General features: G+C 47.1%; 3 protein-coding genes and 1 pseudogene across 8 annotated transcripts in view; 2 read left to right on the top strand and 2 right to left on the bottom strand.

The window, feature by feature from the left end:
* Positions 1-3,311, top strand: part of HAUS3 (HAUS augmin like complex subunit 3) — a 14,938-nt gene extending 11,627 nt beyond the window's left edge. For all 6 annotated transcript variants that reach the window (XM_035005454.1, XM_035005455.1, XM_035005458.1 and 3 more), the window contains one exon: positions 2,989-3,311. In XM_035005454.1, the coding sequence (XP_034861345.1) occupies positions 2,989-3,222 (234 nt within the window). In that variant the 3' untranslated portion in view covers positions 3,223-3,311. The remainder of the gene's footprint in view (positions 1-2,988) is intronic.
* Positions 3,312-15,490: 12,179 nt separating this feature from the next.
* POLN (DNA polymerase nu) lies at positions 15,491-79,639 on the top strand (the record flags this gene model as incomplete). The annotated part of the gene is given in 17 exon segments (XM_035004368.1): positions 15,491-15,553; positions 17,462-17,698; positions 17,701-17,961; positions 20,402-20,595; positions 25,953-26,065; positions 31,377-31,534; positions 34,424-34,492; positions 36,184-36,244; positions 36,943-37,007; positions 49,383-49,466; positions 49,766-49,861; positions 56,946-57,002; positions 57,901-57,954; positions 58,785-58,850; positions 76,534-76,634; positions 77,553-77,610; positions 78,579-79,639. Coding segments are annotated over 17 exon segments (1,926 nt in total), but the record flags the coding sequence as incomplete, so codon positions are not given.
* LOC118010786 lies at positions 31,956-32,309 on the bottom strand (annotated as a pseudogene).
* Positions 79,640-138,034: 58,395 nt separating the features above from the next.
* Positions 138,035-143,774, bottom strand: part of NAT8L (N-acetyltransferase 8 like) — an 8,128-nt gene continuing 2,388 nt past the window's right edge. The window contains 2 exon segments of the mRNA XM_035004369.1: positions 138,035-140,276; positions 142,907-143,071. Coding sequence (XP_034860260.1) covers positions 139,909-140,276; positions 142,907-143,071 — 533 coding nt within the window. The 3' untranslated portion in view covers positions 138,035-139,908.

The raw sequence follows: 143,774 nt of genomic DNA on the forward strand, positions 1-143,774 counted from the left end.
TGTCACTCATCATCAGGGAGATGCACATCAAAACCACAATGAGATATCTCCTTACACCTGTTAGAGTGGCTAATAGCAAAAAAGCAAAATCAGGGGCACCTGGGTAGTTCAGTCTGTTAAGTGTCTGACTCTTGGTTTCGGTTCAGGTCATGATCTCATGGGTCCTGGGATCAAACCCTGGGTCTGCATCAGGCTCTGCACTTAGCAGAGAATCTGCTTGAGGATTCTCTCCTGCCCTCCCCCAACTCACATGCTTATGCATGTGCATGCACTTTGTCTCTCTCAAATAAATCTTAAAAAGCAAAAAAAGTGTTGGTGAGAATGTGGAGAGATTGGAACCCTTGTACCCTGCTGGTGGAAGTCCAAAATGGTGCAGCCGCTGTGGAAAACAGTATGGAGTTTTCTCAAAAAAATTAATGATCCATATGATCCAGTAATTCCACTTCTGGGTATTTAAACAAAAGAATTTAAATCAGGATCTTGAAGAATTATTAACACTCCTACATCCATTGGAACTATTCCTAATAGCCAAATTATGGAAACAATGTCTGCCAGTGGAAGAATGGATAAAGAAGATGTGATGTATACACACAAAGTATTATTTAGCCTTAATAAAAAGAAATCCTGTAATATGCGACAACATGGATGAACCTTGAGGAAATTATGCTGAGTGCAATAAACCAGTCACAAGGACAAATAATGTATGATTCCACTTACAGAGATTATCTAAAATAGTCAAACTCAGAGACAGAGGATAGAATGGTGGTTAGCAGGGATTGGAGAGGGGGGGAATTGGGTTAATCAACAGGTACAAAGTTTGTCATGTAAGGCACATACATTTTAGAGATAGGCTGTACAACGTTGTACCTGTAGTTAACAGTACTCTGCTGTACTCTTAAAAATCTGTTGGTGGGGGGCGCCTGGGTGGCTCAGTCGTTAAGCATCTGCCTTCGGCTCAGGTCGTGATCCCAGAGTCCTGGGATCGAGCCCCGCATCGGGTTCCCTGCTCAGCAGGAAACCTGCTTCTCCCTCTCCCACTCCCCCTGCTTGTGTTCCCTCTCTCACTGTGTCTCTGTCAAATAAATAAAATCTTTAAAAAAAAAAATCTGTTAAGGGGGAGATCTCATGTTAAGTGTTCTTATCACAGTAAAAAAATTTTTTTAATGTTGGTGATAAAGCATTTCTTATGAGTGGCTAATAATAATTACATGATGCTCTCAATTATAAAATGGTATGGGTTTCAGATACTTTAAAATGTGAAGGATTGCATCCTAGAATCACTAAAGTATGGTGATTTCACTATAATCTTACTGGGTGTAATTATTTAATGTTTTTTCCTAACCCAGTGAAATATAAAAGTGCCATATGTATAAACTTTAGTTTTCATTTTTGTTGCTAGTAACAGAAGGATATTTTTCAGTATCTGTGGGAATATTATTTTAGCAACTATTAAGATCTTTAGTACTGAAATTGAAGGTGAGATTATAGTTTCTCATTCAAGTTTACCAAGTTTTCCTCAAGAGAAAACCACTTAATGTATTACTTGATTTTGTCAAAGTGTAATTGAAGAAGTACTGCTCTCTGGAACTGGCATTTATGACAGGTGTAAAGCAGTCATTCTTGAACTTATTAGAATCACCAGCGAGCCTGTTGGAGTTTGAGTAATTTAGTGTGCAGTAGGGTACAGGAGTATGTGTTCATAACAAGTACCCCAGGTGATTATCATGCTCATGGACCATGCTGAGAAGGTGCAGAAGGTTGAGATAAAGCTATAGATTTTCTCTTTGGTGATAGTGGCTGGAAATTTACAGAAGTAGAATACTTGATTAAAAACCCATGGAAACTTGTTAATAAACAGCTTTTAATGTTAGGAAGTGAGGCATTTCATTTTGTTACATGTGAAGGGCTGGCATATCTAGGTTCTTTTTCTTTTTTTAAAGATTTTATTCATTTGAGACAGAGCATGAACATGGGGGAGAGGGAGAAGCAGATTCCCTGCTGAGCAGGGAGCCTGACGAGGGGCTAGATCCCAGGACCCAGAGATCATGACCTGAGCTGAAGGTAGACGCCTAACCATCTGAGCCACCCAGGCATTCCCCCCCCCCCTTTTTTTTTGATTTTATTTATTTGAGAGAAAGAGGGAGAGCAAGCACAAGCGGGGGCAGATGGAGAGGGAGAAGCAGTGGCGTGTCTAGGTTCTTGAGCAGGAGGATTACATGGTAAGTTGGGATTGTTGAATGTCATATGTAATTCTATTTTCTGTAACACTGTGAAAAAAGAAAAATGGAGATTTCTGTTGAGGTGATTCTTTTTTATTGGTAATTGCTTCATTTCAAGGCTTTCTCAGTACCACTCAGACCGAGATTAGGCTAAAACAAGGTTTGATCAATTAAGTGGAATATAAGCTCCATAAAGGAGATGGTGTTCTTGTATCTGTAGTCTCTAAAACAGTGCTTGGCATATGGTAGACATTTAGTAATATTTGTTGAATGTATGAATATACATTATAGTTTATATATCAGGTACTCTTTAGGAAGTAACAGTTTGCTTTGAATCCCTTAAAATTATCTATTGAAAGCTGTTGCAATTGACTTTACATAGAATTTATATTAAACCTACTGTGGATTTTTAATTGAGGTTCATTTATCATTAAAATCGTGGGAATAATTACATCATTTGAATTTTTTTTTTAAGATTTTATTTATTTGAGAGAGGGAGGGAGCACAAGCAGGGAGGAGGGGCAGAGGGAGAGGGAGAAGCAGACTCCCTGCTGAGCAGGGAACCTGACTCAGGGCTTCATCCCAGGACCCCCCCGCCTCTCCCCCCCACCTTCGGCTCATGACCTGAGCCGAAGGCAGATGCTTAACCGACTGAGCCACCCAGGCACCCCTATCGTTTGGATTCTTTGCGTGTAAATTACATCTTAAATTTATAATTACTATTACAAATAGAGCTTTTATAGTAAAAGCATTTTTCTTTTTCTTTTAGGAGTTAACAGAGCAGTTTCATCAAGTTGAATCCCAACTGAATAAGCTAAATCATCTTCTTACTGATATTCTTGCTGATGTGAAGACAAAAAGAAAAATTTTGGCATCTAATAAACTGCATCAAATGGAAAGAGAATTATATGTATATTTTTTAAAAGATGAAGATTATCTGAAAGATATTGTGGAGAATTTAGAAAACCAATCAAAGATTAAGGCTGTTGGTCTTGAAGATTGAAAATTACTAAAAACTGAGTACTACATATGCTGTTTTAATATTTTATATATTAGGAAAATATAGCTAATAAACCCTACTAAAATTTTAAATTTGAGGCCTATGGAACATTTCATTTAATTAATTCAAGTATTACATTGGTTTGTTTTTTCTTTATATAGTATGTTCAAAGTACTACCAGTGCTTTTTATGAATTAACCATTTGCTTGGTGGCACTTAGTTCAGGTAATCTTTTACTTACAGGGAAAAAGCATTATATAATGCAAATATTTCTTAATAGAATTAGTTCTAGCTCTCCTTTACTGTTTTTTTTTAGAAATAGAAATTTTCTGCTGTTAAATATTTTAAACTTTTGTAGAACTTTGAATCAGCATTGTTAAACCTGTGGACCCTAGTATACGGAATAGCCAAGTCCCCTCATGTTTGGGTATAAAGTAAAACTCAGCCACTCAAACTGTGTAATTCCCTTAATTCCCTGCTATAGACTTTGAGACTCTCCTCCTGTTTGCGTCCCAAAAAATGTCAGGTGTCCTTTGACCATTGTTCATTTTAGCAGCTGGGTCCTGGGGGCTCAAAATTTCTGCAGGACAGATCTTAGCGGTATTTGGACTTCACTGTGACTTACACATTTTGGAAGGCAGCTGTGCTCACCACTCTACCACCAACGCCGGCTACTTACACATTTTTTTTTTTTTAAGATTTTATTTATTTGACAGAGACACAGCAAGAGAGGGAACACAAGCAGGGGGAGTAGAAGAGGGAGAAGCAGGCTTCCCGCAGAGCAGGGAGCCCAATGCGGGGCTCGATCCCAGGACTCTGGGATCATGACCCAAGCCGAAGGCAGACGCTCAACGACTGAGCCACCCAGGTGCCCCTACGTACACATTTTGAAAATACCGTACAAGTGGTTTCTCAGAGGATGTATAATGCTATTTTAATCAGTTTCTCTGGAGTGAAAATACTTAGGTGTTAGATTGTATTAGTTGGGATACAGATGTATTCTTTGGACAATTAGAAATTATTTTGAACGGTATGAAATCATTTGAAGTAGCTTATTTATCAGTTGTGACATCAAATGCTTCTTGAGTGCTTGATTTATGTGTGGCCTGTGGTATATATTATGTAACCTTTATAGAGGAAGAAGATAGAGCGATTACCTTCAAGAATATTCCTAAAAAAAAAAAAAGAATATTCCTGTTCCAGAATATCTTGCCTTTTTAATATGGAATGCCAGTCTAAAAGCCATGCATTTTAGGTGGTCCTTGTGGAATTCTTTAGCTATAATCATCAGAACGTGGGTATGCTTAGGTGATAGATAAGTCTTGATAATTTTTTTTTTAAAAGATTTTATTTATTTATTTGAGAGAGAGAGACTGAGAGAGAGAGAGCATGGGGGGGGGGGTCAGAGGGAGAAGCAGACCCCCCGCCGAGCAGGGAGCCCGATGCAGGACTCGATCCCGGGACTCCAGGATCACGACCTGAGCTGAAGGCAGTCGCTTCACCGACTGAGCCACCCAGGCGCCCCTGGTCTTGATAATTTTTATAATCTGTTGAACGAAAATATCTTACCAATTATAGTATTTGTACCTTATTTAAAAATTTATATTTATTAAGTAGATCTAAATGTGCACGAAAAATTTGTAAGAAATTTTGTCCTAAGATTTTGGTATTAGCTCCTCATGGGTGACTTTTGTTCCTTTTTAAATTTTTTTTTCCCATTATCCAGTGGAATAGAAAATTTATTTCAGATTTTTCTTTTATCCAGTAGTGTGGAAAAATATGTCACCGGTTTCCTGGCTCATGGAAAGCAAATTCTATTTAGATTTGTACCAAATATGATAGATGTATGACCAGCTACTTGATGATTTGTACTGTCACTTCCAGACCTTTACCCACTCAGCCCAGGGGCCAGGAGAGCTGAGCAGTATGCATGAAAGGATGTCAGGTTTTGTGTCTATCATAATTACCCAAGTCCATTAAAAATAATTTTCTGTAATTAGGTTTGTATATTTGAAGATTTTAACAGCCATTGGTTTCAGACCTCAGAAAGTATTTGAATAGATTGCTCACTTCAAAATTGGTTAGCTAGAAACGTGTTCTTTGTTCCCTGTTTACCAGGATATTCCAGTTGAGCCTCTAAGCATCCTGCTCGCTTCTCACTATTGAATCGGTAATTAGGGAGGCAACTGCTACCTATTTTCTGTGGTCATTAATAGAGTAGTTTGTATGAATGCCTCTGGCTGTAACATTTTCAAATCACGTGTTTCTTATTTTGAAGTCTGAAGATTAATATGTGGATGTTATGTTTATCTTATGTTTAGGATTTGTGGAAATGGCAAATTACGAGGCATTTGTGGGCTTTGATCTCTGTAATTATAGGAGATTATGTCAGCTGTGCAGTCACGTGATCCAGTGAAGTCTGAGAATTGGAGAGGGAGTGAAAAGAGTGAGTAATTTTCATAAACATCTATCTTTTGTTACCTTGAACGTTAATTATTTCTTAAGGTTTGACAATGAAACGGAATTATTCTCAGGAACCTTCTGTTGCGTAGGGAGGTTCGTGCTGCAGACAAATGGAGTCCGGCTCCCCTTGCTTTATTCTCGTTCAGTGGTGACTGAGCTTCTGCTCACTAGATTGCACATTCCCTCGGCCCTTACTGCTTTAAAATGTAACACTTCCTCGTTCCAGGCATTCTGTCAGAGAGTCCCTGAGAATCTGCCTCAACTGTTTAAGTAACCTCAGAGAGCTGGGCTCTCTCACCGTGCCCCTCGCTTCGGCCTGAGCCCTTGGGTCTTTGGACACACAGGGACGTAGTACCTGTTTGCTGTGTGTGGGGGATGGGAGAAGGGTGTTTGACACTGTGTGTCTTAGCTGCCGAGAGCTATGAGCTCTCAGGTGTGTGTGTGTGTGACGTGATGTCACGCAGCAGCGGTGGCGTGGGCACACAAGTGTGACTGAGACATTCGGAACACCGGTTCTTTGTTTCACTAGCACAGCAGTTGTTGTTGTTTGTGTCTTAATATTTAAGTCTGGGCTAACTGTCGTTCTTTTCTATAGAGTAAGTTATACGTGAGAGGTCATTGTGACGAAGTAATTGAGAGCATTGACAAATAGTGCAAAAGCTATGTAAGTGCAGTTCTTGATGAAGATACGGTAGCACCACACGTTTCGATCTGCTCATATTTAGGCATCTGTTGCTCATGAGCCTCATTACAGAAAGTTGCTGATAAATGAACTGCTAGGAAGTTTTGTGTATGGACCACAGACCTAGAAGTTGATAATGTTTTGGGGAATGAGGGGTGGATAGTAAAGAAAATAAATATTTAAACGTCAAAGAGCTTTCTCCTTCATTCTGGATACTTTCTGAAATAGCAGTGTGCACTTGACAGAAGTGGAAATGTACTTCCCTTTAAAAACTTGATAGGAATAAAAAAAATACTGATAGGAATAGTGAAATGCCTCTGGTAGCTTCAATGTGAGTCTTGAGAAAGATTTATGGCCATCAGCCCATCGTGTGAACTCTTTTGTCATGCTCTTCAAATACTCTGTAAAATTCTAGTTTTGTTTTTTTTTTTTTTAAGATTTTATTTATTTATCTGACAGAGACACAGCGAGAAAGGGAACACAAGCAGGGGGAGTGGGAGAGGGAGAAGCAGGCTTCCCGCGGAGCAGGGAGCCGGATGTGGGGCTCGATCCCAGGACCCTGGGATCATGACCTGAGCCGAAGGCAGACGCTTAACGACTGAGCCACCCAGGCGCCCCCAAAATCTAGTTTTCATAAATTTATTGAGAGGTAATGGGAAAAGATAATATTTTTCTGTCAAGTGTTACTGGATTTGGAAAAATAGTGGAATTTTCACAAAGATTCTGTATTGTCTGTTGCTGCAGAGCACTGTTACTGCAAACTTAGTGACTTAAAAAAGGCACATTTGTTATGTCCCAGTTTCTATGGGTCAGGAGTCTGGGCACAACTTGGCTTCATCTTTTGCTGGGCTACAATGCGGACGTGTGAGCCAGGGCTCGGGTCTCATCTGAAGCCCGAATGGGGAGGTATTTGCTTCCAGTTCACAGGGTTGTTGGCAGATTCATTCCTTGTAGGCTCTTGGGCCCAGAGCCTCCCAGGCTCTTGGCTGTAACACACCCTCTGTTCCTTTCCATGTGGTTCTCCTGAGGCGCAGCTTTACATGATGGCAGCTTTTCCTCTGGCAAGACTGACATCATAGTCTTCTGCAACGTGATTGCGAACATCCTGTCACTGTTGCTGAACTCTGGGTGAGGAGTGAGCCAGTAAATTCCACCTGCACTCAAGGGTGTGAGTACTAGGAGGCAGGAGTCCTGGGATCACCCTGGAGTCTGTCTGCTGCAGAGTCCCACCAGTTTTAGTTCTTATTTCATACAGATTTGATTAAGTTGGGTGTCTGGTGGATTATTGATGCACGATGCTGGACCTAAGATCTGGTTGCTTCCTGGACTCTAGTTATATGCTGAGCTGTTACTGTGTCAGACCCTATCTCTTATAAGGGAAATACTGTAAATCCACATTTCATTTCTAAAGCCCATTTTGTACTAAATACAAAAATTGAATTCCTAAATCAATGGAATAACTACAAATATTTGATATTACAAACAAGTAAAACCAAACAACATTAGTGTTACATGTCACTTCGGGGTCTAGGTGTCTTATGTGCTGGGCTGAGGGATGTCAAGATGCACACCCAGTAAGGGATGGACTTTGTATGTCGTCTTGCTGCAAGATTAATCGTTTAAAAACCCTCTGCTGCGAAAACACAAAATTATGCAAAAACTTAAACTACAGTTTAACGAATGAAGATAAAGAGGACATCCGTGTCATTGCATTCAGAACCTCGAAGTTTCCTTCTCAGTTAAAACTCTCTCCCTGCTCAAGGTGGGCATCGTCCTGACTTGTGGTAGTCTCCTCTCCTTCCTGACCACAGGCATTTTGTGTTGCTCCAGAGGCCTCTTGGAGCAGAGATTATAAACTTACGCTGCACCAAAGTGTATCCTTCCCTTCGGACTACATGGCGCACTCTCCTTCAGTTGGGTGTGACCCGGGTTCCTGTCAGTGGGATGTGCACTCAAGTGGCGTGTGCCATTTCCAGGGCAGGCCTCTTTCCTTCCCTCCAGTAGGAACCCTCCTTTCGAACTCTGCAAATGAAAACAGTGTCCTAGAGGATTGTACGACGTGTTGGAAGCACCCCAGTCCTGGAGAGGCTGCATGAAGCATGTCCCGCCACTTGAGAACATGAAAGAGAAATAAACTTTGTTCTTCAAGCTGTTGTCTTGTTGGGTCTTTTGTGACTGTAGCTTAGCTTTGTACCTTAACCCATACACCTTTAAACTAGATTGAAAAGTGGGTTCATCTGACTTAAATTTTCGTTGTCATTTGATGGTTCAGTAATGCTGTTGAAAGCCTTGGGTAGGGGCGCCTGGGTGGCTCAGATGGTTAAGCGTCTGCCTTCGGCTCAGGTCATGATCCTGGAGTCCCAGGATCGAGTCCCGCATCGGGCTCCCTGCTCGGCGGGGAGTCTGCTTCTCCTCCCTCTGACCCTCCTCCCTCTCCTGCTCTCTGTCTCTCGTTCTCTCTCTCTCAAATAAATAAATAAAATCTTAAAAAAAAAAAAAAAAAAAAAGAAAGCCTTGGGTAAATACTGATGGAGAAGGAGTTTGCAGGGTGCAGACTTATGGCTGTGTATAGGGTTATGCATAGGAGTCAGCACGTGTTATTAGAAGATACCTGTTTTGTCTGAGTAGCTATAGGAATCAAATAACTTTCTAGTACACATTTGTCCAGATTATTTTTCATTTTAACAATTTAGATGTGAATGTGGTTTTCCAGTTAAGAGAAATATATATATACATATATATTTACAGACATTATAAAGTAATACAGTTTGAGACCCCAAAGGTAAATATTTGTGAAAATCCAGTTCATTAATGTGAAGTGTGTCTTTATCCCACCATCCAGTAGAAATCTTTGTGATTTCAAGGACAGATAACAAAACTAAAAGACCAAACAGATCTATCTTGATTCTGTTCATTCTAGTCAAGAGTATAATGGATAAACATGTTGTATTATTTTTATTTCTATTAAATAAACATAAAATCCTTATATCCAGTCACTTGGCAAGCCCTGCCAGCTGTTGGATTTCAACCCCCACTGTCCTCATATAAGCCTGCATTTCTCCTCACGTGGATTTTTGCAGTGGCTTCCTGATTGTTGTTCACCTTCATTATTGCCCCTTTGTCTTGCCCTCATTCCTTTGGTAGAACTACCTCAGCTCTTGTCCTTGCCCTCTGCAGAATTCACCTGTGGAAACATCCCATGCACTCTGAGGGACCCCTGCCTGCCCTGTTCAATCTTCTGCCCCACCGCCGTTCCTCTCTTACTTTACACCCCATTCAGATTTGACTGCAACTTCCAAACACATGACATTTTCCAGTATCATCCTCTACTTACCCTTTTCTTTCTCTTTCACTCAGCTGAGTGGTGAAAGCATTTTACAAGGTCCTGCTCAAAATACTTTTTTTTAGGGGCGCCTAGGTGAGCCGAAGGCAGACGCCCAACCATCTGAGCCACCCAGGCGCCCTGTGGGACTTTTTTTTTTTAAAGATTTTATTTATTTGACAGAGAACACAAGCAGGGGGAGCAGCAGAGAGGGAGAGGGAGAAGCAGGCTCCCCTCTGGATCCCAGGACTCAAGATCATGACGTGAGCCAGACACTTAGCAACTGAGCCACCTAGGCGCCCTGTGAAGGACTTTTCTATTATATATGTTGTAAATATTTTCCTCAATATTTTTGGGAGGTCTTTTTTTGGTAATACTTAGAAAATTCTTTTAAACAAAGCCAAAAACATAGAGTTCATAATCCCACATTTATTTTATTTTATTTTTTTAAAGATTTTATTTATTTGACAGAGACACAGCGAGAGAGAGAACACAAGCAGGGGGAGTGGGAGAGGGAGAAGCAGGCTTCCCGCCGAGCAGGGAGCCCGATGTGGGACTCGATCCCAGGACCCCGGGATCATGACCTGAGCCAAAGGCAGACGCTCAACGACTGAGCCACCCAGGGGCCCAAAGATTTTATTTATTTATTTGACAGAGACACAGCGAGAGAGGGAACACAAGCCGGGGGAGCGGGAGAGGGAGAAGCAGGCTTCCCGCCGAGCAGGGAGCCCGATGGCGGGGCTCGATCCCAGGACCCCAGTATCATGACCCGAGCCGAAGGCAGCCGCTTAACTGACTGAGCCACCCAGGCGCCCCCATAATCCCACATTTAAAAAATCTTTTCTTACATGCTTATACCCACAGGCACGTGGTGAAAGGGTTCATCTGCACATTGTTTTCTTGGTTCAGCCTTTTGCTTTGTTGAACCCTCTCCCCTTGTTGCTAACCAAGCTAGTAACAAGCTTAGTATGTCCCTTTTATGTTTTTGTCCATTTCTTTCTGTGATTGTAATTCTAGCTCGCATGTGTGCCTGTGCTGTGCCATCCAGACCCCTCCCTGCTTCCAGTGGGATTGGCTGAGGCCTTCCTTGGGACGGTACCACAATGGAGCCTCCCCTTCACTCAGTCCTTGGGTCCCCCCATAAGTTTCCTGTGGGCGAAGCTCAGTCTGGTTCCCAGGAACCAGATCTGCAGTTGGTGCCAGGAGCGGTTTGAGAGGGCACACGTGGCATTTTGGAGTTTGGTCATCCTTAGATGCACTGATGGCGATCACAGGTGGTAGGCAGAATAGGACTGGTAGCAGTGAGTTCCAGTTTGGACTGGGGGTGGGTGGTGTGGCATACCAGTGGAAGTCGCTGCCCTGGCTGCTGGGATTTACTGGGTATTTGAAAAGTACAGGGCAGTGGCAAACAATGGAATTGGCAGCTGTGGCTAGGAATAATAAATCCTTTGGAAAAAGACATGGGGTGAGGGTGATTAATTAGCATTTAAAGGCTAAATGTGGTAACCAGAGGGCTTCCCTGGTAGCCAAAAAGAGGCCACTTGCAGCCACAGACCAGTGCTTAGTCCTGAGACTGGTAGAGCGCTAGAGAAGGTTGGCTTCTCAGCCCAGGCAGGTGTGCTACCTCAAGATCAGGGCCTTGATCAGAAGGGGACCAGACCCTGAGATCTGGCATGGGATTACCTGATTGGCACATTCAAGTCCTGAATCCCAGATGCCTCTGGGACCTGCAGAAGCGGCTACTTCTCTGTTAAAGGCTAGTGTCCCGTCCTCCCGTCATTGTTGAAGACCATGCAGGATGCTTCTCCAGAAGGAGGAACTTCTGCCTCCTTCCGTCCTGGCCATTAAGTCAACAGCCTCGCCAAGAAGTAGTGGGCCTGTTGAGGAAGCCTGTAAGACATGTGCCAGTCAGGTCATGAACAAAACCACAGGAAATTTGAACAGGGAAAGGTACTGCATGTTAGCTAGTAAGGGGATTAGCTACCAAGGAGTAAAGAATAAACACAGTAAAGGCAGACACAGAGCAGCTCCCTGAGGTAGAGTGTTGAAGGAATAAACAGAATGACTTGGCCAGCTGACATTCACTAGCCTGTCACCTGCTGTCCCAGGACAAGCACCTGGGGCTCTTTAGTGGAGTGGCCATGGGCTGGGGTGAAGACCACACGTGGACCCAACCATATGCACACCCCACTCACCAGGGCTGATCTAGTTACTGCCTCTGCTGAGTGTCCAGGCTTCCAACAGCAGACCAAACACCGAGACCCTAGTAATACCATCCCTTGAGGAAACAGTAACTTGGTCGCAAGTTGACGACACTGAACCCCTCGTTCCTCTAAAGGTGCAGTGACCTATCTTGATTGGAATTGACACATTCCAGGCCTGGCTTTCCCTTTCCTGTTTGCAGGGCCTCCGTACCACAGGCATTGCACTGGATGTGGGGACACACTATACAGGAAGGGAGCTACAGCGGGCATGTGATTATGGGACCCAAGGGTTCCCTCAGCCACAGATCCAGCAACACCACCCCGACGGAGGAATGGCCTGGAGCAGGTGCAGCTTGCTCCAGCGTGGAGGAGCCACCTCCAGGCTGCAGTGTCCCCAGTATGTACAATTAAGGGGTCTACAAACCAAAAGGGGGATGTGGGAGTGGTCCTGCTTATCCTCACTCCCAGCGCTCCAGTTGGTAAATCTGTCTCTCCCCCAACACTTCTGGGTTCTGCAGAATGAGTCTTGAGTGACAAAGGGGAAGCCAACCGGGGGGACGGGAAGGATGCCATTTAATTTGAAGCTGCAGCTGCTGCCCTGTCCTTTCAATAGCCTTATGCCAAGGGACTGGCAGGCACGGCATGTAATCTGCATCCTGCTTGGGATGCGTCCTGGTCATCAGAAGTCAGGGCTGTTACATGATGGTGCAGGGAAGCATACACTTGGTATCTGGGTGATAGGACTAGTCACCGCTGTCCTCTGTCCAAATCTCATGGCCAGTGCACTGACTATGGTGGCCAGGGGCTCACACCTCTCAGGGATGAGGGGTTTGGGTAACTCCCATCAATCAGGTAAGCCACCTAGACGAGCAGGGGTGCTAAGGCAGGGTGAGGGGATTCTAGAATGTGCATTAGAGGAGGGACACGAATCTCGTTTGTAGCTTTGAGACCAGCTGCAGTGACCAGGGGATGCAGTTCATCCCAATAACTTCCTTTTTAAAAGCTGCTTCCAGAAGAGGCCCTCCAGAATCCTGCAGGGGCTACTTTCCAAAACGTATCTGCAGCAAGTGGCTGGGTGCAGTGCAGTGTAGTGCCCAGCAGCAGGGGACTGCAGTGAGCCCTGTGGATGCCCAGGCTCCTGTACTAGTACTAAGCCATTTGTCACCCCACCTGCAGGGAGTGTCTGTCTGTCTGCTCACCACACAGCCGCTCCTGGTGGCTGCCTCAGCTGCACACTCCTTTCCCAGGGGCGGCCAAGCCAATGACTGCTTGGTGCTGGCATCCAAAGTCCCGCTCCCTTGGCCCGATGGGAGCTAACTCCACAGGCCTTCCAGGCCCAAGCAGGCCTCGGTGGTCTGGTCCTCCTGTCGTGCTTCTGTACACGTTGATCCTGAGAGCACTCCCCGGTAACATCTCCAGATGCAAACCGCCTCGGAGTCAGCCTCCGGGGGACCAGGCCTGTGCCAGTGGGTGTGTGTTACGTACCCGTACACAAAAATGGGGAGATTTGGTCATGGGTTGCAAGAACGAGGTATTTTCACGGATTGCTGCATCTCCGAGGCAGCTAATAAAGCTCTAAGTCATTCATTTCAGTGGCTGTATGCTTCGCGGTGTAGACGTTACACAATTTATTCATCATCTTCTCTGGATTGGTATCTGCTTTGTTTTCAGTCCTTTGCCATCAAGTAATACTGCCACCGATGTTTCGGTTTAGACCTGTTTACTGTTGCATGTCTATGAAACTGCCAGTAGTGAGGTTGTTTGGTTAGATGATTATGCATTTTATACACACAACACCCATTCTATACACAAAACACATATATTCTGAGTTTATAACTCAACATTTCACAAACTGAACACCCTGTAACCTTCATGCAGATCGAGAAACAGAACATCAGTGGCACCCTGGAAGCCTATCTTTGCTCCCTTTGGGGCAGTCCTCTTCCCAACTCAACTCTCAAGGGTGATGCTTGTATTTTTAATTTCAATAGGTTTAATTTCAACAGTTTGCTTTCTAAGAAGATTCTAGCTATTCACATTTTTTTTAAGATTTTTTATTTATTTATTTATTTATTTGAGAGAGAGAGAGAATGAGAGAGAGAGCACATGAGAGGGGGGAGGGTCAGAGGCAGAAGCAGGCTCCCTGCCGAGCAGGGAGCCCGATGCGGGACTCGATCCTGGGACTCCAGGATCATGACCTGAGCCGAAGGCAGTCGCTTAACCAACTGAGCCACCCAGGTGCCCCTAGCTATTCACATTTTTACCAGCAGTGCCTGAAACAACCTCTTCCTTCCACCTCTGGTTGTGTTTAGTTTGCATTTCCCTGACCACTAGTGAGTTTGAGTATTATATCATGTTCATTTGCTTTTTGGATTTGCTAATTTGTGTACCACTTTTTCCTATCTTTTGCTCATTTTTTAAATTGAATTGTCTTCTTTTGCCAGTGTTTAAGGACTTGTTGTATAATACAGGTATTAGCCCTTTATCATTTTTGTTCCAAACGGTTTTCCCAGTGTTCTGTTCTCTCAGAAGCAGTGCTGCTATCCCTGTTTATTAATCTGTTGTTTTCTACTGAGTTGAGATGCCATCTTTGTTCTGTAGTAGAGTCTCATAAAGCCTTGGGTCAGTTTCTGGATTGTCTGTTCTGTTCTAGGAATCTTTTGACTCTTCCTATTCGAATACAACATGGATTTGATTGTGGTGGTTGAATGGTATGTTCTGATAATCCAGCAAGGCAAGGCTTTTATTGGTTTTTAACTTACCTTCTGTGTCTCTTTTCAGATATTTAGTATTTCATACGTACTTTGACATTTTTTCAATTAAAAGAACTCTGTAGGGTCTCTAATTGGAATTGCATTAAATTTATTTTTGGAAGAATTGAACATTTTATGCATATCTGGATGCTATGTCCTTCCATTTGTATAGATCAAGTTTTATGCATTTTACGAGATTTTAAGTTTTCATCATCGAGTGCGTCGTGCCTTTTTGTTAAATTTATCCTAAGTTCTTTCTACTGTAAAGATTTCCCCTGTTTGCATTCCTTGGTTGTTATTGTTGCTGTGGAGGGAACATAAATCACAGTGGTTATGAGCACAAACACCTGAGTCATGTTGCCTGGGGTTGAATGTGGGTTCCATCGCTTACTATTCAGCCCAGGCTTATTAAAATTAAAATTTAAAAGAGAGGTTTGTATTAATGGTGTTTTACTGAACCTCTAATTGTTCCATTGCAATATTATGCATTATAGGAATTTCCTCAAACCTTTAATACTTTCAAGGTTTCCGTAAAATATTGAACTTGGGTTTTCGGACTCCAGTATTCAATGGAAATACCAAGTAATACTTTCTAATAAACATGTCATGATTGCATGGATCTGTCTCCAGTTAATTTGAAGATGTGTTACATAAATGTTTATTGCAATGGTAGTATACATTTTGGGTATGAATGTTTTTACAGTTTTATGTAAGTAAATAATGAGTAAGTAGCATGTTTGTAGAGGCCACTTTCAATGTTTAGCTAATTATACGACTTAGATTCAATGTTTCTTTAATGCCTCATGTTTTCTTTTTGTGTTTTTAAAAGCTGCAGAAGTGGTAAACAATTCCCGTTATTAAGTATTCAGTACTTCTGGAAAATGGGAAGAATCAATCACTGGAAAAAAGGGTAAATCATTGCAAATATGATTAATTCAAAATAGATAACTTTCACTCGTTCAACACATACTTACTAAGTGTCTACTCTATGCTAGGCACTGTGGCTACCACGCTTCAGAAAATCAAGAACGGAGTTCTACTCCAGGAGCCTACAGCTGAACTTGCTTGATGGGGGAGGGGAAGAAAGAGAAGTGCCATGACCCTACAGCACGGTGCATTGGGTGCCATACATGGTAGGGGTCAGTCCCAGTAACAGTAGGCAAGACCACTCACCCAGTTTTTGTGCTGTCTCGTTTCGTTTTTTTCTGGGTGGTGGGGAGCGTAGTCTGGGAGTCTTACTGAAGTGTGAAAATTATGCCTGAGTCGACATCTATGGGGTGATTAGGAGCCCCACCTTTAAAGAGTGGGGGAGGACTTGGCAGACGTGTTTAGGGAGAAAGCTGGGGCTCTGGGACAGCTGAAACACAGAGCAGTTCCAGAAGGAAGGGGACACAACTCTCAGTGGGTGAGCTGTGTGGTGTGGGCCTGAGGGGAGGGGAAAGAAGATGTCATCTCACCAAAGACCTGGTAGGGGAGACACAGTGGCCAAGAGATTAGACTCGGGGGCAAAAACTACTTGTGTTCAAAGTCCAGCCTAACTCAGTGTAACTGAAACTCCCTGTAGTAAAGTGGGGATGGCAGGACCTGCCCCGGGTCCTGGGTTGCCCTGAAGTTGGGGGAGAGGTGAGTCCCACAGCCATGTCAGGAACACAGGGTGTTCACTCACTTTGTGAGTGAGGGGAGATTTTCTCTCAGTGCCACTCTGGCTGTGCCCCTCCCATCACTGAGGTAGAGAGCCGGCTCACCAACGTTTTGCTTCCTTTCTCGCAAAAGAGTTTTGAAAAGCCATATACCTCATGACATATTTTTAAGTAGACATTTAAAATATTCATAACAAGTTTAAAATGTTTCACAGGACACAATTTCTGGTGTATTGACATTTTAAAAATGATTACATCATCATTAAAATACAACCACTAAAATCTAAATACTGTACTCTGGTAACTTAATACCCACAAGCATCCCTTTAAAAACAACATGAGCAAGATATTCTACAGCAATCTAAATTTTTGTATTTCCCTTTTGCTCCTCGAACTCCTTTTCTTGTATCTTCTTCTGCAGAATTATTAACATAATATAATTTTATGCTTGGAAGTCTTTTCTTGAAACCATATAACATGTCTCTGTAATAAAAATGTGAGTATAAACTTAAATTTTCTGTGACCATATGCCAAATACTGAAAAATTTTCCTCCAAAATTATTTTTAAAGTACTATTAATATACATTTGTTCAAAACAACATTAAATATATCACAAATCTGAAAAATAAACATTAAAAATACATTTTATTCTAAATGAATCCAGTAATGAGATGGGTAGAGATTCTTTTTTTACCCTCAGTTTGTGAATTTATGAATGAATATTGCACAGTACTAGATCAAGATGGGAAGAGGATTGCTGTTGAGCCATATTTTTAAAAAATTTTAGTAAATAGATGAACATATTATCAAATAGTTGTGGTGATTTCATTTTCTCTGTAAATGGCCTTTACCTGGAAGTTAAATTATTCATCTTGAGCATAAGGCGCATTTGTAACATACTCCCACCCATGGCATCTGTCATTACACGCATTGGGTATGGTTGGAGACTTTTGGACTCCTACCTATTCCAGCCCATGATTCAGACATGCGCTCCTACCTGGGTTGAGAAAAATTACTGCTCTAGAAGCTACTATATAGTTTCATTAGAAAGTTTGATCATAGATAATATGAAGCTTTATCCCCGCACTTGACCTTCGACGAGGTTCACCAGAGATTAGTTTGGTTAGATCTGTCTTAGGAATCCATATTCTCGTGAAACATTTCACGTTTTTCTACAGAATCTGAATTCTTCTACAAGCCAGACATCAGGCTCATCCATCAAGCTCTGTCCTCCGTCCTCCAGTATCAGACTCACAGATCAGCCCTGTGCCGACCAAAACCAGAAGAATGTCAGCTCATTGGCTCCTCCCAGTTGTTTCATTCCACAGTGTAACCAAGAGGCTTCAGTCCTACAGAAAACGGAGCGTAAAAGAATGCATTTCCTAAAGGAAAATAAAAATAATGAAAAAAAGAAATGCCCGTGAATCTTAAAAGAAAACACAGTACACGTCATTTTTCAGGGAAAACAAGTAAACATGTAGCATTGGAAGAAAATGCTGATGAGGTTGAAGCTCACCTAAACCGTGGGAACGCAAGAGCATGCGAAAACCATTTTTGTGACGTTAGGTATTTGGATGATTTGGAGAAAAGCCAACTGCTTGAAATGCTCAAACAGGCAGTGGCCCTGGTGGTAACACTGAGGTATGAGGACAGTTCGACCCAGCTGAGAGCTGAGCAGGTTAGTGAGCAGTGTCGGGTTTTGTTTGTTTCTTCGGCACCATAAAAGAACCCCATTTTCTTTGTGTCGGATTTGGATAGGAGAGCTAGGAGTAAGATTCGAAGCCCACCTTCCCCTCCCCACAGTGCTGAGTGACTGATAATGCACAGTTCTCTTCAGATTTTTAAGAAACTGCCAAAATGTTTTCCAGAGTGGGTATGCCTTCTTGCATTCCAGCAGCAACACGCAAGAGTTCCAGGCCCTCCACCTCCTTGCCAATCCTTGTTGTCTGTCTGGTTTTAGCCGTTCTAGTGGGTGTGAAGTAGTATTTCACTGCGGCTCTAAATCGCATTTCCCTAGTAACTAATTACATTGAGCATCTTCTCGTGCTTCGTCCCATTTGTGTATCTTCTGCGGTGAAAGGTCTGTTCAGATCTTTTGCCCATTTTTAAATCGGGTTATTTGTGTCTTATTTTGGATCTGTAAGCCTTCTTTCTATATTCTGATACTGTAGTTCTCCAAATCTGTGGCTTATTTTTTTCAATTTCTTACTGGTGTCTTTTGAAGCACAAAATTTGTTAAATCTGATGAATTCTATCAATTTTTTTTTTTGCTTGCACCTTTGTTGTTATATTTAAGAATGCTTTGCCTATCCCAGGTCTTGAAGGTTTACTTCTGTTTTCTTCCAAGAATTTATGTTTTTGCTCTTACATTAAAATCTGTGGCTGACTTTGAGTTAATTTTCGTGTGTGGTGTGAGATAAGGGGCACAAACCTGCCTCTTGTGTGTTGATACCCAGCTCTCCAAACACTGTTCATAAGACTCTTCTTTCCCCATTGAATTTTCTTGGCACTTTTCTCGAAACTCAACTGACTGTAAATATAAGGGTTTATTTCTGGACACTCAGGTCTTTCCTTTGATCTCTATGTCTGTCCTGATGCCGGTACCAAAGGGTCTTGGAGTGTGAGTCTTCTAACCTTGTGTTTTTGAAGACTGGTTTGGGCATTCTGGTTACTTTGCATTTCCATATAAGTGTTAGCATCAGCTTTTCAATTCCTTCAGGCATGCAGCTGAGATTCTGATGCAGATTGGGTTGAGTCTATAGATGAACTTTAGTTTTGCCATCTTGACAGTACTGAGTTTTCGGGCCCATGAACAGGGCTGTCCCTTCATTTACCTAAACCTTTAGTATCTTTTAGCAGTGTTTTGTAGTTTTCTGTGTAGTATACAAATCTTGCTATACCTGTCATTTTTGAAAGATATTTTTGTTTGCTAAAGAGTTAAAAGTCAATAGTTTTTTTTTTTCTTTCAACAGTTGGAAGATGTTGCTCCACTGTCTTCTAGCTTGCTTTGTTTCCCACCAGAGATCTGCTGTCTCGCTTCTCTTGATCTCTGTCTGGGTAACGCCCCCATCCCACCTGCCTAGCCCCTGCCCTCGCCCCTTCTTTTAAGGTTTTCTCTTTATCATTGGTTTTAAGCAATTTGATTATAATGTGACTTGGTGTGGCGTTCTTCATGTTTCTTATACTTGGGGTTTATTGATCTAGGTTCTACAGATTAACTTGGGAGAACTGACATTCCTATTAGGAGTTTTGTGGTCCTCAAGCATGGTGTGTCTCTGTTAGTTAGGTCTTCTTTGGCTTCTTTCACCAGTATTTGTCGTGTAGTGTAGCATATGGATCCTGTACGTGTTTTGTTGATTTCTATTTAAGTATTTCATTTTTTGGAATGGTTATTATAAATGGTAATGCATCTTTTTATTTTTATTTTTATTTTCATTTTCATTTATTTTTTATTTTATTTTATTTTTTTAGAACAGAATGAGGAAAAAGAGAGAGAGTGGTGGGGACAGGGGCAGAGGGAGAGGTGGAGAAAGAATCCTAAGCAGGTTCCACACCCAGCATGGAGCCTCATACGGGGTTCAGTCTCACAACCCTGAGACAGTTACCTGAGCCAAAATCAAGAGTCGGATGCTTAACCGCCTGAGCTACCCAGGCACCCCTGGTAAACACACTGTTTTTAAAAAAAGATCATTTTTACATGTTCATTGAGAGTACATAGAAATACAATTAATTTTGTGTTTTAATCTTGTATCTTGCAACCTTACTAAACTCACATACTGGTTCCAGGAGGTTTTTTTGTAAATTCCCTTTGGTTTTCTATGCAGACATTTGTTTCATCTGTAAATAGAGACAGTATAGTTCTTCGTTTCTGATCTATATGCCTTTTATTTCTTTTTCCCATTGTGTTACGCTGGCTAAGACTTCTATTATGTTGAATAGGGAGGAGTCCAGATTTGGAGAGTAAGATCATGGGTTTGGCTTTTGGCCTTGACTGTCATTAAAAGAGCTATTTATTTACAAATTTAATTCTAGGCCTTTTCTCTCTAATTATAAAACACACCTTTCTTGAATAAATACATTGTTTGTGTTTAATTTTGAAACTGTATTTGTATTCACAGGCTCTGTTTCCCTCTGTTAAAGGAATTGCAATGTTACTGCAGAGCTGTGTAGAGGGCAGTGGTCCTCTGGATGTCTCAGCCTCTGACAGTGTCCTGGGGGAAGGCTCCACACTCCGTGATCAGTGTATCTACCTCCAAACAGAGCACTCCTCTACTGGGGGCCAGGAGCAAGAGGCATATAATCAGTTTGCCAGGTCAGAAATCTCCTCCCACTGCCTTACTTCCTACTTACATGTCTGCTTCGTTGAGTCCAGTTAGAGTCTCCCAAGCTCCAACTTTAATTATTTAAACTTTTAGAAGTTTTGTACAGGCACATGAAAATAAAATGGATCTAAATGACAGCTCTGCACACAGTAGCCTGCTTTCCCCCAAAGAGCTTCTGGAATGAAGGCTCCATCCTTCCATGGGAGCCCCTCCAGGATTTGAATCAACATCTCAGTGAGAAGTTGGTGAGAAAAGCTTCGTCCCAAGGCCTGAAGATCCACTGTCGTGACCACAGTCCCAGATGATTTTCCTCATCTCACTCACAGCATTAGAAAATTAAAGTAAATTAAATTCAAAAAGTAAATTGTCCTCAGTACCACCTAATTTCATCCTAATTTCAAAGCTTCATTCTGTGGAAATAGTTAAGACACACCTCACTTGGACCTGCCCTTTAGAATCGGACAGTTTTAGATCGAGCAGGGATGCTTGAGCTGCCCCGTAGCGATCCTAAAAAGTCCTGCTGGGGGTTCCAGCCCCTGCCCTCGTTACAGCTCTTCTGCCGTGTTGTCAGCCTGACTCCGGTTTTTGCCTTGGGTGGGGACATCCACCTCCTGCCCACCCAGCCCTCGGAGTCCCAGCCCCTTAGCTGCCTGGCAGGAGCTCCCCGAAGCTGCTGTCCTGAAGAGGCGTTCACGGGGGCTCAGGGGTGAGCAGGTGGTGCCCAGGCCCGGCCCCGTCAGCCTCCCACAGTCTCACTGGGCTGTGGGGGGTTGTAGGCTGTGGCTGCATCTGTGTTGTCCCAGTGAGGAATGGCAGGGGCCAGTGCTATGGCTGGACCAACCGTTAGAGTTCCTAGGATCACAGGACACAATTCAGCAGAAACCATCAGGGAACTTTGAGGAACAAGATTCATTACTCACAGGTCCTGGAGGTACACACCACACCGGGGGCCACACAGCAAAGTCATAGCTAGAGAAAGAGAGGGCACAGGCCTGAGGCTCAGCCTTTATTATGGTCTGAGGATGGGGGGCTGGCCGTTTCAAGGTTTCACTCTTTATTGGCTAATAGAAATCATATGAGTGGGAGTTAGGAAGGGAAAAGTAGGATCACTCACAGGTCAGGTGTCCGGATGCCCCCGGCCTGTCTGGAAGGGAAGCTGCACAGGTGGGGGTGGCCCTGCTCCTTGTCTGGGTGTTTTGCTGGTGGCTTGTCATACAGCAGGCAGTATGGATGTCTTTTGAAATGGATGCCTCAACAATCATAAGCTTAACATCAGGCACTTACACTGCAGTAAATTTTGGTGAGAATGGGACAACATTTGACTAATAGAGCAGCCTGCTCGCAAGAAACCCATATTTACCTAATTTTCTTCTGAAAGAACAAGTAGGCAGGTCTATTCTATGGAAGATCTCTGTGAGAACAGAGCCCTAATATTTGGACGGCCTTTTCTGAATTCTGGATGTATATATCTTACTCAGTGCTCTTTACTTGGACATCTGATAGTCACTAGGGCCTCAACATGTGCAAAACTGAACTCCTGTCTTCCCGAAACCTGCCTCCGACAGGCTTTGCTGTCAAGGTTAATGTCAGCATTTGCTCTCCGTGAGCTCAGGCCAACGGTCCTGGCATTATCTTTAACTTCCCTCTTCCTTTCATCCAAGCTCTTAGTATATCCCATTGGCTCTGCCTTCAAAATACAGCTAGAAGCTGACCTCTCTTCCCTTCTGCTGCTGCCATTTGGTTCAGGCCTTCACCTCCTGACCGAACCAAGCAGGGGCTTCCTGAGGGCCGCCTGCCTCCACCTGCCCCCAGCCTGTTTTCCGCACGGCTCCCAGAGAGGGTCTGAGCACTAAGGTCACAACGCTCCCTGCTCGGAGCCCTGCAACAGCTCCCAGTGATGCCCGCAGGTCTGCGCGTGGCCCTCACCAGGCCTGGGAGTTCCTCTTCCCCTGCTCTCACTGCACGCCAGCCTCCTTGATCTACCCGGGGGTCTTCCTTGTACCACTCTTCCTCCCCTGCAATGTGCTCCCAGGTGTCTGCCCGATGTGCTACCCATTCGTCTAAACCATACCCCCCCAACACACACACACAAAGCAAATTATGAAAACATGAAAGTAGAGAGTGTAATGTAATGAGCCCTATATACACACCCACTCAAACCAAAGGTCTTTCCATGCTTCCTTCATCTGCCCCTTTTTGAGGAGAGGGGGAGGGAGCTGGGATTAGGGGAAAATCCCAGACATGTCGTTTTAGCTCACAGGGCTCAGGATGCAGCTCTAAAACACCTGGGCTTTTCTTCACCTGGCTACAATGCCATTCTCAAACTTAGCAAATTTAATACTCAGTACACATCTAAAGTTACCTGATTGTTTTTATTTTTTATTTTTTTAAAGATTTTTAAAATTTATTTGATAGAGACACACACAGCAAGAGAGGGAACACAAGCAGGGGGAGTGGGAGAGGGAGAAGCAGGCTTCCCGCCGAGCAGGGAGCCCGATGTGGGGCTCGATCCCAGGATCCCAGGACCCCAGGACCCCGGGATCATGACCTGAGCCGAAGGCAGACGCTTAACGACTGAGCCACCCAGGCGCCCCTTACCTGATTGTTTTTAAAATGTCCTTCTACACTTGATCTATTGGGATCAGGACCAGCAAGGTCACGCATGCCATTTCTTGTCTCTCCTACCACTTCTACTAAGAGCATCCTCCGACCTCTGACCCCATCTTGCAGGAGGTCCCATGTCCTGGGCTTATCTGTTTTGTGATTGTGGGTTCCTTTACCTTGTTCCCCTTTCCTGCATACTTTCTGTAAGCTGGAGCTTCGTTCTATAAGCTCCATTATCCAGCTCCAGCTTTTTTCACGAGGGCACTTCCCTGGGTGGTGCTGTCTGCTTCACACCCCATCACACACACAGTTGGATGGTCAGATTTAACAAATAAAAATGCAGGATGCTAAGTTTGGATCCCAGATAAACAATTTTTTAGTATAACTACGTCCCAAGTGTTGGAAGAGACATTCTTACACTACAGGCATACATCTCTAAGAAACATATTTTTTTTCACATAAAAATTATTCACTGTTTTTCTGAACATCGTGTTTAGCTGGGTGCCCTGCACTCGATCAGGCTACCTTCTGCGATGCAGTTGTGTTGTCCTCACATGCGTGACACTCAATGAAGCTGTGGGCTAGGCGGTGTCGGCATGCTCCCTCCATTGTGAATGTCCCCACCAAACGTCCCCTCAGTGGTCATCGAAATCACTTTTTCAGTATGTCTGGAAGATGGTGATTTTTCTGTGTCTATCATTTCTTCCACACATATTGGGTAAAATTTTCTATAGAGAACTTTCCTCCTTCAACGAGGCCTTTTGTTCACCTTACCCTTCAAGTCTTCCCTGAGGTGTTACAGCATGGTCAGAAGGCCTTCCCTGCCCACTGTGTATAGCGGTGCCCCCCCCCCCACCCCCATCGCCCTGTGTGTCTGTCCCTGAGTGCCCCGAGCCAGGGGTTTTTATGTCTTGCTCATTCCTGAGTCTCCACAAGCCAAGAACAATGTGACAGAGTATGTGCTTCACAAATATTTATTGTTATTTTTTAATAAATGCGTATTAAGGTTTAATTTTTGTAAGTTCCAAGACAATTATATGAAGACATGGCCTCACATACCATAAAATTGGAAGGAATAATCCCAATTCTATGTTAGTATGTTTGAGATTTAAAATTAAATAAATCACATTTAAATGAAAACACACATAAATGACTTTTTTGCACAAAGCATACCGAATACCATTTATTGCACACCTGTGTAAGGTCTTCTTACACACACGTGCTCTCTTCATCTTCACATTAACTGTATGTGTTGGGTCTTATTAGTTCCACTTTATAGATGGCGAAACTGAGACTCAGAGGAATAGCCCTAAGTCAGTCTTGAGACTCAAGCCTCCTCTTTTAGACCCAAGTCTACCTTTTTTATATTCTGGCTGCCTTTTTGTTTGCAAATGTGACACAACTGACTTCTATAACTGACTTACAAAACACACTGTGTTTCAGTCACTTTGTCTTACAAGATGCTCTTTTTGTTGTTTGTCTTACCTTAAGTTAGAAACCCACTAGCCTGCATCTCTTACTAGTGGGAGATCCTGCAGTTCTTAGGTGACCTTAGTAGGGACTTGGCGTCTGCAGCAAGTGAGGGCGTCAGCGTGGAAGTGCAGCTCTTCTCCCCTGTAAGCTCCCAGCCCCTCTCCCCTTCTCTCTTCCCTGCGCCATCCCGAGTCCACAGAGCCAAAACCTGACACGGTGCTGCTGGCCCTCTGTCCTCTCTACCAGCCGGGCCCCCTCTTCCAGGGAAACCCATGTGGAAGCCACGCAAGAAAATGCAAATGTCTGTGCAGCAAGCTGAGCAGAATCTAACTTTCTGTTGACCCTGTGTGCAGAGCTGAGTGGGCTCCTGCTTTCTTTCTCCCTCAGCCTCATGCAAGACCCTCATTAATGTATGAATAGAGAGTTCCTATAAAGGAAGACTTACAGTGCGGGCCCTGGCAGCAGCAAGATAGGGTCTTGCTGGGAAAATTGTTTAGCCACTCTGAGCCTCAGCTTCCTTATCTGTAAAGTGGATCTGGTGCCTGCCTAACAGGGTTGTGCTGAGATTTCAGTGTAACAGTCCTTTGAAGTGTTTAGCATGGTGTCATGGTAAGTGTTCAGTAAATGCCGACTCTTACGAATCCCATATCCAAGGAGCTCACAGAGCAATGGGGCGAGCCTACTTTCAAGGCAAATTACGGTACAAATATGGTCCCGGCTGCAGGTGGTACATGGACAGGAGTAGAGAAGGAACAGAGGAGGGGGGACTCCCCGCCTGGAGAAAGGGGCAGTTTGCAGAAATCGTGGGAGGAGAATTGCAGGCGAGAGTGCAGCATGGGGCATGGCCCAGACTGTGGGAGGATGTGGCACCGTGTGCTGGAGGAGGAAAGACAATTCAGTGTGAGCGGAGGGCAGAGTGTTGGGAGCGCGTGCTGGGAGAGCAGGCTGGAGAGCCGTGCCGGGGAGCCTGTAAGGAGTCCAGAGTGTGCACTCCGCTCGGGTACCGCTGGGCTTAGCCTGCGGTGATGCGACTTCGCCCAGGGGTGGGCTCTGAACAGCCGTGGGGCCTGTCTCAGCTTCCTCAGCTGTAAGTGCAGAGAGTAACACCTTCCCACAGGATTCAGGTTAACCCACGGAAGGCTCCTAGAAAAAGAGCGCCTACAAGGTAGTTTAGCAAGTGACACCTTCGGTAGAGCAATAGAGGTACTTTTTCCAAGGTCAGCAGTCCTGAATTCACGTCTAAGCCAGTGAATTTCTTTTTATCTTCCAGGGAAGTGGTGTTTCAACTGCTGAAATGTGAATGTCCTGTTGTTTGTTTTAACGCCAAGGACTTTGTGCGAACAGTGCTGCAGTTTTTTGGTAAAGATGGCAGCTGGAAGCATGGTAAGTTTGAGTTTTTATAATCTCTTAAACTGAGCTCTCCAGCAGTGGCTCCTCCTGGGAATGGGGGGTGGGGAGGCAGGCTCCAAAGCACCAGCTGTGTGGCCTCGTGCCCCAAGGGTGAGGGGCACTTTCCCTCTGTTCCTTAGACCGTTGGAGTTTTTGCAAGGATAATTACTTTTTGTAATTTAAAATAAGAAAGAAGCGACTTACGCAGTGTGGTCAGATGGGATGTGTTGTTACCACAAATAGCTTATAAGCTCCCTACGGATTAAAGTCCAGACACATGAAAAGATGCTCAACATACCTCATCATCAGGGAGATGCAAATCGAAACCACAATGAGATACCACCTCACACCTGTCAGAACGGCTAAAATCAACAACGCAAGAAACAACAGACGTTGGTGAGGATGTGCAGAAAAAGGAGGCTTCGTGCACTGTTGGTGGGAACACAAACTGGTGCAACCACTCTGGAAAACAGTGTGGAGATTCCTCAGAAAGTTAAAAATAGAGCTACCCTGTGACCCAGCAATTGCACTACTGGGTATTTATGCAAAGAATACAAAATACGAATTCAAAGGAATACATGCACCCTTAAGCTTATGGTATCATTGTTTACAACAGCCAAGATAGGGAAGCAGCCCAAGTGTCCATCAAGAAGATGTGGCATATACATACATACATACAGTGGAGTAGTACTCGGCCATGAAAAAGAATGAAATCTTAACATTTGCAATGACATGGATGGAGCTAGAGAATATTATGCTAAGTGAAATAAGTCAGTCAGAGAAAGACAAATACCATATGATTCACTCATACATGGAATTAAAGAAACAAATGAGCAAAGGGAAAAAGGAGACAAACAAGAAGCGGACTCTTAACTGTAGAAAACACATGATGGTCACGAGAGGGGAGGTGGGGGGATGGGGGAAACAGGTGATGGGGATCAAGGAGGGCCCCTGTCTCAATGAAAACTGGGTGTTGTTCGGAAGTGCTGAGTCACTATATTGTACACCTGAAACTAATATGACACTATGTTAACTATACTGGAATTAAAATTAAATAATAATTCACATCAAAACAATATAGAACATGTTTTTATCTTTCATTTAACATAATAAGAATTTTTAATAACTTTTCTTAGATGGACAGATATGTAGCAAAGCAAATATAGCAGAAATGCTCCTTATAGAATCTAAGTAGTGGATATTATGAGGGTTCACTGGATAGTTCTCTTTAAATTGTCTGCATGTTTGAAAATAGAGTAAGAGGTTGGAAAAAAAATCTTTTTTTTTAAGATTTGTATTTATTTATTTGAGAGATAGAGCAAGAGAGATCACAGAGGGAGAAAGAGAAGCAGACTCGAGGCTGAGCACGGAGCCCGATGCGGGGCTCGATCCCAGGACCTCCAGATCATGACCTGAGCCGAAGGCAGATGCTTAACTGACTGAGCCACCCAGGTGCCCCAAGAAAAAAAAAACTCTTTGAATGTACAAAATTTCCAACATGTACAAAATTACCTGTGATACAATAAGAAATATATATTTAGTCTTTGTCCTTGCTTCCTGGCACATAGTTCCTAAGACCCTTGCAATCCCCAGAGTGCTAAGAATGTCTTTTGTGGGCTAATGAGACTGGGACTGGGAGTGGGGGGCCCCTAGCGGGCCTCAGGATAGGGCAGTGGACAGAATGACCACACCGGGCTTAGTGGGTTGGACTTTAAGTCCCCCACCCCCACACCCCTTCCAGGGACAGAGAGGGGATGGAGAGGCGGTCAATCTCAGTGGCCAGCGAGCTCATCAGTCGCACCTGGGTAGTGGAACCTCCATGAATTCCCTGCCCAGGGGCTGGGGGGGATCTGGAGGGCTCCCAGGCTGGGGAGCACGTCTGGGTGCTGGGCGGGGTGGGGAGCTCTGCGCCCCTTGCCCCATACCTCGCTTGCCCTGCGCATCTCTTCCATCCGGATGGTCCCGGGTTGTGTCCTTCATGATAAATGGGTCACGAGTTAGTATAAGGTGCTTCCCGCAGTTCTGCGAGCCGTTCTAGCCAGTTATGGAACCCGAGGAGGGGGTCGTGGGAACCCCGATTTGTAGATGGTGGGTGGGAGGTACGGGAGGCGTCTGAAGCAGGGGTGGTCTTGTGAGGCTGCAGGGTCTGCACTCGGGGCAGCTGGTGTCAGAATGGCGCCAGCTGTCAGACACCCGCCGGCTTCTGCAGAGCCGCAGACCCGTGGGCGGGAGACCGCACGCTGGGCGCCAGAGATGGTGTTGGAAAACAACATGGTACCCATCACTCAGCTTCAACAGTTACTAACTTATGCCCGGTCTTCTTTTCTCTGTAACTCCTCACACTTGCAATCACCTGCCTGCCTCCTGGCTTGATTTGTAGCAGATTCCAAGCATCATATGATTCATCTGTAAATGTTTCAATTATGTGGTGAAGTATGAGGGTTTCATTTTTAAGATGATGCCATCATCATCTCCCCACAAATTAGTAGTAATCTTTCAGTGTTATTAGATATCCAGTTAGTGGGTGCGCTGCCCCTGTTGTCTTTAAATATCTTGTTTGTTTTTATTTTTTTACAGTTTGTGTGACTTGGGATCCAAACAAGAGTTGGAGTTAGGTTATCCCGAAGCTAGGATAGGTATGATATGTTTCTTGTTTCTTTTTTTTTTTCATCTATATATTCTCTCTCTCTGTTTTACTTTCCTGTAATTATTTTGTCCTTGTGGAGGGAACCAGCTTGTTTGTCGTGTAGGATTTCCCAGCGTCTGGATTTTTCAGAACGTATCACCTTCTTGCTGTTTAACACTTTCTTCTTGCTCTTCTATTTCTTGTAAATTGGCAGTTGGATCCAGAGGCTTGATCGGATTTCAGGCCTGATTTGGGGAGGGCAAGACTAAGTCATGACCCTGGCCCTAGGTAGTGGCGTGTCTTTCTGTCAGGAGGTACATGATATCTGTTGTTTACCTTTTTTGTGATATTTGAACTCATTTCATATGTTGAATCTACTTCTCTGCTCTTTCATATTTGTCACTTTATCTAGAATCTATTTCCAATCTCACTTTCTTTAAATTCCTCTTTTCCATCGTCTTTTCTTATGTAGGGCATTATCCATTGCATTGATTGGCTTTTGTGTATTGCCAGTTCAGTTTTTATTTATGAAATTTTTTTTGTTTTATTTTCTGAACCCTTTCATTTCTTTGTTCAGTTTTTTTTTTATTTTTTTTTAAAGATTTTATTTATTTGAGAGAGAGAATGAGAGAGAGAGAGAGAGAGCACATGAGAGGGGGGAGGGCCAGAGGGAGAAGCAGACTCCCCGCTGAGCAGGGAGCCCGATGCGGAACTCGATCCTGGGACTCCAGGATCATGACCTGAGCCGAAGGCAGTCGCTTAACCAACTGAGCCACCCAGGCGCCCCTAGTTTTTATTTTTTTATTTTTCTAAGTCACCTAATTTCCAACTATTTCTAATTCTGATTTATTTATTTTTCATCACCTTTATCATTTTCTCAGATTTTCTTAGCTCATTTTCAATCTGTTTCGTTGGTATTTCTCTTTCAACTACTGGCATTTTCTCCCCAGTGTGGGGCCTTGGCCTGGTGGGCTTTAGAATGTGAGGTGGAGGAGATTACAGGAACCAGCCCCCAGGCCCTTCCCCAAGAGTTTTCAAGAATGTTAGCAGAGCCTTAATTTTGGACCGTTAGAGCTCTGAAAAGGCAAGTAGAGTGACCAGTCCTCCTGGGTCAGTTAGCATTGCCGGATGGTGTTGGGTCGGGTCACGCACAGCCAACGTGGGTACAGGTCCGGGAGCACCTGCCGATGTTGTCCCAGCCAAGCTTCCAAATCTGCCAGTGTCTTCCCAGACATCAAACAAAAAAGTCATGAGACTGGTTGCATTGGCAAATATAAATCTCTTAGGCTGGCATAATTCAAAGGTGCCAGGAAGTATAATATTTAGTGTGTTGTGATCTAAGACTACAGTTTTGTTTAAAAGCAAACTCCTTATTTTTATGTAGCATTATTCAAAATGTTAAAGTAACTTGGGGCGCCTGGGTGGCTCAGTTGGTTGAGCATCCAAGTCTTGATTTCGGCTCAGGTCATGATCTCAGGGTCCTGAGATAGAGCCCCGCACTGGGCTCCATGCTCAGCGCAGAGTCTGCTTGGGATTCTCTCTCTCCCCCTGCCCCCCGGCTTGTGCTTTCTCTAAAATAAATAAATAAATCTTAAAAAAAAAGTTAGGGCGCCTGGGTGGCTCAGTTGGTTAAGCGACTGCCTTCAGCTCAGGTCATGATCCCACGGTCCTGGGATCGAGTCCCGCATCGGGCTCCCTGCTCTGCGGGGAGCCTGCTTCTCCCTCTCCCACTCCCCCTGCTTGTGTTCCCTCTCTCGCTGTGTCTCTCTCTGTCAAATAAATAAATAAAATCTTAAAAAAAAAAAAAAAAAGTTAAAGCAACTTGAAAACGCAATCACTTAGAATTCAGATTTCTCTCTCAGTTTATCAGCCCCCCCCATTATAGCTCCCCTGTCCGTGTCTAAAATACTCTGGTACTAAAACTTATTTAGCAAATGTCATTTTTATTTTTCACAAAGCATCTTCCCATATGTCTAGCAGAGATGTACAGTAACCTCTTCCCTGGGTTTTGGATGAGAAAACTAGTACTTAGGGGCAGTGACTGCCCAAGTTCCAGGGGTGAACTTGTGCTTGGTTCTTTTTACATATCCCAATGCAGCAGAGTTCTGGGGGTCTCTCAGGTTTTCCTCTATCAGGGGAAATACCCCAAATGCCAGGCGTCTCTGTCCTCAAACACACTGCCCGCCCCGCCGCCCCCCCCCCGCCAAACTTGGCAATGAGGATGCTTATGCTCTTTCTTCTACCCACAAGACTTGGGTTCCTGGACACCCTGAAGAGGGGTCAGGAGTGCCTACGAAGGTAGCCCAGTAAGACGCACAGGGTCGGAAAGCTGGGGAGCAGGGGTGGGGAGCAGGTGGGGGAGAGGAGACCAGAAGAGGGCCTGAGGGTTCTCACCGCCACCTCTCTGAACATTTTTGAGCGGTCCCAGTTCCACGTTAGTTCATTCCCCCTCTTTGGCTGTCTGGGGTCAGTTCCCCATGGAGATTGCCTGTGTGGGACCTGGGTCATGGAGGCCGCTCGTACCAAAGGCTCAAATTCCTCCGGAACTGCGGAGCATCCCTTAGGCACTCACCTCTGTAACTTGAGGGCACGGCAATGCTATTATTATTATTTTGATCCTCAAGAAAAGGATGGTTCTTCAGTTTTCATGGAGTGACTAAATGGCCTTTTTCTCTGTAGTTGTTCATTTTGTAGGGCTCAACCCCAGAATTGCTGCATGGCTTATAGATCCTGGGGATGCTGCACCCTCTTTTGAAGATTTAGTGGCAAAATACCTTGAAAGCTCCATCTCTGTTAAAATGAACAGCACATATGGGAATTCCTCAAGAAATGTTGTGGTGAGTTATGTTAAGATGAGGCTTTACCAACCTAATCAACCGAATTTTTTCCTAGAAATTTTTTCTGCTTCATAAACAGTCCAGTAGTAAAAAGAACATTGCTGACATTCATTTTTACTTATTCTACACAAATGCTTTTTACCCTGACATTTCTGGTGGAGGATATTGAGTTAGGACAGGTGACTTCTGTTCCTTCATGAAACTGTTCCTGGGAAGTCCGTTCACGGTGTGATCCTTCTTCTTTTTTTTTTTTTCCCAATAAAAATCAGAAGGATTTTTTATTTCTAAGTCCTTTGAAAAAGCAAAACTAATGCAACACAAATTGAAAGATCTAATTAATAAATTTAACAAGCCAAGGTAATTTTGTTACGTAAATTAACCCATTTATTATAGGCTAGCTATGTTTCAACTGGGGGAGCTTCTACTGGTCTTTCAACTCCTTCAGTCGTCTGATGGCAGACTTTACTGACAGCAGAAGTGGTGTTGCAGGTCCAGGTGCCACCAGCGACGGGTTTCATGCAGGAGCCACAAGGCCAGATCCCCACAGCTCGTCGCTGCATCTTGGTTTTGCCACAGAAGGAGCAAGTGTACTTGGCATGCTGGCTCATTTCAATCTTCTTCACCATTTTCCTGAGGGAGGCACCATAATGGGTCCTGGATTTCTCCACAATTCCGACCTTCTTGGTGCGTTTAGCCATGTCGCCGCAAACTAGGTCTGAGCCCAGAGAGACAGTGTGATTCTTCTAAATGGACCCTCTGGCGTCAGAGCCACGTGCTCTGGGCCCCACGAGCTGCTCGTGGTGCCGGTGACCCGGCAGCTGCGGCAGAGGCTCAGGTACCACCTCGCTCCATGTGCCCAGGTGTGTCTTCCCAAGCCCTGTCCGAGATGCACCCAGTTGTTAGGAACCACATCCGCAGAAGCCATAGTGCTCACGGGTCTGGAGCCCGGCCCGGAGCCCAGTGAGCCAGGCCCCCGAGGAGGTGGCCCGGGGGAGCAGTGTGGCCACAGTTGGGCCACTCTGTTGAGGCTTCCTGCATGCAAATCAACAGTAACACGCTAGAAGCACAATGGGACGAGCATGCAGAGGGCTCAGGGAGCACGAGGATTGGCCGTGGGGTGAGAACCATGGGGGCAGAGAGGCTGGTGATGTGAGGGCCCTGAGGCTCGGGGAGGTCTGCTTGCTCCTGCTCTTCATCCTGCGCCGTCTGTGAGGGAGGGTCTGAGTCAGATGGGGACTTGGGGGTACAAATGTGGAAACTCACTCTCCCTTAATTTAAAGAGATGTGTCAGAGGAATACGGGGGAGCTCACAGACTCAGAGGGAAAGCAGTAGCAGGTCATGGGAAGACGTGAGCCTCAGGCCCTGGGGCCAGCAGTGAGCCATGGGTCACTTTTGTCGAAGACCCACAGTTAGTTCCCTCACTGTGCCACATGTGTGCCCCTTGGTGGGGGGACAGTGCGTGGAGGTGAGTTCTACTGATCGTAGGATGCTGGGAGGGGAACTTCCTCAAATAGCAGCCGAGACACTCACTGAAACAGGGACTTGCCCACCTCAGCACTACCAGTCCGAGTTTATAGATGACTAGACCAAGATGCAGAAGGGTCAGTGTGCATGCATCTTGCCCAAGGTCAAGTTGAGGCTGTGGATCAAAGCGTGGGTTTCTGACTATAAGGTCTAGTTTCTTTCTAGTGCATCTAGGGCTGGGAGTGGCTGCAGGGAATAAAGCACCAGCCTCAGAGGTGTGTTTTCTCCCTGTCTAGAAGCCGCGACCCTGCACCCAGCTGCTCTCAGTGCTGTGGACCCTGCCAGTCCCACCACTGCCTGTGAGCTGTCGCCTCACCCCGGGCCCTCAGCACACTCCAGGAAGAAAAGCAGCAGCCTCCATGAACTTGCGCTCAAATCCTGGTGGCTAGAAATGTGTCCATTGTGGAGGCATGCAGTGCGTGAGGGGCGGGAGGGGAAAGCCAGGCCCACGTTGTGCCATGTTGAAGAGGTGCTGGGGATGGTCTGAGAGAACGCAGGGGGCGTCTGGGCAGAGGGAGCAGCATGGGAACAGGAGGGAATGGTGAGATTGGGAAGAAAGGTGTAGGATAGAGGAGGAGCGGTATCACAGGCTCTGTCACGAGGGTGCTGGTCCCACCCGGAGCTCAGTCTTGTCCTAGGGAAGCCCCGCCGGAGAACCGTGCATAGTGGGAGGCGCATCGTCAGCTCTGTCCTGTAGGAAGCTCATTTGGGCGGGAGTGGACAGTCTGCTCACGGTGTCCTCAGACCAGTCTTCCAGGAGAGCCAAGGCTGGGGATGACGAGACCGCAAATGCCAGGCTACATCAGCCCACTGCTGGCTCCTCGTCCTGTGGTTTCTCCGGCTTGGGGCCTTGAGGCCGAAAGTGGAGTGTGGGGAGTTGTTTGGCAGAGCGAGGTGTCCGGGGAGGAGAGTCAGTCTGCGTGCTGGGAGTTGCGGCTCATGCCCCTCCCTGTGTGTCCATGCTCAGGGCCTCCGGGGGTGTCGTCCAGGTGAGGACAGACAGTGAGTGTGGCCACGTGGCTCCTCAGCCTACCGGGGCACGTGAGGGTATGCTTCTGTCTCTACCACCGTGTGATCTTTGCACCGTGGACACTTGGCAGTTCCTGTAAAATGAAGAAGAAAACTGGGTTGGGGGAAAGTGTGAGGCTCCAGGAAGCTTGCATTTGTCCAATAAGTAGGCTTTTCTGTAGCATGGGAGCTCGCCCGCTTGAGGTATTTGGTGATGCCATTGATGTTCATGTCTGCCATGGAAAGACTCGTGCCACCTACCTAGTGCCCAGTTCTGTGGGTTGTGTCAATCCCTAGATTGTGATGAACATTGCTGCCAAGTTTGCCTAATCTTTCATTCTTCTGATCTTTTAAAGAATCAGAATGTACGGGTGAACCTGAAGATACTCCACAGACTTACAATGGGCCTTTGTTCCCAGTTGAAGGCAAGGCGTCTTACTGTAACTTGGGGTTGGCAGGCACTCTTGCTCACTGTTCCCCAAGAACACCTCTCACTCACATCCATGCTCACAGCATCTTTGAGTGAATTCTCAGGCCAAGTGAACTTGTGCATCACTCATAGAAGGATAGTCCACATGATAAGACCTGAAGTTTTAAGGCAGTGGTGGACGTAGGCTAACAATTGTAGCGTTTTTAAAAGCTACCAATTCAATTGGAACTTTTTTTTTTTAAGATTTTATTTATTTATTAGAAATGGAGAGCATGAGTAGGGGGAGGGGTAGAGGGAGAAAAAAATCTCCAGCAGACTCCCCACTACGTGGGCAGAGCCCAATGCGGGGCTCGATCCAAGGACCCTGAGATCATGACCTGAGCCAAAGTCAGATGCTTAACTGAGCCTCCCAGGGGCTCCTCAGTTGGAATATTTCTAATGCTACAGTTAACATAAAAGCTGAGTATTCATTTTAGTTTAATAGTGAGATAGACACAGCTCCACTCAGTCTCGTTGGGAAGCAGAGGGCATTTGCAGGAACAGTCAAGAAGAGTTGGAGGAAGGGACTGTGTGTGGAGGTGAGCCCAGGAGTGGGGGGGCCAGCAAAGGATGGAGAAGCCTCCAGAGACAGGTACTAGCTGGAAGTGTTTCAACCGCTGGGCTTGGAGGGGAAGCTGTCACCAGGACCCAGGGAAAGCCGAGACCCTGCAGGGGCTGCTGGTCAGGAGCCGGGCACCAGGTGCTGTGGTTGCAGGCCCAGGACTGTGGGCTGCTGGGAAGAGTCTAGTGGGAGAGAGGAAGCCCATTTCTCTACCCTATTACCCCACATGGGCAAAACCAGCCTGAGAGCTGAGGAGAAGCCAGGTGGTGGCCTGGAGCACATCAGCCCTTCCCCGAGGGCAAAGTGCAGGGCACAGGGCCGGGAGGAGGGGCTGGCGAGGCTGAGGGCTTCAGATGGCAGCAGGAAGGGACACACATGACAGAAGCCCTGAGAATAGGCATGAAGACGGTCTGAATAAACGCAGAGACGTCTCATACTCCTGGAGGAGGTGACCTCATATAAAGATTTCACCTCTCCCCACACTAATCTATAAAGCCATTGCAAAAACCAATGAAAATTCTAGCTACACTTTTGGGAATTCAGTATACCTATTCAGAAGTTAAAATGGAAGGCTACAAGTCTAAAAATACCTACATCACACTTAAAAATGAAAAAGATTAGGGCGCCTGGGTGGCTCAGTCGGTGAAGCATCTGCCTTCGGCTCAGGTCCTGATCTCGGGGTCCTGGGATTGAGTCTGTGTCAGGCTCCTTGCTCAGTGGGGAGTCTGCTTCTCCCCCTGCCTGCCACTCCCCCTGCTCATGCTCTCTCTCTGTCAAATAAATAAATAAAATCTTTTAAAAAATTGTTTTAAATGAGAAAGATTAAAGAGAATTGGGAGTGAGGGTTGGCCTACCTGGTATTTCTAAATATCTCTGTGAGGTCTTGGTAATGAAATAGAATACTTGAAGGAAATAGGAGTTTTACTAGGAAGGAGCTTGGCGGGAGGGCCGCTGTTGGGAGGAGCCACCACTCACTTGGGAGTTGCCCGAAATTCCACCTCAATGCAATCAAGTAGGCTGTTCAGCCGTGTGCAGGTAGAAGTAATTTAAAAGTAACATTGGTATCATTTTTTCCTACAAAACAGGTTTATGGTTTATGGCAACTATTTTGTACTTTGGAGCTTCCTCTGATACTAGTTTTGGCAGGTAAGCTACCATAAAGATGATGGACAAGTCCTGTTTCTAGGGAATTCTTGACATTGTTTGAGGGCAACTGTTTCTTACTTAGGGGTAGGCAGTGTGTCATGTGAGCACTGAGAGGTAGCAAGCCCTTTATTTTCCCTCTGTAACAAGAGGGGTTGGATAGCATCACCTGTTGATCTAGAAGGATGAGAATGTTCTGACCTCTCAGTCACATGGGATCCCTCTTGCACCGCGTGGTTCTGCCAGGCACCCTGGCCGAGTGGCAGCCCCAGCTCCTGAGGGCCGCAGTGCGGGTCGAGCCTGTGTTGTGTTCTGCATGGCAGTTGTTCATCGTGGTGGTGTGCTGTCCGTCAGCCCCCCCTCCGCTGGTCGGGACAGCCCCTAGAACAAGGGGTGCCAGGCCCTCCTCTGCCTTTGCCTCGCAGCGCCCCCCTCTGCCCGGGTCCTGCTGGGCACTAGGGGAGCTGAGCCTGGCCCAGCGCTCCGCAGCCTGCCTGGCCCAAGGCGACTCTGTCCCGTGTGCCAGGGTGCGTCCCCACGCCCCCCACTGCCACTGCTGGGCTCCCGCACTGACCCTCGTGGACCGTTGGTGGAGGTGGGACGCGGCAGGCACTGTCCTTGTCCTCGTCAGGAAGGGAGGCTCGCTCCCCGTCCTTGAGGCTTTCACAGAAATGACTCACTGTTTGGTGTTTGACTGACAGTGGTGGAGCGCCACAGCATTCAGGTGAACAGAGAAGAGATGGAGAGGACTTCAGCCCTTCTGGGGGTACGTTCTTATTTCAGAGCTGGGGTGCCTGTAAGTCCTTCCTCCCTTCCTCCTCCCTTCCTCACTCACGCCACACTGACCCCGATGCCTCCTGTCTCTGATGCGTGCTGGGGAGCACCAGACCCACCCTGGGTGCTCACTCCATGGTCCACGGGGTTTCATGGATCCTCTGGCTTCTCAAGAGTCAGGTTCATTTCACAGGTACACCCCCCTGTAGTTTGGTGAGGGGAATTCATGGCTTTCTTGGGTTCTTTGAAAAAACAAGAACAGGGCCCCTGGGTGGCTCAGTCAGTGAAGCCTCTGCCTTTGGCTCAGGTCATGATCCCGGGGTCCTGGGATGGAGCCCCGCATCGGGCTCCCTGCTCAGTGGGGAGCCTGCTTCTCCCTCTCCCACTGCCTGCTGCTTCCCCGGCTCCTGCACTCTTTCTCTCTCTCAAATAAATAAAATCTTCTAAAAAAGCAAGAACAAAACTTTCTGTCAAAAATAAAAAATACAGAGGGTGCATAGAGATGCATGAAAAATGCATTAAAATGTTTCACATAAGTTATTTTAAAGGAAACTCTGGTATAACCACCACCTAGGTCATAGTGTAGAATTTCCAGAAGCCCTGTGTGCCCTTTCCCTATCAGAACCCCTTCCCGCTGCCAAAAGTAACCTCCGCCCTGATTTCTGGAGTCACTACGTTGTTGCTTTTACTTTCCTTTGCAGTTTTCCACCTCAGTGCCTAAATGATCTGTTTGGCTTTACTTTGGAACTGTGAGTTAGTGGTCGTCTGACCACTCTCCCTCCAATCCGAGTCTCAGCTCCACCTGTGTCCCGTGTCGCTCGGTGCTTAGTCTTCCCGTCACGCCCCGTGTCCCACTGTTGATAGCATTTAGGGTGTGGCCAGCTTGCGGCCCTTACGAACCACACTGCTCCTTTGGGCATGTTTCCTGGCCCCACTGGTGCACGCTTCCCTGGGCACAGGACAGTCTCCTCAGCTTTAGTAAGAAGTTGCACTGCCAGAAACACACCCGGGGAGGGTCCTGCCATGGCACGTCCTCACCTGCATGAGGACACCAGGCTTTTAGGAGCAGCCATTCTGGTGGGGACGTAATGGTATCTCGTTACGATTTTGGTTTCTATTTTCCTGCCTACTAATGAGATGGAATAGCTTTTTATATCATCATTGGCTATTAGGAGTTTCTCTTTGGTAAAAGATCTCTTCAGGTTTCTTACCCATGTTTATATGGAGGGCTCTATCTTTCCCTTACTAATTTAGAGGACATCTTGATATAATCCAGTTACAAGCTTGTTACATATACCTTCTCCCTCTCTGTGTTACCTTTTCACTCTCCTAATAGTATCTTTTGACAAATAGAAGTTCTTAATTTTTAATGTAGCGTAATTTACCAATCTTTGTCTTTATGGTTAGTGCTTTTTGTATGCTGTTTAAGAAAGCTTTCCTACGTCACGTTCATGAAGTTTGCTCATGTATTATGTTTAAAAGCTATTTTTATTAGCCTTTGCATTTAGGTTTATAATCCATCTGATTTTTTCTTTTCATGTACTGCTTTAATTGAGAAAGAAATTGCATACAGTGAATAATACAAATAATTTTAATTATTGTGATAAAGTACATTTAATATAAAACTTACTATCTTAACCATTTCTGATTAGACGGTACAGTGGTATTAAATACATTCTCATGGTTGTACAGCTATGATCACCATCCATCCCCAGAACTGTAAAACTGAAACTCTGTGCCCCTTAAACAGTCACTTTCTGCTCTCCCCTCCCCCCACTGCTGGCAGCCACAGCTATGCTTTCTGTCTCTATGATCTGACTGCTCTAGGTACCTCATGTAAGTCGAATCACACAGAATTTATCTTTTTGTCACTGGCTCATTTCACTTAGCGTAATGTCTTCAACATTCATCCTTGTTGTAGCATGTTGCAGAATTTTCTTCCTTTTCGAGGTTGAATGTATGTACCACATTTTACTTACCATTCATCTGCTAGTGAATGTAAGCAGCTTGGGTTGCTTCCATGTTCCAGCCATTGTGAGTAACGCTGCTATAAAAATGGGTGTACAAATATCTCTTTGAGGCCCTGCTTTCAATTCTTTTGAGTATATGCCCCAAGGTGAATTGCTAGATCTTATGGTAATTTTTAATTTTTTGAGGAACTACTGTACTTTTTCTACAGTGTCTACCATTTTGCACTCCCACTAACAGTGCGTAAGTGCACTTTCTCCACATCCTCAGCAATACCTGTTGTTTTCTGAGTTTTTTGTTTTGTTTGTTTTTTGGTTTTTTTTTTTTTTAAAGATTTTATTTATTTTATTTATTTGAGAGAGAGAATGAGATAGAAAGCATGAGAGGGGGGAGGGTCAGAGAGAGAGGCAGACTCCCTGCTGAGCAGGGAGCCCAATGTGGGACTCGATCCCAGGACTCCAGGATCATGACCTGAGCCGAAGGCAGTCGCTTAACCAACTGAGCCACCCAGGCGCCCCTGTTTTGTTTGTTTTTATAATAGCCATCCCAATGGGTGTGAGCTGGTATCTCACTGTGGGTTTGCTTCGCATTCCCCTAATGATTAGTAATATTGATCATCTTTTCATGTGCTTACTGACTATCTGTGTATCTTCTTTGGTAAAAGGTCTATTCAGGTCCTTTGCCTGTTTTTTGTTTTTTTTTTTTAGATTTTATTTATTTATTTGAGAGAGAGAGAATGAGAGAGAGCACATGAGAGTGGGGAGGGGCAGAGAGAGAAGCAGACTCCCCGCCGAGCAGGGAGCCCGATGTGGGACTTGATCCCGGGACTCCAGGATCGTGACCTGAGCTGAAGGCAGTCGCCCAACCAACTGAGCCACCCAGGTGCCCCCTTTGCCCATTTTTTTTTTTAAAGATTTTTTATTTATTTATTTGAGAGAGAGAGAATGAGAGACAGAGAGCATGAGAGGGAGGAGGGTCAGAGGGAGAAGCAGACTCCCCGCTGAGCAGGGAGCCCGATGTGGGACTCGATCCCGGGACTCCAGGATCATGACCTGAGCCAAAGGCAGTCGCTTAACCAACTGAGCCACCCAGGCGCCCCCTTTGCCCATTTTTATATTATGTTGTTAATTTTTTTTTCTTGTTGAGTTTTAGGAGTTCTCTATATATTCTGGATAGTAATCCTTTATCAGATATATGCTTTTTAAATATTGTCTCCCATTTTGTGGGTTGCCTTTTTACTCTGTTGAGAACGTCTTTTGATGTACAAAGTTTTTAAATTGTTGTGGTCCAATTTAAATTTTTTCTTTTGTTACCTGTGCCTTTGTTGTCATATCCAAGAAATAGCTGTTGGGGCACCTGGGTGGCTCAGTCGGTTAAGCGACTGCCTTCGGCTCAGGTCATGATCCTGGAGTCCTGGGATCGAGTCCCGCATTGGGCTCTCTGCTCAGCAGGGAGTCTGCTTCTCCCTCTGACCCTCCTCCCTCTCATGCTCTCTGTCTCTCATTCTCTGTCTCTCTAATAAATAAATAAAATCTTAAAAAAAAAAAAAAAGGAAATAGCTGTCAAATCCAATATTGTGAAGCTTCTGTCCTCTGTCTCCTTCTAAGAGTTTTGTTGTTGTAGGTCTTACATTTAAGTCCTTGATACATTTTGAGTTAATTTTTTGTATGGTGCGAGGTAGGGGCCCACCTTCATTTTTCTGCATGTGAATGTCCAGTTTTCCCAGCACCATTTGTTGAATAGACTGTACTTTCTCCATTTAGTGTTCTTGGCATGCTTGTCAAAAATCATTTGACCATATATGCATGGGTTTATTTCTGGGCTCACTATTGTATTCTCTTTGTCTTTACGTCTGTCTTTATGCCAGTACACACTGTTTTGGTTAGTGTAGCTTTGTAGTCAGTTTTGAAATCAGGAAGTATGGGTCCTCCACATTTGTTTCTTTTGGCTATTTGGGGTCTCTTGAGATTTCATATGAATTTTAGGATGGATTTTTCTATTTCTGAAAAAAAGGTCTTCAGGATCTTGATAGGAATTACATTGAACTTGTAGATCACTTTGAGTAGTTTTGGTTAAGTCTTCAGTCCATGAACATGAGATGTGTTTCCATTTATTTATTTTTAAATTTATTTCAGCAGGGTTTTATAGTCTTCATTGTATGAGTCCTTCACCTCCTTTGTTAATTCCTAAGTATTTTATTCTTTTTGATGCTACTATGAATGGAATTGTTTTTGTAATTTCCTTTTCAGATTGCTCATGTGTAGAAATCCAGCTGATTTTTGTGTGTTGATGTTGTATCCTGCTGCTATGCTGAGTTCCAAAGTTCTAACAGTTGTTTGCTTTTTTTTTTTTTTTTGTGGACTCTAGAGTTTTCTACACATAAAATCATATCATCTGCAGAGATAATTTTACTTCTTCTGTCCCAATTTGGATGCCTTTTATTTATTTTTCTTACCTAATTGCTCTGACCAGAACTTCCAGTACCATGTTGAATAGAAGTGGTGAAAGCAAGCAGCCTTGCCTTGTTCCTCATCTTAGAGGAAATGCTTTCAGTCTTTCATGGTTGAGTATGGTGTTTCCTGTGGGTTTTCTTATATGGTTTTTATTATGTGGAGGTAGTTCCCTTCTGTTCCTAGTTTGTTGAGTGTTTTTATCATGAAAGGGTGTTAAATATTGTCAAATGATTCTTGACATGATCCTCTATTTTTTTTACCCCCTCCATTCTGTTGATGTGGCATATTACATTGATCAGTTTTCATGTATTGACCCATACTTGCATTCCAGGAATAAATCCCACTTGGTCGTGGTATATAGTCCTTTTAATATATTGCTAGTATTTTGCTGAGGATTTTTGTATCAATATTCATAAGGGTTGTTGGTCTATAGTTTTCTTGTATCTCTGTCTGGCTCTGGTATCAGGGTAATGCTGGCCTCATAGAATGAGTTAGGAAGTGGTCTTCCCTCCTCTCCATTTTTTTGGAAAAGTTTGGGAAGGATTGGTATTGGTTCTTCTTTAAATGTTTGGCAGAATTCACCTGTGAAACTAATGATCTGGGGCTCTTCTTTGTTGGGAGATGTATTATTGATTCAGTCTCCTTACTAGTTATAAGACTATTCAGATTTTCTATTTCTTGGTGATTTAATCTTGATAGGTTTTGTGATATTAGGAATTTATCCATCTCATCTAGGTTATCCAATTTGGTGATGTACAGTCATTAATAGTACTCTCTTGTAATTCTTTTTATTTTTGTAGAATAATGTCCCCACTCTCATTTCTGATTTTAGTATCTGAGTTTTCTCTTTTTTTCTTAGTCCATCTAGTGAAAATTTGTCAATTAAAAAAAAATTTTTTTTTAAGAACTTTGGTTTCATTTGTTTTCTCTATTGTTTCACTATTTATTTCCTTTATCTCTGTTCTGATATTTATTATCTTCTTCCTTTTGCTACCTTTGGGTTTAGTCTGTTCTTTTTATAGTTCCTTAAGTTGTAAAGTTAGGTTATTGATTTCAGACCTTTCTTGTTTCTTAATATTTATAATATTTATAGCATTTATAGCTATAAAATTCCCCTTTGTTGCTGCTATTGCTGTATCCCGTAAGTTGTAGTATGTTGTGTTTTCATTTGCATTCATCTCTAAGTAATTTCTAAATTCCCTTTTGATTTATTCTTTGATCCTTTGATTGTTTAAAAATAATTTAATTTCCATAGTTTTGTGAATTCTCCAGTTTTCCTTTCTTTATTGATTTCTAACTTCATCTTGTTGTAGTCAGAGAAGATGCTTTATATAATAACTATTTTTTGAAATCTCTTGAGCCTTGATTTGTGGCCTAACATATGGTCTGTCCTGGAAAATGTCCCGTGTGCAAGTGTATGTGGTTGTTCCTGGCTGGTGCTCTGTATGTCTGTTGGATCTGGTGGATTTCTTGTGCTGTTTAAGTCCTCTGTTTCCTTATCTTCTTTGTGGTTGTTCTACCAGTTATTGTGAAGGGAGTAATCAAGTCTCCCAACTACTACTGTAGAATTGTTTCATTCTCCCTTCAATTCTGTCAGTTTTTTCTTCATATATTTTGATGGTCTGTCATTGGGCATGTAAATGTTTATAATTGTTGTGTAACAATTGCTGTGTATATCGCATACATGTCATCCTTTGTCTCGTGTAACTATTTTTGACTTAAAGTCTATTTTTTCTGATATTAATATAGCCATCCCTGCTCTCTTTGGGTCAGTATTTGCATATCTCTTTCTATCCTTGTGCTTTCAACCTGTCTGTGTCTTTGGTTTAAAAGTTTGTCTCTTATGGATAGCATATAGTTGGAGCATGTGTTTTTATCTATTCTGCCAATCTCTGTCTTTTGATTGGAGAGTTTAATCCATTTACATGTAAGTAATTACCGATAAGGAGGGACTTACTTCTGTCATTGTGCTGTTTTCTCTGTGCATTATAGATTTTGTCTCTCATTTCCTGCATTACTGTCTTCTTTGTGTTTAGTTGCTTTTTTGTAGTGAATCGTTTAAATTCCTTTCTCATTTTCTTTTGTGTGTATTCTATAGCTATTTTCTTTGTGGTTACCATGGGGATGACATTTAACGTCCTAACATTATAACACTCTAATTTGAGTTTATTACAGCTTAACTTGAATAACATGCAAAAACTCTGCTCCTTTACAGCTCTGTCCCCACCCCTTTCAGTTGTTGATGCCACAAAATTATATCTTTATACATTGTGTGCCCCAAACATAAGCTAATAATTTTTTAAGTGCATTAGTCTCTTAAATTATGTAGGAAATAGGATTTGGAGTTACAAACTAAAGTTACAGTAATACTAGCTTTTACACTTATAGTTGTTTTTTTTTTAACCATGGAGAAAACGAAAAATACAGTGACAGATTGTTATTATAATACTAGCTTATATAACTGCCCACATATTCACCTTTCTTGAGATCTTTATTTCTCCATACTGCTTTGAGATACTGTCTAGTGTCCTTCCATTTCACCCTGCAGGACTCCTTGAGCATTTCTTCCAAGGCATGTGTAGTGATCACATCTCCCTCAGCTTTTCTTTATCTGGGAATGTCTCAGTCTCTCCCTCACCCTTGAAGGACAGTTTGGCCAGATGCAGGATGCTTGGTTGACAGGTTTTTCCTTTTAGCACTTTGAAAATATTGGCCCACTGTCTTCTGGCCTCTAAAGTTTCTGATGAGAGATCTGCTCACTACTTTATGGAGGACCCCTTATATATGATGACACTTCTCTCTTGATAATTTCAAGATTATCTGTTTGTCTTTGTCTTTTGAAATTTTGATTATAATATGCCTTGGTGTTGATCTCTTTTAAAAGAGTTCCTCTTACTTGAAGTTTGTGGAGCTTCTTGGATGTTTATATTCATGTATTTCATCAAATTTGAGATGTTTTCATCCATTGTTTCTTCAAACATTTTTGCTCTCCCTTTCTCTCGCTCCTCCTTCTAGGATGCCCACAATGCATATGCTGGTCTACTTTGTGGTGTTCCACAGGTCCCTTAGGCTCTGTTCACTTTTCTTCAATTTATTTTCTGTATGTTCCTCAGCCTCAGTAAGTTCCATTATCCCATCTTCAAGTTCACTGATTCTTTCTTCTGCCTGCTCAAATCTGCTGTTGAACCACCCAAAGGCATTTTCTATTTCAGTTAGTGTACTTTTCAGCTCCAGAATTTCTTTTTTATTTCCTTTTAGGTTTTCTCTCTCTTTATCATTATTTGCATTTTGCTCACACATTGTTTTCTTGACTTTCTTCACATCCTCCTTCAGTTCTTCAAGCATCTTTAAGACAGTGGTTTTAATGTCTTTGTCTAGTAGATCTGCCATTAGGTCTTTTTCAGGGACAGTTTCTGTTGATGTTTTGTTTTGTTTTTTTGTTTTTTTCCTGTTTGAATGGGATGCTTTTCTTTGTATGCCTTGAAATTTTTTATTGAACTCTGGACATTTGAATCTGATAATGTGGTAGCTCTGAAAATCATATTCTTCCCCTACCACAGGGTTTGCTGTTTTGTGTTAGTGGTTTTGGTTTTCGTTTTTTTATTGCTATAGGGTGTCTCTGTGCTAAAGATCAGCCTGAGGGGCAAACTTAAGGTCTTCTCATGTTTTTTTCTAAGATTTTTCCTGAGCATACACAGTCTATTTCTAATTTTCCCTGCATAAGCAGTAGTTGTCAACCATCCTTGTCCTTTAATTTCTGGCTCCCAAAAGGAGGAAAAGTGAAAAATGAAGGGGGATGTAAAAGGGTGCTGGCCCTTTAATTCCCCTGGGAGTCTGTTCAGCTGGAGGGAGAGGGTCTTACAACACTGGAGAGAGGGGCGACAACGATGACTGCCTGCCTATTTGTCTGTACCTGTGTTATTAGAAGCAGTAGTCAGAGCCCAGATCCCTACCATTTGGAGGACAGGGTCTTTTTGCCCACCCTGGCTTTTGCACAGTGTTCCAGAAACAGGTGGACGATTGCCTGCTGTGTGGCTGGGGTGCAAGATGGGGATGGGCCGCTGCTACTGTGCTAAGAGCTGAAATCGACCAAAAGTAGCTGCAGTTTACCTTCCAAGCTTGGAAGCGGAAAGCCTTCAACAGACTCCTGAGTTCAAAACGGCTATTGCATCAGATGGTTTCTGCCCCTGCAAATGTGGTCCAGGTGGGGAGGCAGTTTCTTACTTACAGGTGCTTCCTACTCTGCCATCTTTCCAGATCTCCTTGGTGCAAATTGTAAGTGTACAGCTTGACATGTTTTTACATTTGTACACATGCATGTGACTCCACCCAGAGCAAGATATAGAATATTTCCAGTACCAGAAGGCTCCTCCTTCCTGTCCTCTCCTAGTCTGTAACCCCAGACAGAGCCATTAATCTGATTCTGTTCAGTGATTTTGAGCTTCATGCAAATGGAACCACGCAGTGTGGGCTCTTTGGTTCTGGCTTTTTTTTGCTCACATTCTATCTGTGGGATTCACTTGTTTGGTGAGTTTTAGCAGATGTGGGTTCCAATAAAACTTGCTGTGTAACACCCATTTAAGAATGTGTCTTAGCTTCTTTACAGCCTTCCCATTGGTAGGCACTGTGATCACAGTGGCTGTAAATATTCGTGTGCATAAACTGTGGTGGATGTGAGTGCTTCTGTCTCTTGGTTTTATATCTGGAAATGGAATTGCTGGATCACGGTGTGTGCATAGGTGGTAGTAGGTACTTCCAAAGAGCTCTTGGGATTGGTCATGACCTTCTCCAGTCCCATTTGCTACATCTTCACCAGCGCACACTGCCAGGCTTTCTCACGTTATTCTGTGGGTCTGTCATTGTATATTTACAGTGGATTATATGGATTTACATTGTGGATTTAGTTTGCATTTCCCTGATGATTAATCATATTGAGGACCTTTCCATATGCTTGATGGTATTTTGGATGTACTCTTTTGTGGTCAGTTTTGCAGACTTCACCCATTTTGAAATTTATGTTAACTGACTTTTTCATATTGATTTGTAGGAGTTCTTTATATATTCTGTATGTGAGTCTTTGTACTAAATTCTGTATGCAAGTCTTTTTTAATATATATTGAAAATTCTTTCTCCCACTCCAGGGAGTCTGTGAGCCAAATCCACTCTGTGGCCTATTTTCATATGGCCTACAAGTTAAGAGTGGTTGTTACAATTTTTAAAAGATAAACACATAAGCCAAGATAAAGAAGAATATGTGACAGGAGCCGTATGTGGCCCGTGGAACCTAAAATACCTTCCCGCTCAGTCTGTGTCTGTGGCTTGTCTTTTCACTCTCTTAATAGTGCTATCTTTTGGTGAACAGAATCTCTTTATTTTAATGAAGTCCAGTGAACCATTTTTTAAATGTTTAAGAATTTTTATGTGCTGATATCTTTTGTCTGCCTTCTAGTAAAGATATTCTTCTGTTTTCTTCTATAAGCTGTATTATTTTAAGCCTACCATCCATTTCACATTAATTTTTCTATATGATATTAGGTATGGTTAAGATTTTTTCCCCCAGGTTGATTTCTGTTTATTTCAGCATCATTTATTAAAAGTGCCATTGTTGGGGCACCTGGGTGGCTTAGTCGTTAAGCGTCTGCCTTCGGCTCAGGTCATGATCCCAGGGTCCTGGGATCGAGCCCCACACTGGGCTCCCTGTTCCGCGGGAAGCCTGCTTCTCCCTCTCCCACTCCCCCTGCTTGTGTTCCCTCTCTCACTGTGTCTCTCTGTCAAATAAATAAATAAAATCTTTAAAAAATAATAATAATAAAATAAATAAATAAAAGTGCCATTGTTTCCCTACTGAATTACAGTAACATCTGTGTCATAAGTCAGATCACTGCTGTCAAAAGTTCAGAGAAAAACAGAAGCAAAACCAGTGGAGCACTGAAGTAGTAAGTAGCAAAACTTTATTGTGCACACACCAAAAAGACAGCTTACAAACCAGGAGCACTCAAACCAAGCCATGGAGTGAAGCTCAGAGGTCTGTTGTCATAAAGCAGCTTATATGGTGTGGAGGCAGGAACTGGTTATTCTTCACAGTGGTGGACTACTGCATTAGGATTTGGGGGGGCACAATTTGAGATTCACTTATGATTTTCAGAGGCACAAGCAAGAAGCGACCCAGATCAAGTTAGCCTCCCTGATCTTGCAGAATAGACTAAATGAAGCATTGCTTGTAGGACTACACTGGTTTCACCTGCTTAGGGAATTTTCAAGGCTGGTCTCCATGTGTGTTTTATTTTTAACATTGTGTAATGTGAATCTTTTTCTGGACTCTGTTCTGTTTCATGTGTTGTGGTTTTTTTTTTTTTAATCTATCCTGTGCTAATACTCCCCTGCCTTAGTTATGGTAGCTTTGTAATCATAAGTCTTAATACCCTATGGTATGTCTTCCATCTTTGTGTTTCTTCTATATAGTATTATCCAGTCTTAGGTTCTTTGCATTGCCATATAAAGTTCTTTGATCTACTTTTTTAAAAACCCTGCTGGGATTTTGATTGTATTTTCATGCGTCTGACAAAGGACTCATATGCAGACTGTAATAGAGAACTCCTATCAATAAGAAAAAGCCAGTTAAGGTAATTTTTAAATGGGCGACAATTTGAAATTAATCTACCCACCCAGCCATGCAGCCAGCACCTGCACCTGGCTGAGCCCCACCCAAGGTGCTGATCCATGGCAGTGTGCTTTGGACTGGTTTGTCATGAGGCAGCAGGTAACTGGTCCAAGCTGGCCCGGCTTCCTCCGGCCTGGCGGCAGGCCCCAAAGCCCAGCTGGGTTTTCCGGTCCTTCTGCCTACTGCTTTGTACTTTGTATCTATTCCTGCTCTGAAGAGATGCTTTTGTTTTGTTCTTTAAAGAACTGTCTTTTTGTTTTTCTCTGTTTATATTTATCCATTTCTTCTTGTGCCTGAACACGAGGAGTGCATTAACATGCAAGTTTATGTGCCATTTTAACTGGAAGCTCAGTTTGTTGCTTGAGTTTTTGTTCCCTAAGGTATGGCTTACTCCTGAAGGGATCCATTATCTGTCCTTTAATGCTCTCTGTTCCTTGGTTTTCTTTTTCTCATTTGTTTCTTTGACTACCGAGTTTTGGCATGCTTTAACTGAGGCAAGTGTTTCTGGCTTCTTCGTTTTGCCTACATACTCTTTTCTTGTATCAGACTTGTCCGCTCCTAACTTCTCTGGACCCTCTTTGTAACTTCTTTCAAAATTTCAGACTCAAGGCCGTCCTCATCTGATGAAGAATAGAATGCAGATGATATTTCACCAGGGTGGGTTGGTTTAGCCTCAACTTTCTGTTTTCTTCTATAATTATGTTTTTAAGTCCTGGCTGCCTTCCACTTTTCTTCTGACGAAGTGGCAAGGGGGCGAGGGGCTTATAAATTCAGCTGTGCTCCGCTCCTCACTGTCAGCCGTTGCGTGGGGCATGGTTAGATTTTTTTTCACCTGGACCACCCGTACCTCCCACCCCTCAAGCCAGGCTGTGTCCAGAGCGTGTCCCTGGTGTCCCCTGCGGCTGCTCTCTCTGCTGGGTGGGAGGGCACTACGAGGTCATTGGTCCTACCTCCTTTACCTACTTGGATGCTTTCAAGTTTGTGGCATGATGCTAGATCCCTTTTCTAGTAGTAATATTCCTGGAGAATTCATTCTTTCCCTTATTTTGGTGTGTTATTTCCTATTTTGCTTCTTTCATTTTGCTTCCTGAGGTTTGGGAGAGGATGATTCTATGAGCCAGAGTTTTCCACTATGAGTCAAAGTATATATTTTTAATGTCCATTTTGGTAAATTGTAGGCTATTTTCTATTCTTATAAGAACTTTTGTTGGGAACTGTTTGATGAGCAAATTAAATCATCTTACATTGTGAAAACCATTAGTGAGATTCTGTGTCACCTTCACAGTCTCATCTCCGGGAACTGGAGCAAGAAGCCCATTGTGTTGCAGGAGAGCACTTTCTTATAACAAGTAGTAATCAGCTCCGAGAGGTAAGACTGAATTTTGTTTTTGTTTTTTTATAAAATATACTTACTTAGAGGTTAAAGAGAGATTTATTCTGAATTTATAAATATTATTTTATGTTGATGATCTAGAAAGAATGTAAGTTATCCATGTTTTCTCACATTGAGATTCATTCTTCAAAGCCTGTAAATCCAAGAAAAGTATGAATTCAGAATTTGAGTGTTTGTGGCATCTAATTGGGTAGGCCTTCTGTGGCTGTGGTAGTGATGTTCAGTTTCTCTCAAATCTGAGACCCACTCATCACGTGTCACTGCTTTTGTTGAAGATCCTCTTTGGCAAGCTAAAGCTACACCTGCTGAGTCCCAGGGAGACTCTTCCCAGAACAGGGCTGCAGAGACTTCCATCCACGTCAGAAGCCGTGGTAAGTTCAAAATTTGTCCCCACTCTTTTTGAGACAGTAGCATGCCTACATGGAGTCACCCACAGACCCACCCGTGCTCCCTGCAGTGGGCTGTGCGGCAGGTGCTCCCATGAGGTGCTCCCCAAAAGGCTGCCCTCCTAGTATGAACCATGAGAAAGAGGCATACAGTACGGTTTTCCAGAAGCAAGCCACTGACTTCATTTTCTTCAAAGGAAAATTAGGTGGAATTTTGTTCTGAAAACAAATTGCTGTCAATCCAATCACAGCCTCTTAGAAACTAGAGGCTGCCAGAAACTAGAAATGGGGAAGGTTGTCAGTCTTCTCCTTTCCTAGATTTATTTTTTATTTTTTATTTTTTTTAAAGATTTTTTATTTATTTATTTGACAGAGAGATAGAGAGAGAGAACAAGTAGGCAGAGAGGCAGGCAGAGGGAGAGGGAGAAGCAGGCTCCCCACCGAGCAGGGAGCCCGATGCGGGCCTCGATCCCAGGACCCTGGGATCATGACCTGAGCCGAAGGCAGACGCTTAATGACTGAGCCACTCAGGCGCCCCGATTTATTTTATTCTTAATATAGATGTGGAAGGTTTTTTTAAAAGATTTTTTATTTATTTGTTTGTCAGAGAGAGAGAGCACAAGCAGGGGGAGCGGCAGAGGCAGAAGCAGATCCCCACTGAGCAGGGAGCCCAATACAGGACTCGATTCCAGGACCCTGGGATCATGACCCGAGCCGAAGGCAGATGCTTAAGCGACTGAACCACCCAAGTGTCCCCCTAGATTTATTTTAGAAAATTTGAGCTACCTTTCCCCTGAGAGGAGCCTGTTTTATAAACAGGGAGGAGTGAGAGTCTACTCTATCAGAATGGCAGAGTATAGGGGCACCTGGGTGGCTTAGTGTGCTGAGTGTTCTCGACTTTTGATTTTGGCTCAGGTCATGGTTTCAGGGTAGTAGGATCGAGCCCTGAGTTGAGCTCCGCACCTGGCGGGAACTCTGCTTGGGATTCTTTGCCTCTCCTTCTTCTGCTCACTCTCTAAAATAAATGAATAAATCTTTAAAAGATATATGTTAAAAAAAAAAAAAAAGAATGGCAGAGTATAAATAGATGTCCAGAATCCAGTAAATAATATTCATGAAAGCATGCAGAGTGGGGATCAGTAAGTAAGTGGACTCGTTTTTGTTTTTAAGATTTTATTTATTCATTTGAGAGAGAAAGAGAATGAGCAGGGGGGCGGAGAGCGGCAGAGGGAGAAGCAGGCTCCCTACTGAGCAGGGAGCCTGACACGGGGCAGATGCTTCACTGACTGCGCCACCCAGGCATCCCTGCAGTGGCCTTGTGTTGCGGTGAGAGCCAGCTGTGGGGGCTCCAGCCTGTGCTCTCTGTGCCGTGTCCAGCATTCGACTTAGCAGCAGCCTCCCTCCCTACACACATGGCCGCTCCAGCACTGCACGCTCTGCCCATCTCGGCCCTGCCAGAGCCCCTTGCTTTCTGACAGTCCCCACGTGCGGCCCTCAGTGGGCTCAGGTGGCAGTTCTCGAGTGGATCACAGACATCTGTAGAGTGATATGTCCTGAAGGGGGTTGAATCTGCCCCTTCCCCACCTCAGTGGACACCCATCCTCCTCCTGGGTCCTTGGGAGCCAGCAGTGGGTAGAGCAAGGGCAGTGGAGTCAGCCACATCCACCTGCATAGCTTGGGCATGTCTTTGACTCCTCTGTGCCTCAGTTTCCTGACCTGTAAAAGAAGGATAATAACAGTCCTTTCCCGACAGCAATCCTGTGAGTGTTCAACAAGTGTGTGGATGTGTGCCTGTGTGTAAAACAGTATTTAGGACGATGCCTGACATATGAGCTCTCAAAAACCAGCAAGTACTGGCTATAATTATTAGCTACTGCATCCAGAAACCTACGAGTCATCTTGGATTTTCTTCCAGCCTCACCCCACAGCCAGCTTTACAGTCTCTACCTGCAAACAGGTTCTTGAGTTTGTCTGCTCCCTCGGTCCTCGTGGTCACCGCCTCAGTCACCTCCCACTCACAGCCCTGCAAAGCCCCCTTAGCAGCTTCCCTGATGGTTACCCATCACATCCAGGCAGAGCCATGTTTTACATTAGAAAAATCATGTTATTCCCCTGATGTACATTCCAGGGGCTTCCCGTGACCCTTAGATTAAGGCCCCAGCCCTCCAGTGTGTCTGCAGGCCCCGGGTCTGGCCCTGCCCCTTCTCTGGCCCCCCCTGCTCCCAGCGCCCCATGAGCACACTGCTCCTCACAGGTTCTGCACGGGCTCTTTCCTGGCCTGGAGACTCTCCTGGAGTTTGCACGATGGCTTCTGATTGTTGGCTTAAGTGCTGCTTTCAGAGAGGCCTCCCCTGGCCACACAGACAACAGTAAGGCCCCCAGGCACAACCTGTTTCTTCACCCAGATCTGTTTCCTGCACCTAGAGTTACCTTAGTTCCTGGTTGGCTTGTCACTCTAGGACGTAGGCTGCGCAAATCAAAGCCCATGTTTGACCTGTGCACTGCATCTCCAGAGCCGAGCAACCTGAACCAGCACAAGTGTCTGTTCACGGAGATCCGGGACAGCACGGAGCAGGCCCCATCCTGCTGGGGAGACTCTGGCCTGGATTCCACACCCACACCGCAGAGGGGCACTGCGCCTTGGAGGTGGAGTGCAGCGGTAGCTGGAAGAGCTGCACACTTGCCCCCGTGGGGCCTGGCGCTGAGGGTCTCGGTCTGATGTATTCTCCGTCCTGGCACCGGCTGACAGTGTTGCCCTTCCTTCGCTGCTGCTTAGCTCTTCCAGACAGCCAGCAACTAAGAAAGGAAACGAAACGCTCTTGTGGTGTTGATGTGCTTTCTTGTAGACAGAATTAACGACCTTAATTATTTTTCACAAAGACATGATTGAGGTAAATCATATTAACCTCTCTTACTTAACCGACCAAGTCATACTATTTTGTGCATTTGAAAAAAGATGAACTTTTACTAGGGAGCTCATGTACACGGTTCTAAATTCAGAATTAAGACTCCTGTCTTCTTTCCTTCCCTTCCTGTTCCCTTCCCCACGTGGAAGGATGTGGAGTTCAGGTAAAATGTGTAGCTTCGAACAGTTCAAGTAAGGGCACAACTGTGATCTTAGATACAGTTTTGTTAGGCTTTTATTTTTATTAGATTTTATGTTTTATTTCACAGCACTATTGAACAGAAGGTACAGAGAAGTCTCATATACTGCCATCCTCCCACCCCCACCACACCCGCTCCCCCACCCTCTCCCCCACTGTCCACATCCCCACCAGTGGGACCATTTGTTACACTCAGGGAACCTCCGCTGACACATCAGCATCATCATCCAAAGTCCATAGTTCATCTCCGGGGTCACCCTTTGTATTGCACATTCTGTAGGTTTGGACAAATGTGTCATGACAGGTGTCCACCATTATGGTACCACACAGAGTGGCTTCACTGCCCTAAACACCCTCATGCTCCACATGTTCCCCCCTTTTTCCCTCCCCCCGCCCTGATATTTTCACTGTCCCTGTAGTTTTGCCTTTTTCCGGAATGTCCTGTAGATGGAACCATACAGTATGTAGCCTTTTCAGACTGGCATCTTTCCCTTAGTCATGTACATTTAAAGTTCCTCTATGTCTTTCCTAGTGGATAACTCATTTCTTTTTAATGATGAATAATGGTCCATTGTCTGGATGGACCACAGTTATCACCCATTCACCTACTGAAGGACATCTTGGTTGCTTCCAAGTTTTGTCAATGAGGAAGAATGCTGCTATAAACATCTGTGTACAGGTTTTTGTGTGGACGTAAGTTTTCAGCTCCTCTGGGTAAATACCAAGGAGCATGATTGCTGGATCGTATGGTGAGAGTATATTGAATTTTGCAAGAAACTGACAAACTATTTTCCAAAGTGGCTGCACCATTCTGCCTTCCCATGAGCCGTGGATGAGAGTTCCTGCTGCTCCACATCCTCGCTAGCATGTGCTGTTATCAGGCCTTTGGATTCTGCCCATCCTAACAGATGTTAGCTATGTCCTGAAAAGACCACTCTTACAGCTGGTTGAAGGAGGGAGGAGTCTCGTTAATAGGCTGTCACTGTAGTGTGGGGGCAGAAGTCTCCGTGGTCCAGCTGACAGCTGTGAAGATGGAGCAGTGGAAGAATTTCCAGAGCATTTTTAGAGCAGAAAGGAACTCTGTGACTGTGAGTTCATGTGAGCATCAACAAAAGACTGTGGGGGTAGCTCTTGGTTTTCTTATTTATGCAACTGAGCAGAGAGAACAGGCCACTACTCAGGGAAAACTGGGGGAGGAACAATTTCCTGGGGTGGGGGTGGGGTCAAGCATTCACCTCGGACTTACTAAGACAGAGATGTTCAGAAGACACAGGCACAGAGATGTCACAGGAGCGGTCAGGTCAGTGAAAAGTCTTGTGCTGGAAGTGGTCAGCCAGTTTTTAGTAAAGTTGCCGTGGGATGGTGGTCCCCTACCCTGGCCCAAGCTTTGGAAAAACACTAATGCCCAGGCTGACGACTGATCCACAGAATCGTGTCTGTGGGTTGGACAGCCAGACCCAGGCATGTTTTTCATAAGCCCGCCAACACTGATAACCGCAGAACCTAACGCTGAGAAACTGACCCTTAGAGGTCAGGGAAAGGGGAGGCGCCGACAAGAGGCTGCGGATTGGCCATGAAAAGAAAGGAGCCGAGAAGAATGTGCTGTCAGGAGCCAACACGGACTGTGTGATAAAGCTCTCAGGGCGGCAGGCGGCTGCGGAACTGCCTCTGATCATGAACCAATGCTGGTAGGGCTTTGTCCAAAGTTCTATGAGATCAAATACTTAAATCTTTTCAAGGGTTCTCGGACGGCTGAAGTAGAGATATACAGAGAGACTGTGGTTAGATGAGTAAGGTATCGAGATAAGGAGAGCTAGTCGATCTTAAGCAGGTTTCTTGGCTAAGTGTTTTCATATATTGTCATCCCCCTGGGGATAGCTTTTCTAAGTAAATGGCAATTCTGGATTGTACTAAGGTAGGGTGCCTCCCCCTGGGCAGCACCTACTCCCATGACACCAGTGTCGGCTCTCCGGGTTACGGTTCTGTGGCCAGCCAAGACTCTTGGGTCCTCAGTCTTTATTCAAACAGACGGGGACGCAACTTCATGCCTTACACTGTTACATGAGAGTTAGCCCAACCTGATTTATAGATTCAAAACAATCCTCGCAGCAGTTTTTTGGAGAAGCTGGAAAGCTGATTCCCAAATTGACATGGAAATGCCAAAAACTAAGAGCCAGTGTGATCTTGGGAAGCACTACTGGAGGACTTAGCCTGTTGGACGTCAAGACTAATCCTAAAAAAATAGGGATTGCCGGGAACTAAGTAGCACAGTCTAGTGTCGATTGGAGCATGAACAAACAGGCCAGTGGACCCAGGATGGGGAGTCCACACATGCGTACGAAAGGCACGATCTCCGAGAGGGTGGCTCTGCCAAGCAGTGAATAAGGAGGGCTCGTTCCATAAATGACCCCTATTTCACACCATACACAAAAATAAACTCCAAGCAAATTGTACATCTAAATACAAAAAGCAAAACAACGAAGATTGCAGAAGATAACCATAAGGGAATATCCTCAAGACCCTGAGATGGGTGAATGTTCCTAAATAGAACACAAGATGCATTACCCATACAGGAAAAGATTGATAAATTGGGCAACAGTAGAATTAAGAATCTCTGTTTATGAAGAGATGCCATTAAACAAGTAAATAAGCAAGTCACAGAAGGCAGAGAGATTTCCAGTAAATATAACCAGCTGAAGAAAACACTGTCCAGAATAACAACTTCCTACAAATCAACAGGGGGAAAAAAAGACATGCAAACCAATTTTTTAAATGAGCAAAAGACATGAACAGGGGTTTAATGAGAGAAGATACCTAATTAGTCAATGAGTATGTGAATACTGTCCAAGTATATTAGTCACTGGGGAAATACATATAAAACTACCATGCAGTATCACTTCACATTTACCAGAATGGCTAACATTAAGGCCTGGGACATGTGTTGGCAAAGATGTGGAGCAACTGGAACATCCACATGGTGCTGGTGGGGAACAGATGTGTGCCTTCACTTGGGAGAACTGGCTGGTGTTGCCTCTGCTTCAGTTGGCCCTGCGATTCCATTCCTCTCTGTGTTTCTGCTCAATAGAACTGCAGACATATGTTAACCAAAATCGGGCTCCGAATGTTCACAGCAACACTACTCATCATGGCCCGCAAACAACCCACTAGTATCCATCAAGGAGAAAATATAGTTGTCCTACATTCAAACGAACAGTTGAAAACAGGAGTACAAGTAAATGAAATGCCGCTTCATACAACACAGTTGAGCCTTAAAACCACCCTGTTGAACAAAACCACACACACAGAGTGTCTGTCCTGTTGCATGGATACGAAGTTCGAAAGCTGGGAAAAGTGGCCTTGATGGTGGAGGCAGAGTGGTGGCTACCTGCAGGGGAGGGGAAGGGGCAGGGACCTGCAGGGGATCTGGAATGTTCCATGTGCGTGGTCTTACCCAAGCATGTTCACTTTGTGGTAATCGAACAAATCATGTTCTTAGGATCTTGTGTTGTCCTATATGTAATATTTTGACCTTTTAAAATTAGTTTTAAAATCCATAATCCTATTCTGATGTTACCTCCCTGACATTATGCCTGGATAACTGTAGTTGAAACATTGGGTGTTCCTAAACTCTTGAGTTACACATTTGTAGGCATTTTCTTAGTTTATTCTCCTGTGTGGTATTTTACATACCCTGGATTTAGATTTCATGAATTTAAATCTCAGGAGCAATCTTATTTCCAAGCTTGTGTGAAATGCCTTTAGCTCTCATATGTACAGCAATGATTTTGTAAGGGATTAAGATTAAAGACACTTGATAAACTGAATTTATTATGAATCTTCACTTTGGAAAATATGGTCAATACAGACCATTTATTATTAGGACTTTCTCCAGCTGAAAATAAGTGTTCAAAATGTTAAAATTAAATGAAGGAATTATACTGGTGACATTTATTCTCATTTTTCAGTTAAGTGCTGTGCAGGACCTTCATCCATTACCCAAGATAATTTTGGAATATAGACGGGTAGGTTCCCTTTGTGTGTGAATGAGTTGGTGAGGGAGGGGAGCCATCTGGCCCCACCTCTGATAAGAGCCATCAATCCATAATCACAGCAGTAGCCCTGGCAGCGTTCTGAGGGGAACAGAGCTTGTTCAAGCCGGCCTGGTTCCAGCGCTGCTCTCGTGCACCCCGCTCGGCACCGAGCCAGAGGGTCCCACGGCGACGAGGACGGATGAAGGTGGGAAGGGGATGTGTGTGTTGTCATCGGGTGGCTTCTCTGTGGACTAGACTCCAGCAGCACAGAGTTCAGAAGCCTCTCTCGAGGGCCTCCTCCCACTCCCCAGCCCTGGGCCTGGCGAAGTTCCCTGCAGCCCTCTGAGCATGTTGGCTTGCTCGTTCGCTGACATGCTGCCTTCTTCCTCAGCAGCCGATGCTTCCTCTGTCCACGCACCTCCGCGTGTTCTCTGTTGTCCGTGAACCGCGTCCATAGCTTGGCTGCTGCTTGTACTATCAGTCTGTCACTCCCTGAACCTGTGGCCTGCTGCTCTCCTGAGGTGTGGCAGCCGACAGGGCTTGGTCATGGCGCCAAATGGCCTTCTCCTTGAAGGGACAAAACGATTGGAAGAGAACTGAAGGCACCCTAGGGGATGCGGAAGGATGGGTACCCAGGGCTCCCCATTTATCTCTGCAACGTTTCTGAGAAAAGAATCATTCCAGAATTATTCTGGAAAGAGGGTAGGGTGCCATCTTTCCCTGTGGGTCATTGTTATTTAATTGTGGGTACCACACTAGCCTGTTGCAGGGCCTCCTGGAGCTGACACGTGAGCGCCACATGCCCAGCACTCTGTGAAACACTGCTTTGATGCTTGTTCTTGCTGGATGCTGAAACAAGAAAATGATTACTCTTGTCTGTGCAACCTAGGTTCACAAGACCAAATCAGCCTTTGTGGATGGATGACTAGCTTGCATGAGAAAGGTGACTGAGCTAAACGAGATCCTGTGCCCAGGAATGTGGTTTCCGCGTGGCATCAGATACATGTACAATTCCCTGAAATTTTAGTTAACGGTGAAATCACCAAATATTCTTGAGCTGTGAGCCATGATTTTTTTTTTTTAAAGATTTTATTTATTTATTTGAGAGAGAGAGAATGAGAGGGGGGAGGGTCAGAGGGAGAAGCAGACCCCCCCGCTGAGCAGGGAGCCTGATGCGGAACTCGATCCCAGGACCCTGGGATCATGACCTGAGCCGAAGGCAGTTGCTTAACCAACTGAGCCACCCAGGCGCCCGAGCCATGATTTTGTTATTACTTGGGTCTCTTTATAGCCTGAGCGGTCATGATGCCTTTGGACCTGGAGCTGCATGTATGCCGAAGCCCTGGGCTTCCCCAGGCACTGTGACACCTGTCACTGAGCCTCTTCCCGTGCCCATTGCAGGGAAGGAGGAGGAGCCTGCAGGCAGGGGTGTTCCATCTGGGCCCCTGTCTTGGCTGCACAGCCCCGCCTGCAGTCCATGCTGAGCCCCTGTGGCACATGGTCCTCCTCTCCCCGTGCTCAGGGGCTTGAAGGGACCTGAAGGCCCACATGTCCTGTTGCAGTTTTTGCATGGGTTAGGGGAACCTCCTTGTTGGTCAGCAGTTGGCTGACACCCAGAGACCTTTCAGGGTTGGGGGCTTCGGGCCAGCAGCTTGTGGACGTCTGCAGGAGAGCAGTGAGTGTGTGCTGTGTGCAGGGAGACTAAGGGTCACTGTGCTCTTGACTTCACGTGCCATTGCCAGCGCTGAAACTGATTCTTCTTAACGGATAAAGGGCTCCATTTCCTCTACGTGGAATCAGACTGGAACTGTGACTGGAAGACTTTCAGTCAGGCATCCGGTAAGTTAGCGCCCCTTGGTAGACGCCAGTTTCTGTGCCTCAGAGTTGAGTTTTTGCCTATATGTGTGTTTGCCTGTGCACTTTGTTTCTAAGAGAGGGCCCCATGTAGATAGATGGGTTTTACTCTGTTTATCCACTCAGCTAATACCCACTTAGCACCTGCTGTGTTTTGGGAACATAGTGGGGGAATAAGACACATGGTCCCTGCTGTCATGATGTGTTGAGTTAGTGAGGGGTCCTTTCCATCCAGAGAGTCATGCGTGCTGGGGCTGAGGGCAAAAGGGACACCCCCTTCCCACTTCCCCTTCCTCGTCTTCAGATTTGTACTGGACAGGAAGCTTCTGAGGTCCAGAGATGTGTTGAAATGTCTGATGCTCTGATGACCTCCTCCATTTCTTTGTTGTTGTTCCAGACTGTCTCTGATGAAAAAAGCTATAAATACCCTTGAATTTATGATGCAGCTTTAATAACACTCAAAGCAATTAGCTTTTTAAATGGCTTTATATTTTTTAATTAAAGATGATTCATTACTAATTTTTCATCGCAGAACAGTCCCTTAAGTACAGAAATGTAAAAACAAACAAACAAAAACTAATAAGTCACCTATTATTCCACCATGCAGAATTAACTGTGGTTAACATTTTGGTGTCTATCCTTATTGACTTTTTGCCAAGTACATATATTTATAAAATACTGTTTTTCTACCAAAATAAAACCTCACTTTTATACTTCTCAATTTTGTTTATGATGTTTTGATATCATACATTAATATTGACCTGAATCTATATTTAGATTTGAACATTTGAATTATTTAAACATATGAATTGAATACATTAATTATTTAAATATGCACTGTAAAAATATATACATATGAGTATATATTTGTGATAAATTCAAATAGTGTGGACATGGGTGGAAAAAAACTTCAGTGCCCTTTCCTTTCCCTTCACGACACGTCTGTCTACCCTGTGGGTCCCCTGTCACTGGTCTGGACTGCATCCTGCCAGCCTTCATCTGGCCTTTACGTGTGTGGGTGCCCAGTGCTCACAGCTGGTGGTCATGTGGGGCTGGGTGGGCTCACACCTGCAGGAGCCGCAGCCCTGCTCAGGGCCCTACGCTCTCTGGACGTCGCACCCACCTTAGGAAGGCCTTTCTCTGGACACCCCACTTTAGAGAGCTCTTCTGTGGTCTTTACCACAAGCAGCACTAAGACTAGTGCCTCCTCTGAAGGCAAGTGCCTGTTGCACCTTTTCTCTTAGCTGCTGCTTCTCATCAAAGAGTAATTTATGAGTTCTACTGGGAAAACGCACTGGTTTTGTTTGTTTGTTTGTTTTTTCAAAGAGCAAGAGAGGGAACACAAGCAGGGGGAGTGGGAGGGGGAGAAGCAGGCTTCCTGCCGAGCAGGGAGCCCGATGTGGGGCTCGATTCCAGGACCCTGGGATCATGACCTGAGCTGAAGGCAGACGCTTAACAACTGAGCCACCCAGGCGCCTCTGAGAAAACGCACTTTTTACGAGGTCCTTGCTTTTGCCTGTACAGCGTTGTAAGATCGTATTTTCTATTACATTTCCAGGTTAATCTCTTGCTGTGTTTTATTCTCTTCCAGTAATCTCCAGGGTCTCTGGTTTGTGGGTAGCACTCCTCCCAAGTTTTTAGTGACGCTCTTGTTTTTTTTATTTTCTGTTATTTCAGTTGAATTTTTGGAAAGAGAAGGTATAACATAATGTGTGCATTTGGCCACTACTTTCCACTGGAAGTCCACATCATCATTTTAACAGCTACTTTATACCCCACTTGATGGCTGTCCCTGGTGACGGTCGTTTAGATTGTTTTCAGTTGTACTTATTTTATACAGAGATGCCATAAACATACCTGTATGTATATTTTTGGTACATTTTTCTGATGATTTCCATAGCATTCCCAGAGATGGAATTCCTGAGGCAAAGTATACATGTATTTTTAGGGCTTTACGTTATAGGTTGTGTTTCTTACCTTCCTTGTTAGGTGGGACCCCTTTCTTTTCAACTGTGTCCATCCTGAGTGGAAGCAGAAGCCCCCATCTGATCATTTTCATCCACCTAAAACCCTCATTCTTTGAGTTCTCTTAGCATCGAGTGGTTCATTGATCAGTATTTGCTTTATCAAAACCCCGGTCTAGTATCCTCCTAGACATTCCCTGTACTTGTCCTGATGGCCACTACATGGTGTTTTAACTGCCTGTTGACTTCTGTTTACCCTGTTAGATTGTATGTTCCAAGAGAACAGGGACTTTTTGCCTCTTTTGTCGACTTACTCCCCACCGTGGCCTGGCTCTGCGCCTGGTAGGCACCAAGTACTTACTGAGTGAAAACCTGGGTGTGTGATCCACCCTTGAGTTGCCTTCCCATGTCTCAAAGTCACGTGGTTTGGGATCATCATCAGGATTGCCGCGTGTTAACAGTGTAGGCCCAGCCTCTTCCCCAAGCTGTCATGTTCTCCATCCTGGCTGGCAGTTGGTCATGAGCCTCAATTCTTCTCTTCCCTTGACTCAGATTCTTTAGGGTTTGTGCATGTCAATCTTTGTTTTGTGTGTCTCTCTTGGACCTATCATATTTTTATGAAGGCCTGTTCCTGGGCAGGTGCGGAGGACCTCTCTGTTCTTACTGCACTTGCCAGGAACCACATTCTCACCATTTCTTCATCTCCTAATATCTCCTTGTCGGTTGTGGCTTCAGACGCCCCTCCTAATGTTTCTGCATCGATAGGCCAGTTTTGTCACTGTCCTCGTGTCACTGTCATGCCACTTGCACTGAGTGGTTCCGGCTCAGAATTCACCCATGTTTTGTAATTCAAAATATCTGACCTCACACATTGTATTGTTATGAATTCTTTAATATCCCAAGTGTTCAGTCGTCTTCTAGGTTAGCTTTGTTGTCACAAATGGCAAGATCTCCTTCTTTTTATGGCTGAGTAACATTCCATTGTATATACATACCATATTTTCTAAATCCATTCATCCATCAGTGGACACTTGGGTTGCTTCCATATCTTAGTTATTATAAATAATGCTGCTATAAACATAGGGGTACATGTGTCTTTTCAAATTCATGTTTTTGTTTGCTTCAGGCAATTACCCAGTAGTAGAATTATTGGATTATATGATAGTTCTATTTTTAATTTTTTGAGGGGTCTCCACCCTGTTTCCATAGTGGCTGCACCAATTTACATTCCCACCAACAGTGCACGAGGGTTCCCTTTTCTCCAATCCTTGCCAAAACTTGTTATTTCTTGTCTTTTTGATAATAGCCATCCTAACAGGTATGAGATAATATCTCTTCATGGTTTTGATTTGCATTTCCCTGATGATGAGTGATGTTGAGCATCATTTCATGTGCCTGTTGGCCATCTATATGTCTTCTTTGGAAAAATGTCTATTCAGGTCCTCTGCTCATTTTTTAATCAGATTGGTTTTTTTGCTATTGAGTTGTTTGAATTCCTTATATATTTTGGATATTAACCCCTTGTAGGATATATGATTTACAATTTTTTTCCCATTCAGTAAGTTGCCTTTTTTTTTCCCTTTGCAGAAGCTTTTTTAGTTTAATCTAGTCCCACTTGTTTATTTTTGCTTTTGGAGTGGGATCAATGCTAAGACTAATGTCAAGAAGCTTACCACCTATGTTTTCTTTGAGGAGTTTTATGGTTTCGGGTCTTACATTCAAGTCTTTAATCTATTTTGTGTTAATTTTTTTACATGGTGTAAGATAGTAGTCTAGATTCATTCTTTTGCATGTATCTGGCCAGGTTCCTCAACACCATTTATCAAAGAGACTGTCTTCTCCCCATTGGATATTCTTGACTCCTTTGTTGTAAATCAGTTGACCATATAATTATGGGTTTATTTCTGGGCTCTCTATTTAGTTCTGTTGGTCTGTGTGTCTATTTTAATGCCACTATGTATTAATATTTTTAAAGGATTTTTGTGTATATATTCATGAGAAATATAGATCTGTTTTTATCTGGTTTGCATACCAGGATAACACTAGTTTCATGAAACAGGCAATTGTTCCTTCCTCTTGCATTTTCTGGAAGATATTGTGTGGAATTTGTGTTAATTCTTTAAATAGGGATGCCTGGGTGGCTCAGTCCGTAGAGCACGTGTCTCTCGATCTCAGGGTTGTAACTTCGAGCCCCACGTTGGGTGTAGAGACTACTTAAAAATAAAATTTAAAAAAAAATTCTTCTTTAAGTATTTGGTAGAATTTGCTAATAAAATTGTCTGGACCTGGAAGTTTCTTTCTGGAGAGTTTTGAAATTATGTGTTCAATTTTACCAGTATTTATAGGGTTATTCATAGTATCTTGTTTCATATTGGGTAAATTTTGGTTGGTTATATATATTTTTTTAATTTGTGAAATTGATGTGCATATAGTTGTTTGTAGCATTCCCTTAACCTTTTGATGTCTGCAGGATCTGTAGTGATGTCCCCTATTTCATTCCTGATATTGGTAATTTGTGTCTTCTCTCTTTTTTCTTTATCAGTCTAGATAGAGTTTTATCAATGTTATTGATCTTTTCAACAAACCAGCTATTTGTTTCAGTGGGTTTTCTGTTTTCAATTTTACTGATTTCTGTTGTTTAGTCTTTCCTTTCTTCTGCTTGATTTGGGTTTATTTTGCTTTACTTTTGCTAAGTTCTCCAGGTGCAATTTTAGATTGTTGCTTTAAGACTTTTCCTTTTTTCTCATGTGTACATTTTTTTGTGCTATAAAATTTCCCTCTCCCCCACTGTTCTAACTATATCCCACAAATTTTTATATGTTGTATTTTGTCAAAGAAAAATTGCAACAGACGGAGTTAAACAAGCAAGGAAGAGCTTATTCAAGATTATTGCAATAGGGGAGAGAGATTGAACTCAACTCCAAATACAGCAAGGGTACCTGGGGATTTACGGCCAGTAGGGAGGTGGACAGAGTCACTGGGTAGAAAATTACTAAGAGGAACTTGGCCAGGTATGAAGGGTGGGAGGATTCATGCTAAATTGCTTGCTAAACTCAGCCACAGTGTTTTTCTGTGGTATTTGACTAGAGTAGTAGGTTTTCTGTCTTGCTGGGCTGTCCCCTTTCTGTCCTTTGGCTAGAGAGAGCAGGCTCCTCCCCTCCCGTGCGACCTTGAGAAGGAGAAGCATGAGTGGAGGGTCAGCACTGACCAAGTGCTTTTCCCCAAGTGTCTACAACCTGGGTGATTAAGTTACTGCTTGTCCAAGTATTCATTTAAATATGTCCAGTGGCAAACAACAGAAAATCAAACCCCAAATGATCTAAACTATCAAGGTATTTCTCAGCTTACCTAACTTAGAAGTCCAAGGAAGGGCTAGCTTCAGGCAAGATTTGAGCTGGCAGCCAAAGTTATACAGTAGGTCCAGCTTCTGTCCCCCATTTCCCAACTTCTCTTCTTCAGCATCCCAGCAAGTCTTGGCAAAAACTGCTTAGTTTCTCCCCAGTGGGATGAACATATCTCTCCGTGTAGCTTCCATGAAAGGAGGAGGAAGCATCTTTTGCAGATGCCCTCAGCAAGCATCTCCTTGCATCTCTCTGAAATAGCCCAAGCCACCCTTAAACTGGTTACTGTGGCCACAAGATGGCCTCTGCTGGCTGGCCTAAAGGTTGGGGCCCTTAATGACAATCTGAGTGTCATTCTCTAAAGAAGAAGGAAAAGATTACTTGTGGCCCCAGTAGCAAGTATCTCCACACATGACAAGCTAAATCTTCCTCAGTTCCCCCGGTCGCTCAGGTGGGAGCCCTGCTTTTCTAGCCCATTGCCAGGTCCTGTGGAGTGTGCCTCCTGGGCATTGCTCTTCACTGCCCTTCTCATCCCACTCATCTCGGCTGTCTTTTTGGGCCCTCCCACTCTCCTGCCCAGCAGCCAGAGAGCCTCACAGGCCAGCCACATTCTCTACTCCTTACCTTGTGTCCAGGGCTCCTGGTGTTCTAACCCCTGCCTCCCTCTCCAACCCATTTCCTCCTACTGCCCATTCATTCATTCTTTCATTCAACAGATGTTTATTGAGCACTTCTTACATGCTAGGCTGTTCAAGGTGCTTGTGCTGAACGCATCATAATCTCTACCCTTGTGGAGTCTGGGGGCTGGAGGGCATGAGCAGACAGCAACATACTAAATAAATCCTGATATGAAAGATGACAAGATGTCGTGGAAAATATAGAGTTGCAGAGGCAAGGATCAAAAGCACAGGGGAAGACGATGCTCATGAGGAGAGACAGAGAGGCACTGACAGAGGAGGTGATGACCAAACAAAAGCTCTAAGGTGAAGGAATGGGCCACCTGGAGCCATGTGGATGTAGGGGAGGTACATCTCAGGGCACGCCAAGGCCATCTGAGCCCCTCACCCAGCCCCCAGCTCCACACAAGGCAGGGCCCATGCTGGTCTTGGGGCTGCAGACCAGGTCAAGTGCAGGAGTGTTAGCCCAGCGTGAACTACTATCTTGGGTATGTCTGTGTGGCCCTTACCCTGTTCTCTGTACCAATTGTCCTTTCTATGGTTTTGCTGCCATGGTTTTTACTTGTTTTGTTTTCCCTCACATTCTTAAGGAAAATGATTTCAGGAAACATCTGGCACTATTTGACAGTGCCCCAGAGGCAGCTGAGCACTGGTTTGGGGCAGACCTGAGTTCAAATTCCAGCTCAGTTGTTAACAGTATGACTCTAGCTGGACACTTCAATTTTCCCAACCATGAAATAATAAAAATAATGCCTTCTTTGCCAGGTTATTGTGAAGATTATTTACTTTTCATTTCATTCATTCAACTAATATTTGTTGATTGCCCCTGTGTGCTAGGAAGGGTCATAGGTGCTGAGGACCCAGGCATGACACCACAGGCATGGCCTTGCCCTCAGGAGGCTGCGTCCTGCTGGAGTACAGTTTGTTCCTTTGTTCCTGACAGCCCATCAGAGGCACCTCAGGTGGTGCTTGGAAGCTGCTGCTGTGGTCACACAGATCAGGACAAAGGGAAGCCAGCTGTGCCCCACCACGTGATTATCACTGCCATTCAGCCTCATTCCAGAGGCTCCAAGGACGTACGATAGAGACAGGTCTGCCATCATTGTTGCTGTATTTCTGCCGCCTCCTTGGTATTGCATCTGCAGTTTGGACACTTTGGCCACACTGCAGAGGACTGATGGTGGCTGTCTCCAGGCCCACAAAGCACCTGAGTAGGAGGGCCATGGGAGAACAGACCTCCTGGGTGTAACTGCCTTCCCCCATAGTTAAAACTATTCCTTGGTTGTCATTTTCACTTACAACTACTGACATTTTAACAAATGCCAAATTGTAGACTTAAAATGTCACCTCTGCACCTTGCCTTTTGGTGAATGTGAAATAAAGGGTGTTAACATTGAATTTTTCTAGATCAGTTCTCTTATTTTTTTTTTTTAAGTACACTGAAGTTCACCAGGAAAACAAATGCTAAGAGTGTGCCCAGTTTTTATTACTCGGTGCTTTTTCTCTCCAGTCATAATGGGGCCCAAAGCAGTCTATGGAAGCTGAGAAAAGAGAATCAGGTACAGAGCACAGGGCATTTCCTATAGTGGGTCTCAGTGTCCGAGACTCTGGCTGTGTTTATTTATACAGGGGGCTTGGAAGTGGTTCTCATACCATTTGTGATGTGTACATTAAAGCAGAAAAATTTATAACTTAGAGGAGAATAAAGTCCCAATTTACTTACTTTCCATAGTTTGGGAAATTTAAAGCAGTCATTCTGATATATGGTCATGTTGCTATGTGCTCACTCTGCATTCTGCTCTAGAGTGCTCAGAAGGCTCATGGGCCTGGTCCAGACTACTGCACATTAGGGGGACCCAGGAGATTAAAATTTTCACTGCATGTTTATTCAACATAGTACTGGAAGTCCTAGCTGCAGCAATCAGACAAGAAAAAGAAATAAAAGGCATCCAGATTGGTAAGGAAGAAGTAAAACTTCCACTATTTGCAGATGACATGATAGTATATATAGAAAATCCTAAAGTCTCCAGCCAAAAACTATTAGAACTGATAACTGAATTCAGTGAACTTGCAGGATACAAAATTAATATATAGAAATCTGTTGCATTTCTATATCCTAATAACCAAGTAGCAGAAAGGGAAATTTAAAATACAATCTCATTTACAATTACACCCTAGGAATAAACTTAACCAGTGAAGTGAAAGACCTGTACTCTGAAAACTACATAACATTGATGAAAGAAGTTGGAGAAGACACAAATAAATGGAAAAATATACTATGCTCATGGATTAGAAGAATTAATATTGTTAAAATGCTGCCCATACTACACAAAACAATCTACAGATTCAGTGCAATTTCTAACAAATTACCAATAGCATTTTCCACAGAACTGGAACAAATAATACCAAAATTTGTATGGAACCACTAAAGACCCCAAATAGCCAAAGCATTCTTGAGAAAGAAGAACAAAGCTGGAGGTGTCACAATTCCAGATCTCAAGATATACTACAAAGCTATAGTAATCAAGACAGTATGGTACTGGCACAAAAATAGACACATAGATCAGTGGAACAGGATAGAGAGCCCAGAAATAAACCCACACTTACATGGTTGATTATGACAAAGGAGGCAAGAATATCCAATGGGGAAAAGAGTCTCTTCAATAAATGGTGCAGGGAAAACTGGACAGATGCATGCAAAAGAATGAAACTGGATCACAAAATAAATACAAAAATAAAGTTAAAATGGATTAAAGAGGGCGCCTGGGTGGCTCAGATGGTTAAGCGTCTGCCTTCGGCTCAGGTCATGATTCCAGGGTCCTGGGATCGAGTCCCGCATCGGGCTCTCTGCTCCTTGGGAGCCTGCTTCTCCCTCTGCCTCTCTCTCTCTCATGAATAAATAAATAAAATCTTAAAAAAAAAATGGATTAAAGACCTAAACATGAGACCTGAAAGTATAAAAATCCTAGAAGAAAACATAGCAGTAATCTCTTTGACATCTACTGTTAAACATTTTCTAGATATGTCTCCTGAGACAAGGGAAACAAAAACAAAAACTATTGGGACTCCTCCAAAATAAAAAGCTTTTCAACAGCAAAGGAAATCATCAACAGAATGAAAAAGCAATTTAGTGAATGGGAAGTGGAAATAATATATCCAATAGGGGGATAATACCCAAAATGTAAGGAATTATACAGCTCATCTGGTAGGAATGTAAATTGGTGCAGCCACTGTGGAAACAGTATGGAGGTTTCTCAAAAAATTAAAAACAGAAATACCATATGATCCAGTAATTCTACTACTGGGTATTTACCCAAAGAAAACAAAAACACTAATTTGAAAAAAAAATTTTAAAAATTAAAAAAAAAGAGAGAGAGAGAATGTGATCAGGTGGGAGACTAGGACAATGTCACACACTAGATTTAGGGTATATTTTGGTCTGCTGGAAGAAACTATCCCAAAATTTTAAAGAAAGAAAACATATATATATATGTTTTATATATATATAAAATAAGGTTAAATACGATGAAGAGATAGAATATGACTATAAAAATGAAAAATTAAAAAAGATTTTAAAAAAGGAATTGATAAGATGTTGGTTGAAAAAGGAAAGAAGAAAAATTCAACTAAAAAATAGAAAAAAAATAAAGAAAATTTAAAAAATTAACTTTGAAAGACTAAAGCATCATGGGAAAAACGCCATGAATTCTATGTGCTGTATTTCCCTAGCACTGGGGTTTTCCTATTCTCATTGATCAGTAAACTTGATCTTGGCTGGATGTTCTTGTTGATCTTCTCGGGGAGGGGCCTGTTGCCTGAGTCTCAAATGTCTTTGCCTGAGGCGGAATTGCCCCACCCTTGCCAGCGGCCAGGCTAAGTAATCTGCTCAGGTTTGCTCTCCGTAGCTTTTGTTCCCTGAAAGCTTTCCCTACAGCTTAGGAGGACAGTGAAAATGGTGGCCTCCCAATCTCTGGTCTTGGAGGAGCCGAGAACTTGGGGCCCCACTCCTCAGTGCACTCTCAGAGAAAAGAGGTCAGTCACTCCTGTCTCCCTGGTCTCCGGCTGCATTCTGTGCTCACCGGCCTGTGACTGAGTGCAAAAACCCTAATTTGAAAAGACACATGCACCCCTGTGTTCATTTTAGCATGATTTGCAGTAGTCAAGATATGGAAGCAACCCAAGTATCCACTGACTGATGAATGGATAGAGAAGATGTGGTCTATATATACAATGGAGTATTACTCATCCATAAAAAAGAGTGAGATCTTGCCATTTGCAACAATGTGGTTGGACCTTGAGGGTATTAAGTCAGACAAAGACAAATACCATATGATTTCACTTATATGTGGGTTCTAAAAAACAAAACAAACAAACAAACCTGCCAAAAAAAGAAAAAAGCAGACTCTTAAATGGAATAAATTGGTGGCTGCCAGTGGGAAGGTGAGTGGGGAGATGCATGAAATAGATGAAGGGGATTGAGAGTCCAAACCCACAGTTATAAAATAAGCCATGTAGATGAAAAGTACAGCACAGGGAATATAATCATTAATATCATAATAATGTGACAGATGGGGACTACACTTGTGATGAGCACTGGGTAATATACGGAATTTGTTGCACACTTGAAACTAATATAACATTGTATTTTAATTATACTTCAAAAAAAAAGAGTCTTTTTTCACTGAGTGGTCAGTGTGAGGGGACTAGCTGATGACAGATACTAAAGACTCACCCTAACAAGCCAATTATATTGCCTTCACACCATAGCATTCAGATGTTGTCACCTCATGTCAGGTGGGTGCCAGCCCCTCTCCTGAGGAGATTAATACTGACAGTATGGTGTCTGCAAGGGGTTTGCCATTTCCTTCTTCTTCCTCAGAAAGGCACAGCTCCTCCTTGTATTAAAATCTAGTTTTGGTCTTTGACAGCATCCATTTGCTAGTCAGGTCTGACTTGGATGCCACCTTGGGCATGTCACAACCATGCTCCTGCCTACATCCCTGGTGTGCTGGGTCTTTGCCACATTCAGATGGTCACCAAATGGGATCTGACTCCTTCCCAGATGTTTCAGGCTCTTGTTAGCTGTCACACAGCCCCCATAGTCATTTCATTTCACCCTTGGTCCTAGGGATAACTCACATGCATGTACATTCATGGCTCACCTTGACAAACAAATGTGTGAGCATGCATTTGTGCATGAGGCTTTAGGGACAGGATTGAAAAATTGCTGTTTTCATCACAGAGGCCAGAGCAGCAGTTCTGTGGCATTTCCTATACACATCTGTGAACATGAACCCATGCACATGAGCAGATAGACCCGGCTGGGACATAGTGCAGAAGAGCAATGGGGAAGGCATTATCCATGAAGAGCTTGGCATGGGCCAGCATCCTTCTCAGGATTGTGTTCTGTGGAAGAACATATTTAACAAAGCATGCTATTTTTTAAGTTAGATATTTAGTGAAGTTTCTGTTATCCTGTTATTTTTTATATTGTAAAACATAAAAATTGGCATTTAATTATTAAAAGGCTTCCTTCATATTCATCTAAAAATAATCCATTTAAACAGCATTACTGCTTTCTCAGAACAAATGGGAAACTTGTTTCTCTCTCTCTTGTAAAGTGACTGTCATTAAAGCTGATGTTTTATGAGTCCTGGGAGAAATTATATTAGGAATTTTACGCTTGTTTGCTGGGTGAGCCTGAAACCAGGAGCATTTAGCTGGGTGCATTACAGTCTGACCTGGTCATGATTTGGCATTCCATTGGGTAGAGAACACATCCTAATTTATACAGATATGACACTGAAATTACTCAAAGTGAGTAAATTTTATAGATGCTCTTAGTTTGAGAAAATTTTTTTTCCTAGTTAGTTGAGATATTTTCATAAAAATGAGTGTTGAATTTTGGCAATTGCTCTTAATGTTTTATTGTGATGATGATGTGGGGTTTTTTGTCCTTTATTCTGCTGTATTACATTAATTATTTTTGGATTTTAAACAAACCTTGCATTACTGAGATAAATCCTACCTGTTCGTGGTATATAATCCTTTTTGTATGTTGTTAGATCAGTTTGTTAATATTTGGTTGAGGGGTTTTGTATCTTTATTTATGGAGGGTGTTTTATTTAATGTCTGGCTTCGGAATCAGGGTAATACTGACCTCATAGAATGAGGCGAACTCCTTACTCTGACATTCTAGAAGTACCTTTCATTGCTGAGTTTTGTTAAGAGTTGTTTATATATTTTGAATCCAGTGTGATTTGCAAAAACAATTGATCCTAGTACAAGTCTTGCTTTTCATTCTCTTAACAGCATCCTTCCCAAACCAAAGGTTTTTAAAAGTTTGATGGAGCCAAATTTTTCAAGTGTTTCCTTTTATGGATCATGCTTTTGGTGTGTATCTAAGAACTCTCTGTGTAACCCAAGATCACAAAGGTTTTCTCTTAAGTCTTCTTCTAAAAGTTTTAGAGTTTTATGTTTTACATTTAGACCTATGATCCATAATTATAGAATCAACTCATTGATAGCTATGAAATATCCTTCTGGGATTCTGATTGGGATTGTGTTGAATTTGTAGATCAATTTTGGGGTCATTGGCATTTAATATTGAGTATTCTAATCCAAGAACATGCTGTATCTTTCCTTTTAGGGCTTTGAATTCTTTCATCAGGATTTAGTAGTTTTCAACATACAGATTTATACCTAGGTATTTTGGGGTGCTGTTACAAATGGCATTGTTTAAGTTTAATGTCCAATTGTTCATTGGTAATATGTAGATATACAATTGATTTTTGTAGGTTGACTTCATATTCTTGTACCTAGGTCAGCTCATTTATTAGTCCCAGGAAGCTTTTTTGTAGTTTCCACGGTTACTCTACATAGACAATTACGTCTTCCATGAATAATGGCCATTTTATTTATTTTTTTTGTACTGTATGCTTTTTATTTCTTTTTCTTGCCTTATCGTGCTGGCTCATACTTCCTCTATTGTGTTGAATAGAGTCCTGGAAGTAGACATCCTTGCCCTTGCTCCTGATCTCCAAAGGAAAACACTGAGTCTTCCACCATCAAGGATAATGTTCATTTTAGGTTTTGTCACAGATTGTCTTTGTCATGTTAGAGAATTCTTTTCTATTCTTAGTTTCCTGAGAGTAGTTTTTATCATGAATGGATATTTAATGTTGTCAAATGCTTTTTCTGCATCTATTAAGATCATGTGACTTTTCTTCAATGTATTTATATAGGCAATGACATTGATAGATTTTTATTTATATTTATTTATTTTTAAAAAAATTTTAAGATTTTATTTATTTATTTGACAGAGAGAGACAGCGAGAGAGGGAACACAAGCACAGGGAGTGGGAGAAGGAGAAGCAGACTTTCCGTTGAGCAGGGACCCCAAAGCAGGGCTCCATCCCAGGACCTTGGGATCATTACCTGAGCTGAAGGCAGACACTTAATGCCTGAGCCACCCAGGCACCCCAACATTGATAGATTTTTAAATGTTGAACCAGTCAAAGCTGGGATTTGTGGGATTAACTCCACTTGGTCATGACAGATTGTCCTATTGCTGGATTGATTTGTTTCTATTTTGTTTAAGATTGTTTCTGTCTATATTCATGAGGGATATTGGTCTGTAGTTTTCTTTTCTTGATATGTCTTTGTCTGGTTTTGCTATTAGGATATTACTTGCCTCATAAAATGAGTTACAAAGTATTCCCTTCTCTTTTATATTTTTGTAGAGATCCTATAGAATTGATATTATTTATTCCTTAAATATTTGGTAGAGTTCACCACTGAAACTATCTGGACCTAGAATTTTATTTGTGGAAAGTTTCTTAACTACAGAGTCAATTTCTGTAATAGATGTAGGTTATCCTGATTTTCTGTTTTTTTCTTGAGTGGAATTTTGGTAGTTTGTGTCTTTCAAGGAACTGGCCCCCTTCATCTTGTTGAATTTATGGGCATATTATGCTCATAGGGTTTTTTTTTATTGTCCTTAGTGTCTGTGTAATCTGTGGTGATATCTGCCTTTCATTCCTGAAATTGATCATTTTCACCTTTTTTTCCCCCTTGAACAGTTTAGATAGATGTTTATCAGTTTTTTTGGTCTTTTATAAGAATCAGGTTTGAGCCTCACTGATTTTTCTGTACAGTTGACCCTTGAACAACACAAGGGTTGGGGCACTGACCCCCTGCACAAGTAGAAAATTCACATATGACTTTTGAGCCCCCAAAAACTTAACTACTGATAGCCTACTGTTGACTAGAAGCCTCACTAATAACATAAATAGTTGATTAACAAATATTTTGCATGTAATGTGTATTATATGCCGTATTCTTAAAATAATTTTAGTTTACAATAGTAAGCTAGAGAAAAGGATGTTATTAAGAAAATTAGGAAGAGAGGGCGTCTGGGTGGCTCAGTTGGTTAAGCGACTGCCTTCGGCTCAGGTCATGATCCTGGAGTCCCGGGATCGAGTCCCGCATCGGGCTCCCTGCTCAGCAGGGGGTCTGCTTCCCCCTCTGCCCTCTTCCCTCTCATGCTCTCTGTCTCTCATTCTCTCTCTCTCTCAAATAAATAAATAAAATCTAAAAAAAAAAAAAAAGAAAATTAGGAAGAGAAAATACATCTGCAGTACTCTCCTGTATTTTTCAAAAACAAACTCTGTATAAGTAGATCTGTGTAGTTCAAACCCGTGTTGTCCAAGGGTCAGCAGTATTGCTTTTCTGTTTTAAATTTCATTAATTTCAGATCTTCGTTATTTTTCTGTTACTTGCATTAGAATTAATTTGTTCTTCTTTTTCTAGTTCCCCAAGGTAGGAGCTTAAATTATTGATTTGAGACCTTTCTTTTTCTCCAATATAAATATTTAATGCTATAAATTTCCCTGTAAGTACTGCTTTAGCTACATCTCATGGATTTTGATACTGTGTATTTTCTTTTGCATTCTGTTTAACATATTTTCTAAGTTCCCTTGAGACTTCTACTTTGACTCCTGGCTAATTAAGAAGTATGTTGTTTAATGTCCAGATGTTTGTGAATTTTCCAGATAGCTTTCTGTTACTGATTCTTGGTTTACCTTTGTTATGGTCAGAGAACATACTTTGAATGATTTCAATTTTTCTAAATTTGTTTGTTTTACAACCTTGATATTGTCTATCTTGACCAATGTTTCATGTGCACTTGAAAAGAATGTGTGTTCTGCTGTCTTTGGATATAGTATTCTATAAATGTCAATTAGGTCAAGCTGGTTGATAGTGTTGTTCAGGTCTTCCATATCCTTGCTGATTTTATCTCTACATTTCCACATATTACTGAAAGAGGAGTGTTTACACCTCTGTTAATTGTGGATTTGTCTATTTCTCATTGCACGTCTGTCAGTTCTTGCTTTGTGTATTTTTAAATTCACAAATTTTAAATTGTTAGATGTGTGCACATTTAGAATTTATATTTCCTTGTAAATTTACCTTTTTATCATTCTGTGCTATTCTTCTTATGCATAGTAAATTCCCTTCTGAATCCTGCTTTGTCTTTTTTTTCCTAATTTTTTGTTATGTTAATCACCATACTTACATCATTAGTTTTAGATGTAGCGTTCCATGATTCATTGTTTGTGCATAACACCCAGTGCTCCTTGCAGAACGTGCCCTCTTTAATACCCATCACCAGGCTAACCCATCCTCCCACCCCCTTCCCCTCTAGAACCCTCAGTTTGTTTTTCAGAGTCCATCGTCTCTCATGGTTCATCTACCCCTCCGATTTTCCCCCCTTCATTCTTCCCCTCCTGCTATCTTCTTTTTTTTTTTCTTAACATATATTGCATTATTTGTTTCAGAGGTACAGATCTGAGATTCAATTGTCTTGCACAATTCACAGCGCTTACCAGAGCACATAACCTCCCCAGCGTCTATCACCCAGTCACCCCATCCCTCCCACCCCACCCCCCACTCCAGCAACCCTCAGTTTGTTTCCTGAGATTAAGAATTCCTCATATCAGTGAGGTCATATGATACATGTCTTTCTCTGTTTGACTTATTTCGCTCTCCCTTCTGAATGCTGCTTTGTCTTATGTTAATATAGCCACTCCAGATTTCTTCTAATCCGTGTTTGCATGGCATATCCTCTTTCACCCATTTACTTGTAATCTACCTAAATCTTATTAAAGTGGATTTCTTGTAGACAACATATAGTTGGGTCTTATATTTGTGCACTCAAACTCTGTTTTTAATTGGTTTGTTTAAAGTATTTAAACTTAATATGATTATTGATATGGTTGGATTTGGGGTGCCCATTTTGTTTTTCTGTTAGTTCTTTCTGTTTTCGTTCTTCTGTTCCCTCTTTCCTGCCTTTCTCTGAATTACTGAGTAATTTTTAGAGTTCCATTTCAATTTGTATTTTGGATTTTTTGCTACATTTCATCATGTAATATTTTTAAAAGATTTAGTTATTTAGAGGGAGAGAGAGTGCATGTGCAGGGGGAGGGGCAGAGGGAGAGGGAGAATCTCAAGCAGATACACCGCTAAGCATGGAGCCTGATGTGGGGCTTGATCCCACAACCCTGAGATCGTGACCCAAGCCAAAACCAAGAGTTCACCACCTAACGCACTGAGACATCCAGGCGCCCCTCATTGTATATTTTTTAGTGATGGCTACAGGGATTATAGCAGTCATACCAATTTTCAGTGTAGTTTTGGATTTAACGTTTTACCACTTCCAGTAAGTTGTGGCAGACTTACGAGCACCATCTTGTCATCACTGCCATGCACACACTGTAAACACCCCAGAAAGTGTTACAATGTTTGCTTTTAACAGTAATAAATATTCTAAAGAGCTTGAGAAAAAACAGTCTTTATGCTTCTTCGGGTACTGAGCATTTCTGTCGCTCATTCTTATTTCTCAAGTTGCAGGCTTCCTTGGGACCTTTCCCTTCAGCCTGAGCAACTTTTGTTAGCACTCCTTTCAGAGCAGGCCCCCTGAGGACATGTTCTCTTCATGTTTATTTATCAGAGGATGGCTTCAGTTCACCTTCACTCCCGGAAGACACAGTTTGCTGAAGAGCAGGTTCTGAGTTGACAGTGCCCTCGGTCAGCCCTTCTGTGGTCTGAGCGCGTAGCCCCTGATGGGAAGTTGGCGGCCACCCACAGGGCCACTCCTCTACGTGTCCTGTGTCATTTCGCTCACGCTGCTTTCAAGATTGTTCTCCATCTTTGGTTTTCAGCAGTTTGTGGTGTTTCTGGGCCTGATTTTCTTTTAATTCATCTTATTTAAGGTTGTTCAGCTTCTTGAATCTGAAAAATGTCTTTCACTAAATCTGGGAAAATTTTAGCCATTATTTCTTTAATTTTTCAGCATTGGTCTCTTTTTTCTCTTTCAGGGACTGAAATAACAATTGTATTGTACTTCTAGTATTATCCCGCAGGTCTCTGAGCTTCTGTTCATGTTTCCCCGACATTTTTCTTTTCTCCTCTATACTGGATAGTTTCTACTATCTTTAAGTTCACTGGCTCTCATTTTCTGTCATCTCTGTTCTGTTACTGAGCTTATCATGTGAATATTTGGTGGTGTTTTAAGATATCACATGATTCTATCGTAGAGAAAACTTGAGAGCCACTAGCTTCATACCTCAGGCCTCGGTGTCCTCACCTTAAAAAATGGGGTGACAGTGCCTGCCTTACCTTGCAGGGTTGCTGGGCCCAAAGCATGGGGTCTGAGACATCCAGTAGCCTCACCAGATCCAGTCAGGGAGTCGAGACCAACCGAAACCCAAGGACTTCCCTTACCAGGTAGAGTGGGGTGTCTTTGTGGAAGGTACTGCCAAGCACAAAAGGATGTTGCCATGGAAGTTCTCCTGATTTGAATGGTGGTAACAGGAGAGAAGCTAGCAGGGACAGTCAGTCCAAGTTGTAAGGGTGTGAACGTGCTTAGTGAGCTGTCACAGGCTTTTCAGGGGATGTGGACACACTGTCCACCAGCCACAGGGCAGTTACACATGCCAAGACTGAGGCCAGTACCGAGTGCCAAGAGCACCAGGGGAGGGTGATGGTCAGGGTGGAGAGACCAGAAGTTTCATCTTAAAATATGTTTTTAAGGGGAAACTGCAGTATATAAAATTCACAGAAATCTATGTTTAGCATGTTACATAGAAATTTTTAAGTTTGTAGTTTAGGCTGCTGCCAGCAGCATTACTGCATATAATTACCGCAAGGGCCACACAGGCTGGAGCCGAAAGGAATTGTTCTCGTATTTGCTGACTGGACCTGGTGGTGTATTCGCCAAATGACGTTTCAGTGTTAGACGCTTGTGTCGCAAAATAATGTGCTTATGCGCAGTACATCGGCGTTGGCTATTTTGCTAAGGTCTGATAAAACGTGACATCACATCTCCACACACTGTAAACACCCCAGAAAGTGTTACAATGTTTGCTTTTAACAGTAATAAATGCTCTAAAGAGCTTGAAAAAGCAGTCTTTATGCTTCTTCGGGTACTGAGCATACCTTAAATGGTACAGTTTTGGGGGCGCCTGGCTGGCTCAGTTGGCAGAGCATGCAACTCTTGATCTTGGGGCCATGAGTACAAGAACCACACTGGGCATAGAGTTTACTTTAAAAGTAATTTTAAAAAATAATATTAACATCAAGTGATACAGATTAATTTACAAGTAGATATTTCAGCTAAAGCTATTCTCCTCTTATTATTAACAGAATATCTAAGGTATCTCCAAGCACCCAATTCAAATTACTAAACCGCAAAATGTTAAAGGTAACACATTTCTCTCTACTTTGCTGAAGTACTGGGTAACATTTTTTAAAATGTTAGAAGCAGATAAGCAGATCTGCTTCAAGGGTCCCTCACCTATAAGTGTTTATAATTGCTTTCCTGTAGAACTAAATTCTTTGCCTTCCTCAAGTTCTCTGTATTTGCATGACCAGGATTTAAATACACTGAAAAATAAAACACAGCTAAATTGATATGGCACCTCCCTTTTAGCAGTTTACAAGTTAAAATAGATGATAATTATACGAGGAAAGTAGCTCCCTTCCCACCACCTTTCCCCCACCAACTGCCCAATAGAGAAAAAAAACAAACATACAATAGACTGGCTCTTATTAGAGTCTGAAAGCTACTGGAAATGTTTATAAAAGCATACCAACACTGTTCTTTCTTCTGAGCTGTTCCACTTTAAGTTACATTTCTAAAAAAGAAAAAGGTCACATCTGAGCAAAGTAGGTTCTGTGGCCCGTCCCTCCAGCTCCTGCACCCTTGGTGGGGTGCTCCTGCCCTCTGCTTGGACACCACAAGACAGTGAAGCATGACCGGGTCCTTTTCAAATACACATTCACCCTTAAGCAGGACCCATGGAGGTGTCTCCTACTGCCCTTTAAAACATATTCTGTGCATCGAGGACCCACGCTTCCCCAAAGCCTGTCTTCTAGGCTGTGAGGCTCTGGGGGCCTCCAGGACATTCTTACTGGAGTACATTCGAGGTCTGCATTTGAGCTGTTCCTCACCAAGAATTCTAGACAGGATGTAAAATTTTAACAACAGAAAGCCTACTTTACTCTCAGCAGTACCATGTTGCTTTTAAATTATATTAATAAAAATATTCAGAAAAGTCAGAAATCTGGACTCTCGACTTTGGAATGATATTAAAATAAACTCTGTGTGAGGAATGGCTATGAATCAGCTTATGACCAAATTCACCAAGTGCTCTTGAAATACTGTTTCAGGTACAGAAGGCGCGATGCTCACCATCTCCCCGAGGAGCATGTTTGTTGCGCCCAAGGGCCACACCTTCCTGGCAGCAGGTACGTGCAGTCGGTGCCAGAGAGATGTCCTATGTCATGGTGGCTCACTTTACATGTTCAAATACTTGGAAGGTGGATAATTCAAAGGTACTTACAGAATTCATTCTTTAAAGTAAATCCTAAGGCAAATATTTATACAAAAGAAAGATTTCTTGTGCACAGTAAATAAGAGCAGATCTGCTTCAAGGGTCCCTCACCTTCTCCAGATCCCAGATACCCCAACGCGGTCCCACCCAGCCTGCCCCTCCTTTCTCCTCTCTGTCCTCGGCACGCTCCGCGCTCTGCCCCGCTCGCTCTCTGCAGATGGGCTGGCCTCCAGCCCAGGCCAGCCCCACCTCATGCCCGCGTGGAACCTCTTCACTAGATAACATCTCGCTCCCTCCTTCGCCTCCTCTGTCTTGAGGAGGTGTACCCTGACCACCCTCTCCCTCCTGAACCCCCTTTCTTGATCTGTCTTTTCCAGTTCACTTCTCATCTTCTGATGTACCAGATAACTCACACACATTGTCTCCTGCTCCTAGAACATGGGCTCCACGAAGAAAGGCTTATCTGTTTTGTTCATTATCAAATCCCAAGCACACCTCCTGGCACCCAAAGGCACCCTCTAAACTTCTGATGTATAGAATGAACAAATGAGTGCATATGGCCTATCCCGGAGGTGTTGCTGGCCTCACGGAAGGCAGGACAAGGACCTTAGACTTGCAGACACAGGGATGGCCAGTGGCCCTGAGACCAAAGGACCCTGGCAGGTGGGTGGGAGGATGTTGCTCCTGATGCTGCAGTGGGGACGGAAGGTTGAGGGTGGGCTGCGGCATGGGTAGCGGTGACGAGGGACACTGTCGGCAGATTCAGAATTAATGTGAATTCTATCTCACAGACTTTTCACAGATTGAATTGCGCATTCTTGCACACTTATCTGGGGATCCAGAACTTTTGAAGTTATTCTGGGAATCTGAAAGAGATGATGTATTTTCCACCCTGACTTCCCAGTGGTAAGATATATGAGCTCACAATATTATCAGAGCTGCAGGAATGCTGACATGATTTTAAAATCCTGAAGTTATTCCAAGGCTATTTTCATAAGAAGGAAATTATATTTTTCTCTAGTAGTTAATCCTTTTGAGAAAAGAGAAGTAGATAGTTAGAATGATTTCCCTAATTATGAAAAAACTGATGGCTCTTCACCACCAAAAATACAGCCCATTGCTAGAGAATGTAATAGAGATATTGGAAGAATCCAATGTGGGAGTCTGTGCTCTCTCCACGCGGGTGTGCGAGCGGCGAGGCTGGGTGTGGGCGCTTCCTCTCCGCACCCCACCCCATCAGGGCCAGGAGCACATCAGACTGCAAGGACAGTCCCTGCCTGACAGTGACCTGCGCTCAAAGAGGATTCTGGAGACAGACAACCTTGGGTTTGGCTGGGCAGTTTGACAGTGTCCTCAAGCACTTGTCCTTGTGCGTCAGTGTTCTTAGGCGGTCAGCTTTTCCTTATCCTGGCTGTGGATCCCCTGCTGCCTCTTGTGCAGAGTGGGCTCTCCCCTCAGACCGCCCTTGCCAGGGGCAGGGATCCTGCCCAGGCCCTGCTGCAGACGGCTCTTGCACTGCCGTTCCAGAGCGGGGTCGTGCAGCTGCAAGGGAGGCTGGTAACAGCCACTCTCTGGACAAAGAGGAAGTCACAGTATCCACCAGAGCCAGGTACGCCGCTGCCTGGCACTCAGTCAGGATTCTGCTACGAGGAAGAAGAGGCACCTCATCTGCTGTCCGTCCCCTCCTTCAGCAGCTGTAGGCACCACCTTCCCTTCCCCTGCAGGCTTCTCCACCAGGCTGCCCCTCCTGGGGGCCTCCTCACCCATCCCACCTTATCTTGGCGTCCACTCACCCTCAGGAGCCACCCTGGAGGCACCACTCCATGAAGGCTGGCCTCTGTGTTCTTGGGCCGCTACACATCCCTCTCCGTGCCCTTCACTGTCTTTTCTTTTTTTCTTTCTTAAAGATTTTATTTATTTATTTGACAGAGACACAGCAAGAGAGAGAGAACACAAGCAGGGGGAGTGGGAGAGGGAGAAGCAGGCTTCCCGCTGAGCACGGAGCCCGATGCGGGACTCGATCCCAGGACCCCGGGATCATGACCTGAGCTGAAGGCAGACACTTAATGACTGAGCCACCCAGGCGCCCCATTCACTGTCTTTTCTGAAGGCGTGTGAGCCCTGCAAGGGCAGGGCCATGTCCCCTCATCCAGCACGGTGCCGGTCCTCCCCTCTCCGCCTCGGCCCCCCCTGAGCCACCAGGTGTTCCAGGTACACGCCTCACTCAGGCCTTTCCTTCCCCTGGCTCGGGAAGCTCTTTCCCCGAGTGTCCCCGTGACTCACCCTCAGCTCACTGTGTGACGCCTCGGCTTCCCTCGAGGATCTGCCCTCCCACCACTACACATCTCTCCATTGTCTCCACCCTGCATGTCCCGCTGGAATGTCAGCTTGCGGAGGGCAGGGCCACCTGGCCCTGTACCTGCGGTGCTCCATGAGGTGTGGAGTCTCAGCCTGCATCTGTGAATGAAACAGTCCTGTTGGCCAGGAAGCATCTCCTCTCCAGAAACCCCCCACCACAAGATTTATTTGAATTAAAAAAAAAAAATCAGGAAGAAGTATTGTTGTCAAGGTGACAGAGGAGGGAGGATACTGCTGGACACCGAGCTGGGCTTTAAAGAGTGGTTGTGGGTAGTAGGGTTATGCTGGCATCCCCAGGGGAAGCAACAAACTCCACAGCAGAACAGGGCATTAGGCGGCGGGACAGCGAGTGGACGGCACGGCAGGACGGTGTGCAGCCATCAGGCCCACTGCCAGCTCCCAGCAGCCTGCCATCTGGCCTTGGGCCGGGGGCCTCCTCTGTGCGTCCCCTCCTTGTCCTAGGCGCTGTCCAGGGGCCCAGCCCTCCCCTGACGCTGGCCACTCCGCTGGGCAGGGCCCATCTCACACGGAGACCTCGCAGAGCTGTGGTCTGTGTTCCTCTCCTGCCGGCCGCTCCTCACCCCCCAACTGCCAACTTGAGGCCCCTCCCACCCCCAGCCCACCCAGCCGTCCTCCCCTGTGCAGGTTCCCTTCCTGTGAGTCCCGCCTGGGATGCAGCCCAGACTCCCCTTCCGTGCCTCCTGCATGCCTGGGCGTGCAGTCGTGGCCTGCTGGATGACCACTAGGTAAATGAGGGCGTGATGGACCCCCACCTCCCCATCGAGCTCTGTCAGCTGCTCCATGTAGGACTTGCTGCTCCCTTCACTTCTCCCCTCCCTGGCTGCATGTTTCCAGCCCTGGGTGATCCCACCCCCTGCTTTCCTATTGCCCAGCCCCAAGATGCTGCAGGAAGCCATAAAGTGGTGAGTGAGTGGGTCCATCATAAATCTGGGTCATCCGACCTGAGAGGGACCCTTATTAGTCTCTACTCGTCAGCTGCTCCAGGTGTTTTTAGACTTGCCACAAACGTCTACTCTTCTCCCTTGATCTTCTTTTTTTTTTTTAAGATTTTTAAAATTTGTTTGACAGAGAGAGACACAGCGAGAGAGGGGACACAAGCAGGGGGAGTGGGAGAGGGAGAAGCAGGGAGCCCGATGCGGGGCTCGATCCCAGGACCCTGGGATCACGACCTGAGCCGAGGGCAGACGCTTAACGCCTGAGCCACCCACGTGCCCCTCTTCTCTCTTAATCTTGAAAGAGAACCTCACCTTTCACTTGATTGACAAAAAAGAGGGCCTCAGACGTGAGTCCCTGAACCCCCTCCCACTTTGTCTCAGTGTGTCATTGCATGTCCTCCTCCCAGTCTTCAAAGATTTCTGTCTCAAAAGAGGAAGCATCCTCTATTGCCCAAGTCAGGAAATCAGGACTGTGCATTGCACATCTCTAGGCAATGCCGTACATTTACACACCAGTGTGAATGGCACCTCCTGGAGTTGTGCAGGGCGTAACCAGTACAACTTTACATGGCAGTCCTCATGTGGATTCCCTTTATTTTCCATTTTTACTCTGGTGTTGTTCATTTCCCCTTATCGACTTCACCCCCCCCCCCCCCCCCCGAAAACAACAACAACTGTCTAGGGTTGCCTTCAGGGAAATCCTATTTTCAACCCCATTGGAGCCCTTAGTTACTGTTTAGGTACAAAAGAAGTCTATACTTACTCCTTGTTCTTTCTCACCGCTGGCTCATCCTGGCTTTTTTGAATAAACTTTCACTTTACCCACTTAGGCTTTTCTTCTTCCACTTTGGAGCCTGGAACTCCTCCTATCTAAGACAATGACTGCCTTTCTTCTGGGTGCAGTTGGCGCTGAGGTCCACAGCCTGCACGAGGACGCTCGGGCGCTGCCCACCCGCCACCCCTAGTTCAAAGGCTCTGCAGGGGTCTGTCCCTGACCCTGGGCACCTCCAAGTCCCGTGCTCTCTCCTGGCCTGCTGCTCCAGGGAGATGCCCTTCTCCTTGGTTTGCTCCATTGGTTCTTCTTAAAACTGAGATGTCATTTATATACCATAAAATTCACCTTCTGAAAGTGTACAATTCAGCAGTCTTTAATACATCACAAGGTTTTGCAACCATTGCCACTGCCTAATTCCAGAACATTTCCATCCCTCCAAAGAGAAACCCCATCCCCATTCCTGTCGCTCCCCATTTTTCTTTCCCCCATGGAAATCGCTAATCTGCTCTCTGTCTCTCTACATTCATCTGTTCTGGATTTTTCACATTAATGGAATCGTACAATATGTGGCTTCCTGTGTCTGGCTTCTTTCACTGAACATAATATTTTTAAGGTTCGTTCTTGTGGTAGCTAATATCAGTACTTCCTTCCCTTTTATGGCTGAATAGATTCCATTATATGGAATCACGTATTCTATATATTTTGGTTTAAACAAGCAAATAATCTTCCATTTGTTTATCCATTCACAGTTGATGAGCATTTGGGTGGTTTCTACCTGGCTATTAGGAATAATCCTGCTGTGAACATTCACATACAAGTGTTTGTGCGGGTACGTGTTTTCATTTCTAATGGGTAGACACCTAACAGAATTGCTTGGGGCATATAGTAATTCTGTGTTTAATTTTTTTTCTTGTGGTAAGACACAATAACATAAAATTTACCATCTTAACCACTTTAAAATGTACAATGCAATGGCAACTATATTTAAGTTTTTGAGGAACAAAATAGCGACACCACTTAACACTCTCATAAGCAGTGTATGGGGTTCCAATTCATCCACATTCTCGCCAGTACTTTTTATTGTCTGTCTGGTTCCATTGGTTCCAGCTGTCCTGGTGGGTGTGAGGAGTTGTCTCACTGGGGTTCCGACTCACGTTCTGTGATGACTGAGGATGCTCAGCACCTCTCCCTGTGCGCATCATTTGTGCTTTATCTTTGCCTCTTTTCCCTCCTTTGCACCTGGAACACAAGTGCTGACCCGGCTTCCTCCCTAATGTCCTTTCTTTCGTTTCACTCTCCCTCTAGTGAGGATATAACATAATACAGAGTTTTTAAAGCATGTAATAGATTTAGTTACACCCCTGCCCTCTCTCCAGAGTTATGGAAAGCAAGGACAAAGAAGGAAATAATAAAGTTAAGAGCAGAAATCAATAAAATCAAAACTAGGAAAACAATGGAGAAGATCAATGAAACAAAAGTGGATTCTTTAAAAAAAATCAATAAAATTCATAAACCAACAAAGATAAAAATAGGACACAAATCATCAATATCAGGAATGGAATAGAGGATATTAATACAGATCCCAGAGGCAGCAAAAGGATAATAAAGGAATACGATAAACAACTTTATGCTAAAAAATCCAACATTTAGGAGAAACGGATCAATTTCTTAAAAACCATAAACTACCAAACCCCAACTAAGGTAAAATAAGTAATCTAAATAGTCCTAAAATCATTTTTAAAATGGAATTTATAATTTATAAGTTTCTGAAAAATAAATCTCCAGGCCTGGATGGTTTCCCTGGAGTATTTTACCAAATATTTAAAGAAGAATTAACACCCGATTGTATATAACTTCTTCCAGAAAATAGAAGAGAAATGAACACTTCCCACTTCATTCTATAAAGCTGGTATTACCTGATGTTTAAACCAGAGAGAGTAAAAAATAAATAAATAAACAACAACAACAAAACCCAAACCCACTGCAGACCAATATCACTCACAAACTTAGGTGCTAAAATCCTCAACAAAATATCAGCAAGCTGAATCCAACAATGTCTAAATATAATTATTCACCATGTCCAAGTGGGATTTATTCCAGGCATTCAAGATTGGTTAAACATTTGAAAATCAATTAATATAATACACAGGTGATAAAGCTAAAGAATAAAAATAATGTGATTATATCTGTTGACCCACACAAAGCATTTGACAAAATCCAACATTCATTCATGATAAAAATTCTCAGGAAGTTAGAAAGAGAGAGGAACTCCCTCAACTTGATAAAGAGCATCTTCAAAAAACCAACCTGCAGCTAACAACACATTTAATGGTGGAAGGCTGAATGCTTTCCCTCTAAGATCAGGAACAACTTGTTAGTATTGAATGTTGAAGCCCTAACCACTGAATAAGGCAAGAAAAAGACATAAATCGTATGCAGATTGGAAAGGAAGAAATAAAACTCTCTGTTTGCAGATGACATAATTGTCTATATAGAAGTCTCAAAGAACATACAAGAAAAGAATTATTTTTTTTAACTCCTAGAACTAGGAAGTTCAGCAAGGTCACAAGACACACTATCAACACATAAAACCCAATTGTATTTCTATAAACTGACAATGAACATGCAGAAAATCAAAATGAAAAACACAAGATCATTTAAAATCACTCCGAAGATAATGGAGTCATATGTAAAGTATCCGAAGAGAATGAAGTACTTAAGTACTCGTTTAACAGAGGATATACAGGATCCACATGTGTTGGATTACACAGTGCCAGTGAAAGCTGTCCAAGAGGACGTAGTGAGTGCGGACACACTACTGCGTGGAATGGAAGACCCGACATAGTGAATGTGTCCAGTCTTCCTAGGTTTATCCGTGGGCTTAATTCAAGCCCAATTAAAACTGAAGGAAGTGCTTTGTAGACGTAAGTAAGCTTAGTTTAGATTTATGTGGAAAGGCACAGGCCCTGGAAGAGCTAAAACAATCTTGACAAAGAATAAAGTGGGAGGAATCACTAGCTGATACTAAGATATGGTATGTGGTAATCAAGAGAGTGGGGTGTTGGCAGAGATCAATGGAACAGAAAAGAGAAGCCAGAAATAGACCCACACAAATATACCCAATTGATTTTTGAAAACAGTATGAAGTATCGGGCAGAAAATAATTCTCTTCAGTTTCATGTCAAGCTGATCACCCAAAAAGCCAACTTGAGAAGGTCATATCTACATTGGATACTGTATGTCTTTTCTGCATCTTATTAGCTTGTATTAGTTTTTGAGAGAACTTCAAAGATAAGAAGCTTTTAATATTTGCATGATGGTTGCCTCTAATTCCCCACACTTGTGACTTAGACTATAATTAGTCACTGTGGAAATGATTTTTATGTTCCAAACAGAGGACTAGAATAGCACATGGTAAAAAGCCACAAGATCAAGTATACTCTTAAAAACGTTTGTTTCATGCAAATGTCTTATTGTTTGAAACTCAAAAAGCAAATGGAAAAGTTGATATTCTATTCTGGAATATTTAGTAACATTTTCAAAGACTAACAATTTCCTTGAAAAACCTCTAGGGATACATAGATTACATATAAAAATGGAGACATGGAACAAGTCTTAGAAATCCTCTGTAAAGCTGTGATTTGATCCATAAAGCCTGAGACCCTGAGAGCTGGGACCTGCCCACGGAGTCACATCAGAGCTAGGACCAATTTTAGAGCCGCTGCGGCAGCTTCAGCATTTTCACATGCACATGGAAGACAGCCATTCTACCCTGCAGGTCCAACACAGACCACAGGGCATCTTTCTACAGCGTAATCATTACATATTTGCCCAATTGTTAACAGTTTTACAAAATGCAAGTAAAAACCTTTCCTTATTGGCTGTGCATTTAACTCAACATTTTCAGAGTGAAACTTAGAAATTTTCACTGTAGAATATATCAATTTTTCTTCTGCTTAAGACCTTCTGGGGTGCTTTTCTGAGATATTCTCTCATAAGGCAAGTGTGGTAGATGGTGTTGTGAGCCGCTGCCCCGCTCTCAGGGGAGATGGTGCTTCTCTACCCAGCAGATGTCAGACTTGGGCCCGTGACTGGCTCTGGCTAACAAAATGTAAACAAAAGTGACACATGTCGCCCCTAAGCTGAGGCCTTAAGAAATTGCACATGATTCCTCTTGATTTCTCTCTGTCACCATACCTGGCAACATTGATCAACGCCGCTCCGTCATCCTGCATTATGTATGGCAGACCAGCCTGGGGGCAAAATGTAGTGAAGATGAAAGATCAACTATCCTTGCTGTGGATAGTAAGATTCTGGCGTAATTAATCACGGCAGCATCACTTGGCCTAACATAAGATCTACAGGACTTGGTGCCACAAGTAAGAGGTTGTATAACGAATCCTAAAACATATGGCCCTGGCTTCAGAGAGGGGTGGCAGGTGATGAGGAGACATCTGCTGGAGGCTGGGGGATGGCGTTTGGTAAATGGTATACATTTGGTGAAATTGTCTTTTGTGATCATTTGTGAGGCAGATAATACCCTAATGAGCTGAAGCTTTAGGCAGAGTGGACCAACAGGACACTAAGACATGCACTGGTTGGTCTTGTCTGCATGAACGAGGTACTGCAAGAAACAAACTCAGAAAAGAATTGGCCAGTGTACAAGTAGGCATGAAAGGGAATAGAAATTCCAGAAAATTGGAGTCTTACGCATTTGAATATAGAAATGATTCTCATCTCCAGCCAGTAAAAGATGAATCTGAAAAGGGTTTTGAGCAACAAAGGCCAATTAAAACACCGCCTTTAACAAATTAAAGGTGTGGCCTAATACCTACCGTTCATGTCTCTGAAAGACTCAAGGTGGCATCTGTAAGTTCTGAGTTAGACCGCATAGCTCCAGACAAAAAGAGACTAGCGGTGGCTTTCCCACAAACTCCTGATAAACTCAAGGCACCTGCAGTAAAGTCTAGAGAGAGGATACATCTCCAAATGAATTATGGATGGGTCTGTTGGCCCGTGGAGCTGAATGAAGTCAAATGGAACTGATTACGTTTCTGAGAGTGGTACTTCCCAGAGGACCACCAGTCTGGACTAAAAGAGGCATTGATTGTTTGAGACTTAGACCCTGGGGCCCCACATTTTCTATGGGAAGATGCTGTCTGGGTTATATGCTCATCCCCCAGGGAAAGAAAATTTCTCACTGCCCTCTTACATGTAGCCAAGAAATATAATGGAAAAGGAAATCCCAGGGGATGAATAAAAAGCCATGGAGAGCAATGGACTAGGAATATACTCCTGAGGAACAGATTCAGGACCTTGTCAAGGACCCTCTTTCACGCCCAGAGAAGAGCCCCCTCAGCACCTACCCAATGAGAATGCTGCAGACACTGACTGCCATGCGTCTCGCACTCTTCCCGTTTCCAGACTGGGTGTGTTTGTTGTGGTCGTCCTGTGCTGCCCAACAGCTACAGCTCACCTGGGTGCCGGGAAGGCCTGGACTTTTTAGTCCATTGGCCTACAGAGAAAGAGGAGCCACATCAAGACCTGCCATGAAGATGATCACAAAATCCTGATGCCCTGCTCAGATGGGACTTGGGATTGTCACCTAGACAAGGGGGAGGAAAGCAAATATGTGTGACTAGACATATTATTATTCAAAAACCTTTGTCTTCCTCCCCAGAGGAAGAGTGTACCTTCTCACCCATTGACTCCAGCTTGGCTGTGTGACTTGCTTCAGCCAATGGCATATGAATGCAAATGATGTTTGTCACCACTGGGTCACACGGGGTTCTCCAGACTCTCTTCTTCCTCTGCCATATGACAGCCATCACTGTTCCAGATACGGGCTGGGCTGCACCCCTAAATCACAGGATGTAGATCATATGAGGCAGAACCTCAGCTGACCCATGATGGACGCACTGCATGAACAAGAACCAGCCCTTGTTTGTGTAGGCCCCTGAGCATAGCCTCGTCTGGCCTTGCCACACAACAGTGGTGCAACCATTTGTTTTGCCACAATTTAGATATGTCTCCATTAAAGATGAAATTAAATCCCACATTCTATCTGCTTCATTAATGAGTTGACACCAGGCTTCAGTAATCTCTGAGTAAGCAGACTAGTGTTGTGGAGGATTATATGTGTGCTCTGGGCACTCCAGGCTGACTTTCCATGACTGCCTAAGATGTTCTATGCCTAGAAGGCCAAGAACAACTTAGAGGGTTTTTGTTGGGTTACTACCAACAGTGCTGAAGAACCTCCTTGCAACCTCGTGGTTTGGGTTCCTGGGTCACACTGCCACATGAAGGAGGAGCCAAGTTTATAGGTCACATCCCCTGGAAAGTGAGCATGACCCCCTCTGCACCTTTCTTCTGATGCGCACCTCATCCTGTAGTGGATCAGATGTCCTAACACGTGGCTATCTTAGTGGGGCTGTTTTTTAAGTTGTAATTCATAAGAACATTAAACAATGAATTTTTAGTTAAGATATAAAAAAAGAACAGACCTGTACCCCTGAAACAAATAATACATTCTATGTTAATTAAAAAAAAAAAAGATGTAAAGAAAAAATCACAAGAGACTGTTGCTCTAACCCTAACAATAAAACCAAGATAAGTAAATTACAAAATTAGTTTTTCTAAATTTACCAGAGAGCTGAGGATACAACTAAGTGAACAGAACTCCAGACAGTGATGAGCCCTTCACAGAAATGAAGAAATCCAAGGCTTCTCTCATCACTGGTGGAGGGCCGGCAGTGGAGGACTCTGTCTTTCAGTGGGGAGGAAGAGACCAGCTAAGCTTAATTAAATGTGGGCTGGTGTGACAGAATTCTAAAGTGGCCCAGCTACAGATCCCATCACTTATCAACTTGTTCCCATGAGTCTTTATGGAGGGTCTAGGGGCAAATATCAAAGCTGAGGGCAAGTCAGGGCAGCTGAAAGTAGTCAACCCTCAGCATCCTGGGACCTTCAGCCACCAAGGGCTGGGTTACGGCAGAAGGCTGGGAGAACCCACAGCCCCCTGACAGGCATTCTGATACAGGAGCGCTCTCCCATGGTGCAGAAAGCTGGGTGAGACTGGAGGGCAAAGCGAACTTCCTAGCAATCCAAAAAGCTGGCAGCTGGTTGGTAACACAAAGAGAGATCTCTTGTGGTCTGAAACACTGACAGTGTAACTGCAAAGCTCCAAGAAATTCTGGCAATTGTGCCAGTTCTCAGACTGCAGACCCCATAGAAGGGAAATTTCTGATCCCACTTTCAAAACATTACAACTCAATAGTGAGCCGAATCAAACTAAAGTTGCAATAAAGTCCAGACCCAGCCCAACCACAGATCAAATTGACTTTGCTCCCAGCTCTAGTGACCTGACATAAAAAATGGTGTGTCCTTTTTAAGAAGTAAATATTTACTTCAGTCTCTACTCTCCAAAATGTCTAGCAAATAATTTTTTTTGGCATTTTAAGACCTAAGAAATAAGAAAATGTGACTTACGACCAAGAGAGTAAGCAATCAATATAAGTCAACCAAAGAGATGGCCCAGATGTTGGAACTATCAGAAGAGATTTTTTTTATTATAAAAATGCCAAAGTATCTAAATGAACAAGTAGACAATATGTGTTAAGAGATGGTTAATTTTAATAGAGATGTGGAAACTATAAAAAGGACTCAAATAGAAATGTAAAAGATGAAAATACAATGATGAAACCAAGAATCCATCAGATAGCTTCACAGCAGACTGAACCCAGTGTAGGAAAGAAACATCAACTTGAAGACAGGCCAGTAGGAAGTGTCCCAAATGAAATAAAAAGAGGAAAAAAGTGAAAACCACCCAACCAATCAGAGAGTCCAAGATATGTGAGGCAATATAATGGTTTAACCTGTGTATATTTGGCATCTCATGAGAACGGAGAATTTGAAGGTAAAATGGCTGCGAACTTGGCAAAATTGATTAAAGGTATTGATCTGCATATGGAGAAGGCTCAACAAATCCCTAATAAGTTAAACACAAAGAGAACCACACATTAGGCACATTACAGTCAAACTCACAAACACCAAAGAGAAGAGAAAACCCCGAAAGCTGCAGAGGGAAAAAGACACGTTATATACAAAGAAGAGTATGTATTACAGCTGAATTTTCCCAGAAACAGTGGAAACCAGAGGATGAAGGGATAACATCCTTGCCGTGCTGAAAGAGTCCATCTAGATTTCTGTATCCAGAAAATTATCTCCCAAAAATGAAGGCAAAATCATTTCAGATTTATGAAATCTGAACGAATGTGTCTTAGCAGACCTGCACTACTTGGAATGTCAAAAGCAGTTCTTCAGGCTGGAGAGAATGAGGCCACTGGACCTGGAGGTGCAGGCAGGAATAAAGAACCCCAGGGACGGTGAAGACAGATACAGAAACATGCTTAGCTTCATTTTACATTGTTTATTTTATATATTTTGTATAGTTCTATATCCGACTTATATATGGTTTTGAATTCTTGAAAAGACTTTAAACAGTTTTTTAAGTTTACAGCATAGAAATAAAATATAATCCACATATGAGTGAAACCATATGAAAAGTCACTCATATGTGGAATATAAGAAACAGTGCAGAAGAGAAGGGAGGGAAAACTGAATTGGAAGAAATCAGAGAAGGAGACAAACCATGAGAGACTCTTAACTCCAGGAAAGAAACTGAGGGTTACAGAAGGGAGGAGGGTGGGGGGATGGGGACACGTGATGTGATGAGCGCTGGGTGTTAGACGCAACTGATGAATTGTTGAACACTACGTCTGAAACTAATGATGCACTATGTGTTGGCTAATTGAATTTAAATTAAAAAATATATACATAAGACATAAAAAGTACAATGGGCAGGAAGGGGAGAATGTGGAATTATGTTATTGCAAGTTTCTCACTTGCCCGTGCCTCACTGTAATTGTATCTAAAGGCAGACTATGACGACTTGAAGATGCGTGTTACAATTTCTAGGGCAACCTGTAACACAATACCTAGACAAGTCAGCACAGGAGATAAAATGGGATATTAAAAATAAGTGATTCGGTGTGCCTGGGGGGGCTCAGACTGTTAAGCATCTGCCTTCAGTTCAGGTCCTGATCTGAGAATCCTGGGATCCAGCCCAGTGTAGGGCTCCCAGCTCCGTGGGGAGTCTGCTTCTCCCTCTGCACCCCCCCACTTGTGCTTGCTCTCTCTCTCTCTCTCAACTGAATAAATAAAGTCTTTAAAAATAAAAAATATGTGATTCACCCAAAAGAATTCGAGAAAGGAGGAACAGAGAACAAGATGCAAATGGTGTAAATAAAACTAAAATTCCGAGATGGGAAGTTTAAACTACAAAACAAAGAGCATTACTAGAAATAAAAAGAGACATTTCATGATGATAAAAGACAAATTCATCGAGAAGGTATAGCCATCCTAAACCTGAATGTACCTAATAAGAGAACTTTAGGGCCACCTGGGTGGCTCAGTTGGTTAAGTGACTGCCTTCGGCTCAGGTCATGATCCCAGGGTCCTGGAATTGAGCCCCGCATTGGGCTCCCTGCTCAGCGAGGAGCCTGCTTCTCCCTCTCTGACTTCCCCTGCTTGTGTTCCCTCTCACGCTGTCTCTGTCTCTCTCTCTCTGTCAAATAAATAAATAAATAAAATCTTTTTAAAAAATTTAAAAAAAAGAGAACTTAAAAATCTTGAAGTAAAAATTGACAGAACTAAAGAGAGACATAGAATGTGCATTTTATTCAGTCACTGAACCAGCCCTTGCTTTTCCCAAAGCGAAATTTATTTTTAAATGAAATTCAATAAGTATGTAATTAAGAGGTCATATTATTAGCCTTTTAGGATACATACTGTGGCACTGATTTCAAGATATGTGCATTGCAAACATCTGATTATCACGCATTATTATTTTTTCCTGGACTCCTTATAATGCTCCTAAAGTTCTGCTGTGATGTTCTTTCTTCTCATCCAGTCATTTTCTCCTAAGTGGTATTGTTTGATCTTCCAGACTCTTGTATTAAGAGGTTGCTTGGGGGGCGCTTGGGTGGCTCAGACAGTTAAGCGTCTGCCTTCGGCTCAGGTCATGGTCCCAGGGTCCTGGGATAGAGCCCCGCATCGGGCTCCCTGCTCCTTGGGAGCCTGCTTCTCCCTCTGCTTCTCTCTCTCTCTCTCTGTCTCTCATGAATAAATAAATAAAATCTTAAAAAAAAAAAAAAAAAGAGGTTGCTTGGTTCTCTGGCATATTTAATTCCTTCCAATATTTCTACAGGCATTGGCAATTTTTAAACAGTTCAGTGTTTTATTGGCCCTCAGAGCTTCCTAATGTTACATGTTCTCCAAAATATCACAGGAGCGACACGCGCAGATTAATAAGCACCGCAAGTTGGCCAAGTCCTGTTGATGAGCAGAATCATCTCCAGTGGAAGTGGGTTATTCACTGCTTCTTCTTGTCAAAGAGGAGAGTGGATTTGCATGCTTGATGACCATGGTCATTTTGCTGCTTTCCCACTGAGATGCTTCATACAGAGGGGGCACTGGCCGGGGGAGGGGGTAAAAGTCAGCCACAAAACTCTGGCCCCACCAGGGGTGTCTCCGGTCAGCCACAGCAAAGCTCCAGAGTCTGGGCAACACATAGAGTCACAGGGCCTGCCTTACAGGGAGAAAACTGGGAGGGAAGAATTGGGATAATATTCCATTAAGAGTATTCTTAAATTTTAATGGATTTCAATACATTTAATGCAATGAATAATTTATTCTGGAGCCCTAAAAGAGATTTGGAAGAAAAGTTGGCAGAACTTGCTTTTGTTCTGACGGCCTGTGCATGTCCTCTCTTCTGTGCCCAGAAGGCTTCTATCCCTCTTTCTTCTCTTCTTTTTATCCCTTTAACAATACAAACAGCACTCACCGTTATGCCTTGCATTGTTTTAAAGACATCTCATTTAATACCAACAAGAACCTGCGATTATTCCCCCATCTTTTGGAAAAACTGAGGCCGAGGTTGTTTTAGTAACTTGGACAAGGTCACATAGTCGCTGCCTAAGCCCCGTGATCCATATCCAGTTTGTGATTCTAGAGCCATGGCTCTTAACCCTTGGGGCTTTAGGGAGTAAGCACCCCACTCCTCTTCCTTAGCCTCCTACTGATAGGGCCTCCACTGGGGTTTCAGTTGAAGAGGAGACCATTTGCTGAGATGTGGCAGGGCAAAGCCCTGTGCACCAGCCCCAGTGGGCGTGCTTGGAGGAGCAAGTCCCAGGGTCTAGGCAGTCTTCCTGGAGGCAGAGACGGAGTCTACAAGGTCACAGATGCAACCAGGGCCGCAGCTCCCCCAAGAGGAGCAGGAACAGTCCACTCCTCACCCTCTGAGATCTGCCAGGGTGAAGCTGCAGCGCCTCAGGGTCCAATCCCTCAGGACATGGGACAGCATGAGGACTCAAGGAGGTAGAAATGGGAAACGCCACGCAGAAACCCACGGAGAAGGACGTCAGGAGAACAAACTCCAAACCACGGGCTTCATTCTGATGAAGCTGGAGTGGAAAGCATGGCTTACAGTATGGTCAGATGGACCACTCCTACCTGCCCCTAAACTGGACCTAGCCCCATTCTGCAGAAGTTGCCCAGGCGAGGGCAGGGCTCGCTGCATGGGAGGACAGACCGTGCATCGGAGCTGGAGCTGAGCAGTCCACCAGGTCATTCTTCCCCTTGGGACAAGAGAGCAGGTGTGCCAGGGACCCTGCACCTTCTGCCTCACAGTGAAAGTGTTCCTGACGCTTTATCCAGGGCCCTTTTCCCATCGTCCACATGTTCCCAGGATGCCCTCCTCCCTTCCTTGGCTCCATCTGGGCTCCAGGTCCAGCTGTGCCATTGGCTACTAGTATGATCCGAGATCTTTTTCATTTATAAAATGGGAGAGTAAGGACGCCTGCCTCCCCAGATGATCCCACTCATGTACTCAACAGATATGTGAACATCAATCACACGATACAGCCGTGAAGACAGGTCATCCGTGGGGAAGATGGACCTTACATGATGCAACTGAATATTCCATCACATTTTCTAAAAGGTCATAAAAGAGAAGTACAGGTGCAGAGAGGGTAATGGACGGTGCCCTGTCCCAGCCTGTGGGCAGAGAGGCTTCCATAAAGGGGGGGAGCTGAGCTCTTGGGCAAGAAGACGCACAGCAGAGAAGGGAGGGTGGTGAACAAGGCAGAGGCAGCGAAGGCACGAGGCCCTCTGCAGTATGGTCAGATGGACCACTCCTACCTGCCCCTAAATTGGACCTAGCCCCATTCTGCAGAAGTTGCCCAGGCGAGGGCAGGGCTTGGGGTAACCTTCTTACGCAGCAGGCGAGACTTGTGTTTATGTGGCCCGCGTTGGCGTCATTAAAACAAATGTCAAGTACAACAACCGATCAGAATTACAGGGGCCTGTTGGGGTGACCCCCCTCCCCGGACATGGCATAGATTCTGAAGCCTGGGAGCCCTGCAAGTGTCCCTCGAGAGATTCAAAAGGAGGACGTAGGGAAAGATATCCAGCCCAGGGTTCACATTGACAGGAAACCAGGAAGGGTGTTCACGTGGACTTCTCCATGGGAGATTTTTTCAAATTGGGTCTTGAAGATGTTTCTTTCTCCACAGCTGCAAGGCAGAGGGAACATCTCCTTCATTTATTTCTTAGACTTTTTTTTAACTATGAAGACTTGCATTTTTAAGGCCAGACTCTGGAATTTCTTTAGTTAGCATTATAAACCAAAGGCAGATGCACAGAGATGACCTTGGCTGAAGAAATGAAGAGCCCGAGGAGGAGCTGAGGCAGCAGGAGTGACGTGTGCAACAACGCCCTGCCTTCTTCCACGGTGTCCCCGCAAGCCGGGACCAAGGGGGCCACCAGGTTCAGCAGTGGGAAGGCCGGCGTCAGAGCTGGCTTTGGAGAACGGGGAGGCGCAGAACTCAGGTTTCCTGGGGCTCTGGTGACCCGCGGTCGTCTGTCCACAGTTCAGAGTGGGCCCATGCCCGCTTGCTCAGAGCCCCCGGCCCAGTGAGCAGAGATTGTCAGCCTGCAGACCTCCCTTCACAACACCACACTGGGGACGTGCCCACAGGTGGAGGGAGAGGTCCCTTTTCCTGGGCCATCCATCTTGTCGAGAATCCTCTGGTTCATTTTCCTCCTCTTCCTCATCTGTCTGGGGTTGTACATGCCTGTGCAGACGCACAACGAAGGTACTTGGGGGTGGGTGGTGGGGGAGTCAGGGCACTCAGCCATTCTGCGCGTAACGCGGAATTCATAGCCCTGCCTTCAGCCCCACGTCTCCCCCGCTTTGGGCTCCACCTGTACTCCCAGCTGTCACCCCAGCCTCCCCCGCCCCCACCATCTTTTATAAACGTGCAGAAATGAAATCCCTTGCTGCTGGTAGCCCCTCTCCTGTTCTCTTCTTTCTTGTAGATTTATTTTAATTCCTTTGCTTTATGTTAGTGGAGCCTCAGGAGGGAACAGAGATAGATGTGTGTGACTGACCTTCCGTGTTGGACTAGAAGCCTGTGGGTTGGCTTTCAGCGAGGAAGCATGGTGTTTCTCTGTGGCTCTGGAGCAGGGGTCCTTGCATCGTCTGGGGGAATGGTAACAGGCTTGAATCGGAGAAGTCAGCAGAGGTGGCAGAGCCAGCAGGAATGGAGTTGATAAGACTTAGGATGTGGGGAGCAGGGGAAGTCAGGGTGAGTCAGGCCTGAGTGGGTGGTGGGGGCCGTGAGAAGGGGGTGCAGTGGGAGGAAGCAAGAGTCCAGTCCGAGCTTGTGGAACTGGAGAGTCTCTGCCACATCCACAGGGAGCACCACACGGGTAAGTTCAGCCGACTGAGCTCAGAAGGGAGGTCACGGGGGGCCTCGGTAGGTACTCAGGAAATGGCAGCTGTTATCAGTGCTCTTGGGAGGGACGTAACTGGGTGCAGGTGTGTGTATCCCTGCCTGTGCACGTTTCTGAGGCTCAGTCTGATTCACTGCCTCCCTCGCAGCCCCCCCACAGCACTCGCCTCCCCTGAATGGGCGTGAGCTCGTGGCAGGCACCACTCCCCGCTGGCTGGACCTCCTCTCGGGGCCCAGGAGCTGAGTGAGTGGACAGCCCTGAGCTGAGGACCTTATCTGCCCTCAGGGCCCTGCTTCCTCCTGAGGCCGCAGATGCAGCCGAACCAGCACCTGTGGTCTGACCGGGGCCGTGGTGGCCCCGCAGCTGGGCGCGGGAGCGGCGTGGGCCTCCGCCTCTCTGTCAGATCCCTGTCCAGAGAGTTCTAACTATGCATTCAGGACTCCAGGAGTGGTTTTCTAGGGGAAATTTGAATAAAGAGCTCAAGGACTAACCTGCTTTCCTATGAGAAAAGTGATTAACTTTCATACATTGCTGGTGGGTGAACACGAGGCAGCCACTGTGGAAAGTAGTCTGGTAGTGCCTCAGAAAAGTGAAACAAGGGCACCTGGGTGGCTCAGATGGTTAAGCGTCTGCCTTCGGCTCAGGTCATGATCCCAGGGTCCTGGGATCGAGTCCCACATCGGGCTCCCGGCTCGGCGGGGAGCCTGCTTCTCCCTCTGACCCTCTCCCCTCTCATGCTGTTTCTCTCTCGCTCGCTCTCTAAAAAATAAATAAATAAAATCTTTAAAAAAAAAAAAGAAAAGAAAAGAAAAGTGAAACAAAGTTACCATATGACCCAGCAGTTCCACTCCGAGGTATCTACCCCAGAGAAATGAAAACCTCTGTCCACAGGAAGACCTGCACATGAGTGTGCACATCACCCAAAGGCCCTCGGCAGAAAAGGCCGGCAAACAGTGGTCCCTACGGCAGAGTAGTTAGTATTCAGCCACCTGTTACTACATGGATGAACCCTGAAAACGTCACACTGAGTGAAAGAAGCCAGTCACAAAAGACCACATATTCTGTGATTCCATTTATACATGTGACATGTCAAGAACAGGCAAATGTATGGAAACAGAAAATAGACTACCAGTGGCCAGGAGTTGGGACATGAGGAGAGTGGAGAGTGACATGACAGGTATGGGGTTTCTTTCTGGAGTGATGAGAATGTTCTGGAATGAGTAGTGACTGTTGACAGAGCATGTGTGAATGTACTGAAAAGCCCTGAAGTTTGTACCTTTAAAGGGTGAATTTTATGGCCTGTAAATATATCTCAATAGTAAAACACCAACAAAGAAAAGGGTAAAAGGAATTATTGACTCCCCCTAACAATTTCTGTAACTAAAGTTAAAACATGGATGGAAATATGGGTACAGAGTTTGGGATGATGAAAGAGTTCTGGAAATAAGTCATAGTGATGATTATGCAACATCATGAATGTACACAATGCCACCAAGTTCTACACTTGGGCACGGTTAAAATGATAAATTTTAAGTTATGTATATTTTACAAAAGAAAAAAAACACGAAGGGAATTGATTATACCTTAAACGAGTGTCTTCGTCACTTGCTGGGGGGACACTAAGAAATACCAAGCTTTTCGGCTGGAGATTTACTGGCTCTACATCTGAGCCTGACGGGCCCCGGGACCCCGTCCGAGACTGGCTGCCTGTGTGGGCCTCCCTCCTCTCTGCACCTCATTCTCTCCTAAACCAAACTGCTTCTCTGCCTGCCTTGTGGGCCTGGCCACTGGAAGGTCAGTAGGCTTCCGGCCAGCCTGGAGATCCCCAGGAAGTACGTCTTTGGCCCAGGCTGTGTCTCTGCTTCCAAGAACTTGATGGCGGGTTAGGGTCTGCACTTCTCCCCTGGTCCCCTCTCGGGCAGCTGCCCCACTGTGTGCTGGAACTGTTTCCCTGCATCTGTGTCATCACTAAGTATGGTCAGACTTCATCTTTGCCGGTCTACTCTGTGGAAAGTGAGGTGGCCTTTACTTGCATTTTACAGGACTAAGAAGGTTCTATGAATTAGCCATTCCAGTTTCCCCTTCTAGAAATTATGTTTATATCCTCTGCCCAGTTTTCTATTTTTTCTTAATGACTTGTAGAGGTTCTTTATATATTCTGGGTATTACCCCATTTCTCCTTTATATGCCCAGTGTATAGTTTTTAATTGTCTCTTGAATTTTTTTTTTAAAGATTTTATTTATTTATTTGAGAGAGAGAATGAGACAGAGAGAGAGAGCATGAGATGGAGGATCAGAGGGAGAAGCAGACTCCCTGCCGAGCAGGGAGCCCGATGCGGGACTCGATCCCGGGACTCCAGGATCATGACCTGAGCCGAAGGCAGTCGCTTAACCAACTGAGCCACCCAGGCGCCCTGTCTCTTGAATTTTTTATGATGCTTTTTATAATACAGGATTTTAAAACTATGATGCAGACTACTTTATCATTCATTCCTTATTATGGTTTGTATTGTGTGTGTCTTTTCATTAATACTCTCCTATTTGCAGAAACCTGTACTCGCCTTTGTTTTCTTTAATTGTACTTAAGATTTGGGGTTTTTTTGTTGTTGTTCATGTTTAGGCCTTTAATCCATCTGGGCTCTGATCTTGTTATTTTGTGACACATAAAAACCAAGGTCTAATTTGATTCCTTCCAGCGTGGCAAGCCTGTGATCCCAGTGTAGTGTCTGGGAATGTCTGCACTGTTCCCATGGCTTTCTGTCTGTCAGAGAGCAAGGTGTGTTGGTGCGGGGCTGCCGCCAGGCTTTCCATTCCATTCCATACAAGTGTTTATCCCTCCACAATATCTTGTTTTATGTTAATTTGTCTCTGTTTTTGTGTATGATACAAAGTAGACACTTAACTTTATAGTTTCCCAAACAATTCCAACCCTGCATAGATTTGAGATGCCAGGTTATTGACTGTGTTTTCATAGGTACTACGGCCTGTTGGGGGCTTTCTGTTTTCTTCTGTTGACTTCTCTGTTTCTACATCAGTGTCAGTATTGACCTTCCGCGTATATCCTCACTGCTCACCCTCTTTAACATCTTCTTGACTATTCTCATTGGGGTTGTTTTTCAGGTGAAACTCAGCATCACTTTATAAAGTTTTCACCCCCAAATCCCACTGGTACTTGTGTGAAACTGCACTAACACACTCAGCGTGGGGGCGTTGACATCTGCCAGTGTGTCACCTCCTGTCCGAGAGCGTGGCTCATCTTCCACATATCCTCACATCCCTTCCTTCATGAAGATCTGGCACATTTCTTCTCAAAATTATTGTCAGGTATTTGGGGTTTTTTTACTGCTATTTGGAAGATCCTCACATTATTGCTTGTGGAGTTCCATATGCACCTAGCAGCCCCAGCTTACTGATTGCTTCTGTTTGGATCTTCAGTTTCGGTAGTTTTCGTTTGCTTGCTTGCTTGATCTACACATTTCTGAAAGGAGTATGCCAGAATCTCCCATTATAATTGCTGATCAGTTTTTTTCCCAGTGGTTTGGTAAGTTTTTTCTTAAGAGGTTTTGAGGCTGAATTGTTTGTTAGGTGTTTGTATGTTCACGATGCATCTATCTTCTTGTCTTACTTTCAACAGAATATAATCTCCTTCTTTGTCCTTTATGACTTTTTCTTGGTTTAAAATAAATTTTTATCAATATTGAGATTTCTTTTGGAGAGCATATTTGTCTTGTATATCTTTTCCTGTTCTTTTATTTTTACCTTTCTCTGTCTTTCTGTACATAATATTAAAAAAATTTTTTTAAGTAGGCTCCATGCCTAGCGTGGAGCCCAACACGGGGCTTGAACTCATGACCCTGAGATCAAGACCTCAGCTGAGATCAAGAGTCAGATGCTTAACTGACTGAGCCAACCAGGCCTGAGCCACCCAGGCACCCCAATATTAAAATTTTTAAATTCAATCTGTGAGTCCCATTCTCTTAATTGGTGAATTAGTTCACATACATCTGTAATAGTTACTCATATATTAAGCCTTTTCTGTCTTAGGTTTTCAATGTACTGTGTTTTCTTTTCTTTCCTATTTTCAATTGAATAGGTCATATTTTCTTCTGCTAGTTTGAGATTTTGTACTTAAATTTTTGCAAGCAGTCTGGACATAACCTTCCTTTCTTTTAATTTCCTTGTCAGATTTTTGAGTCAGGAAGTATTTCTTCTTTTTCATTCTCTGGAAGAGTTTATATAAAAGTGGTCCTGTTTCTTCCTCAAATGTTTAGAGGAAATCATCAGTGAATTAGCTGGGACTGTGATTTTTTTGTGTGGGATTAAACTTATTTAATAGACATATGATTCCTCAGATTTTCTGCTCCTCCTTGTATTAGTTTCAGTATATTGTGTTTTATGGTGAATTTGTCCATTCCATCTATATTTCCAAATTTATTGGCATGAGGTTGCTCATATTAGCCTCTTTTTTTTATCTTGATGACTGTAGGGTCTGGAAGGACACTCCCTCTTCATTCTCAGTATTGGTAATTTGTGCCTTCTCGTTCTCATTCTTATTCAGGTTTCCTAAGGACTTACTGATTTTATTAATCTTTTCAAAGAACCAATTATGTCATTGTTAAATTTCTTTATTGTATGTTTGTCCGTTGTATTAATGCCTTCTCTTTATTATTTTTTCTTTCTACTTTCTTCGGATTTATTATGTTGTTCTTTCTTTTTCCAACTACTTGTGATGGATATTTAATCATTGATTTTCAGCCTTTCTTCACTCTAATATGGATTTAAAGCTATAATTTTCTTTCTAAGCATGACTTTAGCTGTATCTCATAAATTTTGATATGTCTATTTTCACTATCATCCAGCTGAAAATATCTTGTAGCTTCCATTGTGATTTCTTCTTTGACCCAAAGTGTAGAAGTAAAATGCTTAGTTTCTAAGTATATGAGCATTTTCTAGTTTTTGTTGTTATTGCTGCTGATGATTTTTAGCTTAATTCCACCACAGTCAAAGAACATTCTCTGGAGGAATTATATTCTTTGAAACGTGTTTTCAGTGGCTTTTCAGAACAGCATGAGGTCTGTTTTGCCGTTGTGCATTTGATGAGGATGTATACCCTCTGGCCACTGGTACAGTATTCTGCGTATGTCAATTAGGTCAAGTTTGTAGACATGTTGCTCACATCTTCTGTGTCCTTACTGATATTTGAGCGGTTGTTCTACTAGCTATTAGAGAGTTAAATTAGTTTCCTGTTATCATTACAGATTTGTCTATTTCTCCTTTCGGTTCTGTCAATTTTTGCTTCGTAAAATTTTTGGAGCTATATTATCAGACATGTTTAAACTTACAACTATTTTTTCTGATATAAGTGCAGCTAAGCCAACTTTCTTCTGGTTGGAGCTTGCATGTTCTTTTCCCCATGCTGTTACTATACTTGTGATTTTTCTGTGCCCTTATATTTAAGGTGTATCTTCTGTAAGTGGCTCATAGTTCTAGTCTAGTCTAACTATTATATTCTTTTAATGAGAGAGTCAGTCTTTTACATGTAAAAGTGGAAACAGAGCTTTGGATGTTGGGATGAGGAACAAAATGCCCCACAGACATACCCTTGGCCAACTAGCAACAGTGGTCACAGTCACGGTGGGTACCCAGAGGCCAGGGTATGCAAAAGGTCAGAGGTTCTCTAATTTAAGGAAGCCCAAACTAGATTCCTGTTCAGCTGGCGAGAAGTGGGAAAATGGAAAGGGATCTGTATAAAAACGATGTAGGTGAAATTCTACCTAAATCCTTTGTTGAACCAGTGCCTGAGTTTGCCATCCATGCCATCTAGGCAGCTGAGACGGAGGAGTGAGGAGTGGTACTTCTTGGTTTGTGGCCACATCACTCCCATTTCTGCCCTGCGGTCACACGGCCTCCTCACTGTGTGTCCTCCCTCCGCCTCCCCCTTACTAGGGCACGGTGATGGCATTCAGTATAATCTTCTCATCTCAAAAGCGTTAACTTAATCATGCTGCAAAGATCCTTTTTTCCATATAAGGTAACAGTCACAAGTTCTAGGGATTCAGTGGGCCATTATTCAGACCACCACAACACATGAACCATAAAGTATTTAAGATGTGTACACAATGAGACCAGATTTTGGAAACAAAAAGAGAAATCATAGGAATCAAAAGTGTGTGCACAAGAGACAGAGAGAAGGAATGAGAAGGAGTGGAAATGCCAGTAGCCACCAGAAGGTGAAAGAAGCGAGGAATGGACACTTCCCCTTGAGCATCAGCAGAAGTGGGATCTGCTGCCCCTTGATTTTGGCCCAGTGATTCAGATTTCAGACTGCTGATCTCCAGAACTATGAGGGAATAAACATCCCTTGTTTTAAGCCACCAAATTTGTGGTAATTTCTTATAGCAGCCAAAGGAAACTAACATATAAGCCAAACTCTAAATTCTTTCAGGCTCTAGGTATGTTAGTTCATGGGACATCTGCTCTGTATCTACTTATTAGCAGCCACTTTGCAAGTAAGATCTTATACTTTTTTTTCCTGGTATGCAAGGTGACATAATGCAGGTGACATTATTCCCTGTCATTGTATTGAAGCCCAACCGTGTGGAGGCAGAGAAACTTGCTCTTCACAAAGGCCCTAGAGGCTCCCCAAACCTGGAATTGGTGATGGGAGACGTAGGGTGCTGTTCAGTGGGGAGAACCCACATTAAAAACCGGGAGACCAAGGCCCATCAGTTGAAAATCTGCATGGCTGTGTCAGTACTGGACACATTAGACTTCAGGACAAGGAATATTCCCAAGCACAGAGAAGGACTTTTCATAAAGAAAAACAAGTCCTCAGAAGAGGGTTTCAGAGCCATGAAGCAAGCCTGACAGGCCTGAAGGGAGAGACAGACAGACCCACAAGCGGGGCTCGAGATTTCAGCACTACGTTCTCTATAATTGTCAAGAACAAGTACAGGGAAAATCAGAAGCTGGATAACATTATCCACCAGCAACCACAGAATGTGATTCTAAGTGCACAAGGAAGCATTCATCAAGAATCAAGTCTCAATAGGGTTAGAAGAATTGAAATCAAGTGAATATGTCCTATAAAATGGTGGAATTAAATTAAGAACAAAAAATATATGTAAGAAATTTCCAAATATCCGGAAGATGAAGGATATATTTCTAAACACATGGGTCAAAGAAAAAAGTCACAAGGGATATTAGAAAGTATTTTAAGCTCAGGGCGCCTGGTTGGCTCAGTTGATGGAGTGCACGACCCTCAGTCTCAGGGTTGTGAGTCCGAGCCCCACATTAGGCATGGAGATTACTAAAAAAAAAAAAAGGAAAAGAAAGAAAAAAGAAAACTTTTTAAAAAAAGAAAATATTTTGAGCTAGATAAAAACACAACATGTCAGAAATTATGGGATGCAGCTGAAGAAGTACTCAGAAATTTGTGGCATTAAATGCTTATATTAGAAAATAAGAAAAGTCTACAATAAATTATCAAAGCTTTAAGCTTCCACCTTAAGAAGCTAGAAAAAGAAAAGCAACTTAAATCCTTAGTAGAAGGAAGATAGGAGGTGCAGAAATCAATGTAATAGAAAACAGAAAAATAGAGAAAATCAAAGAAACCCAAAGCAGGGTTTTTGAAAAAATGAATAAAACTGATAAACCCCTAGGGAGACTGGTGCAGGGTGGGGGTAGGGAGCAGCAATATCAGGAATGAAAAAGGGCACATCAACATGAACTCTACAGATATTAAAAGAATACTAGGGAAATAAAATTAACAACTTTATGTCCATAAGTTTGATAGCTCAGATTTCTTGAAAGATACAAATTACAAAAACTGATAAAAATATGAAACAACTTGAAAGCTTTTTATCTATTAAAAGTTGAATTTGTAATAGAAACCTTCCCAGTGCTATATGACTTCACTAGTAAACTCTATCAAACATTTAAGAAAGTAATTCCATCCTTTATAAATACTTTCAGAAAAGATAAGAAGAGTGAATATTTCTCCAGTCTTTTTTTTTTTTTTTTAAGATTTTATTTATTTGACAGAGAGAGACACAGCGAGAAAGGGAGCACAAGCAGGGGGAGTGGGAGAGGGAGAAGCATGCTTCCCGCTGAGCAGGGAGCCCAATGTGGGGCTCGATCCCAGGACCCTGGGACCATGACCTGAGCCGAAGGCAGACGCTTAATGACTGAGCCACCCAGGTGCCCCTCTCCAGTCTTTTTATGAGGCCAGAATTACCTTGATTCTAAACAAAGATATTGCACAAAGAGAAAACTGCAGACCAGTAGACCTCATGACCATAGAGGCAAAAATTCTTCACAATATTAACAAATCAAATCTAGCAATATAAAAAAAGGACAGTACCTCATGACCAATTGAAGTTTATCCAAGGAATGCACCGTTAATTTAACACTCAAAAATTAATCAATGTAATTCATGATATTAAGAGAATAAAGGAGAAAAACCACGTAATTATCTCAATAGATGCAGACAGGGATTTGACAAAATTCAAGATCTATTCATTATAAAAATATAAAAATTTTTAGTGAGCCAGAAATAGAAAGGGGATTTCCTCAATATGATAAAAGGCATAGATGAAAAACCTGTAGCTAGCATCTTAGTTAGTGGTGAAAAACTCAGTTATTTTTCCAAAGAATGGAGCAAGTCAAGAATGTCCACTCCCACAACTTCTATTCAACATTGTGCCAGAGGTTCTTTTTTTTTTTTTAAAGATTTTATTTATTTATTCATAAGAGACAGAGAGAGAGAGAGGCAGAGGGAGAAGCAGGCTCCCCGCTGAGCAGGGAGCCTGATGCGGAACTCGATCCCAGGACCCTGGGATCATGACCTGAGCCGAAGGCAGACGCTTAACCATCTGAGCCACCCAGGCGCCCTGTGCCAGAGGTTCTAACCAGTGCAATAAAGCAGAAGTAGACAATAGTAAAAATAAAGGGGATGCAGTTTGGAAAGAAAGAAGTAAACTATCTTTCTTTGCAGACAGCATCATCGTGTGCACAGAATATTCTGAGAGATTGACAAAAGATGCTACTAGAACCAACAAGAATATTTAGCAAGGGCATAGGAAACAAAGCTAATGTATAAGAATCAATGGTATTTAGGGGCGCCTGGGTGGCTCAGTCAGTTAAGCATCTGCCTTCGGCTCAGGTCATGATCCCGGGGTCCTGGGACCAAGCCCCGCATCGCCTCTGGGCTCCCTGCTCAGTGGGGGGTCTGTTTCCCCCTCTGCCCCTCCCCCTGCTCATGCTCTCTCTCACTGTCTCGCTCTCTCTCACTCTCTCTCAATTAAAGTCTTTTAAAAAAAGAATCAATGGTATTTATGTATAGTAGCAATAAACAATTGAAAAAAAATTTTAAAGCAAAACAATACAATTAAAATATCATCCAAAAGCCTAAGATACTCAGGGATAAATTTAACAAAATATGTGTGTGACCTGCACACTGAAAACTACAAATATTGCGAAGAGGAATTAAGACCTAAACAATGGAGAGACATATACTGTGGTCAAGTTGCCCCAAATCAACCTGTAAATTCAGCATGATCCTGGGCGCCTGGGTGGCTCAGTCGTTAAGCATCTGCCCTCGGCTCAGGTCATGATCCCAGGGTCCTGGGATCGAGCCCCGCATCGGGCTCCCTGCTCCGCGGACAGCCCGCTTCTCCCTCTCCCACTCCCCCTGCTTGTGTTCCTGCTCTCGCTGTCTCTCTCTGTCAAATAAATAAAATCTTTGGAAAAAAAAAAAATTCAGCATGATCCCAATCAAAATCCTAGCAGGATTTTCTTGCAGAAATTAACAAACTAATTCTAAAATTTATATGGAAATGCAAAGAGCCTGGGATAACCACAATTTTGAAAAGGGAGAACAAATTTTGAAGAATTTTACCTGACTTCAGAACTTGCTATAAAGCCGTAGTAATCAAAACAGTGTGTTATCAGTATAAGAATAGATACATCAATTATTAAAACAGAACAAAGTCCAGAAACAGACCCTCACGTATATGATTAATTCACTTTCAACAGAGGTGCTAATGGAATTTGGTGGGGTAAAGAATAATCTTTCCAGTGATGCTGGAGCACCTGGATATCCACTTAGAAAAAATGAGCTTTGATTCTTACCTCACATCATATACACAAATAAACTCAAAATGGATCATAGATCTAAACATAAAAGTTCAAACTATAAACATTCTAGAAGAACACAGAGAAAAAATCCTTTCATCTTTGGGACAAAGATTTCATAGAAAGGACACCAGAGGCACCAGCTACTTAATTGAAAAATCAAAATTTAAAAGACCTGCTCTAGTACAACACCAGTAGACAATGAAAAAGCAAGCAACAGACTGGGAGAAAATATTCACAGTACACATCTCTGACAACAGATGACTGTCCAAATGTATACAAAACTCTTACAACTCCATGATAGGAAGACAACCCCCAAAAGATTTAAGCAGACACTTCATAAAAGAAATGCCAATAAGCACATGGAAATATGTTCAATATCTAGTAATCATGGAAATGCAAATTAAAACCACAATTAGATACCTCTCCATACCCACAAGAATGGCTAAAACTAAAGAGACTAATAATCACTGTTGGCAACGATGTGAAGCAACCACAACTCTCATAAGGTGCAGCTGGGAGTGTAAAATTGTCAACCATTCGGGAAAAAATAAACCTTTCTTATAAGGTAAACACACATTTAACATACAAGCCAGCAATTCCACTCTTAGGTATTTATCCAAGAGAAATAAACATACACGTGTAAACAAAGACTTGTGTCAAAATTCCTACTAGCTGTATTCACAGTAGTCCTAACTTAGAAAAATCCATGTCTATCAACAGATGATTGATACGCAAATTTTTCAAAGGAAAACTATCAGCAAGGAAAAGAACTAAGGATATACACAGCAATGCAATCTCAAAAATATTATGCTATCCCGGGCGCCTGGGTGGCTCAGTCGGTTGGGCGACTGCCTTCGGCTCAGGTCATGATCCTGGAGTCCCGGGGTCGAGTCCCGCATCGGGCTCCCTGCTCAGTGGGGAGTCTGCTACTCCCTCTGACCCTCCTCCCTCTCATGCTCTCTGTCTCTCATTCTCTCTGTCTCAAATAAATAAAATCTTAAAAAAAAAATATTATGCTATCTGGCATGAAAATAGACACATCAATTAATGGAACAAGATAGAGAGCCCAGAAATAAACCCATGCTTACATGGTTGATTAATCTATGACAGAGGAGGCAAGAATGTGCAATGGGAAAAAGACAGCCTCTTCAACAAATAGTGTTGGGAAAACTGGACAGCCACATGCAGAAGAATGAAATTGGTCCACTTTCCTACACCATACACAAACATAAATTCAAAATGGATTAAAGACCTACACGCAAGACCTGAAACCATAAAGCCCCTAAAAGAAAACACAGGCAGTAATCTCTTGGACACCAGCCTTAGCAACATGTTTATGGATATGTCTCCTGAGGCAAGGGAAGTAAAAGCAAAAATAAACTATTGGGACTACATCAAAATAAAAAGCCTTTGCACAGGAAAAGAAACCACCACCAAAATGAAAGGGCAACCTACTGAATGGGAGAAAATATTTGCAAATGATATATCTGATAAGGAGTTACTATCCACAATTTAAAGGAACTTATACAGCTCAACACTAAAAAATAACAATAATAATCCAATTTTTTAAATAGGCAGAGAACCTGAATAGACATTTTTCCAAAGAAGACGTGCAGATGGCCAACAGATGCGTGAAAAGATGCTCAACATCACTCACCATCAGGGAAATGCAAATCAAAACCACAACAAGATATCACATCCCACCTGTCAGAATGGCTGGAATCAAAAAGACAAGAAACAACAGGCATTGGTGAGAATATGGGGAAAAAAGAACCCTCGTGCACTGTTGGTGAAAATGTAATTTGGTGTAGCCACTGTGGAAAACGGTATGGAGCTTCCTGAAAAAGTTAAAAATAGAAATACCATATGATCTGGTAATTCTACTACTAGGTATTTACCAAAACAAAAGGAAAAGACTAATTTGAAGACACAATGCACCCCTGTGTTCATTGCAGCATTATTTACAATAGCATAAAGATATGGATGCTTCCCAAGTGTCCATCAATGGATGAATGCATAAAGATGTGGTATATAAAATATATACATATACTGGAATATTAGTCAAATATAAAAAAGAATGAAATTTTGCCATTTGTGACAACATAGATGGACCCAGAGGGTATTAAGTTAAGTGAAATAAGTCAGAGAAAGACAAATACCATATGATTTCACTTATATGTGGCATCTAAAAAAACAAAACAAATGAACAAACCAACAAACAAAAAAACTAGAAACAGACTCATAAGTACAGAAAACAAACGTGGCAGCCAGACAGGATGTGGATGGGGGGATGCATGAAATAGGTGAATGGGATTGAGAGGTACTAACTTCCAGTTATGTAATAAATAAATCACGGGATGAAAAGGACAGCACAGGGCATATAGTCAATGGTATTGTAATAACGCCGTCTGGTGACAGATGGTGACTACACTTAATTGCGGTGGGCACTGTGTAATGTATGGAATTGCTGAATCACTACGTTGCACATCTAAAACTAACATAACATTGTATGTCAACTATTCTTCAGTGATAAAAATTTTTAAACTATATTAAGCTGAGTGAAAGAAGCCAAACATAAAAGAGGATGTACCATATGCTTCCATTGATATAACATGTAAGGGAAATCTAATCCGCAGTGGCGGTAACTATATGTGCACCTGCTGGGGTTGCAGAATTGGGGGTGGTTTGACTTCAGAGGGCACAAGGCAACATTTTGGAGTGATAGGAATGTTCTGTATCTTGATTGTGCTGGTGGTGATACAGGTGTATACATTTTTAAAATTTCATTGGACTGGACACTTAAAATGGTGCAATTTGTCACGTGTTAACTATACTTGAATAAATTAGTTTTTAGAAACCAATAAAAGAAAACACCAGGAAACCTGGCCCTCTCTGCCGACCACACCAACCTCCACTCACAAGTCAGCCTTCAGCCTGCATCCCGAAACAGTCATCTTACTTTGTGTTCAGCTGCTTCACACTCTTCTCCTGCACCAGGAAGGGTCAGCTGACCTGGGCTTGGAGGGTGCAGGGGTGGCTCACTACCCCGTCACCCGAAAGCAGAATCCCTCAGAGTTACCAGGAGCCGGAGGCCCTGCCCCACTGCGGCCGGCGGAAATCCACACACTGAACTTGGCTTTTGCCTCTTGGCCATTTTCATCCTTCTTCCGTGGGAACATTGTGTTTCGTTGGGGTGTTAGCCCTTCATCTCTGATCCATATTATGAATATTTTCTCCTAGTTTGTTGTTTGTCTTTTGGCTTCGCTTATGGTATCTTAGGCCACACAAGAGACGTTTGGGTGGTGGCGGCGGCGGTAGTGATCTAGCCACCCTTCCTTTCTCCGCATCTAGACTTGAAGTCACGGTCAGAAAGCCTTCTCCTACATCCAGGTTACAGAGGAGCTTGCCGTGTTTTCTGGTGCCCTTCTCCACACCACTCTGCAGCAGTCCCAGAACCATGTACCAGGAATCCCGTCTTTGTTCCAGGGGATTTCTGCATGTCGTCGTCGAGTCTGGCCCTGAGCGCTCTGTCCTGCTCTGGTGCCCTGGCTCTTCACACGCCTACCACACCACCGCACTCTACAGAGCTTGCTGCCTGTGTTAATGTCTGGGCGGCTCTCCTGTTCGCGAGCCTTTACATCCCTCATGAATGTTAGCATCTAGTTCCAGGGAAAAGCTTGTTGGTATTTTTATTGAGACCGCATTAAATACACAAATGAGCGTAGGGAGAGCTGACATCTTGATGATCTTGAAACATTTCAGTCAAGAACAAGGGATGCTTTTCCATTCAATCACATCTACTTTTGTGTCTTTCAGGAAGTTTTAAAGGTTTTTCATATAGGTGTGACACATTTCTTGTTGTTTATTCCTAAGTATTTTTTCTTTTTCGTTGAAGTTGTAAATGAGGTCCTCTCTTCCATTGTATCTTCATTCTGTGGTTATTGGCATACATGAAGGCTATTGACTTGCTACGTTAATTTTATTTCCCACTACTTTATGAACTCATTGATTCTCTAGGGATTTCCAAAATACTACCTTGGCATCTGCAACTAGAGATAGGTTTCTTCAAATTTTCCAATTCTGATGTCTCTGATGATTTGGCTAATACTTCCAGAACAGTGTTAAATAGTATTGGAGGTAGTGAGGACCCTTGCCTTGCTTCTGACCTTAGTAAGAATGCCTCTGGTGTTTCCCCATATAGTAAAATGACAGCTTTAGGATTGGGGTGTGTGTTTTACAATTTTAAGGAAGTATCCAACTATTCCTATTTTCCCAAGAGTTTTTATTAGGAGTAGGTGTTGATCAATATTCATAGGAGGTAGGGTCTGTTATTTTCCTTTATTACACTCTATCTTGTTTTGGAATAACTGTTGTACATACTTAATAAAATACATTTCTCTTCATTTTCTATGCTCTGAAGCCATCTGGGCCTGGAGGGCTTTATAAGGTAGCTCCTCAATAATTTTCTGCTTCTTCTTTAGATATTCTTCTCTGGTCTGTTTAACTTTCGTCTCTACTGGGCCAATTTCTGTAACTGTGTTTTCTTTCTTTTTTTTTTAAGATTTTATTTATTTATTTGAGAGAGAGAATGAGAGACAGAGAGCATGAGAGGGAGGAGGGTCAGAGGGAGAAGCAGACCCCCCCGCCGAGCAGGGAGCCCGATGCGGGACTTGATCCAGGGACTCCAGGATCATGACCTGAGCCGAAGGCAGTCGCCCAACCGACTGAGCCACCCGGGCGCCCCTGTAACTGTGTTTTCTTAAGAAATGTCCATGTCCACCCAAGTTTTTAAATTTATTTGCATAGAGTTCTGCAAAATAACTTTTTAAGATTTTTTTAACTTCTTGCATATGTTTAGTTCCCTTCCTTTATTGTTTCTTATTTTGTATATCTGTGCTTGTTCCCTTTTGATTAAACCACCTAATGATTTGTCTATTCTATTTTTTACAGGAACCAGGATTTTTATTTATTAATTTGATCTAGTGTTTTGCTGTTCTCTACTTCATCAATTTCTGTTCCCATCTTTATTCTAGCTTTATTATTTCCCTCCTGTGTGTTCTTTTGATTTGCTTTGTTGTTCTTTTTCTTATTTTCTGAGTTGAAAACTTAGTTTATGTACAGTTGACTCATGAACAACACGGGTATGAACTGCATGGGTCCACTTACACAAGGACTTTTTTGTTTCAGGACAGTACTGTAGATGTATTTTCTCTTCCTTATGATTTTCTTTTTTTTTTAATACTAATAAATAACTAAAAGATTTTATTAGAATTTCAATAGTGTTTCCATTAATATACTTTTCCTGGTCCAAGATCCCACATTGCATTTAGTTTTATGTCTCTTTAGTCTCGTCTATCTGTGATAATTCTTTAGTTTTTCCTTGCTTTATGATTTCCTTAATAACATTTTCTTTTCTGTGACTTACTCTATTGTAAAAATACAGTATATGATACACATAACATGTGGAATGTGTGTTGATCGACTGTTTATGTCATGGGTAAGGCTTCCTGTCAACAGGAGGCTATAAGTAGGTAAGTTTTGGGGCAGTCAAAAGTTAAACATGGGTTTTTGACTGTGCAGGGATCTGCACCCCTAAACCCTGTGCTCTTCAAGGGCCAACTGTCCTTTCATTCTTTCACTGTTATTTATGTAAGTGTTTAGGGCTACAAAATCTCCTCACTGCTTTAAATATAATCCACTGGGTCTGACATACAGTGCTTTCAGTAGAAGTTATATAATTTCTGTTTGTATTTTTCTTCACCCAAAAGTCATCTGAAAGAAGTGCTTTTTGTTTTATTTCTAGGTAGATGAGATTTGGTTTGTTTGTTTTGTTTTGTTTTGTTCTGTTTTGAGGGGAGGGGCTTTGGGTTTAATTTTTAGTTTTCTTGCACTGTGATCAGAATGTTATCTTAATATTTCTGCTTTGTGCAACCTTTTGATGTTCTCTGTGTGTCCTAATGGATGATGGGTTATTGTGAGTGCCTGTATGTGCTCAGGAAGAAAGTATATTCTCTGTTACCAGAGCATGGTTTCTTTCTATGTCCATAATATCTATTGATTGATTATGCTGTTTGGATCTTGTCACACTTTGGGAAGAAGCAGGTTCTGGGAGAGTCTAATGCTGCTTTGTCAGACAACTCCTGACTCTACAGCACTGAGGAGAGGTCCACCTATGTGCTTGGTTGTGGGCGCCCTGCTCCAAAACGCTCCCTTCTTCCCTCCCTGCAGCTGCCATCCGAGGGTCTGTCTGAGCCCTTGTCACAGAGGGGGCTGGGCAAGAAACAGGGAAAGCCAGTCCCAGCAAGTTTCTCAGCAGTGTCTTTGCTGAGCAGGCTTGGAGCACCTGTAGGATTTCCCAAATAAAGGGAGGGAGGGGGGACGGTGACCTAGGAGTTGACACATATTTGTTCTGGGCATGAATGCATGTTGGCTTTTTGCTTCTCATCTAAATAAAGCTGTTAATGATATCAGGTTCAAGGGTGAGATAAACAAGTGGGCAACATATCTTAACACAGTGGAAAAAGCACAAAGGATACATTGGTACTTAGAAATCACGTGGTAAAAATTAGTGAGCTCTTAGACGCCAGTGAACATGGTAAAGTAGGCGTCTCTGAGGTTCTGTCCCCCCAGCAGAAACATCAAAAAATCAAGCAAAAACTGTCAGAACCAACTTTGTCAGAACTCTGAAAAACAGTCAACAGTTTACAGCAACCAAGGAATTGCTGAGTCAAGAAAAAGGCAATTGCAGACCGTGGAAGAGCTTTGTGGATTTGCCCTTGGCGCACCCCCGTGTGGGACCCAGGTGCCTGGCTTCAGAGGGAGCAAGCAGACCTTGCGTGCAAAGATCAGCATCTAGTCTGTTCTCACAGCAGACTGACAACAGGCATCGTCCCTCCTAACTCAGAACTCACTTGGGGCAGACAAGTGGGGGCACTGCTGGAGAACATCGTGAGCTGAACAGCATGCAGCTGCTGGAAGCACAGGATGACAGGCCAGGCAAATAACCGAGCACTGAAAGCTTGCGGGGAACAGCTGGGGAGAACTTGGGGACCAGGTGCTGGGGTGGTCCAGTCGGTGGAGCGTCCTACTCTTGATTTCAGCTCCGGTCGTGGTCTCCAGGTGGTGGGATCGAGCCCCACGTCAGGCTCCACACTCAGCAGGGAGTCTGCTGGAGATTCTCACTCCCTCTCCCTCTTTCCCTCCCACTCGTGCACACACACTCTCTCTCTCCCTCCCTCTAGAATAAATAAATCAATCTTAAAAAAAAAAGAAGAAGAAGAAGAAAAGCTGCTTGGGCACTCAAGGCTGCCTATGAACAGCAGAAAATTTAGAGAGCCATGTGCATGCCCGGGGCAGCTCACACACTCGGAAAAGACCCAAAAAGACCCCAGGCTCGCTTGGGGCTGGTGTCTAGGCCCAGTGTCAGCTGGAAGTGAAGGCTCCGGCAGCGCTGCCCACAGCCCAGAGCGGAGCCGACCCACAAAGATTGGGACAGGTTCCCTTTCCCTTTCTATTTCCCTCCTCCTCAATCTGAAGCGCCTGCTCTGTCAGAGATCCCTGTACACCTGAGCTGCAAGGCTGCATGCGGGCGGCCGGCAGGGAGGAGTGGCTCCAGGCGCCCACCAGCCCCTGGCCTGCTCCGACATGTCAGCTTTACCCTCTGCAGACCGCGGCGGTTCCTGCACCCGCAGGGCGGGCTCGCCCACCAGCCCCTCCATCTCTGCAAGGCAAGGCTGAGGCTGCTCATCTATCCTCCTCGGCCGTCAGAGGCGTCCACTGGGCTCCTAGGCCCAGGCCCCCGGGCCCCAGGAGCAGGCTTTCCTCAAGTTGGCTTGTACTCCTTTGGTGGAAGCACTTTGGGTTTTTGGTGTGCGACACCTGGGAATGTGGCCAGCTTGCACCTGCTAGGCCTCAGCGTCAGCCTCTGTGCGGAGAACCGTGCCGAGCCAGATGTGCAGGTGCTGAATTCCCCCTCCCCATGGACAGGTTTGAAATGGTTAAGAGCCTGCAGAGAAAGAGCTAAGACGGGTGGCAAGCGGCTTGGACTCACGCGGCCCCCTCTGCAGACAGGCCGCTGATGGGCCTGACCACATGCCACCTTTCCACGCAGGAAGGACATTGCCCCAGAGCGTGTGACCCATGCAGACAGAGAGCAGACCAAGAAGGTGCTGTACTCAGCGGTCTATGGAGCAGGTGGGCTGCAGGCCAGTCTCGGCGTCACCTGTAGGCCGGATGGAGCTGGCTCTTGTCCTGTGTCTGTGCCTAAGTGTGGCTGTGCCTTAGGGACATCATTCTTGGCCCCCAGAGCTCACTTCTGTGAGTTTGTGAGTGTCATTTACAAAACCCTGATGACATCTGTGATGCACCAGAAACCAGTCAGACCACCATCAGCTCCCTTAGCGCCTGGCCGGCTGAGAAGACAGAGGCGCAGAAGTGACTGTAGACCATGGTTGCCCAGCCAGGAGGGATGCTGCAGGGCTGAAGCCCGACCGTGTAGCCCCACGCCTACATCACACGGCTGTGCTGGGGGCCACTTCTGGGCTTTGAGATGCTCGTGGAGACCCCATCCTAACCTGACCTCCACCCCACCACCCAGGGCCTGAGGCCGAGCAGGCCTCCCTTCCTCTCCCTCCAACTTCCTGCCCGTGGCTTATTAAGTTCTGTTTAAACTCTTTTCTCACTCTACGTCATGCTGAACCAGTGGGACCTCACGTCCCCTCAGGACAGCAAGGGAGAGGGGGAGAAGGGGCTGTAGGCCGGCCAGCCCCTCCTGAAGGAAGGGCCCATCTGGCTGTGCAGACCGTCTTCTTTGGATCAGTCCTGTTTGAGCAGCAAGTCCTGTGCAAAGACACTGAGGAGAATTCATCTCCCTGCCACGGAGACCATTCGTTCAGTCAAGGAAAGGCAGCGAAAGGGGAGGGGCTTCCAGCTCAAGAACATCCGGGCAGGCGTGTCGTCGATTATCTGTAAGGACCACCTTGTACTTCGGCAATGTGACCGTGGTGCGGGGGAGTGAGCGACTTGCGTAGGACGGGTCTGGAAGGCGCCTCCCGCCGGCCAGCCCGGCTCCCAGCCCAGGCCCTCCCCCAGTCCACAGAGCTTACCCTCACGCCTTCCTCTTGGCTCTGCTGTGCCCTTCCTGGCCATCCCTGACCACTGTATCAGCACCCCGTTTCCGGGTAACATAGTCATGATGGGTGTCCGTCGGCCTCCAGGGCTGTGGTCTCACTGGCAGCTCCAGCAGGGAGCACGTCAGCAGCCCTCAGGTCTTGCCACGTGGGGCCCCCAGTGTAGGCAAAGCCCCCGCACAGTGGCTGTGTTCTTCAGAGCCAGCAGGACGGTGCTGCATGCTCATTACACGATCCCAAGTCAGTACCTCCGGGACGGTCGCTGTGCCACTGCTTAGAGGCAGGGCTGCCCACCCCCCAGGGGAGGGTCACGCCAGGGCGTGAAGCCCAGGGGGCAGGACCCCGGAGGCCACTTTAGAGTCTTCTCCCTTCCAAGCGTGGGTCCCTGGCGCAGTGCCCGGCTCGACCTCCTCCTCCAGGAAGCGCCCTGCTTCCCCCAGAGCGCCGCCCACTCTCCCAGCCTGAGGAGCCCCGCAAAGCAACTCTGCTGGCTCTGCCCGTGGCCAGGCACACAGCAGGTGCACAATAAATACTTACCGAACAAATTCTCAAACTGCGTAGTCTTTTGACCCTACTTGTGAAAACATTTTGTGTACGGTTTTTGGGAAACAGGCTAAGAAACTTTGTTTGAAAGAATTGAACTCAGTGGGTGACAGTGGGATGACTCAGACTGGCTTGGTCTGGCTCCTCTGCTCGGCCTCCCTCTGCTGTGCTCCCGAACCTTCCTGGGTCACTGTCGGGGAGGGGCAGCCTGCCACCAAATTATAGTACATCTTGGTGCCTTGCATCCTCGCTCCAGAATCTGCGGGCAGAATGTTGCCCCCGCTTCCTGGCAGGCGGCCCGGGCTGGAGTCCTAACTCTGTCCCTCCTGGATCGGTGACCTTCTGCAGGACCCTCCACCTCTGTGCCCTAGTCACCTCCCAGTCAGTGAGGAGCTGGCTTGTTGGAGTGGTGCCTGGCACCAGCTGACTCTCATCTTTGGCGTCGGCCGCCGCTCCGGCACCCGGACACAGCACCAAGCGATGGGCATCTGTGTGCGGTGGTGGAGCCGCCACCTTGGCTGGAGCTGCGAGCGAGCGACGGGCAGGAGTGTGCGGGGCACTCAGCGCAGCTCCACGCAGACGGCAGAATGCACCCAAGTCAGTCTTCACTTCTGTCGGTTTGGCACCTTCTGGAGTATGCACTTTATTTTTGCCGGAGAGGAAAAGAGCTCCACTTGGTAAATAAGCAGTGAGTCATCAGCTGTGATGTTGGTGAAAAGAGTAATTTGGCTGCTTTTAGCCCTGATGGTGACACGGTTCCCACCCCGAGCCTCCGTTTCTGCTGTTCCCGCTGTCCCCGGCCAGCTCCACGGCAGATTACCATGGTGTCGGCACCCGGCTGTGCTGTCCTCCCCGCGGACGAACCCGTCGGGTCTCCTGGGCTGCTGGGGGCCCTCTGGTAACGCAGCACAAACACCTCCCACCAGCTGGCTGTCGTGGTTGCGATTATGTGTTTTCACTGGGGGTCTGGAAGCTGCTACTCTGAGTGCTGGGGGCACCTCCTGGGTCAGCGCGATCGGCGTGAGGACCACATTGAGAGACAGCTGAGAAGAAGCAGGACTGTGACATGAGCAGAGAAGGTGCTCGAGAGGGACTTCACATCTGTGCGGCCCTGCTGCAGCCCATGGGTGGGGCAGCCTGGTCCCCACCCCTCCCCCAGATTCTGCCGGGAGGGGCATCCCTGCCAGAATGGTGGTGACCACAGAGCCGCTGTTCCCCAGGGGTCTCGCCCAAAGGGGTGACCACCAGCTCACTGCCCCTCCCTCAGCTACCTGCCAACTAACAATGCACCCTAGCCCAGTCCTGCTCATGGCCCCTCTGAGGCCCCTCCTGACACCCTCGGGTCTTGCTCTGAGCTCCCACTGCTCCTGGAGTCCATTTAACCCTTGATTCTCCTCAAGGTGTTCAGCATTTAAGTTTGCCTCCACGTCCAATCACATTCGATCAGCAGGCACCGTTGTTCCTAGGGGCTGACATTTGTCACCAGAAATGCATAAGCGGGCCCGGGAGGACAGCGCTGAGTGACAAGTGCCCCAGAGTCGTTGGTGCCAGGTAGAACCGGGAGAGGTGGGGCAGGCTGCCGGTTCTGAAGGATGCGGAGAGTTAGTCGGGGCTGCTCTGGTCAGACCAGCCAGCACTCCTAGAGGCCACGACGTGCCAGGCACTCACTAGGCCCCAGAGCCACAGACAAGAGGGAGAAACTATTGGCAAAAATGTGAGGGACCAAAGAGCACTTGGAGAAAAGGGAGTGAAGACGGTCTTCCTAAAGCTAAAGATGCAGCTCACAAGCACATGACATAATTCGCTGTCTGTGGGAAGAGTCACATCCCGCGCTCATCTAGGATTTCAGAGTTTAGGACTGGTTGTGCTCCCACCAGGGGGGTGCTTGCTCTCAGGGGGACAAGCCTGTCTGCGATTACATCTCAAAGAGCAGAAACCCCATCAAGTGAACCAAAGCATGGAGGACAGTTGTATGAAAGGGGCCAGTCTCTGTGAAGCATGGAACACAGGCCCTCATGGCGTCAACGGCCATCCTGCTTGGGTGCTTGAGTGTGACAGGCCCACGGGTAGGGCGCGGGAGCAGGAATCAGAGAACTGTCCAGACCCTCCATCTCTTTCCCAGTCTCCATCTTCTTCCTTTGCAGTCACTGCATTTTTTGTTCCTCTGGTAAACAGGCTTCTTCACGTGCAGGACCTTGGCCAACCGCTGCACTTCTGATCTCCCAACATCTCTACCCAGTACAGGAAAGGAATCCTTTCTGGGCCACACATACTGAGAAGGAGGAGTGTGACTTGAGCAATGGCCAAGCAGGGCCCAGCAGACTCCTCTCCCACAGGTATCACCTATAAATTATGGAAAAAATATAATAAACAACTCCCGAAAGGTACTGAAAAGTGACCTTTGGGAGGAATGATTCAGGGTGACCTCAGTCAGTGTGATGATGGGTGGTTAACAGTCCAACAGAAATCCATAGTCTCACTTGCCTGAAGAAACAGAGGACAGAGTTTGAAGCAACCAGAGAACCTGGAAAGTGAGGGGAAATGCTCAGAAAAAAAGAGAGCCAAAGAAGCCAAAGAACACTAGATTCTGGGTATGAACTCTGCCCAAACCTCTGGCTGACTCCTGACTATGCATAAGTAGGCAGACTTCAGACAGCCCAGCTAAGGCTAAAAGGGCTGAACTGAGACTTCAGTTGCTTCCCACTGCACAGGGGCAAATTTCAGAGTTTGACTTTAGCCACATTAACTGCCTCCTTAAAAAAAAAAAAAATCAATACTCCTGAAAAAAAACCATAATAGAATCTGGGGTGTCTACAACATTTCATTCACAATATCCAGGATTTAATCCAAAATTACTAAACATATGAAGAAATAGGATAATTTGATCCACACTCTAAAGAAAAGGCCATCATAGAAGCAAATCCTGAGATGACCCAGATGTTGAAATTAGCAGAAAAGGATTTTAAAGCCATATTATTATAACTATGCTGAAGGATGTAAAGGAAAACATGCTTGTAATGAATGAAAAAAAAAGGAAATCCCAGAAAATAAAAAGAACCAAATGGAAATTCTAAAACTGAAAACTACAATGTTAGAAATAAAAAGTTCACTGACTCAGCTTAACAGTAGTTAGACATGAGAAAGGACTTAGCGGAGCAGACTCAGGGTTCCACTAAGCCAGACGTGCCAGGGGTGTCTAGCCGTCATCTGATTCCTTTCTGAAAGTCGATGGAGGTTTCCAGTAGAGTGACGTAGCAGAGGGGTAGGGATTGGGATGTCCTAGAAAGAAAGCCTTAGAGATGGATTGTTTCAGTGGACTATATTCATGAAGCTATCACATGGTCTTCAGTAAGCTCTAATAGAGAAAGTGGAGCTCTTTTGTTTCTGTCCAAATGACGTGGGACAGTCTGGCAAGCTTGGTGAGAGCAAGGACAGAGGACTCCAAGAGCTCTCTCTGCCGGGAGAGACTTTGGGGAGCACAGCCTTTCCCACTCTCCACAGCCAAGCAGTGGAAGAAAACATCTGCCCCTTCACTCTCCCAAGATATGAACAGTTTCTGTCCAGACCCCTGAAAGCATCAGCTGACTCGGGCTAGGGGCGGCCTGGCTAAAGAGAAGATTGGATCTGAGCTCAATAACTCCCTTTCCTCCAGAGGTGTCCCCTTAACCACCCTGGAGTAAGGACTCATGTTCTTGAGTCATAGGCGAAGAAACAGGGTTGATCGCAGGTCACACAACTTCCCCAAGTCCACACAGAGCCACCCATGGGTGACAGAGCTGGACTCAGACCCAGGTCTGTGCAGCCTCAGCATCTGCTCCCCACAGGCTGCAATGGGACTCCGGGTGCTATCCTGACCAGAGATCCTGCTGTAAAAAAACTCACAAGAATACCTGCATCCTCTAGGAAACAAGTATCGGTCTGGACCAGAAGTGTTGGTCTCAAAATGAAAATTTCAAGGATGGCAGCTCCTAAGTACATTTTCTCATGATTTGGCAATGGAACGTTCCCTTCCTCTTTTTTATTTATTTATTTATTTATTTATTTATTTATTTATTTGAGAGAGAGAGCATGAGAGGGGGGAGGGTCAGAGGGAGAAGCAGACTCCCTGCTGAGCAGGGAGCCCGACACGGGACTCGATCCAGGGACTCCAGGATCATGACCTGAGCCAAAGGCAGTTGCTTAACCAACTGAGCCACCCAGGCGTCCCTCCCTTCCTCTTTTCCTCTGTGCCCCTCTCCAGTGTCCCCTAGTTCTGGAGTTAGCTCTCTCTCTGGACAGGCTGAGGGACTTTACTGCAGCTTTACCTCCACACCTGCCAGGCACTCGGCAGTATTGTTGAGTGAGTAAATGTTTAACGGGCACCAGTCTAGGCCGAGCGGCACCGAGAACTCAGCTGGAAAGCCAAAACCAACACTATCCTGACTGATCGGAAGAGATAGACCTGGACTCACAGTGTCTTCCAAGGGCCCTTCTGTGGGCTCACTTCTGTGTGTGGTGGCCGCTGCTGGGCAGCGTGGCTCGTGGTCCCCGCAGGTGTGAGCTTGCCTCTGATCTTGAGTGTTTCTGTCCACACAGGGAAGGAGCGGCTTGCTGCTTGCCTTGGAGTTACTGTGCAGGAGGCTGCCCGGTTTTTGGAGAGTTTTTTGCAGAAGTACAAGAAAATCAAGGACTTTGTCCAAACAACCATTGCCCAGTGTCACCAGACAGGTGAGCCAGACACAGCCAAAGCCTTTGCAGACCCCCCCTTCCCCTCCCTGATGACCTGCAGCTGCCCCTGGTCTCCTGGCCCTGCTCCGTGGGGGGTGGTGGGCAGATGGGAGGGGATGGGGTGAGTGGAAAATGGGACCCTAGGCTCCAGGGTGAGAAGGGTCCAGAGCCAGGGTCTGCTTGAGGGAATCTTGCGTCAGAAAATGGTAGATGGGCAGCTAGAGACACAACCCTGCACCTAAAAGTGGAGAACGTATGTTTTTACGAAAAGCACATGGTATATTTACAAAATTTCACCACAGTGTGGTCACAAATTTCAAAGACTATCAACTAGAACATGTCATGTGACCACAATGGAATGCGGTCCGTCCATCTACCTGTTTGGAAACGGATCACACTCCTCAATGATTTAGAATCAGAAGGCATCCCAAGAACATTACAAACATCTTAGAAATAAATGAGAGTGAGAGACTGTCCCGTGAAAACTGTGGGGCACGGCCACGCCGATCCTTCACTTAGAAGTACAGGAATAGTTTAACAGCATATTTTTAAAAAGAAAGAAAGAAATTTGTGAACATAAATGGGTTGTAGTCAATCCTAGACGTTTGGAAAAGAGCAGCACGTGAAATGAAGTAGGGGAAGGAGAGAGATGGGCGGGAGCAGGAATCATGAAGCAGGGAAGGGGGCAGAGGGGCGCTCCCTCACGCTGTAGGGAAGGAGAAGCCCCACCAGCGGCCCAGCCTTCCTAACAGCTGCGCTGTGCTCCCTGGGGCTCCCTGGGGCTCCCTCGGGCTCCCGGCTGTCCCAGCTCTGCCAGGCCCCACTCTGGAGCCCCCGGCGGGCCCTCCCCAGGGGCCTCCTGGCCTGACTGTGTGCCCAGGCAGCAGCCCCAGGCGGGGTCCCCGTGGACCCTGACTGCACTCAGCGCCCAGCTCCCTGCAGCCTCGGTGTGGGGCACAAGAAAGCCAGCAAACTGCTCCCGTTCCCAGCGAGCTCCCTGGACCTGGGAGGTGAGCCTCCGCCTTGGCCACCGGCACCCTCACCGAAGGGAAAAGTAAGACCACCCACTTTGAAATGTTAGAAGAGTGATAGAATATGGAGTCAGAATCGCTGTAGACAGAAGCGGTGAAGGTGCCCGCACGCTGTCAGTGGCTTTCCGTAGAGTAACTCGTGGAAGCCTCACCGCGGTTCTCCACGAGGGTGGTATCCTTGCCCATTTTACAGATGGAGAAAACGAGTCACCAAGACGTTCAGTAGCTTCTCAAGTTCACACAGCTAATAGGTGGTAGCAGGCCCACGCCCAGGCAGCTCCAGCCCGGAGCCACCATGCTCCCTGCTACCCACCTCTACCTCCCTTCCTCGCACTCAACTCTTGAAGGGCCGTACGTGGGGTGTGCATGCCCTTCAACCCACTAGTACGCTTCTGGGCAGAAAGGTCCTCGAATGATCATTAAAATTTTCCACACACATTGGTTGAGGGTCAGGCAGTGATACGAGCTCCTCGCTGTCCCACGGCCACGGTCCAAGAGCCACAACAACCCACGAGTAAGCAAGTACATGCAGTGTCCGAAAGATGGCACCGCAGGGGCGCGAGGAGCCAGCGGGATGCCAGTGCAGAGAGAGGAGGAGGGAGGCCCCTGGAGAGCACCGTGTGCCCTGGCCTCCCTGGGGGTGACATCTGAGCCCCCACAGGAAAGCCCAGGAGAGCCTGGAGCGGTGCTGGGGTGGGCAGGTGGATGGGGCAGCCCGGAGGCCAGAGAGGAGGCCAGTGGCCCAGACCCTACGTGGCACACCACAAGCCAGGGGAAGAAGCTGGGGTTCACTTTGCACAGATCGGTCCAGGAGCGTGGGAGGTAGATTGGCAGGGGAGGTGGAAGTCAGAGCCAATGCCCGGGGGAGCCGTCTGAAGGGACAGGGCCTCTGCCCAGCGTCTGAGGTGGGATGGACAGAGAGCACAGGCAAGAGACACCAAGGAGGCGACATGGACTGCTGACTAGAGGGGGGCTCAGGCCCCCGGGTGTGGGCGTGAGCTCTCTGTGTAGGCACGCCTGACCCTGCTGGGGCCGGAGCAGGCACACGAGGCAGATCTACCAGGCTGCCGTGAGCAGTAGGGCTCTCTCCCTGTCCTCACCGCCTGTCACTATCAAGAGGCTTTATATTACCGCCTGGCAAACAGCGGGTGCTCCATACATTGTCATTTTTGTAATTATGATGTATGTGGGAAATTCTTCCAACCCTCAGATGCGTGAAATCCTGAGTGGAGAATTTAATCTCACCAACACCCAATAAAACACAAGTCCTCACTGGTCAGGAGTATACTCACCCAACACAGCATGTTTATGTTCGTTTTCTTTTCTTTTCTCTTTTTTTTTTAAAGATTTTATTTATTTATTTGACAGAGAGAGACACAGCAAGAGAGGGAACACAAGCAGGGGGAGCAGCAGAGGGAGAGGGAGAAGCGGCCTCCCACCGAGTGGGGAGCCTGACGCAGGGCTCAATCCCAGGACCCCGGGATCATGACCTGAGCCGAAGGCAGACGCTTAACGGCTGAGCCCCCCAGGCGCCGCTGTGTTCGTTTTCTTCAGGAGGACCTTGAGGCAGGCGGTTGAGCATCTCAGGTGGTGATTTCGGGGTCCTGAGATGGAGCCCCGTGTTGGGCCCCATAGAGTGTGGAGCCTACTTAAAAAAAGAAAAAGAAAAAAAGAGGACTGCAAAATTATGTGAGAATGTGTGAGAATGTGGCCCCTCCCTCCTTGAGTAGACTAGGGATTAATGCCTTTCTCCCTATCCCAGCTGCCACATGGTTCAGAATTACTTCTGTACCAGAGCCCCACAAGTGGCCTTTAACAGCCTTTGTAAACTGCCCTCCCTGTCCTCTGTCAGCATGACTGCAGCCAGAAGTCAGAAAGCAGAGCCGCCAGGAAGCTGCCCTGCTTCCCCACCTCAGAACCCACTCGCCCCGAGATAGACCAGGAGGCCCGTGGGCAGAGCTCCCCGCTGCGCTCAGCACTGCAGTGAGGAGGGGTCCTGCCAGGGCCCCTGGACCCCATGTGGGGGAGGCCGTGCCCACAGAGGCTAGGTGAGCACCAGGGCGCCGCACAGCCTGTTTATTTCTGCCTCGTGTCCTCTTCTCCTTCACGTGACCCCGGCTATGTGGCATCCATCATGGGCAGGAGGAGACCGCTGCCGAGGGTCCACGCACAAGACCAGCAGCTCCGGGCGCAAGCAGAGCGGAAGGCCGTGAACTTCGTTGTGCAAGGTACGCAGAGCGCCTGGGGCCGCCTGCCGTGGGTTCTCAGCAGCTGCAGGGCTGAATGACACCCCCCAGATTATCCGGATGCTAGTCCCTGCTTCTGTACTCACCGGTAGTTACACAGGAGGCTCGAGTGAAGTAGCACTTGGCGCTCAGCAGGTGCTCAGGACATGGTGGTCTTTCCCCCAGGCAACACTATCCTGGACCTCCGAATAAGGAACTGAGGCTTTCGGAGTTTCTCTAGCCGGGACTAGGGCGAGACCTGGAGCTCAGTCCCTGCACTCTTGGCCTGGGGCTCTCTGCCATGCCCCTCATGCCTGGCAGGAGTAAGACCTTGCAGCAAGGCCTCCAGACCCAGCAGGCTCTCCTGGATCCCACAGCCTTAGCAGCAGGTGGCCGGAAAGCATGACGGCACCCTGTCTGCCCCTGGTTATGAAGACTCCCATCTCTAGCCACAGCCCTCAAATAGTTCTGCGTAGAGGTGAAGAGGGAGAGCGATAATCCCAGGCTCCATATACCGTGGGCCACCAGCTGTCCCAGGGAGGCCCCAGGCAGCCTGGAGTCAGGCGTCATCCCGTTGGTGACCCCATAGGTCACAAGGGGGGAACCGAGGCCCCCAAGGCCCAGACATGAGGCCTGAAGGCAGGATTCCACCACCTGCCCCCAGAGGGGGCTTCTGAGGCAGGACAGCGGCCAGGGACCCCAGCCCACGGGGAGCGGGTGGCTTGGAGTAGCGGCAGGGTGGAGATCATGTCCCCGCAAGTCCTGCAGAGAGGGGGACACGGCAGCACTGAGTTCAGAGAGCCTCCATGTGTTGCTCAGACAGCAGGAGGCTCAGTGGCAGCTGACAGAACAATTGCTAGGATCGGTCTGGGTTCAGTATAGAGTCTTCCAGAGTCCTGTCTCCCAGTGTGACCAGCCGGACAGGAGCTGAGGACAGTGACAGCCCTCCACATCCTGAAATGGTGGGTTTTCACGTAGGAGGCCGCTGTCAGGCCACAGCCACGTGTCTGTTCCCTAGATGTGTGCGAGGCACGTGCTCGGTGATGCTGAAGCTATGTTAGGGCCCTTCCAGAAAGACCTGCACACGAGATATCTTCGTGTGAGAAGCCGACCAGGACATCCAGCTACCATGGATACGGCCTCCCTGCACACGTGTGTCTCTGAGCAAGTGACTTGCCATCCATCCAGTCCATCCACGTAACAGAAATCTGTGTGAGCTGAACTAGGTGCCAGGGAAAGCAGTGGCCAGTGCCCACAAGAAAATTCTGCCTCTGACCCATCAACCAACAAGACCAGCTGTGTGACGCGTACCTCCCTGAGGCCTCCCCTTCCCCCCACACGCCCCTCTCTTGCCACCCGCCTCCCCATCCTTGTTTCTCCAGCTCCGTGCACTTTTCCTGACATCCCGCCCCAGCGCAGCTCCCCATCCCGCCTGAAGCCCCTCACTGCAGCAGTCTCAGAGGCCAGACTTCCATGTCCAGCATTTCTGCCACACTTTTAGGAAAAGGACGTCCATAGACTGAAGGCTTAGCCTTGCAGCGGAGCAAGGCAGTCCATGGACTGACAACCTTTACTTCGTGAACCTTGGGAAACACGAAGAGCTAAAGTAATTTCAAACCACAATGAAACCCGAACTTCAGTCTGTTTTCCATTACTGAGACACCTGCTGTGTGCCCGGCACTGGAATGGGCATGTCCCCTACACTGGCCAGCACCTTGCAGAGTGCCCAACACAGCCCTGACATGTGATTTATCCTTACCAAAATCTAGGAGGCTCTATCATAACCCCATTCGATCCACTGGAAAGCTGAGCACAATGAAGTCAAGAGGCCATGTGGCTGGAAGGCTGAGTGCTCGCCCCTGCCTGGTCACTTTGTTAGCTGGTGCAGCGGGAGGCTTCCAGATTCTGCAGAACCTGTGAATGTGATATCATTCCCACGGTTAGGTCAAGCCACAAGGCAAAAGGGGGTTTGCATCCACGATGGGCCTGACCTAATCAGGCAGGCCCTTGAAAGACCATGTAGGGGTCAGGGTCGGGATTCACTGCAGTAGGCGCCCTTCAGCTGGCCGTGAAGAAGCAAACTGCACGTTGGGCAGAGGGCCCACAGCAAGGACCCAGCGCAGCCTCCAGGAGCTGGACGCGCGGCTCACAGCTAGCAGCCAGCAGCAACACAGGAACCTCACTCACGCGTGGCAAGGAAATGAATTTTGCTACTGACCTGGGGTCACTCGGGAGTGGGTCTTCCCTAGTCGAGCTTCCAAATGAGGACTTGGTCGGGTCACACACTGATCTCAGGCTGTGAGGCCCCAAGCAGAGGACCCAGCCACACAGATTGGGTTCTTGCTCGGCAGGAGCTATGAGATGGTAGATCTGGGTTGTTTTAACCTGTGAGGTGTGGGGTCCTGCGTCCCACAGCATAGAAAACTAAGACAGCCGGGGCTCAGCTGAGCGTGCTGGCCGAGTCCCTGCTGCAGAGCCCTGGACCTTACATTGTTCGTGAAACAGAACCTCTTGTTCCCACAGGCTCAGCCGCAGACCTCTGCAAGACGGCCATGATCCACGTCTTCACTGCAGTGGCCGCTTCCCCCACCCTGACAGCCAGGTCAGTGAGTGAGTGGCCAGCCTGCCCGGGCCTGACCCAGCGCATGGGCCTGCCTTTCTCAGGGCTTGGGTGGGAGGCCCGTGGTTCTGTGAGTCGACAGCGTGGCTGGCCCATGCACACATGCCTCCCAGGAGCAAAGCAACGCCTGCCACTTCCCGTGAACCCCAAGCAGAGGGGCCCCCTGGGCCCGAGCTCCTCTCAGCACTCCCAGGAGAGCCCCTGCCTCCCCAACTCGGGCTGGGCCAAGTGCCCAGGGGCCAGCTCACAGCAGCTGCGAGAGCAACGGGCCGTCCGCCTGGGGGCACGAGGAGGCCTCTCGAGGCTCAGCTGGTGTGGAAATGCGTCTCCCCAGGCGTGTGTGAGCCCCTGCAGGCCCAGCCCAAGGGGCATCCATGCAGCTGCCCACCCGAGGTGGGCGGACCCCACTGACCCTCAGTCAGGACAGGGAGACTCCACGCTGCCCCCCCTCCCGGTGCCTGTTGCTGCCACCACCCAGTGTGCCCGACACCCAGCCCCGCCCCCAGAGCCAGCGTGCAGATGCATCTCGAAGATGAGGGCCCAACCACGGCTGCCTCTGGGCCACAGCTGTCTCCGGTTTCTGTCTCTGCCTCCGTGGCAGAGCGTCCGGGTGGCCGGGTGACAAGGAGCCCCTGTCCAGCTCTGCTGGTCCAGAACCACGTCTGGCAGCCGCCCGAGGTCCTGGCGCCGGTGCAGGTGGCAGGGGCTGGGTTCTGCTCCAGCGCCCCGGGACCCCTTCCTGGCGGCTCCCTGTAAGTCGCCCGGAGAGGTGAGTGAGTGTGTCAGCCCGGAAGCTCTGTTTCTGCTTGGGCCTCCCTGCTTGGGCCCCGTGCACGTTTGTTTGCCTCGCTGGGGGTGGTCCCCAGGCGGGCGGGGGCCTGTCCCTGCAGACGAGCCCTTCCCAGGCAACAGGGCCGGGCAGCTGCTTCTCTGGCTGGTGACCAAGGGTCACACTCACCTGTGTCACCTGCACCGCGGGACCCTTTTCCATCGGAGGCTACAGTTTCGTCTTGGCTTCGATACTGTTCTACTTCTCAAGGCATGATTGCCTTCCGCATCTGAGTCCTTCGTCTTTCCTTAAAAAGGCTTCTCCTTCTTCGTGGATTTCCTACTGTTCATTTTGACGTCTGAAACTGGGCTCTTTTTTTGGCAATTCCAGCAATTTTTACAGAAATGTGCGGTAGGCAAAGGCCCCGCCAGAGAGTGTGGGTGGCATCCCAGTGAAGGGCTAGGGAGGGGACTGTCCCCAAGCCCCACAGACCCGCCCAGCAGCGCCCTCGGCAGCCCTTGCCCCAGACCCCGCCTCGGACCCACCCACCGCCTGCCTCAGGGAGGAGCAGCATGGGGAGGGGGCCTCGGCAGCTGCCGTCCGGGCCTGGGAAGGAGCGATGCTGGGTGGCTGTCTGAGATCCACTGCTTAAGTAACCGCGGGCACCTGCAGCGGGGTCTGGGCTACGTCTCCGGTTTCTGCTGCCACCGGGGGGACAGAGGCAAGAGCAGAACGGGAAATGCTTTCCTCTCAGAGTTTCTCCTGCCCCCATGTCCGTCTGCTCCCCCCGCCCCCCACACACGCCAGTGCATGCTGGGCCTCCAGTCCTCTGACCCCTGCGTCCTGCCCCCTGATGTGCTTTCTGTAGGGTACATTTAAGAGGGGTCGTGAGCCTGTGTAACTCACCACCTCGGCCGGAACCGAAGGCCACGCAGTGGTTCTGCATCTGTGATACCGTAGTCCAGAGAAGTCTGATCCATTTTGGGGTTTTGTGGAATTGATAAAGGAAGATGGTACATGAGGACTTGGGGTCTTCTTAGATAACCGAGTCCAGAGCTGAGCACGAACGTTTCCTGCTTCGGGGTTTGGCATCCAGCTGCCCTTCTCTCAGGCTTCACCGTCCTTGGAAAATGCTTCCCATGGCAAACGTGTAGTGTTGTGTTAGAACACAAAGCAGTTCAGTGTGGAATCTGGGGCCTTTCTGACTCTGCTCTGTTCTTCTCGCAGCAATGGGAGAAGTTTTGGGTCGAGTTTAGAATAGGCCACCGCGAGCCATGTGTGAGGGCACGAAACGCATCTCAGAGGCTCGTGGCTGTCCATAGCAGAGCAGGTACCCGGAGAGCCTCACCCAGTCACCCCCAGGCCCCCGTGGCCTGCAGCCACAGGCCAGCCTCCCCTCGCGGCCCCCGGGCCCAGAGCAAGAAGGCGGGCAAGCTTCCAGCTGCGAGTTGTGGGCTCAGTCATCAACACTCAGGGCTTGCCTCTGGGCCTCTCAGGACATGGGGCCTCTGTGAAAAGGCCTTTCTAGGTTTCAGAACACGTTGGAGTCAGAAAGACGCTTCAGAGATGGTTGGCTCTAACACATGAGTGTAGACAAGGGGAAACTGAGGCTCGGAGCCCACCCACGTCCAAGCTCATGCAGAGCTGGACCGGCGCTGGGCCTCCCAGCCCAAGCCGCAGAGCTACAGCTCTTGCTCACACTGTGCCCCCGGCCCCGAGAGGACCAGGAGACCCGCCTGGTTCCCCGGCTCTGGACGGCGGCCGCCTCTGGAAGGCCCTCACCTGCTCCTTTGCCCTCGGGTGCAGGGATAGCCAGGAAGATGCGGGGTGTTCTGTGGAAGACGGGGTCATTGGCTCGCCACCAGGGGGACCCTCTGACCTCTGGCCACCTCGCCATGCAGCAGCAAACCGAGGACGCCCCGTGGCCAGGCCTTGCTCACCACCGTGCGGCCCTCAATCTCCCGGCCTCAGAAACGAGCAGAGAAGGTGCCGGGGGTCCAGGAGGCAAGAGACTCGGCCAAGTGGGGAGCGGCCTGGATGAGCCTGGACCCTGTGGGACGGCAGGGCAGCCGCGGGCCTGCTCCTAAGGCTGGGAGGGGCGAAACGGGAAGCGTGCGGGGCGGTGACAGGGAGATGACAGGGCCAGGCCAGCGGCGGGCGCCGAGGAGGACGGGCTCTGCTGGAGCACTCGCTCACAGGAGCGTCGTCGGGGACAGCAGGACAGCGGGACAGTGGGCAGTCACTCCTCAGGAGCAGCGGAGTCTGACTCGCACACTCAGCTGCCCCACACGGCGTCCCTGCTCCTCCTCTGTCTCGTGCCCCCGTTTCCAGCTGGACACCCGGAACGTCGCCGTCAGCTGTGGGAGCAATGTGTAAGTGACTAACAACTCAGGCCTATTCTTAGGTCGCTGCCACACCGGCGGCTCAGAACTCACAGCGTCATTTCAAGAAGTGTGAACGCCGATGCTGCTAAATCTGAAAGAAGGAACAAGGGCCTCTTCTGAGTCTCTGCCAATTTGAAAACGAAGATCCCGTGGGAACGAAGACCCCATCGGGGGCCGTGCCACCAGCCTGCTCTGGCTTCCGGAGGGCAGCCCAGAAGGTCGGGCGGATCCTCTCCCCGCAGGACCGGCAGGAAGCCCTGCAGCAAAGCCGTGGGCCCCACGAACGTGGCAGCAGCACTCATCTCTGCCCCGTGGTTGGAAGCGCTGCTCCCTCTCTCAGCTGGGCTTGCCTCGACCCCTGTGCATGGGGCCCTGCCGCACCTCTCCCGGGCAGCCCTGCCTTCCTAGAGCCTCTGCCTGCCGTCTCTTCCCTCCCACACGGTGCCTGCAAAATGACAAGGACCAGATGTGGCCTCTGACCTCGAAGGCCCAGTCCTGGAGCCAGCAAGTCCCACGAAGGGCAGAGCACACAGGTCCCTCCCTGACGTCCGCCATCTTTCCTGTGGGTCATCTGCACCACACCTCCCCTCCCTGAGTGCGCAGAACAAGCCACGTTCCTCTGCCCTGGGCCACAGCTCATGGCAGGCGTCATCCACCCAAAGCACTTACGTCAACCCAGATCCCACCCTCCACAGAATGCATGTACCTGCTGGCCCCCGTCACTTGAGCCTAAGCCCTCCTGAGACCCACAAGCAGCGACTTGCTGAGGTCTGGCGGCCTCAACTCTGTGGGAGACGTTTACGTCCAGTCCTGGCTGGGTGTCCCAGGTGCCCCCTGTGATGGGATCCAGAGGCTGGGGTCACTTCTAACCTGTGCTCCTCTCTTCCCTGGAGACTCTCCTGGTGACAGTCAGGGGACCCCAGGCAGCAGGGGTCTTCCCGGGTCTTCCCACTCCCCACCCAGTCACATCCTCTAGAGCACCCTGTGCCGCAACCTTCCATGGTGCCCCGTGCAAAGCATGGGATCCAGAGGTCACATCTCAGGGTGACTCGCCCCCCAAACCACCGTGTCTTCCAGGTTGGTCGCCCAAATTCATGATGAGCTGCTATTTGAGGTGGAAGATTCACAGATTCCAGAGTTTGCAAGTGAGCCTGGGTAGCACAAAGCTGCTTTGACTTCCTGGATAGCTAATGCGGCTCCCCTGGCTGGCTGGCGTCTGCCCCCTGTGGGAATTCCAGGCCACTTCCCTGCCCCGTGCTGAGTGGACCTGCCCCATCCTGGCCATGCCCCAGTCCTCCCTGTGGGGTCTGCCTCAGCATCAGAGCTCTTAGATGATGGGGACTCCCCTTCTGGACTTGCTGGCCTTGTGGCCCTTGGTCCTAGAGTGCGGACTCCATCCTACGGTGGGGACTCCATCCTAAATGTGCAGACTGGATGCTAAGTGTGCGGACTCCATCCTGCAGAGGGGACTCCATCCCTCGGGAGGGTGGTTCCCCGCACAGCCAGTATTTCCCCAGTAGGGTGAGGGAGGCCAAGGTCCTGCCTCCTGCCCTTAGGAAGCACCTGGACACCCCTGAAGTTCCCCAGTGTGGCTGTGGCCCCTCTGCAGGGCTCCTGATGTGCAGGCCAGAGGGGCGGGGGAGTCCAGTTACCCTGCAGCCTTACGCCCCAACCTCCACCCCAGCCTCCTGCCCCCCGCCATGACCCTGTGCACAGCACAGAGAAGGAAACGAGGCCACAGAGCTCAGGTATACAGCCCTCGGTAGCCGCTGTCCCACCAGGCACCCAGAGACCGGTCCCCAGGGAGTTGGCAGGTTAATCCCAGAGCCAGGGAGGGGAGAACAAGGCAGTACCCACCCCTTCAGGGGGTCTTTCTGTCACAATCTTTGTACCGAAAATTGCGGATAACTTAGTAAGATAAAATGAAATATTTCTTGATCAAAGGGGCAAAAGAGTTCCGAGCCAACTCCAAGAAACACTGAGCCAGCTGACCCCTCCCCTGACTGGGCTGCTCCCTTTCTCAGGGCTGGAGGGTAACTGGCCCATGGTGACTGAGGCCACACAGCCGGGCCAACCCACCAGCACCACAGAGCTGCCCTTCCCGGCTTTACCATCACATGCAAATTCACGGGCCATTTGGTGGGCCCCACTGCTCCAGCCAGGGCTGCCCTACCCTCCCTCCTCTTCCCAGCCCCAGAGCCTCTGGACAGAGCTGGAGGCCGAGGCACGGTCCTGCCCCCAACCCCACCTGCCCAGGCCTCCACTGGCTGAGCCTGGGGCTGGGGGTGAGGTCAGCAGCAGAGAAACTTGCCCCCGGCAACCATGGCTGGAGCAGTTAAGGTGCCTTCAGGCCTGTGCTAGGGATGTGGTCAGTGGAACCAGCCACAGGGTAACGCTGGGGCTGCTGGACCCATCAGCGCAGCTGACCATGTGGACTCGGAATAGCTGGGGAGCCTGGGGGCCAGGGCAGGGCCGGGGCCTGGGCATTCCCGTGATGGCCCCGTCTCTGCCCAGATGGCATGGGGCTGCCCCCTCCCTCTTTTCCCTTCGTTCCAGCTCTTGTCAGGGGGACCATGGAGTCCCTGCGGAACGTGCGGGCCTTGGAGCTACAGCTGCAGGTGAGGGGCGGGGAGGGGAGTCGCGCGGGTCACTCTCAACTCTGCCGGGCTCCTCCCAGCTGGCCACTCCCAGCCAGAGCTACCCAGTCGGGAGAGGCCCTGCCGGCCGCACCTAAGTCCCCAGGCTACTGCCCGCCCGCACCTGGCCTGTAGTTCCTGGAGGCCCAGGAGCCCCCCCCCCACCACCACCACCTGTAGTCCTGCAGGGAGCAGAGGGGCTGCTCCCGATGGGCAGCTACAGGCAGCCCCCATCCTCCGCGCCAAGAGGGAGCTGTTGAGCCGTGGTCAAGGGCCTTGGCAAAGTCCCTCTCAGGGTTAGGGTCCCTGGGAGGGCTCTGCAGGCCCCCCTTTGGCATCTCTCAGAGCCAACTGACCCTAGGGAGCAGGACCCTGAGGTGGTGAGCCCATGAGGCACCTGCAGGCCTGCTCCCTGGCACAGAGGCCCTGGCAGGTCAGCCGGGAGCTCAGCCATGGTTGAGGTATTATGACCTGGGGGTGCCCGTTTGCCTGTCACTGCGAGTGTGTGCATGCATCTGTCCACAATGTCTGGTCATGTCTTTGGGCCAAGTGGCTTCCTGGCACCAGGGACCCATGCCCACCTGCATGTGGGCTTGGGAGCCGGCCGGGAAGGCTAGCCTGGGCCTGGTGCTCACCGCTGCTGCTGCCCACAGGTGCCCCTGAAGGTGAGCCTGAGTGCTGGCCACTCGTGGGGGCACCTGGTGCCGCCGCAGGAGGCCCCCAGGCCCTCGGCCCAGCCCACGTGCTACTGAGTCTCCAAGCAACCACCCAGCCACCGCCAGCCCCCTTGTCAGCACCTACCCTGGTGCGTGCATTTTTTGCCTTCATTTTGTCTGTAGCCCCAGGCAACAGTGGGAGGAGAGAACTGGTTTCCACCAGCCCATTGTGTGGCCTTCCCCAAGGTCGGCACTGGGCAGCTAGAGCAGGACCTGGAGAGGGCCACGTTCACCCCCTGGGTTGTCCCCTATAGTAAAAGCCTTATTCAAAGCGGGCCCAGACTCTGTGCAAATGGATTCTTCCCGTGGATGGGAAACGCCATGCCCACAGCGCCGAGCCCCTCGGCCAGAGGGAGTGGCCCAGCCTGGCCCACAGCAGGCACCCCCAGCCCTTCTCCCACGGAGCCCGGGTGCGTTCCTCCAGGTGGACAGCTGCTCAGCGCCGAGCCGGTGCCCAAGGAGCTGCCAGCAGGCTGGAGCCCTCTCTGCTGGCCCCCCGAGCTCCCCACAGCCACAGGGGCGCCCCTCCTCCCAGGCCACCCGGACAGCAGCGGTGCATAAGGAGAGCACAGCGGGGCAGCCACGGGCTCTGTGCTCACAGCTGACTCCCATGTGCCCGGCCAGGCCGTCGGGGCCTCGAGTCAACATTCCTGGGCCCCCCAGCCTCCCCATGAAACTTCTGCCGGCTGGTGACCAGTCCCTGGGGGCCAACCAGCTCCCCCTGACCCTCCTCTCAAAGTGGTTCTCCCAGGCCGTGCACCCCAACAGCCTCACGGTGTCCCCCCTTGCACAGTGGGGACACGGAGGCACATTGTACAGGCCCACTTGGGTAGTCCGTGCCACAGGGGGGACTGCAGCCCAGCCCGTTCCTGCACCTCTGCTCAGCTGCCTCTCCCTCACAGCCCCTGCAAAGGGGCCCCTGGGGGTCCTGCTTCCAGGCCATCCTGGCACCCCAGGGTCTCCCCTCTCATGTGCTTCCCTGTCTGGATTCTGAGGATCCCCACGGCACCTGTTGGGGTGGAGGGACATGTTGATGGGCGCCCAGATGCAGCCATGGATCCGGGCGAGGCGCCCCCTCCCACCTGCACTCGAGCTGCTCAGGTAGGCGGTGACTGGGCTTTACACGCCGCCTCCTGTGTGGAGCCCACTTTGCTTACCGGGCCCAGGCCCACTTTTCTCGTGGCTTCAGGATAATGTCACTGTTTTCACGGGGTGCACGAGGATCTGTATGGCCAGGCCTGACCACTGTGTGATAGAACATTCCAGAGTCTGGAGAGCTGGTCCGCTCCATGCCAGCCTCGGGCCTATGTTGCTCGTCCACGTGCCTGTGTGCATGGGGGTGGCCACGCCTCTGGGGGCCTGTCTTTATGCGGTCACCTCGGAGGCACGGCCACTGCTGGGCTGCACACCGGCCCCAGGCTGATGTCCAAGCGAGCCTCGTGCCCCCGCCCAGCGAGGACCAGAGTGTGCTGCCTAAAGAAGCTGGGCCCTCAGGCCTCCAGACCACAGACACTGGTTTCGACTTGGCTGATCCCAGAGCCTGTCCAAAGCCCTCCTGCTGTGGGAGGCCGACCCTGGGGACGGGATGAGCCAAGGCTGCTCCTCTACCAAGGGAGGGCCCTGCGCTGAGCTATCCGGGGCCGGACAGCGCCTCACTGTCCCCAGGAGGGAGGTGGGCCTGACGCCCTCACCTGAGCCCCTCAGAGCTGAGCTGCTCCTCAGAGATGCCAAGTGGGCAGGCGGATGCCCAGGCCTGCGGTGGAGCCCGGCCAGGGCGGCCAGCGCAGGGACAGCAGCCTCAGCTCCAGAGGTCACCCCAGCGCCTGCCCCGGTCCCCAAGAAGGAGTCCAGCATCTGCAGAAAAGCAGTGCGCCTCAAGAACGCACAGGAGTCCAGTTCCATCAACTCTGGTTTTATTGAAAAACAGCAGCATTGGGGGCCGTGCGGGCAGACCCACGGCACTGTCCCCCCACCCCCCGCTGCTCACACACCCACAGGAAGCCTGGGACCCCCACCTGCCCCCGCAGCCTGTCTCCCCTGCCCCTCCGGACCCTCTCGAGGGCTGTGCTGGCCCATCCTGGGGTCTCGGACAGTTGCCACAATTGCGGGGTCATCAACAGTAAACCACAGGAAGTGAACCCAGCCACCATGACATGATCTGGGCTCTGCTCGCCCGAAGACACGGCGTCCACAGCGGCTGTGGTCAAACAGCCTAACCAAGGTGGCGCCATGTCGTCAAATCTGATCTCGGCTGGTCTGGCTGAGCGTCCACCCCGCCATCCTCCCCGGAGACCCAGGCAAAGGCTTATCCCGGGCCCCCCGCTTCACACAGGCCTGCCCAGTGCCCTCCGCCGGGGGGGGGAAGGAGCACTACATTCCAGGTCCACTGGGCCCTGGGGCCGGCCTGGGAGAGGGAAGCACAGCACCGAGCCGGGGCCCCTGTGTCTCAGCGTGGGGCTGAGCGCCAGCCCACGCGAGCTGCAGCAGGAGGCCCCCTCCCTGTCGCCGCACACTCACACGCGTGTGCACACACGTGCAGATACACACAGACACAGGCGTGCACACGCACACACACAGACACACCCCTTCTTCAAAATGGCTAATTATTGCTGTTAAAAAAAAAAAAATACATCCAACAATGGCAGGTCGGGCCCCTCCCCCTCCACCCCGGGCCCTGGGCGGCCCCGCTCCCGGCACCAAAGGGCAGACGTTCCAGGATCTGCCCCACACCCAGCCCACAACACAAGCCCCAAAAGCCTCAGCCGAAGGCCGGCCAGCACAGGACACTGGCCGTGGCCAAAACAGTCAGGACCCATGCTGCCCACCTGCTGGGGGGGGGCCGGGCTGTCAGCCATTCCCTGGACACAGACAGGCGTGGAGGGTTGCTCCAGGGGCGCTCAGCCCTGACCTGGCCCCAGCCCAGCGAGGGCCCAGGCTCAAGGCCACATGGGGCCAGCCATGAGGCCAGCCCCGGCCTCTGCCGCAGCCCCAGTCACTGCGTGACTCCCTGTGGCCCAGAGAGCTTCCCCAGCACTTGCCAGATTCCCAAGGAAGCCACCTGAGGAGCAGCCCCCAGCCTGTCCCCTGGAAAGGCCTTCTCTGAGGAAGGACACCCAGGGCAGGATGGGGGCTGCCCAAGGACCTCGTGGCCTCAGCCCAGCTGCAGGGCCTCCCAGCTCAGGCCTTCTCCCAGGGCTGCCCCCCCTTCCCCGAGGCAGGCTGGCCCATCTCTCTGCCCCATCCACCCAAGGGCAGCAGTGGGAAGCCAGGCTGGACGTGGGTACGGGGGAAAGGGGACAGACGTCACCACGAGCCTCCACACGGCTGGCCTCAGCACCCGCAGACAACTCAGTGTGGCCACCACCCTCAGGGGCCAGCTCTCCGAAGACCCCATACCTGGGGGACGCTGGTGGCACTGGGCCAGCCGGAGGGGCTAGAGTTCTCAGCTGTCCTGCATCCCACTGCCCTGAGCTGCCCACTGGGTTTGTGTTCCAGGCTCATCTAACAGAGACAGTCTGGAACACTCCACCTCCTGCTTGGCCATCCCAAAACAGAGGCTTCCAAAAGTCCTGGGAGCCCTGTCTCCTGAACATGGGTTCCACGCCTGGGGGCCGGCTTTCCGGGGCCTCGGCAGGAGCCACTGGGGGAGGCCCAGGAGGCCAGCAGGGAGAGGGAGGGAGCCCAGGACCTGACAATGCAGAGAGCTGCCCAGATACACCACTGAGCAGAACCCCAGGCAGACGCTTCACAGAGGTAGAAGAAGTAACATCAGGATTTCTACAAATGTATAAAATTCATATCTTGGTGCATGTTTGTGGAGGAGTTAGCTCCCAGGCTGGAGGGAAGTGGCCAGCCAGGGACAGGCGTTCCCCACGAGTGTGCCCAGCCTCCGGCCCAGGGGAAGGATGGGGGTCTGCTCCCCCAGTGAGCTCAGGGGCTGCCAAGCTGCACACGGGCCAGGCGAAGGCCCTGTCCCAAGTACAGGGTGCAGCCGGCTGGTGCCTTTGGCCACCACCGCGGTGGGGCTGGGGAGACGCTGCAGCCCACCCACAGATCCTATACGGACAGACAGACGCCAGCAGGACAGGAGAGGGCCACACGTCTGCCCAGGAGCAAGCCCGGCGACACGCTCTGGCCAACGTCCCCCAGATGCAGGCAGCTCCAGAGCCCCGGCCTCTGCCGCAGCCCCAGTGGGCTCCGACGGCCCCCACCCACACGTCCCCACACCAGGGACCCAAGGCTCCAAAGGCACAGGATCAACGGGAGCTGGCAGCATCCCCAAGCTACCACTGACAAGACACAGCCCACCACGCTGGGCCCCGTGGCGCCCGCCCGCCCCTCCTGTCCCGCCAGGCCTCAGACCAGCCACAGCCCCAACACGCCCCATACCAACTAAGGCCGCCCCAAGCCAAAACCAAACCAAACAAAAAGAGGAAAAAGGCACAACTGTTTGTTTTCCATTTTGCTAAAACACTTTACGTCTGTCTGTATAATCCAGATTAACAAAATCTGAGAGCTGCAAGAAAATAGGGTGCCGATTTCTGTACAGTCTACAAAACTCCCATCCCCAAGCAGGGACCGGACGCCACCAGGGAGAAATGTACAGAGGAGAGCGGGGTCTATACAATGTTCTGCAAATATCTCAAGTGCCAACAGCACGAAAGGCCCCTCGGGAAACTGGGCTTGCTTCGCAAGTTTGCTAGTTTCCGAAGTGCCTTTCTAAGAACGTCCCGTCTGTGTCCCCTACGCAGGACCCAGCTCCATGGCCCACCGTGCCTGCCACTCCCCCTCCCAGCTCCCGAAATAGAGGGGCCTCCGGGGGCATTTAGGGCCCTCCTGCCACCATGGCCGGGTCCAGGCTTACAAGCTGGACACATGAGCACTGCCAACGACCCCTTTCCTCCCCCCTGTCCAGGCCACCTCACACCTGATTGCCGCCTCCCTCCTCAGGAGGGAGACACGGGGAGCACGGCCGGGCCGCCCCACCACCCAGCCAAGCTGGACAGCACTCGCCCTCCCAAAGGCAGCAGGGAATGCGCTGCCGTCCTGACCTCAGCCCCACAAGTCAAGGCTGGACAGGGGCAGCCCAGGGCCTCCTCACAGACCAGGAATGCTCTTTTGAGAGAAAGAATGCTAAATCAGGGTCTCCCTTCAGATTTCAAAATCTGAAACCCTCCACCCACCCAGCCACCCGCCCCCACCAAACTGGGCCAGAAATAGTGCATATTCTAGACCACACAGGTGTGTGTGTGTGTGTGCGTGTGTGCGTGCGTGTGTGTGTGTTAGGTATAAACTACCATTTTGTCCCAAGAATTAAAGTCATGCAGAGTGCTATTCTGTCTAAATAACTTATTAAAAAATAGGTCGGTTTCAGGCTGGGAGAAGCTGTGGGCTCAGTGGTGTTGGCAGCGGCCTGGCTTAGTGAGATTCACAGGGCACAGCCCATCAGCCGTGAGGCAGAGCGGTCCTCGGGGAGGTCTGGAAAAGGCCACCGTAATCTAGCTGGCCCCGGGGAGAGGCGACCGCGTGATTGCCTCCCCACCCTGCTCTCCTGAAGGACCCTGACCAGGGTATGCAACAGGTTGCTACGGGAACCACACCTGGGTGATGATGCCAATCAGCAAAGCCAGGGCGGGGAGGGGCAGGGGCCGAAAGGAAAGAAATGTGACTCGGTGTCAAAGCAAAGCTGGGCCGGGGGTGGGGGGAGCGAGGGGTGAGAGGCAGGTGAGCCCTCCCGAGATCAGGTGGGCTGCCACGGCTAGCTGGCAGGCCAGACAGGGGGCGCTCACCAGTCTAGGTCCAGTCTGAGCAGGGCAGCGGGGCAGGAGGCCGTGGGCATGCGGCAGCCAGGCCACGTCCTCAGCATGCACAGAGCAAAGCAGGGCCCGCGGCCAGCTCGGTGCCCCACGGGGCGGTGGCCGGCCAGCCCAGCAGGCCACGCCTCCCGGGGCCTGGCCGCCGAGCCCCAGCCTGGCTGGCGGCCAGGGGTCCGCCGGGGCAGGGGTCGCGCCGCGGAGGCTGTGTTCGGTGGGCCGGGCTGAGCAGGCACGTGGGCACGCGGCGGTCCATGCTGTCGCTCCTCAGGACGCGGCCCCGGCAGGCTGGGGAGGCGAGGGGCCGTGGCTGCGAACAACAGAGCCCCGAAGTGTCACAGATGAGCAACAGCCCCACACCCCCTGGAGAACCAGCCAGAGAACCGCGTGATGGTGGAAAGGAAAAACCCAACGCAAACGCCAAGGTGAGCGTCTGAAAGCGGGCCCGGGTGGGCAGGCGGGCACAGGCGGACGGGCGGCCGGGGCGGCAGGTGGGCGGGCGGGCGGGCGGCGGTCACTCCTCGCGTAGCTGCAGGCGGTAGCGGTGGTAACGGACCTGGAAGAAGAGGCGCTCGGCCAGCGACAGGGTCATGCCGGGCAGCACGTAGTGGTCACTTGAGCCCATGTGTCTGAAGCCCAGCGACTCGTAGAGCTTGTGGGCGGCCACCTTGACGGCTGTCGTGCCCAGCACCACCGCTGAGTAGTTGTGCACCAGAGCGAACTCCAGCACCTTGCGGCCCAGCGCCTTGGCGATGCCCTTGCCACGGAAACGTGAGTCCACGGACATGCGCAGCAGCTCCACCGTGTTGTCTGCCTCATGGGCCCGCGCCGCCACGATGCCCACCACGTTGCCATCCAGCACGGCCACCCAGAAGCAGGAGCCTGCAGGGACAGGGCAGTCAGAGCCACGGCCGACACAGCCACCCCTCCAGGGCCCTTAGAGCAGAAAGAGCCCGGCCCAACCTGTCTGCCGCCCACGGCCGCCCCTGCCCTGGGCCTGAGGCTGGGCCGACAAGGGCTCTGGGGCCACACTCCCTCCCCCAGGGACCAAGAGCTGGGCAGGCCTCAGCCAAACAGATCCCTCCTCTGCCCAGCTACCCGCCGAACTAACGCCTGGATGGCTGCGGATGGCCACGGAGAGGCCGCAGGTGCAGCCGACCTGCCTGGGCTCCCAGCCACTTGGGGCCCACCACACTTGTCCCCGTGTAGCCACCCCAGGGAGCTGGAGAGAGACAGGTGCCATGAGGGGACCTCTGGAAGGACCCCTACAATGGGGACTTTGGGGGGTCTGGGAGGACAGGCCAGGACAGAAGGAGCCCTCTGGGAGCCATGCCCCCGGGGGCCTCAGGAGGTCCTGTGGCCTCCACTCTCCTGGGTCAGGAGCTGCTAAGCCTGGGGGCCCCATGGCCTGCTTGGATCAGGACACAGAAGCAGGCCCTTGGCAGGCTTGGGGGACAGTCCAAGTGGACAATCAGGACGGATGGGCACCAATGCACGCCTCCCACTGACCCTGGCCTCTCCTGGGCAGGAGCCCAGTGGCCAGGCCAGCCGTCCCCACCCATGGCCTGGACCAATCACAGCCCCATGCAGGGCAGCAAAAGGAAGAGGAGGGCCAAAGGGGGGGATCAGGAGAGAAGCAAGAAGAGAGAGAATGAACATGGGAGGGGAGGCCTGCAGGGCATGAGAGCCTGGTCACCTCTGCTGACCACCGGCCCAGAGGCCCCAGGAGGCAGGGGCTGGCCAACAGGGGTGCCCACACTCTGAGGAGCCCCACCTGCACTCGCCCTGCTCATGGCCACTCCAGCCCCCACGGCTGTGTCTCCCACCAGCCCCCCCCCCCACCACCTTCTCTCCTTGAGTGGCCAAACTCTCCCCCATAAAGGTTCTGCACCTGACCTTACCCAGAGATCTCACTCCTCCACCCAACCTCCAAGGGTCCGCCACTGTCTTGTCTGCTGGCAGGTCCCCCAGCAGCTCAGCAAGAGGGGCTCCTGTCTCCTTCACTGCCATACCCTGAGACCTGGCATGCAGCCGAGTTCGGCAATGGCTGAAGGCCTGCTGCCCTGATGGACCGCCCCACTAGCTGGCCTGCCCCACTAGCTGGCCTGCTCACCATCCAGGGTTTCTGGCTGCCCCCACACACCCAGGCCAGACCAACTCTTCCCATCCCCTGAGCAGCATGGCCCCATCAGCCGTGGTCCAGCCTCCCTGCCCCAGTGGCACCTTCCTGCAACCTACCAAATGCCTCAGGACAGCAAGCAGGACTCCCCCCGCCCCATTCACACCCAGGGAGACTGCAGCCCAGAAAGAGCAGAGTCCTTGCCACCCCGGGCTCCCAACCTGAGCCCCCTTCTGCTCCTGCAGCCTGGACCTGGGCGCCAGCTAAGTGGGTCTCATACTTGTGCTCCCTCCCGTCCTGGGCAACTCCATGGAGGCCGATGAAAAGCTAAGTTCAAGCTTAGGAAAGGGTCAAGGAGAACCCAAGGTGCCAAAGGCTGGCCAGCTGCAGGGGTGGGGATGGGGGTGGAGGCAGGGCAGCACAGGATGGGCCGGCTTGGTGGAGCACCCTTGTGCTGGGATGCCTTGCCTCTCTTGTCCCCTGCTGCCCTTCCCTGGCCCTCACCAGGCTCCTCTCTGCCCTCACCAACTGTTGGGGCCCACACTGTCCCATCTCCTTAGCCTGGGAACCCTCCAGCACCTGGGAGACCCTCACACCCCAGAGGGCAGAGACAAAGGCCCCCTTCTCTGACCCCGGACATGAGGGAAACCATGTGGTCCTGCCTCCTAGCCTGCCTCTAGGTCAGCCTGGAGGACCAGAACAGCCCCCAGGGAGCTGCAGGCCCCTCCTGACCAGACCCGGTCCCTCCTTGTACAGAAGGCCAGGAGGCTGGGGCGAGACCCTCTGCCTCACTAAGTGGCCCAGAGACCAGAAATGGAGGCCAAGACTCAACACCCTGCTCTTCCAGGGCTCCCAGGCCTCGGTGACTCCCACCCAGAACCCTCTCCCCACCAGGAGGCCCTCTGCCCCTGCCACACCAGGTCCCTGGCACTCCAGGCCAGCCTGAGACCCAGCAAAGCACAGCAGACCCCCAGCCCCTCAGTAAATACCAGGGAAAGGGCATCGTGCAGGCTGCATGGAGAGCAGAGCCAGGACACCCGGGCCCAGGGCTAGCTCAGGACACTCAGCACCCTGCCCTCACGGGATGCAGGACAGAGGCCCAGGGTCTGTGTGGGCACTCGGGGGCCTTGCATCAGCACCACGGACCTAGCTCTGCCGCCCTCAGCCCCTGCCGGCCTGCTGCACTCCCAACCCTTGGCCAGAGCCCTCCGAGACTCCGCAGGCGTGGTCATGGGCCTGAAGCAGCCCGGGCCCACCTAGGCGTGGCCGTCCCCCCGGGGCCTGTCTGTCCTGAGGTGCTTGGGGCGTGGGTGGCCCTGCCAGCAGTAGGCGCTGTGAGGGGGTGCGAGGAGCAAAGGGAGGGGAGAGGAAGCGGCTGGCGCCGCAGGCTCACCGGGGGGCTTCATGTAGTACTGCTCGATGTCCGCCATGTCCGTGTGCAGAGCGCAGTCCAGGTAGGCGAGGACCACCTTGCGGCTGTAGTAATAGCGTAGGCCCAGCAGGCCGGCCAGCACCAGGCACGTCAGCAGCAGCGAGCGGGTCAGGGCAAAACACAGCACTGCAGGGAGAGGTGGGCCTGGTGAGCAGCGGCCCAGCAGAGCCCCCGCGACACCCGCCAGGCTGGGAGACCCCCCACCAGCTCCCTGCCAAATAAGCCGGTCGGGCCCATGCGCAGAGGAGAGACCACACCAAATGTGCCACGACTGTTTTCCGTGGAGGAGCGGTGGGTCAGCCTACCTGCTCCTTGCACTTTCCCCGTTACCAAACTTCCTACCATCAGGGCATGCCGCTTGGCAGCCTGACATCACAGGATTTCTATCCGTTCTGAGCACAGCAGGGGCCCCTGGGCAGGCTGCCCTCAATGGCTGGCGGCAACAGCCCCAGGCAGGGTTCCTTGGGGGGGGCATGCCAACCACCCATGTGGCCCCCCAGCTGTGGAAGGGGCTTCGAGTACACCTTTGCCACTCTAGCGAGGTAGGAAGCTACGGGAGCTGCTCGACCAGGCCCCTGCCTCACCCTTGCGAAAGTGGGGAGTGGGAGGGGGCATCTTCCAGCAGAGGGCCCCAGGACCACCTTCTTCCCTGGGCCAGCCCCAGGGTTTATGAGGAGGGGGGTGAGGGAAGCCCGAGATTGCTTCCAGATTCGTCCAAGCTGCCAGGAGGCAGACAAGCCTGCAGTGAAAGTCACTTTTGCTGCATGACCTTGGGAGAGTAACAACCCCCAGCCTCAAGCTCCTCATCTGTGAAATGGGGACAACCACC

The sequence above is a fragment of the Mirounga leonina genome, unplaced genomic scaffold (assembly GCF_011800145.1).
Source record: "Mirounga leonina isolate KUSES-001 unplaced genomic scaffold, KU_Mleo_1.0 Mir_129, whole genome shotgun sequence".
Lineage (NCBI taxonomy): Eukaryota > Metazoa > Chordata > Mammalia > Carnivora > Phocidae > Mirounga > Mirounga leonina.